General features: G+C 35.8%; 11 protein-coding genes and 1 long non-coding RNA gene across 22 annotated transcripts; 7 read left to right on the top strand and 5 right to left on the bottom strand.

Moving 5' to 3' along the window:
• The first annotated feature begins 15,349 nt into the window (after positions 1–15,349).
• On the top strand, positions 15,350–16,179 carry LOC142529105 (RING-H2 finger protein ATL79-like). The gene has a single exon (XM_075634498.1). It carries the CDS (start codon positions 15,431–15,433, stop codon positions 15,974–15,976), a length of 546 nt encoding a protein of 181 aa, XP_075490613.1. The 5' UTR covers positions 15,350–15,430; the 3' UTR covers positions 15,977–16,179.
• A 16,295-nt stretch (positions 16,180–32,474) lies between these two features.
• Positions 32,475–33,854, bottom strand: LOC142528485 (heat stress transcription factor B-3-like). Its single transcript, XM_075633533.1, has 3 exons — positions 33,702–33,854; positions 32,811–32,886; positions 32,475–32,671 (listed from the first exon to the last, which is right to left on the bottom strand). The coding sequence occupies exons 1-3, from the start codon at positions 33,852–33,854 to the stop codon at positions 32,475–32,477; spliced, it is 426 nt and encodes a 141-aa protein (XP_075489648.1).
• Positions 33,855–37,247: 3,393 nt separating this feature from the next.
• Positions 37,248–43,262, top strand: LOC142529056 (thioredoxin reductase NTRC-like). Its single transcript, XM_075634433.1, has 10 exons — positions 37,248–37,601; positions 37,876–38,083; positions 38,178–38,283; positions 39,011–39,276; positions 40,569–40,848; positions 41,367–41,474; positions 41,797–41,883; positions 41,970–42,074; positions 42,637–42,767; positions 42,961–43,262. The coding sequence occupies exons 1-10, from the start codon at positions 37,289–37,291 to the stop codon at positions 43,019–43,021; spliced, it is 1,665 nt and encodes a 554-aa protein (XP_075490548.1). The 5' UTR covers positions 37,248–37,288; the 3' UTR covers positions 43,022–43,262.
• Positions 43,263–44,599: 1,337 nt separating this feature from the next.
• Positions 44,600–49,498, bottom strand: LOC142528933 (transcription initiation factor IIB-2-like). The gene is made up of 7 exons (XM_075634223.1): positions 48,969–49,498; positions 48,377–48,401; positions 47,486–47,615; positions 47,266–47,396; positions 46,418–46,506; positions 45,746–45,825; positions 44,600–45,009 (listed from the first exon to the last, which is right to left on the bottom strand). The coding sequence occupies exons 1-7, from the start codon at positions 49,313–49,315 to the stop codon at positions 44,870–44,872; spliced, it is 942 nt and encodes a 313-aa protein (XP_075490338.1). The 5' UTR covers positions 49,316–49,498; the 3' UTR covers positions 44,600–44,869.
• A 1,279-nt stretch (positions 49,499–50,777) lies between these two features.
• LOC142528756 (nuclear pore complex protein NUP93A-like) lies at positions 50,778–58,612 on the top strand. The gene is made up of 15 exons (XM_075633902.1): positions 50,778–50,997; positions 51,094–51,185; positions 51,519–51,585; positions 52,943–53,002; positions 53,116–53,205; positions 53,345–53,617; positions 54,630–54,725; positions 54,849–54,983; positions 55,225–55,278; positions 55,397–55,480; positions 55,695–55,781; positions 55,861–56,766; positions 57,049–57,230; positions 57,922–58,213; positions 58,288–58,612. The coding sequence occupies exons 1-15, from the start codon at positions 50,896–50,898 to the stop codon at positions 58,363–58,365; spliced, it is 2,598 nt and encodes an 865-aa protein (XP_075490017.1). The 5' UTR covers positions 50,778–50,895; the 3' UTR covers positions 58,366–58,612.
• Positions 58,613–59,997: 1,385 nt separating this feature from the next.
• On the top strand, positions 59,998–67,088 carry LOC142529732 (putative tRNA-splicing endonuclease subunit sen54). The gene is made up of 6 exons (XM_075635348.1): positions 59,998–60,145; positions 61,928–62,101; positions 62,220–62,351; positions 65,713–66,114; positions 66,370–66,579; positions 66,693–67,088. Exons 2-5 carry the CDS (start codon positions 61,959–61,961, stop codon positions 66,506–66,508), a joined length of 816 nt encoding a protein of 271 aa, XP_075491463.1. The 5' UTR covers positions 59,998–60,145; positions 61,928–61,958; the 3' UTR covers positions 66,509–66,579; positions 66,693–67,088.
• Positions 67,089–69,169: 2,081 nt separating this feature from the next.
• LOC142529733 (calcium-binding protein CBP-like) lies at positions 69,170–71,455 on the top strand. The gene is made up of 4 exons (XM_075635349.1): positions 69,170–69,664; positions 70,721–70,767; positions 70,855–71,030; positions 71,120–71,455. Exons 1-4 carry the CDS (start codon positions 69,190–69,192, stop codon positions 71,241–71,243), a joined length of 822 nt encoding a protein of 273 aa, XP_075491464.1. The 5' UTR covers positions 69,170–69,189; the 3' UTR covers positions 71,244–71,455.
• A 975-nt stretch (positions 71,456–72,430) lies between these two features.
• Positions 72,431–79,043, bottom strand: LOC142528671 (uncharacterized). The gene is made up of 11 exons (XM_075633763.1): positions 77,183–79,043; positions 76,757–76,996; positions 76,479–76,608; positions 75,377–75,529; positions 75,053–75,270; positions 74,904–74,979; positions 74,312–74,518; positions 73,660–73,898; positions 73,504–73,582; positions 73,270–73,410; positions 72,431–72,890 (listed from the first exon to the last, which is right to left on the bottom strand). The coding sequence occupies exons 1-11, from the start codon at positions 78,535–78,537 to the stop codon at positions 72,684–72,686; spliced, it is 3,045 nt and encodes a 1,014-aa protein (XP_075489878.1). The 5' UTR covers positions 78,538–79,043; the 3' UTR covers positions 72,431–72,683.
• Positions 79,044–80,164: 1,121 nt separating this feature from the next.
• Positions 80,165–81,673, top strand: LOC142528484 (uncharacterized). The gene has a single exon (XM_075633532.1). The coding sequence runs from the start codon at positions 80,165–80,167 to the stop codon at positions 81,671–81,673; it is 1,509 nt and encodes a 502-aa protein (XP_075489647.1).
• Positions 81,674–90,396: 8,723 nt separating this feature from the next.
• On the top strand, positions 90,397–92,455 carry LOC142528602 (uncharacterized). Of its 8 annotated transcripts, none has more exons than XM_075633657.1 (4): positions 90,397–90,531; positions 91,212–91,282; positions 91,385–91,432; positions 91,665–92,455. In XM_075633657.1, the coding sequence occupies exons 3-4, from the start codon at positions 91,385–91,387 to the stop codon at positions 92,235–92,237; spliced, it is 621 nt and encodes a 206-aa protein (XP_075489772.1). In that variant the 5' UTR covers positions 90,397–90,531; positions 91,212–91,282; the 3' UTR covers positions 92,238–92,455. The 8 variants fall into 8 exon arrangements, with proteins under 8 accessions (XP_075489772.1, XP_075489771.1, XP_075489777.1 ...); XM_075633656.1 differs by having other exon boundaries at positions 91,385–91,450; positions 91,674–92,455; XM_075633662.1 differs by lacking the exon at positions 91,385–91,432.
• A 1,919-nt stretch (positions 92,456–94,374) lies between these two features.
• On the bottom strand, positions 94,375–103,450 carry LOC142528601 (protein FATTY ACID EXPORT 1, chloroplastic). 4 transcript variants are annotated; one of them, XM_075633652.1, is made up of 7 exons: positions 103,276–103,450; positions 97,284–97,524; positions 96,545–96,712; positions 96,120–96,166; positions 95,994–96,034; positions 95,806–95,913; positions 94,375–94,636 (listed from the first exon to the last, which is right to left on the bottom strand). In XM_075633652.1, the coding sequence occupies exons 1-6, from the start codon at positions 103,384–103,386 to the stop codon at positions 95,817–95,819; spliced, it is 705 nt and encodes a 234-aa protein (XP_075489767.1). In that variant the 5' UTR covers positions 103,387–103,450; the 3' UTR covers positions 94,375–94,636; positions 95,806–95,816. The 4 variants fall into 4 exon arrangements, with proteins under 4 accessions (XP_075489767.1, XP_075489768.1, XP_075489769.1 ...); XM_075633653.1 differs by lacking the exon at positions 94,375–94,636 and adding an exon at positions 94,732–95,111; XM_075633654.1 differs by lacking the exon at positions 94,375–94,636 and adding an exon at positions 94,732–95,048.
• LOC142528603 (uncharacterized) lies at positions 98,427–99,948 on the bottom strand. The gene is made up of 2 exons (XR_012815692.1): positions 99,834–99,948; positions 98,427–99,799 (listed from the first exon to the last, which is right to left on the bottom strand). It is a non-coding gene; the product is annotated as an uncharacterized LOC142528603 (long non-coding RNA).
• Positions 103,451–113,236: the final 9,786 nt, after the last annotated feature.

Here is a 113,236-nt window from a genome sequence, read left to right as displayed (position 1 = left end):
GGTCTAGGATCAGTCATGGGCTTTTGTTGGGCTAAACTATATTATGGTCCAACTCATTGGATATCACCGGTCTCCTCCTCCCAAGTCGAGCTGAATCAAAGGTACAAAGCTAGATTATTTCCATAATCGGACCCTGATTGTTGCTTAGGATTCAGGTTTACATAGACATTTGTCGATTATTCAACTTTTTTGCATCAAGCTCGTCTATTAAGCCTTAGCTATAGTAGGAGAAACATGAACTTTATTCTCTCCGTCTCAAGCTCCTCTACTAGGTTTTAGCTATAGTAGAAGAAACATGAATTTCATTTTCTTGGCCTCAAGCTCCTCTACTAAGCTTAGTCATAGTAGGAAAAACATGTAAACCTCTTACCATCTCGTATCCCCACATAAGTCCTTTGCTAGGATATTAGGAAAATGAAAATGAAAACCTTTTACTATAGTAGGAAAATGAAAGCCCTTTACCATCTCACATCCCCACATAAGTCCTTTGCTAGGCATAATCTTAGCATGAAAAATGGAAACCTCTTACCACCACGCATCCTTGCCTAACTCCTCTACTAGACATAACCGTAGCAGGAAAATAAAAACCTTACCAACTCGCATACCCGCACAACTCTTCTGCTAGGCATAACCGTAGCAGGAAAAGTGAAAACCCATTACCATCTCTCATCTCCGCATAAGTCCTCTGCTAGGCATAGCCTTAGTAAGAAAAATGGAAACCTCTTATCACCTCACATCTCTGCATAACTTCTATGGTAGGCATAACCGTAGTATGAAAAATGAAAAATCTTTCATCACCTCGAATCCCAGCATAACTCATCTACTAGGCATAAACATAGCATGAAAAATGAAAAATATCTTACCACCTCGCCTCCCTAGGCTAGCCTTAGTAGAAAAAATGAAATATCAACCTCATCGCCCACGCTCCGCTCCGCCCGCCCTGATTACTCGCCCTCGCCCTCGCCCCAGCCCTTTCGCCTCGCTTTGCTTGCTCGCCCCACCTTGCCATCGCTCTCGCTACTCGCCTCCTCGTCCTGCCTCGCCCCGTCCCGCATTGCCATCGCCATCACCATCGCCTTCGCTACTCGCCTGTTCTCCCACCCTCGCCTGCTTGCCTTGCCCCACTCGCGATCACACTCGCTAATTGCCCTATTGCCTTGCCTACTAGCCCACCCTCGCTCGATCACCTCACCTCACCTCACCCACTACCTGTTCGACCAAATGCATACCCTAGTTCCATCTCCCCCACCACATGTTTGATATTTTACCCAAATCAACCTCGATCTCTCGCTCTCTCGTGGTCCTAGAACCTCGCCCACACCAACCTCACCCTTGCCCCCTAGTCTTTGCCCTTTTGCCCCTCACCCCTCTCCTCTCTCACCTCGCGCACCCTTGCCCATCACTCAGCCCTCGCCTACTCGCCTCATTCTCTCCATAGACTTGCCCTCGCCATATCCCACTCACTCACTACCTGTTCGATCAAATCCCCACACAGTTTCATCTCCCCCACCATCTGTTTGATAATTTTCCAAGAACAACAACACGGTCACTTGCTTTCCTAAGCCAATTCTTGCTCTGACTTCGACAATTCTTTTACTTGTTAGATTAACTCTTTACTCCAAGCGTTTCACACGCTACTTCCAGTTATTTTTTCTCTTATACTACTTTAGTTACATTTAATATCTATGTCTTCTTCTGAGTCTGAGTTTACTAAAGCTCGCCAAGTTTATAATAGGCCGGAATCATTTCCCATGGATAAGAGGAAAATGATCTTACTCAATGACTAGATAACATGTCCAATAAATCCATACAAAGTAACATGTACAGGCTCGAGTTCGAATCCATCTTACTTAATTTGATCCAAAGTCCTTTTAAACAAGATATTCATTGAGTTTCCAATGTCAATAAAAATTATCGCCACTTCGTTATCAGCAATGATGATCGTCACCAACAGGGTATATTTATGTTGAGTCATGATGCCTCAGAGATCTTCCGGACCAAATTTAATAGTAGGATCTTGTGGCAATTTCAACTCCCTTGATATCTAAAAAATCTTCAACCTCTTCCTGTGTGTTTTTCAAGCCCACCCGAAGTCTCCATCAGTAGCACATTCAAATATCATATGAATCATTCTCGTCGTGGAATTGTTATTCTCATCCACCCTCTTTCTTTGATGGTTTGGTTTTCGACATCGATCTCTATCAGGCAGATCTCTTCTCATCTCCCCTACCCTTAGGCTTATCCATGGAGGACCTTATCCTCACCCAGGATGTGGATGAAACTTCGGACAACCTCCAAGTGAGGCCCTGTCGTACCTACTAGGCACATAAGACGAGAAATGTCCTTTACCTAAACCCTTATTGTCTTCTCATTCACACATACTTCAATTTCTACCTCTTCTCTCCATCCCCTCCACCCTAACTCATCCTCTTCCATCCGCTTGTGTCTGTGCATCATCTAAATTTACGTATTTTTCCGCACGAGCTAAAAGATTTTTATATCTCGGTGGCGGTTTCTTAACGAGTAACTTGAAAAAATCTCCACCATCAACTCTAAAATCCTTGAAGGACCCTATATAATGGGGTTTTAACATGTTGAATCACTATTGTGCCGATCTCAAAAGCGTGCTTAGGAACACCATGCACTTAATCCCGTCGATACATTGATGCGATAGAGCCACATTCTTAAACCTCCCTTGGTGTTATCACGGTCAGTACTTCCATTATATTCTTCTATACTCGATTGATTAAAATTTGATGGAAAACCCTCTTACATAATAACAAAGGAAAAAGATACTTTCCATTTCTCATTTACTTCATACTTTCTTCATATACATTCATCTCACCGTCCTTTCTCGAACACCTACTCACCTAACCTCTGCGCTCACCATACTCACCCTCCAACCCCACAACTCGCCCTCTTAATCATATCAAGGCCTCCGGACCATCACCTTGCCTCGCCTACCATCTCCATGACATCTATTCGCCCTAACCTTATGCATGATATACTCTCTGACAAGCCTCCTCAATGCAAAATATCGCCCAACTTACCTCACGCCAACATGCTTAGCACATCGCCCAAGTCTAGCACCCCTCCCTCATCCAGCATCTCTCCCCACCCATTACCTCTTATACACACCACCTAATTCACCTCTTCCACACTCGCGTACCCTCACTTTCACCTTGCCCTCGCCTTGACTTTCCTTCTCCCACCCTTGCTCATTACCATCATTCACGCCTCCCTCTCGACTCTGCCCCACCTAAATCTCTCCCATACCTCATACCTATCCTTGCCAACACATGCTTTAAAATTGTTCATACCTTATTCAAACCCTCACTGACAACTCATTTCTCGCCTCAACAAGACTACTCGCTCATTACTCTAGTTTCACCAATAACTCTTGATTGCATCTACACCACACTTCGTCCTCGTTCCTGTGCCCAAGACCTTTGCCCATCACCTGTTTGAAATTCAAAGAACCCAACTCCTCATCCTCGCCCCCCCCACTGTCCCCTTGCACGCGCTTCTTTGTCGTCTCTCCCTCAATCCCTACAACGTGCCTCAACCACTTTCTACTCGACCAATTCCCTCACATACTTGTTGATCATGACCTTCGAACAATGGGGGTACTTGGCCTAATTTTTCCATGGTCATGTTTCCCACATTCGCCTCCAGTGGAGGCTGCTCAGTCCTTGGGTGAGGGCATGATGATGATAAGTTGGTTCTCTTACTTATTCTCCCGCCTACCATCTCTACTATTTGACTCAGATTTGGCCACATACGGCGGCAAACAATACTCACTAGAATTAGAGGGTTCTTTTCCGAGACCCGAAGGCGACCAGTGATAATTCTTCTGACCAGGCGAGCCTGAAAATAAGACAACCGTTAGAAAGGGGCCTTGAGGGTATCCCGGCATATCCCTCCGGTGCTCAAGTTAAAGTCTGAAGATACATGAGAAATGAGCTAAGGAGCCCGTGAAATTGAAAATGATCAATCCAAATAAAGTTCCCAAACCTGTTACTTATAGGAAAAGATGTAGGCCCCATTTACGTGAGATGAGACCATATACATGTAACTCACACACCCTTTCTGTCGAGAGCTCGCCCATGAGACGAGACTATAGATAGGAGCTCTGTGAGAACCCGAATTTCCAGATTTTCAGCATTTCAGTAGCAATGCAAAATTTTCAGCAGAAGATAATATTTCAGAAGCTGGTACTTTTCCAGCAGATTAAAATCCGGCAGCAGAAGAGCAAGATTTCCAGCAGACAGTTACTGATTCAGCTTAGACTTGTAACTGAAGCATTAACATGGAATAAAGGCTGTTAATGGCAGATTATGGTCATTAATAGGGAGGCTAACAGTCAGAATTTGGCCTATAAATTACACCATCAAGTCTCTGAATTGGTGTTACACAAATCTTGAGATTATTACTTAAATTTCGAGCTAAGAGAGTGCCTTGTTCGAGCTGAAGAAAATCCAGTAGCGAGAGCAACCAGATTTTCAGTAGACTTCAACCGAAACTCTAGCAAATTACTGTAAGTAGGCTTATGTATAAATAGCTTGAAATCCGTTTGATAATTCTGTTTTAAAGTTCAGTTTCTGTATGTTTGATTTCTGATGTATGATTTTGAAGCACTGAAACTCCCTAGTGAACTAATGGTAGGAATATATATTCTGAACATTTCTGAATTCTGATTCTGATTCTGGCCTCACCCCTTAGAGGAGAGAACATATAGGGGACTGATATCAGTTTAGCCATGAAATTCGCTAACGTGCTCAGTGCTTACTAATTCTGATTTCTGTTCTGAAATCTGTAAATTCTGAATTCTGATTTCTGTTATGAAAATACGGGTTTTCTGTATATTATTGTATTACTGTTTCTGTTGAAAACGATTTCGAAAACTGGGAGTTATTCCCGCCCCTGCTTACTGAGTGACAACCATATCACCCACCCACTAAACCCATCTCAGATAAAAGCGAGGAGGAAAAGTTAGAGGAAGAAGAGCAGACTCAATTCTGAGGCTGATGAAAAAGACAGTTGTTTATTAGTTCTAGTTTATGTTTATTCCGCTGCATCTGTTAAGATACTGTAATATTTGGTTTTACATTTCCGCTGTAAAACATTAGTGATTCGAGTTGTATCAGACAATGAATTATTTCGTATTATGAATAAAAAGACTGGTTTCTGAATTTTGTACTTCTGAGGCTTATTGTTTTCGAATGTAAATTTGAGAGCAACGTCGGTCTCAACCAACCCCCGTCCCGGGTCGTGACATTGAAGTGGTATCAGAGCAAACCAGGTTTCATAATCTGGGGAGGAGGAACTAGAAATAATAAGTTCTTATAGACTTCTGAAAATAAGTTCTGAAAGTTACTGAAATAGACTACTGAAAATAAACTACTGTAATAGACTACTGGAAATAAGCTACTGTAATAGACTACTGAAATGAGTTAAAAAAAAATCAGTAGACCAAAACCAGTAGACGAAAAACAGTAGGATCAGACCAGTAGTCTGAAACAAGAACCAGTAAATGGGAACCAGTAGATGGGAACCAGTAGATCTGAATGCAGAAGACTGGGTCAGTAGACTCGGAATGCAGCAGACTTGTTCTAACAGTGCTGGATGAATCGTTCTAGCACCGCCGACGAACCCCAAAATCCTTCGTTAAGATAGTGATATCATCATTTTCGTAAAAATTTTCAACTTTTCGAAACTTTGAGGAATTTTCATTTCAAAACGGCTCAGTATTTTTACACCAAACTTGGTACCATTCATTTTCTTGATGTGAAGGATTTTTAATAAATTTTTCACGGAATTCCGAGACCGAAAATTTTTGAGCTATTTCTTCTATTAAAGATATAGGCAGTACTGATTTTGTTCATTCCAGTATTAGTCTATAACTCGACCTGTATTCTTAATATCATTTCTGAACCTTCACTCTCATGTTTTGAATGTAGGATATGGCTGACCAGAGTAGCTACGTTAAGAGCTTAGAAAAGAAGCTAGAGAAACTCAAGGAACATAACTATTGTCTAGAGCTGGACAAAGACGAATTAGAGCATCGAGCAGAACACTTGAGAAGTGATGTTCAACGTTATACTCATTATCTGCATGAAGCAGAAGAGAGGAGTAGGAAAGCTCAAGAAGAGTTTGAAACCTCCCAAGAGACTGTGGCAGAATTCATTGAGTTACGTGATACACTAGTGGAGAAGATCCAAATACTCAAGGATCAAAATCACCAACTCGTGCACCAGCATAATCAGTATAGTGAACAGACTGATGCACAGATTCATGAGTTGCAGAGTACTGTTGAAGTTCTTAGTGACTAGAATGCAGTTCTGCATGGTCATATTGAACACCTACAAGCAGTAATAGCCAACCAAGATGAACATGAGGAGGATCCCGAAGAAGATGAAGAAATCGAAGAGGATCCTATGGATTTGGGATTAGGAGAAGTGATAGATTAGAACATCAGTAGTAGTTTTCTTTATAATGACACTTATTCCATTTGCATTTCTGTTCTAAATTTCGAAGTTCAGTTGTAATTGCACTTTTGTTGAAATCAATAAAATTTATTCTATCCATTGGTTTCATATTTAAATTTTGAGCAATTACTCTATCATCGTGCTTCCTTTGTTTAGTCTCTATTCTGTCATCAACCTTAGAACTTTCATAATTGTAGGAAATGGACGGAAGACCAGTGAGAAACAACCGCAACCCTCGTTACAACAACCGTAACAACAACCGTAATGACGAAGATGCACATCAACCCCCACAGCAACCACCAGCAGTTGGCCTCAGTCAGGTGGACTTGATGGCTATAGCCATGATTGTGGCAACCACGCTACAAGGGTTAGTGAACCCTAATGCTAATCAGCCACCGCCACCACCTCCAGCTCAGAATGGGACGAAACAGCACTATGCGGCTCTCCGAAGAGCAAGGGTCCCAAACTTCGATGGAAGCTCCGATCCTGAAGTCGGACAGAATTGGATGAAGGAGGTGGGGAACCACCTTCGACTACTTGAGGTTCCACAAGGGGTCAAGGTAGATGTGATTACACCTTTTCTTGTGGATAAAACAGCCAAATGGTGGGAAGGAGTCTCACCAGCTATGGTAAGGGCGGGAACTATCACTTGGCAAAGGTTCCGAGAGGCATTTCTGAAGCAGTACTTCCCAACAGCAGTTCGAGTGCAGAAGCTGTCAGAGTTTGAAAGCTTGGTTCAAGAACCAAACATGACAGTGGTGGAGTATTCATCCAAGTTCCACTCATTGGGAACTTACTCCCCAACCATCATGGGAGACGAGGCATTGAAGATGCATCGCTTCAATAAAGGATTGAACAGCTGTATTCAATCTGCCCTTGCCGTTATCGAGCTTAACAGTTTTGATGAATTGATGGGAGCCGCCATCAGGGCTGAGAATGACATCAAGAGGCGTGAAGGTGAGAACAAACTCAAGCGTCCTCAGTCAAGCCAATACCAACCGGGCCAACAATTCAAGAGGCCTAGGTTTTCAAGCAACCAATTTACCAGTGCTTCATCCAAAGGAACCACTTCTTCTCAACCAAGCAAAGAGGGAGTCAAGTGCCAAACTTGTGGATTCGTTCACACTGGTGAATGTCGTAGGAATTCTGGGGCTTGTTTCCGTTGTGGAAAGATGGATCATCGCATTGCTCAATGCCCTCTTCCAGATCCAAGGAATGGTCCAGCAGGAGGAACAACTCCAAACAAGCATAAGGAAAACAAGACAAATGCTCGAGTTTATGCTCTTACTCAAGAAGAGGCTTGACAACTCAAATGATGTCGTAGCAGGTACCATTATAATCAATATATGCCTGCGTATGTGTTATTTGATTGTGGTGCTACACATTCATTCATGTCTAAGAGATTTGCCAAGAAGTTAAGAGCTAAGCCTGATAACTTAGAATAACCATATAGAGTAGCAACTCCTGCAAACCGAATTTTAGAAACTCACACTCTATATCGGGATATTAGTGTTCGTATAGAATATCAGAGTTTCAAGGCAGACTTAATTCAACTAAACATGGTGGAATTTGATGTAATTCTTGGAATGGATTGGTTAGCCAAGAATTATGCTTTAGTAGACTATCATGGAAAGACGGTAACCATCCAAACTCCACGCCAAGAGAAACTTCTATTTCATGGTAAGACAAAAGAACGAAAGACTCTTCTTTCTGCTTCTCAAACTTGGAAAGCCATGAAAAGTGGAGAAGAAGTTTACCTAGCTATGTTAAGCGAGGTAAAGAAAGAAATCACACTTACGCTAGAAGAGATTCCGGTAGTACAAGAATTCCCGGATGTTTTTCCTGAAGAACTCCCTAGCGAACTTCCCGACCACGAGGTGGAATTTGAGATTAATTTAGTGCCCAATGCTGCACCAATCTCAAAAGCACCATACCGAATGGCTCCGGCAGAGTTGAAAGAACTCAAAGAGCAACTTCAAGAATTGTTGAATAAGAAGCAAATCCGACCAAGCGCATCTCCGTGGGGAGCTCCTGTCCTATTTGTAAAGAAGAAGGACGGAAGCATGAGGATGTGTATTGATTACAGAGAGCTGAATAAGATCACAATCAAAAACAAGTATCCGCTTCCAAGGATAGACGACTTGTTCGACCAACTCAAAGGAGCTTCAGTCATTTCCAAGCTCGACTTAAGGTCAGGCTACCACCAACTGAAGGTCAAGACGGACGATATTCCGAAGACAGCCTTCAGAACAAGGTATGGACACTATGAGTTCATGGTGATGCCGTTCGGGTTAACAAACGCTCCGGCAGTATTCATGGATCTCATGAATAGAGTGTTCAAACCATTTCTTGACAAGTTTGTTGTGGTATTCATCGACGACATTTTAGTGTATTCGTCAAATGAAGAAGACCACAAAGAACATCTTCGTCTCACCCTCCAGACGCTGAGAGAAAAGGAACTGTACGCCAAGTTCAAGAAATGCGAATTTTGGCTAAAGAGCGTCACATTCTTGGGACACATAATATCAGCAGCAGGAGTATCTGTGGACCCTAAGAAAGTAGAGGCAATCTCAGATTGGCCTAGACCAAAGAATGTGACAGAAATTCGAAGCTTTTTGGGACTAGCAGGCTATTATCGAAAATTTGTTGAAGAATTCTCTTCAATAGCCATACCCCTCACCAAGTTCACACAGAAGAACTCTAAATTTCAATGGAGTGAAAAATGTGAGCAAAGCTTCGAGACTTTGAAGAAGAAGCTTACATCCACGCCAGTGTTGGTATTGCCAACTGAAGGCAAAGACTTCACCATCTACAGTGATGCATCTAAAGAAGGTTTAGGATGTGTACTCATGCAAGAGGGAAGGGTGATTGCATACGCATCAAGGCAGTTGAAACCGTATGAACAAAATTACCCAACGCATGACCTCGAACTAGCTGCAGTGGTATTCGCACTTAAGATTTGGAGACATTATCTTTATGGAGCCAAGTGTGAGATTTTCACCGATCACCAAAGTCTCAAATATTTGTTCACACAAAAGGAACTAAATATGAGACAAAGACGATGGATCGAACTCATGAAGGATTACGACTTGACAATAAGCTACCATCCAGGCAAAGCCAACAAAGTAGCAGATGCTTTAAGTCGAAAGAATATGAGTAAGGTGATCCTGACATCACTTTCAGCACATCCATGTCTTCGAGAGACAATCAAGATAAGTCAAGATAGAGATTCCGCTTTGGTGAAACAAAAAGAGCAAGTTAAAGAAGGGAAATCACCAGATTTCGAGACGGATAACAAAGGAATCTTGTGGATGAAAGGACGATTGTGCGTACCAGACATCTATAACCTTCGACAAGAAGTAATGTCTGAGGCACATAAGTCGAAATTTTCAGTCCATCCTGGCAGTACCAAGATGTACAGAGATTTGAAGAAAAATTTTTGGTGGAGTGGAATGAAGAAAGACGTGGCAATATTTGTTTCCAAGTGTCACGTGTGCCAGCAAGTCAAGGCAGAGCACCAAAGACCTGGAGGACTTCTGCAACCTCTAGAAATTCCAGAATGGAAATGAGAGCATATTTCTATGGATTTCGTAGTGGGTTTACCAAAGACGAGACAAGGTCATGACGGAATATGGGTAATCGTAGATAGACTCACAAAATCTGCACATTTCTTACATGTCAGCATGAACTATAATTTGGACAAGCTAGCCACATTGTACATGAACGAGATCGTACGATTGCATGGAGTTCCAGCTAGCATACTATCAGACAGAGATCCGAGGTTTACATCCCGCTTTTGGAAGAGCTTTCAACGAGCTATGGGAACCAAAATTACTCTTAGCACGGCCTATCATCCTCAGACCGATGGCCAAACAGAGAGGACAATTCAAACTCTAGAAGATATACTGGAGCATGTGCTCTAGATTTCAGTGGTAATTGGAGCGAACATCTGCCCTTAATTGAGTTCGCGTACAATAATAGTTACCACAGCAGTATTGAAATGGCACCATACGAAGCTCTGTATGGACGAAAGTGTCGATCGCCACTATATTGGGATGAGGTAGGGGAAAAAGCCATTATTGGACCCGAAATGATCCAAGAAACAGTGGATAAAGTCGCTTTGATCAAGGAGAGATTAAAAGCTGATCAAGATCGACAGAAAAGCTGGGCTGATCAGAAAAGACGACCCGTGGAATTTGAAGTTGAAGAAAAGGCATATGTGAAAGTGTCACCCATGAAGGGTGTAATCCGATTCAATAAGGCTGGGAAACTGAATCCCAGATACGTGGGACCATTTGAAATTCTTGAGAAAGTGGGGACACTTGCTTATAGATTAGCACTTCCACACGACATGTCAAGAATTCACAATGTATTCCACGTTTTGCATCTGAGGAGGTATATTTCCGATCCTAGTCATATTCTTGAAGCTGGACCACTGTTGGTTGAGGGAAATTTAAATGAAGGACTGAAATATGAAGAGATTCCAATTCGAATTGTGGATAACAAAGACCAAGTACTGAGGCGACGAACTATTCCATATGTCAAAGTACAGTGGTCCAACCATACCGAAAGAGAAGCTACTTGGGAGTTGGAAGAAAAGATGCGAGCACAATACCCTTATCTCTTTGAAGATCATGCATAGCCAAGTTTCGAGGACGAAACTTTTCATAAGGAGGGAGGGATGTGAGAACCCGAATTTCCAGATTTCCAGCATTTCAGTAGCAATGCAAAATTTCCAGCAGAAGATAATATTTCAGAAGCTGGTACTTTTCCAGCAGATTAAAATCCGGCAGCAGAAGAGCAAGATTTCCAGCAGACAGTTACTGATTCAGCTTAGACTTGTAACTGAAGCATTAACATGGAATAAAGGCTGTTAATGGCAGATTATGGTCATTAATAGGGAGGCTAACAGTCAGAATTTGGCCTATAAATTACACCCTCAAGTCTCTGAATTGGTGTTACACAAATCTTGAGATTATTACTTAAATTTCGAGCTAAGAGAATGCCTTGTTCGAGCTGAAGAAAATCCAGTAGCGAGAGCAACCAGATTTTCAGTAGACTTCAACCGAAACTCTAGCAAATTACTGTAAGTAGGCTTATGTATAAATAGCTTGAAATCCGTTTGATAATTCTGTTTTAAAGTTCAGTTTCTGTATGTTTGATTTCTGATGTATGATTTTGAAGCACTGAAACTCCCTAGTGAACTAATGGTAGGAATATATATTCTGAACATTTCTGAATTCTGATTCTGATTCTGGCCTCACCCCTTAGAGGAGAGAACATATAGGGGACTGATATCAGTTTAGCCATGAAATTCGCTAACGTGCTCAGTGCTTACTAATTCTGATTTCTGTTCTGAAACCTGTAAATTCTGAATTCTGATTTCTGTTATGAAAATACGGGTTTTCTGTATATTATTGTATTACTGTTTCTGTTGAAAACGATTTCGAAAACTGGGAGTTATTCCCGCCCCTGCTTACTGAGTGACAACCATATCACTCACCCACTAAACTCATCTCAGATAAAAGCGAGGAGAAAAAGTTAGAGGAAGAAGAGCAGACTCAATTCTGGGGCTGGTGAAAAAGACAGTTGTTTATTAGTTTCTAGTTTATATTTATTCCGTTGCATCTGTTAAGATACTGTAATATTTGGTTTTACATTTTCGCTGTAAAACATTAGTGATTCGAGTTGTATCAGACAACGAATTATTTCGTATTATGAATAAAAAGACTGGTTTCTGAATTTTGTACTTTTGAGGCTTGTTGTTTTCGAATGTAAATTTGAGAGCAACGCCGGTGTCAACCAACCCCCGTCCCGGGTCGTGACAAGCTCGCCTGCTAAGAGCGAGCATTCAACCTTGTTGCTTCTCTTGGCTACAATTGGCACAACTCCAACTACTTCACTCACCCTCTATATTCTAACTCATCGGCTCATTCTAGCTCCTCAACACATTATCTAGCTCCTTAGCACACCATCTATATTATATATATATATATATATATATATATATATATAGATATAGATATACCAGTTGTCACTCTAAAATCATTATGGTCACAATCTCTCGTACTTAAGCGTAAAGGAGTTATATTGGAATGCAGGTGTAACGTCAATCCACATAGAACAAAGAACCAACGATCCCAATCCCCCACCGAACATATTGTCCCTGACTTAATTATCATTTATCAACATCATTATTAATATATATTACTTCTAGTGATAGAAATTTCGATCATATTTGAATAAGATATCAGGTTGGAGTTTCATTCATTTCAATCATCTTTAAATAAGATATAAGGTTCAAGTATTATGAATGAAGAAGATAAATGGCATCATGATAGACAAGATTCAACTCGACTCTAAATTAGTTTGGATTCAATTATGATTTAAAAAATAAAGGGTTTGGATAAAGTAGTTGTTATTAAATTTGTATGGATCTTCAGTTGCCTTTTCTCGAGGGAATCGCTCTGCTACTTGAATAATTTCTGTACCATGCCCTGTGTAAAGTGGAACAAATCATCCAAAGATCGTTGGATTGCGACACCACCAATTTTGGACATTTGTGCGTCAAACATAACGTGCTTTCATGGCAAATTTGAGGGAAAACATGTGGATAGATCCATCTTTTGTTGTTCATGGAAGTGATCAGTTGGTTATTTAATTGAAGATGATCTGGTTTATGATAAAATGTTTTTGTTTATAAATTGTGCTAAAATATATTTATACCATAATGTCATATCCAAGTCATAAATAGTGGGATCTCGAAAAGAATACGCTTTTTGTTGATATGAGTATACTTATAAAATATTTTAAGACATACTCAAGTGTACAGTCTCATATCTGCACAATCTTGAAATTCATCTCATTCTGATGTGAGATCAGACATCAATTAAGTCTCTTGTTATGTTTTTTCATTCACTAAAATATATTATATACTCTCTCTCAATGACATGAGAAACTAAATGTGGATATTTAAAAGATGTCAAATTACAGGAATAATATAATATCTATATAAAAGCACGAATAAGATTATGAATTGTTTGTTTACTTTTGTGTTTTTATATATTTGAGTTTCCGATATTACCCATACATAATTAGTCTTCCATCCTGTTAATTTAAACAAAGGAATATTTACATTACTATTAGCAATTTATAAAAAAAATAGCCATGATTGCTTGTTAATTTACACACTTTTGTGCCCTTATTTGGAGGAGGAGGAGCGTTCTAGTGCTTCAGGGAATGAAATTCTAAAAGTTGCAATTAATCTAAATCTCCCTTGAAGATTTTGAAACAACAATTTTTTTTTTTTATAAATATTATTCAGTCGAATTTTTCTCAAACACTTCGAATAAAATGTTTTTTCATTATATATAGTGTCAGAAGCTTGGGAAAATAGATTATATTAGTCTGTTTTCCATTACTTATTAGGTTATAAATCCGAGTTACGTAAAACGCTATGTGAAATGATATAAGCCACAAAATTAAAACACGATTTTGATAAATAGTAATAATAATAATAAATATTAATAAACCACCGGTCTTTATGAGTTTGATGGGACAATAAGCTCAATTTTCTGACTGCCGTGATTTGTGAGTTACAACGTAATTTATCTTCTATTAGAGTCTAAACTTACGTTCCTGCTTAAAAGAAAGTGGGATATTAATTATGATGCATGTGAATTGTAATTCATGCCATAAATAATGTAGTATTCCCCAAGCCTACAATTCTCTGGATGGATGCCTTTGCTCTTTAAGTTGTGGGGGACCTTTGACACCAAAACGGACAATTTTTTTGTTTAAATGTTTAGGAATTTGTCTTTTTTGCTTCTGGGTCTGATTTATAACCACAACCAATATCGTAACACGTAGCTCGCATGACTGAATAAAATCGATATTGACTTATCCGAATTAAGTTAGAAAACAAAATTGCATGCAACTTACGATTCATTTATGAAGGAGGCGCCCATTTCGTCTAATACAAGAACATACATACATACATATATATATATACATACATACATATATATATAATTCTACAGAGTCGGATGTTTGATTACACATCACTTTTTTTAATTATGTTAACGAAACACGTGCGATTTTGGTATTATATATGTCTTTTATTAATTTTGATTTTTTATATTATCAAATTTTAATTTTTATTTTAATGTATTATGTTTCGGTCATCGATCTATGCCGTAAAGAAGCAGACATACAAGATCAAAACCGCAATTTCTCGATTTTTCTTCGTTTTAATTCTTTTCCTATAAAATACATGTACCACTTTCACGTTTTATCGATAAAGAAGTAGTTGATAATTCAAAAGCTTAATTTATTTAAAAAATAAAAATAGAAAATAGAAAATTTCAAAACCTAGAAGCTTCTTTACCAAGTCCGCTTACGCCAACAAGGAATGGATGAACACCACTTTTGTGTGTTTATAACTTGTGTTTGATACAAGTGATAAGTCAAATTAATTATATTCTGAATCATAATTATAAAAAAAATAAGATAATTAATTAATTTAATCAATAAAACAATGTCTCGATTAATTAAATAATTTAATAGTGTAATACATTAATAATAGGACATTCAAAATAAGGCCATATTATGGTAATTTTATTACAATTATTGATCTTTTCTTACTCATCAATTAATGGTACTCACCAATGCTGCACGGTATGGATATGCTGCACACCTACCGTGCACACCTTCGTGAGCACCGATGAGGTGTCACTCACCCATTGAATGCACACTTTTTCTATATTTCATCACATTCAATGGGTGAGTGATATCTCATCGATGCTCACAAAGGTATGCACGGTAGGTGTGCAGGATAATTAATATATATGTACGTGCGTGAATTATTTCATCGCCGATTCCTTCATTCCCTCACTCAAAAAAACAAAGAAAAGCCATCGACTTTTTATCAATACATAAAATAAATGAGGGACGCACCTTATTCTCTGGATGAATTTCACACCCGCTTATCTCCACCAGCTTACACCACAGCGCAACCACCGTATCCGTCGTCCAAATGCGACGTGCAGAGGTGTCCCTGGTGGCCGTACTCCAGTTCCAAAGAATTCAAGACAAACACGGCCTTAGTCATCATCTTCCTCACATGCGCATTGATCTGTGGTCTCGCGTTCAACTCTGCCATTCGATACGTCATCCGGATTCATTACGGACGGCGGCGGGGACAACAACCACAGACTTCGGAGGATGGGAAGCAGGAGCTCGAGAACGGGGCGGGGGGAGCGGAGGCGGAAATCCTGGTCCTGGATTACACGGAGGGGATGAAGCTAGCTGGGGAAGAGACGGAGTGCATAATATGCTTATCGGAGTTCGAAATTGGGGAGAAACTCAGGGTTTTGGAGGATTGTAAGCATGGATTCCATGTGAACTGTATCCAACAATGGTTGCTTCTGCATTCTTCTTGTCCTACTTGTAGAACCAAGTGTTTGGTGAAATCCTCGACTCCACCATGAAATCGAATCAGGCCAGCTTTCGTTAATTTACAACATTTTCCATGGCTGCCATTTTTTCTGTTCCCTAATTTGCAGAGAGTTTCTTGGTTTAGATTTAGCTTCCGCAAACTGCAACGTTGCCTTTGTTTGGGGTGGCGGATAAACACAACGTAAATCCCAAATTGGTGCCTTGAAAATGAAATATTTCCATTTGGCCCCTTCAAGTTCACTGCTTTTGTTTTAAACAGCTCAAACATATTAATTTCTTGTACTTTAATAAATGTGGAATTTAAATTTTACACCTTTTTTAAAAAAATTATACCACTTTTTATTCTAATTTTAGGAGTGTTGAGTTAATGAACTCATTCAACAAATTATTTAACAGTGAAGCCATTAATAATAATTAACTATTATTATTATTCAATAAATACAATCGAATCACCTGTTTTTTTTTTAATACACGCAAAAAATCACAATTTTATTCTTATATATTTTTCTAATTCTGATTATAGTTTTCTATGTTCTATGTTGTCAAATTTAGATTTTAATCCGTTTTTTTTTTCTCTCCAAATTTTGTCATTTGATATCCATTCATTTTCAAATATTTTTATTTGAAATTCTCTTAAAAATCCAAATTATTTAATCCAAACACAACCTGTAAATGAATTTACAAAAAAGACTAAGAATAAAGGGCTTTAAATTTATATGATTTTCCGACTTTCATTCTAAATATCGAATCACTGGAATTGGAATAATACGTATGTGTACGCATATACATAATATTTTTTTTATATACATATTGTTTGCTATGGATTTTGTGCTGCTGTGTTAAGTACAAAATGATTGCAAAATAAAGAAAAATATAACTTGTAAAACTAAGTGCTTCGGGTTCTTGATTTAGCCGTTGATTATAGACTCATCGATTTGATGTCGAAAAAATGAAACCAGAAACTAGGGATCGATGAAACTAAAGCTAGCATATGGGGAAATCAAATCCTTAAAAGTGACATTGTTATGATCAAACATTTATCATTAGGCTAAAAGTTATAGTTGTAAGTCGAGACGTAACTTTATTTTCTTATATTTATGGCAACGCAAAGTGCACCTAATTGGATGTTAATGGATCGGGGCTGTTATGCTCATGAGTTCGGTGAGGTGCGTGTTTATTTTTTGGTATCATCTCATGTCTCTTAGGTTATGTTTGGTAGCTATGATAAGGGAATGATTATTAAATAATCATCCCTAATCTCATGTTTGGTTCATTTTTAATTTATCACAGAGTCCCTTGATTATGATTAAAAGCCCTCACTATTTATGTTATTTGTGTGATTAAATATCCCTCCTCAAAGGTATGATAATGTATAATTCTTGAATAGTGATAATGATAAAATTGTGTATTGACCATAATACCCTTGAATTGTCTTCTTCAATATAATATGAAAATTAAAATTAGTGAAAATTTAATAATTAATATAATATTTAAATTTTTATTATATTTTTTTATAAATTAATTTCATATATTTTTATTATTTTTCAATCATTTTAAAGATTAGTCTTACTTTTTCCTCACTTTTAGTGTTGTCCTCAACAGATATAATATCATCCGTTAAGATCTGGCGTCGCTCTTTTTTGTCACGCCTAATCAGCTAGATCAAGCGGTGCATCATCAGCACCTTGATATTCGAAAATTTATCAAGAAGTCACTCATCTTATTATCATTCTCAATCATGCACGTTTAAACTAACATAAGATGAAAGATGACAATTACAAATTCCGCTAATAAATCATGCTAATTTACATTGATTAGTGAAAATAAAACTGGAATTAAAATAAGATGATTTTCTAGAATTTTGCTTGAAGAAGCTGATTGACGATTGACTGAGTTGATCCCTAGCTCATTCTCTTTGTTCACGATGTCCTTGTTACTTTACTTCCATGCATGATCAGAATCGTGTACAAAAGTACCAATTGGAATCATTAATCGGTTACAGCATGCATGCTGGCTCTTTAGCCCATTCCATTTAACCTGTCTCGATTGGACTTATCTTAAGATCCAAAATTTTCATATGGGGACAACCGGACAACACATATATAATCCAATCAAATTTATCCTAGCAAAAAATAATACATATATATATGTGCGCGCGCGCAGGTGTGAGATTATTTCGAACAATGTGAATGAACTTCAAGGCATGTTTGCAACGCTTTCTTTTAAGAAATATTTTTTCACTCGTTAGTCACAGGGATTCGAAAAATTTCTCTTAGGATACAATAAAAATTTTCTGAATTTTTTAGGTGACTAAATCAAATCAGAATCTGAATGCTTTTCTTGAACTAATGATGCCATATATATATATTGTTGAAGATCGGGTTGACTTTAGAAGGGGGGGTTGAATAAACTCAATGGCATAAATTCTTCTGAATGATGTGCTAAAATCCTGTTAGAGATATTAGCAATTCTTGTTCAAGTTCAAAGACCAGCAGATCACAAGATAATGTGCGGAAAACGATTTGTTGGTTAGTGGGTGAAAAATAATGAAGCAGAAAAGCAGTAGATAGCACAAGGTTTGTTTCTGGAAGTTCGAAGATGAATCTTCTACGTCTCCCCTTCTTCTGTTTCCAGAAGGTATCACTAAAAGATTTTGGTGAATACAATACAACAGTTGTACACACCCACTTCAATAGGACTTACCCTTCGCCTATTGAAACTCTTAGTTTTACAACTCAACTTCTTGAATGATCTTAAGTTCTGGAAAAGACTCTTTTTCAGTTACAAATTCTTCTATCAATGAAAATAGTGAAGTGAATAGCTTAAGGAGATATAACGAAAATAGCTAGCACAATATGATCTCAATGATAAAAAATATGCAATTAAGCGTGTGCTGCTTTTTCAGTGTTGAGCTTTTTAGATAACTGAAAGTTTTAGCGATGCTCGAATGATATTTTTTTTATTTAGATTCGTTCCACTGCTACCCTTGACAAAATCCTTCATCTTCATATATAGGCTCCATTCAACGTTCCAAAATCTGAACGGCTCTTTTGATTTTTCAGTGGTTCAGCTTTATTGCTGAAAATGGACCCTGCAGAATACATTAAATTAATCAGTCTCAGTTCATACCAAAAATGGTAAACCGTCTTAAATGTTCTTGTACAACATTTAATGGCATTTAATGAAGCAATAAATGCTAGTATCACGTTAATAGATCAACGGTAATATTTAAAAACTTTGAGATACGCAAGATTCTGTTAATGTATATTTCGAGTTTTGTATCCCTTCTAGTTCTGGTTTTATCTAAGAAGTCAATTGTTTAAGCAGTACTTGATAAGTGCTGCTACTGGTTCTAGCGCGATACACGTGCTTCTGGTTTTCTGCTATTTTATATCTACTGGTTTTGTACTAAGCCAGCACCTACTGGTTTTTACTTCGCATCTCCACAACAAATTAAGTCTTAACAATTTCCCCCTTTGTGGTGATGCCAAAACCTAGATGTTCCGTGTTAGTGAAAAGCAGAAAAACAGATAACGAAGCAGATAAAAACAATTAGTATCCAGAAAAGTCATGTAAAGCACAAATTAGTTAATTAAGACACAAATAAGACTAGTTTGTTCCAATATCTCTGAAGATAGCTTCATCTGGATTTTGATCCCTTCCAGTTGAATGAGGTCTGCTGCTAGTTGCTCCAGTTCTATCTCCAGTTCTGTCTTCTTCCCCCTTTTTGGCATCATCAGCAATGACCCTAGCAATTAATTCATCCATTCGCCCAGATAAGTTGTGAATACCATTAGTCAGCATCTCTAGATATGGAGCCTGATTAGAAACTCGATCATTTAGAGCAGTGAGAGTTTGAGATTGAGAATCAATCTTGGCATCCATCAGGTCCATGGTAGTGGAGATTGAGCGAAAAATATCATCATGCTCGGTGATCCTGGTAAGTATGTCAGATTGAGCAAGCGTGATCTGACTGGAACTTCTGGATATAGCCTATCGAAAAACAATGGTCTCAGCATACATTTTATGTATAGATTCCGCTGTGGTCTGTATTTCCTTGGACATACGGTATCGGAAGAACTGAGCACCATGAATTTCTACGGCATTTTCATGAGATAGCCGCTTGACTAATTCAGAAATATTTGCAAGATCCATTTGTAGAGCATCAATCTGAAATTCTAAATCAAATGGTTCCACAACTGGTGAAGGAGTTCTTGCAAGCAGTCGTTGTTTAATATCTTCCATTCTGGCAATGCGCTCAGGAGACTGCAGATAAGGAATAATAATAGCAGTAGAATGTGCAGCTTCTGCTTGAGTCATAACAGCTAGTTCTGGTTCAGCAGAAGGTCCTTCTGAAGAAGTAGACTGATCTGTTGGCCTTTCTTCTGGTTGCTGCAAATCAGCAGCAGGTTCAGATATAGCTTGTGGCTCAACAGCAGAGGGTGAAGTATGCAACAAAGTTGCCATGTCAGCTTGATGAGCTTCTGAAAAATGCTCAAGTGCTGGAAGAGATGAGGAAGCAGTAGCTATATCATTAGCAGTTGCAGTAGCAGTAGCAGATTCTGGCATGGATTGGACTGGAAGAGGATCAGTAGAAGTAGTAATCACTGGCAGTGAGTCATCTTGTGCTGCTTGAGTCTGCACAATCGATTCGATTACTTCATCAACTGATGCCAGATCATGAACAGAAATCAGAGAGGATGATTGAGTAGGAGCTTCTACAGGTGCAGGAGTACTAGAGACCTTGACTTCAGAAGAAGCTTTGGCCGGTTCCTCAACTGACTGAGTCTTCAAAAAGGTGGGGACAGTGGTGATACTGAATTTTGGAGGCTGAGAAAAGGCCTTTTTCTTAGTAACAATTTGTTCAGATAGAATTGTCAGCTGCTCCGACAAAATTTTAATGACATTCTGATCATGAAAAGCAGTGGGACCAGTAGAGTCAAAATTTGACTTCAATGTTTTCAGAATGGTGTCCATCTTCTGCTGTTTGATTTTATTCAGAATGTAGTTTCAGCGATTTATGGCTTCTATCACATTGTGTGTCTCGGCAGCAGCAAAAACCTTTTTCTCATTTTCCACAGTTTGAGCATAAACACCAGTAGTTTTCAAAAATGTGATTGGATGGTAGACTCGTACCTTAAGCCAGTCATCAAAGAATTTCATGTCTTCTCTGGTTGAAATATCAATTTCTTCCAGATGAAGATCAATTGTTGTTTGGATTGATGATGGGACCACCGGTGACTGAGACAACTCAGTAATCTTACCTTTCCCTTTTTCAGAAGAGGCGGGGACTACTGGTTTAAAAGCAGAAGAACTAGTAGCCGATTCTCGAATGACCACACCAGAAGTTGGTTTGAAACTTTGAGCAGTTGAAGGTCCTGATTCAATGGTTTTAGATTTGGTGGATGAGACAACTGGTGGAAAAACTTATCGAAGAGGGACATTTTCCAATTCAGCAAGAGCTGCTGTTTTCTTGATGCGGATGGTGGTGCGAGGCTTCTTCTTGGATGGAGTGGGAGGCAGTGAAGCTTGTTGAGTTGGTGCTGCTGATTCTCCAGATTCCGTTTTGTCAGAATCAGACAAACCACAACTCGCTTTCTTTTGATTTTCTTCTGGCCCTCAGCCTGAGATTCTCCAATCTCCTTCTTTATAGCCACAAATTCACCAACAATTGGCTTTGGCCTTAAAGTAAGCACACTATCAGCATCAGTCATGGTGACCGAAGAGCCATGCTCTTCTGTTGTTCCAGGAAAACCAGCATCTTTCAACATTTTACTAATTTGCACAGCAAATCCAGTACCTTTCCTTAGAATCATATCCTTCATAATTCGAAACAGAAAGCGACCCCAATCTACTTTCTTTTCAGAAGTGATGGCCACCATCACTTGAACCTTCTCTTTGGTTAGTTTGTCAAAGGTTCCAGCCTTAACTAACAAGGCTTTTGCCACGATATCAGCCAGTACCTGGTACTCAATTTTCAGTAGCTTCTTGAAGCATGAGGGTGAAAGTTCTTCTCCAGTGGCTGAAAAGTTTGTCAAAGCAATAGACATTTCTTTCTTTGTGATATCCGAAAGCTCGGAAAGTCCAGAAATAGGTAGAAAGAAAGTGGAACCGAGAAATGCAGCATCAATAGAGATTGATGCATCTCCCTGTGTATAGTTGATCTTTCCTTCGACAACTTCTGCGTTGGCATAGAACCCTAGAAGAGCAGACTTGTAGATAACAGCAGGCGATTCCAAGAATTTGCGAAGTCCAGATTTTTCCAATGATTTGAACATCTTAACAAGATTCTCATCCTTAATGCTGAGAACAGATGCAAAATTTACCTGATAAGCATTCAAAGTATAAACTGCGTCCATTTCTAAGTTTGAAAGAGAATAGAGGTATATTAGCAGTAGATGCGAAAAAGCAGTAGATGCAAGGAGGTAATCGGAGTTCGTAAAGATCAATAAAAAAAGAAAATGAATGGTTAAAAATAGAATGTACAGCCGTCAGTAAACATAGGGACACGTGTCGATATGTTTAAGGTTGGTAGAGAGAAAACAGGCGTGTAAGTTACTCTACTTATTTCAAAAAAAATTTAAAAAAAAATGGCGGGCTGTCCGAGGCGGTTGCTGAAAGAAAAACAGAAGTTGATTTGTCGTTTTATGATAATATCTACTGGAAGAGGGTAAGGTGCTGAAACAAATGCAGCACTTCAACAACTTCTGGTAGATACATTGTTTTATCGAAAAGGCAAATCAGTTTCTAATAAAAATGCCATAAAGATGTTCCCCCTCAATTAATGCAGTAATAATGGATATTAAACACCGAGCGACTCTTGGCAATCTTTCAATCTGAACCGTTGAAAATGAACAGTCGCAAGGATCTTTATCTCCATGAGTATTACTATAAATACTTGCACAAATTAAACAAGGTTAAACATACATAAGATTAAATGAAAACTCAAATGAAAGAAGAGGTAGTATCTGATCCAGAAGCCGAAGCAAGAATGTTCAGAAGACAACTTGCTGCGTTTTCTAAGAAGATGTTGGAGGATGTCGTTCTTTATGTAATGATCCTTGGATCAAACTCCTGGAGTAGTAATATCAACAATCAAAAAGATTGTTTGCTTTCATTAAGATTGAGATGTAGCATCAATCCCTTCCAGAAGCATTCTAATGCAATAAGAGAGTGCTGGTGGATCGATGATGCTGATATCTTCGATTGTACTCCTGTAAAGCATCTGATTATACATTAGTGCTGACAAGACCCAAGCTTGCTAGATTCTTACAAGACCGAAGCTTGCTGGAATCTTTTCGAAGAAGACCCTCCTTTTCTTGCTGAAGTACTTTGCAACAAATAATACTACAAGCTGCTGATATTACTGAATGCATAAGCTTAATTAGTCTGGAATATTAGAAGACGTTCTGATTGACTTGAGATTTCTTTAACTTCTGCATTGTTTAATGTACTGGGATGGGTTTTAATAAAATTTCAGTTGAAGTACTTGGTGTTCCTTTATTCCTTTCTGCAAATAACTCAATGTCAACTGAATAAAATAAATAAGTGATAGATAATGAAATAAAATTCAGAAGGAAGTTGGTCGTCTTATGATAGCTTCTACTGAAAGATAAAGAATGTTTTGTTTTGTTAAAGAGACAAATCACCTTCTGCATCTGACACAGAATCACATAAAATCAGAATAAAGTTCCCCCTAAATTAGTGCAATTAATTAATGATAATTCTTGGTAACTGGATCGTCGATAGCTTGACGTGGGACACTTCATATTCTTTACTGTAGGCATTATTATCTCGATCTTTGGTGCCTGATTTGTCATCTATAAATATGAACATAGGGATAAGCCATATGGTCACTTTTAAACAAAAGAAATGGCAAGAGAAAATAGTCCTGATTTGGCTGATGAGTTCATGAAGGAGGTGACCGCTGCAAGGAAAAGGGTAATTGAAGACAAAATACTTGAGAAGACACTTGCTACCTGGACTAAAATCCAGGAGCTTAAATCATCCTTCGAGAGTGGGCAGGTGTCTTCCTCCAAGGAGTTGTCAACAATGGAGAAGTATTATCGACGTCTCCATAGTGCTGATAGTGCAGACGTCGTCTCTGAAGATGGCGTCTACCTCCTTATGCTCTTAAAGGAGCAAAGGACTCTGAAAAAGATTGCTTTTTCAGAGGAGTTTCTACGTACCTCTACTGGAGAGCTGACCACTTGGTTGGCATCCTGGAGAGCGTATGTTAAAAAGGAAGTGAAAAATGTACGCCCCCGCTTCTATTATTTTAAATGAAATTTTATATTTTGTCTATTGATTGTCTCTTTCGCTCAGCTTCTATTTTCTGCAAACTAAAAACTGAACAATCACAAAGGAGAATTAAGCCACAATATATAAATGAGATGATGATAATAAATAATTAAGTTAAGTCTATCAATCCAAGTGTATTTCGGAAATAAAAAAACTTATTCTCAGGCAGAGGTTTCGTAAATATGTATGCTGCTTGCTGATCAGTAGGAATGTATTCCAGACGAATGTTCTTCTTTTGCACATGATCTCTAATAAAATGATGTCTGATATCAATGTGCTTAGTTCTGGAATGAAGTACTGGATTATGTGATATAGCAATTGCACTGGTATTATCACAAAATATAGGTGATTCAGAGGCTTGAACTCCATAGTCTTTAAGTTGTTGTTGTATCCAAAGTATTTGAGAACAACAGCTTCCAGCAGCAAGATATTCTGCTTCTGCAGTAGACGTGGCTATGGAAGTCTGCTTTTTGCTAAACTAGGAGATCAACCTATCACCAAAAAATTGACAAAAACCACTTGTGCTTTTCCTATCCAGTTTACATCCTGCATAATCAGCATCTGAGTATCCAATAAGATTAAACGACGAGTCCTTGGGATACCAGAGGCCTACATTTTGAGTAACCCTTCAGATATTTTAAAATCCTTTTACCAGCAATGTAATGTGATTGTTTAGGATTTGATTGAAATCTAGCACAAATGCAAACAGCAAACATAATATCGGGTCTACTGGCAGTAAGATATAATAGTGAGCCAATAAGACCACGATACTGAGTTACCTCTACTGGAATTCCCCCTTCATCTTTATTAAGTTTGGTAGATGAACTCATAGGAGTGGAAGCAGCAGAGCATGCTTCCATCCCAAACTTTTTCAGTAGTTCCTTTGTATACTTAGCTTGATTTATGAAGATTCCAGTATCAAGTTGCTTGATTTGAAGTCCTAAGAAGAATGTTAATTCTCCCATCATGCTCATCTCGAATTTTTCCTGCATTAACTTAGCAAACTTTGCACATAATTTGGGGTTAGTTGACCCAAATATGATATCATCAACATAAATCTGAACTAATAATATGTGCTTGTTTTTTACTAGGGTAAACAAAGTCTTATCTACGGTACCAACGATGAAATCATGATTAATAAGAAATTGTGAAAGTGTGTCGTACCAAGCCCTAGGTACTTGTTTCAGACCATACAATGCTTTGTGTAATTTAAAAACATGATTCGGTAATAAATGATTAGAAAAACCTGGAGGCTGTTCAACATAGACTTCCTCTTGTAGTAGACCGTTGAGGAATGCACTCTTCACATCCATTTGATATACTTTGAAATTTTTGAAAGCAGCAAAGGCTAAAAATATTGTGATAGCTTCGAGCCTAGCTACTGGTGCAAATGTTTCATCATAGTCTATTCCTTCTTCTTGTCTGAATCCATGTGCAACCAGTCTTTCTTTGTTTCTTACAACTGTTCCTTCCTCATTTAGTTTGTTTCTGAATACCCACCGGGTTCCAATGACAGCTTGGTGAGAAGGTCTAGGTACTAGAAACCAAACTTTATTCCTCTCAAATTGATTCAGCTCTTCTTGCATAGCTTCTATCCAACTGGGATCCAGAAGAGCTTCTTCAATCTTCTTTGGTTCATCTTGAGAAATAAAAGCAGCATGCATGTATTCATTTATCATCTGCCTTCTGGTCCTTAGCGGAGCTGCTGAATTTCAATTACCAAAGATGGAGGATGAGATTTTCTCCAAATAAAAGGATTTAGATTATCTTCATACAAAGCAGTAGATTGTTTTGGAGTATCGGCTACTGGTTCTGGAATGTCGGCTGCTGGTTCTGGAATGTCAGCCGCTAGTTCTGGAATATCAGCTGCTGGTTCTGGAATGTGAATGTCTGGTACTTGATTTTGAATATCCTTGACACTTACTTCTGCATCATCTTCACTGTCTAATTCCAGATGAACCATGTCTAACCTTTTACTTAGATTAGATATGTTAGTAATCTCGGGAGCACTGCTGTCTTCATCAAAGACAACATGAATAGATTCTTCAACATTGAGTGTCTTATTATTGAAAATTCTAAATGCCTTACTAACTGCTGAATATCCAAGAAACAAACCAGTGTCAGATTTTGAATCAAATGCAGCTAAATGATTTTTGCCATTATTGTGCACAAAACATCTACAACCGAAAACATGAAAGCAAGATACGTTCGGTTTATTTCCTTTCCATATTTCGTAAGGAGTCTGATTGTTTCTCTTGTTGATCATTGTTCTGTTTTGTGTGTAGCAAGCTGTATTAATAGCTTCTGCCCAGAAGCGCTGAGAGATGTCTGCATCTGCTAGCATTGTTCTAGCAGCTTCTTTAAGTGTTCTGTTTCTCCTCTCAGCTACTCCATTTTGTTGAGGCGTCCTGGCAGCTGAATATTCATGATGAATGCACTGTTTATCTAGATATATCTCAAGAATCTTGTTAGTAAATTCAGTACCTCGATCACTTCTGATTCTAATGAAAGAAACTCATTTTTCATTTTGAATCTTTTTCAGAAGTTTGATCAGGAGGCTACTGGTTTGATCTTTTCCAGCAAGAAAAATTACCCAAGTAAATATAGAGAAATCATCAACAACAACAAGGGTGTATCTCATTCCCCCTAAGCTCATGATAGGGATTGGACCAAACAAGTCCATATGTAATAATTCTAAGCATCTTAAGGATGATTTGCTGCCTTTATTTTTGAAGATAGATCTTACTTGTTTACCAAGTTGACATGCAGAACATACATGATTCTTAACAAATTTTATGTCTGGCAATCCATCGACTAAGTTCTGCTTTTTGAGATTGTTGATAGACTTGAAGTTCAAATGATTCAATCTTTTGTGCCACAGCCAGTATTTATCACCTAGAGATGCAATTAAACATGTAGGAGCAATGATATGATCTATGTTCCATGAAATTTTATAGGTGTTGCCTTTTCTTACTCCGGTTAAAACAGTAGAGTCATCAGCATTTTTAACTGTGCAAGTGTGCTTCTGGAATGCTACTGAAAATCCATTATCACATAATTGACTAATACTGATCAAGTTATAACAAAAATTTTCAACTAAGAGCACATCCTTAATAGTGATGTTACCATGGATAATCTTACCATTACCCACGGTTTTACCTTTTGAGTTGTCCCCAAAGGTTATCTCTGGTCCAGCACAACTTACTACTTCTGATAGTAGACTCTTCTGTCCAGTCATATGTCTTGAACATCCACTGTCCAAATACCATGTTGAGCTACTGATCTTGGTTTTCTTCACCTGTATCTGCAAACACAAATTTTAGTATCTGGTACCCAATCTATTTGGGTCCAAGCCTTATTAGTCCATTTGGAACCCACATTTGTACAATTTTCGTACTTCGGGTATCCATGGAGGTGTGTGCAACAGAGAGTCTGTTATTTCTAACATTATGCATCTTAGCATGTTGTTCTTCTCTTCTGTTTCTGTTGTCTGGCCTGTATCTTTTCTGAACAGGTCTAGAATTGTAGTACTGGTAGTTTTTAACCTTCATAGGAGGTTGTCTTCCTGAGTTGAATCCTCTTTTGAATCCAGAACTCTGGTCAACTCTTTCCTTATGTTCAACATAACCCAGACCATAATGCATCCTTTTGTTCATCTGATTTACATTCCTTTCAACTGAGGCAGTAGGTACTTCTGGTTTCTGTACCACACTGGATTTTACAAAATGAATGTACTTCCCTTTGCACATATCCAGTTTTGGCTTAGTATTCGTTTCAGAAGTGCCTTCATTATTACAAAATCCAAGACCACTCATGTCTCCAGATTGTTTTTGTAACTCTTGCATCTTTTCGAGTGAAATAGAGGACTTGTTCCAAGCATTCACCAGTAGTGATAACTTCTGGTTTTCAGAAAGCATCGTCTGGTAATCTGCTTTTGCTCTTTCATTCTCCGTTTTTAATTTACTCATCTCAACTTGTAAATCATTACAGCTGTCTACTTGCAAGCAAGTTAACTTAATGTTCTGATCTTTTAAGTTCTGATTTTCGATCTTAACTTCCTCGAATGATTGAGAAAGTCTAGATTACTCTTCTACCATGTCGTGTAATGCTTTGACTAACTCAGTGCGTGTAAATTCATCAGAGTCAAAGTCAAATACCTCTCCAGATGTCGAGGTTGATTCAGTATTTGCCATCAGACATTTGATCTCATCTTCATCACTTTCACTTGAATGGCTTTCAGAACCAGAAGATTCAGAACTTGAGTCTGCCCATTTGAACTTACTTTCTTCTGCAATAATTGCCTTTCTGTCTCTTTTGGTCTTTTTATCATTGCGTTTGACACCCTTCTTCCTCTGGTCATCTTTCTTTGGTTTTGGACAATCAGCAATGAAGTGTCCAATTTTTCCACAGTTAAAGCATGCCATATCACTAGGTGATTATTCCTTTTTGAAATTGCGGTTGGGACTTTGAAATGTTCTGTGATTCTTTATCATGAATCTGGAAAACTTCTTAACAAATAATGACATTGCGTCATTGCTTATCTGTTCAGCACTTCTCTCAGAAGTATTCTCTATAACAGTAGCAGAAGATGAACTTGGGGCAACTGTAGTAGTAGAGTTAACAGTAGCTGCGAGAGCTTTGGTTGGTGGATTTGCTAAGGGCTCTTCTCCACTTCGAACTTCAAGTTCAAACTCATATGCCTTCAAATCCGAGAACAAGTCATGTAGTTCTAACTTGTTTAGATCCCTAGAAGCTCTCATTGTCATTGTTTTGACGTCTCATTCTCTGGGTAGGCCTCTCATTACCTTTAATGCAATTTCTCTATTGCCAAAGTCTTTCCCAAGAGCTGAGAGTTCATTGACAAGGCTGCTGAAGCGTTCATCAAATTCATTCATAGTTTCTCCAGCCTTCATCTTCATATTCTCAAACTTCTGAATGGCTACAAACAGTTTGTTTTCCTTTGTTTCTTCGTTTCCTTCACAGATCTGAATTAATTTTTCCCAGATTTCCTTGGCAGTATGGCACATCTTGATTTTGTTGAAGGTATTTTTGTCGAGTGTCTTGTACAGAATGTCCTTCGCAACATTGTCAATATTGGCTTTCTTCTTGTCCTCACTTGTCCATTCATATCTTGGTTTTTCAAGCATCTGAGGTGCACCTTCGGTGATAGCAATAGCTGGATTTGGCTTTAAGATCTTTAATGTACCATTTGTGATGACATACCACATGTCATCATCTTGAGCCGCAAGATGAGCTTGCATTCTGATTTTCCAATCATCGAAGTCTTCTTTTGAGAACATTGGAACTTTGCTGAAATGAGCCATGTCTATTAAATATTTTTCAGAACAAGAATAACCAAGCTCTGATACCAATTGTTGAGGATCGAGTTGAGTTTAGAAGGGGGGTTGAATAAACTCAATGGCAAACTTAATAAATTCTTCTGAATGATGTGCTAAAATCCTGTTAGAGATATTAGCAATTCTTGTTCAAGTTCAAAGACCAGCAGATCAGAAGATAATGTGCGAAAAACGATTTGTTGGTTAGTGGGTGAAAAATAGTGAAGCAGAAAAGCAGTAGATAGTACAAGGTTTGTTTCTGGAAGTTCGAATATGAATCTTCTACGTCTCCCCTTCTTCTGTTTCCAGAAGGTATCACTAAAAGACTTTGGTGAATACAGTACAACAGTTGTACACACCCACTTCAACAGGACTTACCCTTCGCCTATTGAAACTCTTAGTTTTACAACTCAACTTTTTGAATGATCTTAAGTTCTGGAAAAGACTCTTTTCCAGTTACAAATTCTTCTATCAATAAAAATAGTGAAGTGAATAGTTTAAGGAGATATAACGAAAATAGCTAGCACAATATGATCTCAATGATAAAAAATATGCAATGAAGCGTGTGCTGCTTTTTCAGTGTTGAGCTTTTTAAATAACTGAAAGTTCTAGCGATGCTCGAATGATATTTTTTTTTTATTGAGATTCGTTCCACTGCTACCCTTAACAAAATCCTTCATCTCCATATATAGGCTCCATTCAACGTTCCAAAATCTGAACGGCTCTTTTGATTTTTCAGTGGTTCAGTTTTATTGCTGAAAATGGACCCTGCAGAATACATTAAAGTAATCAGTCTCAGTTCATACCAAAAATGGTAAACCGTCTTAAATGTTCTTGTACAACATTTAATAGCATTTAATGAAGCAATAAATGCTAGTATCACGTTAATAGATCAACGGTAATATTTAAAAACTTTGAGATACGCAAGATTCTGTTAATGTATATTTCGAGTTATGTATCCCTTCTAGTTCTGGTTTTATCTAAGAAGTCAATTGTTTAAGCAGTACTTGATAAGTGCTGCTACTGGTTCTAGCGCGATACACGTGCTTCTGGTTTTCTGCTATTTTATATCTACTGGTTTTGTACTAAGCCAGCACCTACTTGTTTTTACTTAGCATCTCCACAACAAATTAAGTCTAATATATATATATATATATATATATATATATATATATATATATAAATGAAATATTGATTCAGAACGGACGCGACTCTTCATGAAACAATGCACCATTTCATGAAAACGCATCATGAAACAATGTGTTGTTTCCAAAGAGTTGTCTTACCCCTTGCTAAAGGTTGTGTGGATTTTGAATAGCTTTTGGGGGCAACAGGTCGATCCTTGTAATTTTCGCAGTAATAACTTTGTTCGTTATCAACAACAAAATAAATTATGAGAAATTGATCTAACACCAAGTGTCGTGCATTTTTTATACATTTAACGAATTTTTCATATTTGTCTGACAATACGAGGGGTCTACAAGATCATTAATTGACGAACTTGTATATAAAAAAAAATAGCATAACACATGATGTTGCGCTTATCCACGGGATAAGAGGATTCAAATCCGAAAGCAAGATACATGCATGGACTGATGGAAGGGGAAGATCACTCGAGTGTAAATAATAAATCCTCACTAAAGAATAAGCAAGTTGCCAACTCCAAATGTTTTAGGGTCTTCCAGTTATAAATAGCACTATCCCATTCAATGGCACATGTTATTTTGTAGAAGCCCAATCGGTTGAATGGCACATTACTATTTTAATGTGAAATTTTAATTTTTTGCGATTTTATATTTCTTTAGAATTTTCTTCATCCAATATTTTATCTCTCAAATTTTTTGAGATATATAATTTACAACATCCATTACGCTTCAAACATCATAATTTGTTTATTTTTAAAAAATAAAAATAAAGCTAAAACCTTGCAATAATCAAGTTATATTAGTTATAATACGACTCTAGTTGGATATTTTTCATTATTTTTCAAATAGTGTTTTACGTTAAGGAAAATCGTAATTTGTCTTTTTACGATTTTGATAATTTATATTATCAAATTTCAATTTACTAATGTAACTTTCGATTATTGGTAAGTTTAATTATTTTTCTATTAAAGTGTTTATTAGTCACTATGCACTCAGTAATATGCGTAATATGTACATCAACACAACGTCATAATAAAAAACTAAAATCATATAAAAACAAAAATAACATATCAAAAATTTTATTTATATAACTAAAATGTAAAACTTTATTTATATATATCATAATAAACATCGACCGACTTATGCGTTACATGCATGTCATTTGTTATATTTCAATTAAATTTTCGGGTAATAATCAATAACTTAATAATCCAACTGAACCAAAAAACTAATAACAATTTTTCGGGAAAATTCTTACCCTGTGACAAGATCCATCCACGAATTTCCTTGAACTCAAACAGGACTTTCCCCATGAGAATGACTTTAACGTAAAATGGAAGTATATTTCAATGTGCTTTGTTCAACATTTTGACCAAATCTGTTCTTTTTTTTGCGAGAAAGTCTATTTCATTTTTCGATGGCAACCATTGTTATTCAAAGTAAAATCATATATATATATATAGTTAGACGGTTTCATAGATCTTTATTCACGAGACGCGTCAGTCATGTTCATATTTACAATAATAATATAAGTGACATAAACAAGAGATATGCATGTCTCACGAATAAAAATACGTGAAACTGTAATATTACAAAAGTTTCGTGTATATACATAGGCTTGTTGGATTTGTTCGATATCGTTTGGTACATGTCAAGATTTATAACTCAAGCCAAACGCTAGATTTGGCAATATTGGACAAAATAATCTACAGATAAGACATGTAAAACCTAACTTTCTTATATGAAAACTATAATGACTTAACCTCAACCCTTTTCCTCTTCTTCTCTATCCCCCTTTGAACTTCCATTAATCTCACACCAAAAAGCATAGGCCCCTCGTGTTCATAATTTTCTTCTTCAACGGCTACCAATTCAAGAAGTTGTTTACATTTCTTCTTGGCGATTTCGAGCTCGAAATTCAGGACCCCATTTTTCTTGCCTGAGCCTTTTGTTTTCACAAATTAGAGAGGTATATTCCGATGATGAAGTTGACGACGACCGTTGATCATCATCCGATATTTGAGTTTGGTGTTGTACGTTGTTCAGTGGCTTGTTGGACCATGCCCTTCTTCTGCGAATCTCACATAGTTGATCTTTCTCGCCCTTGCTTAACATCTCATTGCTGAACTCCCACCGGCTTGTTGCAACCTTACGAAAACCCTATATTTGTATAAAACAAAAAAATATTAATAAGAAGAATATTCATGTATTGGAATCTGATCAATGATTTTTAAAAATAAATCGAATTATATATATTGAAACAGAATATTGCTTACACATGGATCGATCCTTTTAAATTTCATTTTCCTATTAATTCGAATACGAAACTTATAACATAAATGAAAAGAAAATAACCACGTGAATGGGCGTCGGAGGGGAGTCTGGCGTGGCCACTCCGATGCTTAAGTCAGCAGGGTACTCGAGCAATAAAACCAATGTAGCCAAGTGATGGCTATGATGATTGGTGTGTAGTAAATGAGAGTATTAAATGTGAATCGGTATCTAAAGATAGTAAATGCAAGTAAAGAACCTGATATTTATAGTAGATGATACAATGATGACCTCGTTCTTCGTGTGAGAACATTAATTATAATAGGGTGGCTGATTATACCCTATTGTTCTGACATGTCAAATCGCACACTTGTCACATCCAGGCCACTTGATTTATTGACCACTTGTAATAATGTCAGGGATAAATCGGCTATAAACACTGTTGATCGGCGGCATTAAATACTTCACTCATATCGAAGTGATCAGGGTGAAGTATTCCTCGGGATTTCTTATAAGAACATAAATGTATAACTTCTCAGAGAGGTTCTGCTTCGGGTGCTCTCGTGGCCTGGCCTCTGATTGACCGGCCCTTCCGTGGGTTCTTCCAGCCACTTTCTGGGTAATTTCATGACTTGGGTGCCGATCCGTCCGATTACTTTATTGGTATGGTCAGAACCTTTTATTCTCCTGACCCGGGCATTAACCATGGATATTATCCATGACCCGGGATATCTCGGGGCATCAAACAGCGTGGGAAGGAGGTCCCGCGCAAATTCCGCCGTCTGCCACACAATGAACGTCGTGCCGTCGGCGTTCCACGATATGACCTCGTTGGTGGCCGGATCATCCACCACCATGTATGATGTATGTCTTCACCAAGAAAGGCGAAGCCGTAGCATTCCGAACATATTCCGCCAAACTCTCTTCGTCACTTGGATGATCGCGCACCTCCATCATCATACAGCTAGAAACGACTTGATCTAGCTTGTTAGTCAAAATCAAGTACCCCTTCGAATATATATATATATATATATATATATATATATTATATACTTGATTAATGAATTGAAAACAATTAGGGAAGAGAAACTGTGAGTTAGAAGGAATGATATTTAGGGGTCGAGGAGAAGAGAAGAAGGGCAGTCAGAAACTCCCAAACCCAACAATGGAAACCCAATACGACTCCACAGTTTATGAGAATTGCAACAGCTTACTTTTTCCTTCTGTCTCTCTTCTCAGTATAAACAACCAAACATTTGGTTTTCGTGTGTGTGTGTGTGTGAGTGTGTCAATGTTTTTATATGTGTGTGTGTGTGAGTGTGTCAATGTGTGTGTATATGTGTGTACGTATTTATGCATTATATATATAAGTATGCATGTCTGGATGTGTCGCAAGATTAATTAAGTAGTCGAAAACCAGATTTTTTTTTTGTGTTTGTATAGTTTATTTTTTTATATATAAGTATTCTTGTTTAAAAATTTTGGAAAATAAATTTAGAACAATTAAATATCAAATAAATCTTTTTTGTCTAACAACAATGATCATGTGATTGAGGTGGTGGAGGTGATTCTATTGTTTGGATAAATAATTGTGTGTTTTGAGATATTGTTATAACAAAATAGAGATATTTTAGTCATTCTAAAAAAAATCATTACAATATTGTCTGTGTATCTATTATATATATATATATATATATATATATATATATATATATAACTCGAACAAGTATTCAACTTTATGATCGAACTCGACTCGTGTATATATCGAGTTACTCGAACTTTAAAAGTTTGAAAATAAAACATAGATGTTTTATAATTTAAATTACATAATTCTAAATAAATAAATACACACGCATATATATATATATATATATATATATATATATTTATATATTCGAGTAGCTCGTGTATTAGACACAATTAATGTCCGAGATACTCGAATTCGAGCTCAATCAAATAAAGTTCGAGTTGATTTTTGACCGAACTACTAATAGTAGCTTGATTCATTTGTACTAGGGATTAAAATTTTTCCTAGGGGCGCCCCGCGGAGAAAACCTGAAATAGGACGACTTCAAATATAAGTTTTCGGGTATAGGTTCAAGTTCGGATATACATTTTCCTAAGAATAATATAACTCTTCCAAACCAACCCCAATAATAAAAATATTAATAATAATAATATAATTTTTCCTTACAAGTAACAAATAAGAAGAAAAAAAATCTGTGACCCTCAAATCTCGTTCACCATCCCACTCATGATAATGATTTTGTTTTTTTTTTCTTTTATAGTAAACCGTGAATTATTAGTGTTTGTATTGTTTAAGTAATATTGTTATTTATATATGCAAGTAGATTTTTGTATCAATATTTTTTAAGTAAATTGGTATTTAAAGCGGTGATCGTGAGGACAAGGATGAAGATTTAATCTCTGCGGGGTTGGGGATGCGAGTATCAGGATGACAAACTTATCCCAATATCTTTCTAGACTATTTGAAACGAGGATATGGACATAGATGAAGATTTAAATGTGGTTTGCAGAGTTTATAAGCTCTAAAAAACAACTTATAAGTTGTTTCAGAACTCATAAATTTTCATACTTTGTTTGATAAAAAAAGGTTACAAACAAATTATATGCTGTCAAAATAAGTTGTTTGACAGTTTATAAGATGTTTTAAATAAGTTTAGTCAAACACCTTCTTAATTCTCGCATAGTCGAGGATGAGGATTTCCCAAATAGATAGAACAGTAATTGGGGCGGGATGGAAACTTAATCCCCGCGAGATGGAGAAGGAGAATCCCCAATTTGAAAAAACGGGGATTGAGGGGAGAATCAAGACGCGTTTTATATTCGAAGACGGGGATGAGGAAGGCATATCGCCCCCGCCCCGTCCCATTATCATCCCTAATTTGTACCCTTAGTTGAGACTCACTTTGATGTACAATATAAATGTGCAGTGTTAATCGTATAACATGTGTATTTGCAGTTTTTATTTCAAAAAAAATATCCGATAGTTAAAAACTGAAGAATTTTTTGATTAAAAAATAAAATTATTTTTAATAAATTTAAAAAATATTGTGACATATATTATTTAAAGTCTAATATAATGGTGTTGGTGTTACAATTGCGATGATTATTATTTAAAAAAAAAACGGATGAGCGGGTAATTGCGTAATTTAATGTATTTATTTTTTTAATAGAAAAAAAACTTTTCTTTTATATTTTTGGGATTTTGAGAAGTGTTTCATATGTAAATATTTTTTAATTGAGTATTATTCACTAATCAAAACGTGTCGGAAGGTTCTTAATATCATACGGCAGCTGAGATTCATTGACTTCCAATTTAATTGTCAATTCATTTCTTTTTAAATGTGCATGCTTTGCCTAACATATATAATATTTTTTCCTAATCTAAAAAATTCAATACTCTATAAGCTGTGAGTATTAAATTAAATCATATCGTTAAGCTAACTAGAGAGCCGTTTACAATTTATTGAACATATGTTGGGAAACAATAATCGTCTTGCTATGAAAATACGTAAAAATGATATTTGAATTGCTATACGATTTTTTTTAAAAAAAGAAAGTTTTATCGTTACCATTAGCTATATTTTTTTAAAAAATCGATAACCATTTGATCATATAATTGATATCAGAACAAGTTCACATATTCGATTTTGAAATATTGCAATGCATGCAATCATGCAAAGAGAATTGTGGAGAAATAAGAATTGTCCATATCAGTACATTAATCAAAATGTTAGGTTTGAGCTGCTATAAAGTTAAAGGAATTGAAGTTACATTATTATAACTAACTATTAGTTTATGTAAAGCGAAAGACCTTCCATTCGAAGGTCATAGACTAATTAAACTTTACATGACATTATTCATTAAATTTTGGATATTAAAAGTTCACATTTTGTTAGTTACCCATAAAAGTTGTACCCAACATTTATAACATTATTATGCAAATTTATTTCTATTTATTGTCTATGTGTAAACAAGTATTTATTTATTATTAGAGGTTGAAAAATAAGCTTACCTAACAAACTCTTTAAATTATGGAAGAAAAAAAGGTTGATTCCTTCTTAAATCATACATACATTAAAATATAAAATGAAAATTAATCTTCAAAATATTTAATAAATTATATAATAAGATTTACAATTAATTTAATAATTATTTATTATTTAGAAAAATGTGGTACAGATTATGAGTGACAGAGCAAATACTAATAAGCCTCTGGTTTTGAACCTCACTATATGTTCAACATGTTATCCATTCTCCAAAACCAATGGCCATTGCTCCCTCTCCCAAGCTAGCAAACTCCGTCGTATCCAGAGCCGGAGCTGATTTCGAGGCGGCATTCCGGATACGAGCCGCCGCCCAATCGGCTCAGCCAGTACCTATCTCCTCAATGGCCACCCCTTCCACTCTCTACAGCGTTCTTCTTCCGGCTCGGGCCAATCTGATCTTCTTCAAAGGTGGTTCGGCGCGCCCGCCGGACTATCGGCTCGGTTCCGCTGGTGTTTCGACTCGCTTAACTCGCCGTTTTCCTGGTCGCACCTTTCGCGCCTCCTCCGCGGAAGAACAGCCTACCTCTTCAGGTCTCTTATTCTGTTTATGCGTGTGCTAATGCAGCCTGGTTCTGTTTATAGTTCAATAAATTTCTGTGCATTTTGAGGTTATGTTGAAATTTTTCTGCTGTTGAGGCTGCAAGCAATGGTTTGTTCTGATTAGAAGCAAAATGTTGCTACAAGCACAAATCCTGATCGCTGTGTTATTCATTTTTTATGCAGAAATAAGGAATTTTCAGAGTTTGAGTTGAAATTAAGTTGTGTATATACTCTTTAAATGTATTGATTTCCTTTCCTTTGGCAGCCCAGGATCTTGAGAATGTGGTAATTATAGGATCAGGTCCTGCAGGGTACACAGCAGCTATATATGCGGCTCGAGCTAATTTGAAGCCTGTAGTATTTGAGGGATACCAAGTAGGTGGTGTTCCAGGGGGCCAATTGATGACCACCACTGAAGTGGAAAATTTTCCTGGTTTTCCAGATGGAATAACTGGTCCAGACTTAATGGATAGGTATATATCTGACCGTCATTGGTCCTTACTGATATTCACATTATTTGCATTGAAGCAAAGAAGATTGTTGTCTTGGTTGTCCTCATTTGACCAGGATGCGAAGGCAAGCTGAGCGTTGGGGAGCTGAATTGTTTCAAGAAGATGTCGAATTCATTGACGTGAATAACAGACCTTTTACAGTGAAAAGTAGTGATCGCAAGGTGATACATTCTTGCAGTGGATAGCATCTTTGATAACCAGCACTAAATGTTGCACTAGTTGGACAAAAATTTCATGTTGGCATCAAATTGAGGGCATTATGCATGACACTTGATAATTGATATAAAATAGAAATATGAGTTTCTCACGTGAAGTTTTCTTATAACATTTGATAAATATGATTCTTATGTTGTGATTCAGTATATACGCTATTTTAATGCCTGCGATTTCCACAGTGTCTGGATGAGGATCCGTAGCATTTGAAATATTGGTTGTGTTGTCATGTTTCTCCTAAAATGGATCAGCATGATAATACCATGCTATTCTCTGGAGTAGCTCAGACAGTTACATTTTATGGCATTACTTCATCCACCTGTTGAGGTTTTAGGCTGCGTATCCAATAGCCATTTCATCTGACAAATGTTAGTTTTCATATCGAGTACCCTCCTCACACTATTAAATACACATTTGAAGTTGCATGGTCCATAAATCCTTGTGAATGTTATGTGTCATCAGATTCAAGAATATTATGATTAAATAATACTTAAATATGTGCAATTATAGAAACTGTAGTTTTTTAGCTCTTCTTTTGTTGAGATGTCATCAATTTACTAAGTCATCATTTAAGGAGCACGATTTCCATCTGACGACAGATTTACTTTTGCAAATTTGGCAAAAACAATTGTACTTGAAAACTTGAATTGCACCACTGGTTGTCCTGTTTTTCAGGTAAAATGCAACAGTATCATATATGCTACTGGAGCAACTGCAAAGAGGCTGAGATTACCTCGAGAAGATGAATTCTGGAGTAGAGGAATAAGTGCATGTGCAATCTGTGATGGGGCATCCCCATTGTTTAAAGGTCAAGTCCTTGCTGTGGTTGGTGGAGGTGATACAGCAACAGAGGAAGCATTATACTTGACCAAGTATGCTCGTCATGTCCACTTGCTTGTTCGTAGGGACCAACTGAGGGCATCAAAAGCAATGCAAGATAGGTGAGCAAGATTGTATACTTCTGACACATCTGCTCATTTGTTTGATTTGCTCTTGTAATGAATTAATTCAATTAATGAATAATCTGAAAATCATTAGTGGAATATTATTGTCCATGTGGGGAACTCTTTCTTAATTAGTCTTTCCTCTTTTAAATGTCAGGAAAATTTTGTTCAGAAATCTGGTTCTTTCTTCCTACTCTTTTTGTGTAAATTTGGAGGGCAAAAACTTGTATGAGGCGGTCTCACGTGTCGTATTTTGTAAGACGAATCTCTTATTTGGGTCATCCATGAAAAATTGTTACTTTATATGCGTATTACTTTTAATTGTGAATATCGGTAGGGTTGACCCGTCTCACGGATAAAGATTCGTGAGACCGTCTCACAAGAGACCTACTCAATTTGGAGTTTTCACATTAAATTTATCTCCAGAATATCCTGAACCTCCTTTCTTTTGCTAATTCTTACGCTGCATAAGATGTAATAAGGCACCTGAACCCAGTCATTCTCTCTCCTGTGCACTTTTCTGGCAATTTTATTATTAAGGTTTCTTCTTGCATTGGATATCTATTTTGCGGTGAACGGATCTTCTCTTGAAAGCTAATGATAGAAAGAAAAATAGGTTTTTCGTGTAGGGTTATGTGGATTCATTCTCAGTTCATCAAGTTGGCCAGTGGCTTGTTAACGTATGTATAGAGAGGTGTAAAACAGCAGTTCTAATTTTTCCACATTATTATACTAATTCTGCCTCCTATACAGTGAATCTAAAAAATCAATAAATAATTGTTGGTCGAGCAACTCAACCTCTTTGGAAGTGAAATAAACCTTTACTTTTTTTTTCCATATTTGTTGAAGTCTGTGATGACTGTTGTTGCAAATTGCAACTTCGTTAAGAAAGATATATTGATTTGTGAAGAATTCATATATTTGTTTCATTTAGAAGTATATAGCTCTTTGTCTCTTGAGATGTGGTGTCTTGAATTTGATGATGTATCTTTTTTATACTGATTTTTGCTTCGCTTAGCCATTGTTGGTTAATGCTTCCTGGTTGTATCACGAAGTGGAAATATTGACGTTGATAGTTTATCAGGTCAAAGCACTTGAATAGCTCCTCTTGATTTTTGTGGCATTATGATGTCTGGATGGGCTGTCTGTTTTCATGTTTTATTCATGATATTTTAAATTTTGTACCAACTAATTGAATTTTCTGCATGTCTTCCATGTATGTTTTCTCTTGACTGTCTTTCAGGTCCCTGAATGTTTGCTTAACAGGTTGATTATGGCGAATGTTTCAGAGTATTTAACAACCCAAATGTCACCGTCCATTTCAATGCTGAAACCGTGGATGTCGTCAGCAACACGAAAGGGCAGATGTCGGGCATATTGATCAGAAACGTCAATACTAAAGAAGAATCAGTTTTAGACGCAAAAGGCTTATTCTATGGAATAGGTCATTCGCCAAATAGCCAGTTGTTGGAAGGACAAGTTGATCTTGATGCTGCAGGCTATATTTTGGTTGATGAGGGTTCTGCAAATACTTCAGTGGAAGGTGTATTTGCTGCTGGAGATGTGCAGGTAAAATATGTCTAGAATATTTATTTTCCTGCATCATTTCAGTGTGATTAATCTTTCCATACTATTTATGCTTATTTGTTACAATTGTGCTTTGTTAATTTGACTTAGTGCATTATCCATATTTGTATTCTTGGAGAAAGTCTATTCTGCACTCAAACTACAGGTCTCAGTGCCTCGACACATGCCTCAGGCATTATTCCCCAAATCATCCATGGATCAATTTAGTGCTGGATTTTCCAGTTGAGGATGGTTTTCCCATTGTGTTATAGGCAATGTTGGACATGGTTCATTTTCGCCAATAATTTTTCTGTGAAACTTCTTCATAATAGAGTTTGTGAGTGGTATAATATAAAATATTATGGCTAGTATGTCCGTGTGATTTGCCCCGATTGAGACCAAGCATCTGCAACAAGGATTTCTTAGTTTGATTTTTATATTTTTATTCTTCAGTTGCATCCATCTTAGTTATGCTTCTCTTGTTTCTGTTTTAGTATCACAATTTTGTTATCTGTGACTAGGATCATGAATGGAGACAAGCAGTAACGGCAGCTGGATCAGGATGTATTGCAGCTTTATCAGTGGAAAGGTATCTTACAAGCAAAGGTCTGCTGATCGAATTTCACCAGGTAGGTACAATTTTTTGGATCCGCTAATGGAGAATATTTGTCCATCAGGACACACTTCCCATGCACAAAAAAACAACTACATCTGTGAGAATGCTTCCGATTCTGTAGTTTATAAGCTGCCTTCTGCAGATAATGTAAGGTTCCGTGGACCATATTCAGCTTAAAATCGGCTTGTGTAAATAAACGTGCAAAACCATGTTAATCGTCTTATGCAAAGTCACTGGAAAGGCAAAAGGACAAATGAGAATCGATGATTGTGTTGCAATTGCAAAATCTAAATGTGACGAATAATATATTGTTTCCATCTGTTTCACTTTTGCAGCCGGCCACTGAAGAGGTTAAGAAAGAACTCACTGACAGAGATGTAATAGAAGGTTTTGATATTACACTCACAAAGCACAAGGGCCAGGTATGAGACCCGGGTCCATATGCTTCTAAAATCACCCCGCTCATTGAAATTAATGTTGTAATTTTTAAGTCTTTTTCCCTATGCAGTATGCTTTACGGAAGTTGTATCATGAAAGCCAAAGAGTTGTTTGCGTTCTATACACAGCACCTACATGTGGTCCTTGTCGGACATTGAAACCAATTCTTAGCAAGGTGAGTCATTCACTCCAACTTGAGAAGAAACTGTCTCTAAATTATTCACCCATTTTTCATAAAATAATTATTAATGTACCTTTTTACATTCACAGTTTTCTTACTCTCTGTTTTCATCTAATGTTTAGCTTTGTTTTTAGAGTTTTCTAATAAATAATTAGGTAAAACATGTTGGCCTGTGTGATGTATAATGCTTTATTTTTCGAGACGAGACTCGTTACCATTTGTGATAGTTGTAAGAATAGAAATTATATAGGAAAAAATTTCTTTGAAGGTAATGATTATTCAGGGGGTAATATTTGCTTTCATCACCTTGATTCAATTGTCGTTATTATGTCCAAAATAATATTTTTAATTAGGACCCAAAAATAGCTATTCTATAATGTGTCTATGATTCTTGTAAGAAACGAAATCTGAAGACTGCTGGACCCTACCAAAGCAGATGACATAGAGAACTATGAAACACGAAGTGCTTATGTTTGATTATGATGCACCCCTTAAAAATTTGAATCCACAGTTTATATTGGTCGTTGAAGAACTGTGCTCTGAACTGGTCTGGCAGGTAATAGATGAATTCGACCAGAGTGTCCACCTTGTTGAGATTGACATTGAGGAAGATCCAGAGATTGCGGAGGCCGCTGGAATCATGGGTACACCTTGTGTACAGTTTTTCAAGAACAAAGAAATGCTCAAGTATGTTTTATATCATCTTTTTCTTTTTTGAATTCATGTTTCGCGTCCTCCACCCAAATAAATCATCCGCCCTCACCCCTACTTGTCCCACTGCATTCCTCATGCCAAGTATTTTTACATCAACTCGATTCAATGGTGTTGTAAATGAAAACCACAAGGCTTATCAGTCATCATTTGCATATTCTGCATGCAGGACTATATCGGGTGTAAAGATGAAGAAAGAGTACAGGGAATTAATCGAAGCAAATAAATAAGTGTAAGCTCCATTGCTATGCTCACAGTAGGGCTTGTATTTTTGCATTTTTTCGATGCCTCATTCCAAATTCGATTCAATTTTGATGATATCTAAAAAAAGGTAGATGAATATGCCATGTATTTTCCAGGTAGTGGTGTGAGTTGTACTATACATTCAGAATGGTCTCCATAAGTAATAATGTCCCTATTTCTTTTTTCTTTGCAGCACATTGTAACATTTTTTAAAAGTTAAAATTTGGCCATTTGATTTGGCATTTTCGTACATAGATTTGAGTAATGGCCTAATGGGTTTCTGATTATTTATTTTTATTAAATTAAAGATTTGAAATTTATTGTTGAAGCTGAATAATTATTGAACTAGATCGAAATTTTTAATGCATGAATCCGAAAATTGTTAAATAAGTTAAAACAAATACTTATCATTAATATAAATTCCTTGATTTCCAAATTAATTTAATCGGTGTTCAATATAGCCATAACCTGTAGTAACTCGCAAGTGAATTTTATATCATGCATTTTGTTCCTTTGTAATTCTTCAAGCCATGCACGTTACACAACCCACTATCGATATGATATACTCACTGCACCTATTCTTAAAGGTGATCACGCTGCGGTTTTGCGGTTTTTTTAAAAAAATTCAAACCGAATTGCCATATGCGGTCGATTAGTTTTTTGAAAAATTAATCGCGATTTTACATGAAAAATTAGCCTTACGGTTTTGAGCGGTTTCAAGCGGTTGCGGTCGGTTTACGATTTTTTTAATGAAAAATATTAGCATATATTCTATTTATTTGAAAACAACATCAATTTATTGTCTTCAAATATAAAATATAGTTCAAAACATATAAAGATCAAAATAAATAAAACAATAATCAAGATTCAAAACTAAGTTAACAATTTAACAACACATTCACAACAAAAATGACATTTACACTATTTATCTTTTTTTTTTTAATTTCAAACTTCAAACAAAATATTGTAGGAAAAAAAAATATTTTAATAAAATACTAATACGGAGAATAGTTGAGAAAAAGATAAGTTTTATTTGTAAGAATAGTAATTTTAAAGAGAGTTGTGATATAATGAATGATGACATCTTTATTTGAATATGTTATTTACAAATTCTGATAATTCTAGGCCCAATATTATGGTAAGCGGTTTAGGCGGTGCAGTTTGATACGATTCTCGGCAAAAAAAATAACTGAACTGCGTATACGGTACAGTTTATGATTAACATTTTTAATCACGATTTTTATAAAATATTATGAAAAACGGTGCAGTGTAATTCAGTTCGGACGGTTAATAGAAAATTTTGATCACCCCTACCTATTCTTGTGAGGTTTCTCGTAGACAATTTAGGGTCAATTTATGCTACACATATCATAAACAGATTTAGTTTCAACGTATGACAACATATACTTCAGGTATGGCATAGATTCAACCGACAGTTTCGATGAGAATGTTGGACAACATACTTGCATTTTCGAAAATAATTCGTTTTTTCCTTGGAATTTGAGGAACTGCTCCCATATTCCATTTTATCATCTCAACAAAACTATTCACAATACATGATGGCATCCTCATAAATGACTCTTACTTCACAAAGATGTCTCATCGTATAGTATCAAAGTTGAAAATCAATATTTCCTACCAGTTCTCCTGTAAGAAACAGGCAAATAATGCTTGAACACCCAATTATGTGATACACTGTCCATCTCAATTTTGGAAACCTGTAACTTGCAGCAACAAGAGTAAAAATTGTAGATTACGAGAATGTACCTAGCCAGGCAACTAAACTAAAATGAGACAATACATGTCCATTTTTTTCATCACTAAAAGCCACTCATTTAGGCCTTGGGACTATTAAGATTCTTGAGGTCTCTTTCCTTGGCATACCATTCTGGTATTATTTTGGCAGCATGGGGGTAAAGATCTTTGTAGGCATTCTTGATAGTTCCTTCAGCAACTGTCGTGGCGATAGAGATATCTGCAGGCATAATATTTGAGATTTCCGATGGACCGGAACACAAATACAATCTCTAAAGCATGATGACAATCACATAAATTAGCCAGAAACATAAAAGTATCGAGACAACATGTGCATTTACTCAACCTAACTAAGTTCAAATATTATTCGATTCCGATTTGAAATTATCGAACTTGGGTAGACTCCAAATATTCCAACATATTTCTAAGAGCCGAAGAATTTTGTTAATAACTCACAAGATTATATATATTTATTACTATTATTATAAATATATTTAGAATATAAACAAGGTAACAAGTTCGAATAGTAATTCGAGTTTCGTAACTTTATTAATCCTTCTATTAGTAAATTCGAATCTAATGAATCGATCTAAATTTGAGCCAAATTCAAGCTTGAAATAATTCATTTTTCGAGCTTCAAGAATATTAAAAAATTCGAACTCAAGCTCTCATATGAAATTATGAGAAGCACATTCTATGCAGTACAATTACACCTGGGTTTGACCCGATACGGAGGAATCCATGAAATCTTAGGATATGACACCAGTTTGGAAGGGAATTCGGATTGAAATACAAAAAGAATCAGCTTCATCAGATATGTGGTCTATTTACCCGTGAACGAGGAAAGCTTTGGGAAAAATGGCCTCAAAACATGGCCCATACATTGAAACTTATAAGACAACCATATTAAACCAAGGATCACGAGCAAATAAAAACGATGGAAAACATTCAAATACCTCGCAATGGTTTTTTTGAATCTGCAGACAAATGGGTAATCATAAATATTATGGCCGCTGCAATTGATATAGGACTCCTCCTGTAAGCATAGAATAATGGTAGTTCCCCTAAGAAGCCAATTCATGAACAATATAAGAATACTATAAAACATCTATAAAACCTACAAATCGTTCATTTCATTTCGAAGAGCAATTTGAAAAGATGCATGGGTTACGTAAAGGCTAATTTACCTAAAAACTATGAGGATGTAATAGTTGAATGTTGAGGCAAGGAAAAAAATGAAAAGATGCATGGCTTACGTAAAGGCTAATTTACCTAAAAACTATGAGGATGTAATAGTTGAATGTTGAAGCAAGGAAAAAAATATCATGGCATTATGAAAAGAAAATAAAAATGATAATCTTCTCCTCTCCGAAATATTTAACATTATTCAGTTCCCCGTCTTCTTTCTTTCTAGGCATACTCATAATCAACAACTACCAATCAAAATTCATGTTTATATACTTCTCCAACTTTATTGCCATCAATGGGTAGAAATGGGATTTTGTTGGAAATTCAGGTATAAATTTGGATACATAAATAGCAAGGCTGGATCACCACCGCAGTGACAGGATGATAAGATATTGGAACAATAGAAGGTGTAAAATTTTGACTCAAAAAAGACAGAAAACCTTATATCAAAGTCTCCTGACTTCTGGACTGTTTCTTGGACAGCTTTGACTTCCTCGTTGCTCATACCAAGATTAGAGCAAAAACGTCTCTGTAAAAGCATGAAAGGACAAGGTAACTCACAAAATTGGAATAAAAATATACATCACTAAATATAAAGATTCCATAGCTAAAGAACTATCTAATCCATTTAAATAACAACATAGTTTCCTTTAACAATCCCACAAAAGGTGAAGGTGTTCTCTTGGATTGTTGCGCACTTGCGCTGGAAAAATTGCAAACTAATGATAAATTGCAGAGAAGGAACCCGGGTCTTGCTTTATGTCCACAGCGGTGCGTTTTGTGCAAGGAAAACGAGGAGAACCAAGATCATCTATTGATTCATTGTTCATTCACAAGACGCATTTGGATCAAGGTTATGCGACATTTGGGTTTCGAGTGGACTTTTCCACAACATGCGAGAGATTTGTTTGTTATGGAGCACGGATATCTCAATGGCAAGTGCCTTGGGAGTTTCTGGAGCATTATTATCCACTGTGTATTTTGGTCGATATGGACGGAGCGAAATAACAGAATTTTCAATGATATGGAAGACTCTTGGGAGGATTTATGGGAGAAAATCAGATTCAGAGTAGCGAGTTGGACGCTAATCGTACCAATGTATCGTCATCTGCATTTATCCGACTTAGCTAGGGATACATGTTTTATTAGCTTTTGAAGAGCTTCTAGATTGTATTTCAAGAGTAATTTTGTGGATTGCTCATCCACGTTGTTTTGTAACCTAAAATGATTTAATAAATAATAAATGATAGTTTCTGATAAAAAAAAAAGTTTCCTTCAACAAACTCACCAGGTAGTCCCCTGCATGAATGGTGCCCATCTCCATTGATTCGCCCATCTCCACCTTCAGCTGTTTCACAATAAATTCTTTTGCTCGGCCAATTTCTTTTTTCGTAGCTCCAGCAACAATGGAGCATATCTCTAATCGAGATCCACAGGTTTAGAGTACGTCATGCACAGGGTAACAGCAAATGACGATTATCAACATGTGCAATTAAATATGGCAGCACCTTTCACAGTGCGTGGCTTGCCCTCTTGCCGACAAGCAATGTAAATACATGCCGCAACAAGAGCCTCTAAATTCCTTCCTCTTGTGCACTTTTGATCTTCCAACCTTTTATATATTTCACTAGCCCGATCCTTTAATAAAAGTACCATAAAAAACTCAATGTTGTAATCTTGACAGCTTCTCGCACAAGTAAATGAATTTCCACATAAGCCAAATGCCAAAAAGGTAAATGATTTCAAAACAAAAAATGATTTGAATTGAATGGATATTCAATATTTGCTAACTTAAAAGCTTTTTGCATGACACACCAACTTTTACACACCCAAAATGCCATGTGGTTTATATATAGATAAAAGTGAATCATATCATATCTTGAGAACTTGGGTTTACATTTGCCTAAAGATAAAATGAATCATAAAATAATTGCAAGGCAACACTTCATCTCAACCATTTACAGCCTGTCATTGAACCTCTATTTTAACTATGTACTGGTTTATATTTGCACACACATAGAAGAAATCGGATTTGGTTTATATTCGCACACAGATGAAATAAATCATAAAATAATTACGAGGCAACACTTCATCTCAACCATTTACAGCAAATCATAGCACATTAATTTTAACTACGTATGATGAACAAATGTGTCTTGCACCATTCGTAACATCCCAATCCCTCACCCAGAAAGATAAAATCGACAACAACAAAAGAAAAAAGCCGCACACATGTAAGCTCATGCACAAAAGGAAAAGGAACTATAGATAGACAATAATAGAGAGGCATTAAATATGGAGAAGGCAAGTGATACGATTTGATATGTAGAACTTCAACGAATGAACCATTCATAGAGTCCAGTCTCGATTCAAGAAAATCTGGGTATAAATCCACGCACCTTAATGGTTGTGACCAGGCTCAACCTAAAACAGGCAAAAACCGTTACAGTTAGTTGTATTCACGATTACATTATTAACATCAATTATAATAACTCATAAAAAATGAGAATTAAACCAAGAACCAATTCACTCACTTAGGTATCGACTAGTTAGGCACTTTCATGGGGAGAAAATCCCAAACCAACAGATTACCTAACACCTAAACTATCATTTATAGATCATCACAACATAATTTCCATTGTAATTGGACAAGACATATTTCGAACATAAAACATCAAAATCAGCTGACTAGGAACTATGATACCTACAACTCCTAAAAAAGAGGCAAACCTAACCATGTATTCGCACAACTACACAGATCAATGCGTCATCTTACCCGCATCATTTATGAACGAAACCATTCAAAAAAAGATGAAGTCTTGATCATACAATCTTACAACCACGTATCGTCGAACAGTTTCAAAACAAACTAAAAACTTATAGATTAATGTTAAATCTTCACCCGAACAACAAATCCTCAAAATTTCACATGACACTGAACAAAAACGTCCAAAAAGATATATATAATATGGTCACAATACACAGACACACCTATCAGCCATATTAGATATAGCCTTAAAGGCCACCAAAATAGCCCTATCCGGATCACCTCCCCGGTTCTGCAACCGGGTCAGCGACGCATCACCCGCCGACCCATTACCACCCCGCGATATAACCGTCGAAAGCGCTGCGTCAGACAGAAGAGGGTTAACGGGTCCACCAACACGGTTCGGGTCGTGATCGTTTGAATCATCCGCAAAGGTTCTCCACTCAGAAGTTTCATCAATTGAACGAGACTCGAGTACAAGCCCACACTCGGAGCATACGGCGTCCCCGGCAGAGTGATCAAACACCACCTCCGTATTCCTCTTGCAATCGGTACAGTATATATCCGACATCCTATCCGGATCAAGAAACCAAGAAACTTGAAATCAAGCCCGGATTTTTATGGGTCTAGGGGGATTTCTTCACAGCTCCATCTCTACAATCTTAGCTGTAGAGGAGGAGGAGAGAAGAAATAGAGGGCGTTACAAAAGGGTGGAAGGTGGTATATATAGAGAGAGAGGGGATATGAATTTGGGAGTCGGCGAAGAAGAGCTCGTCGGGCCGGGCCCACTCACAACCTGGGCATGTCAAATATGGCACATGTTTTCTGCTTGCCTGTCTTCTTTCTTTTTTCTAATTTACTTCAAATTTAATATGTGTTGATATCTTATTGGAGCAACTTTTCCCAAGAGTGGGGGGTCGTCGATATTTTCGGTTTTGAGTTCAAGTTCGAAGATTTTGATGGGTATGAGATTATTGTCTCGGTCTTGAATCTGATCTAAAAATAATATTAATAATAATATAATAAGTTTTGATTTTAGAAAATTTCCGAACAAGATTTTATTTTGTCATATTAATATTAAGTAGATCCTTACGGTTTCAAGTTCGTGGATGGGTCCAAGGATGCCCGAACCCGCAAAAGCAGGGATCTGGAGGGGTTCTGAGGATATGAATGAAATTCGGGGAGGGAGACGGAGATGGTAAACCCGCTCTCACTTCGTCCCGTGCCATTGTCATTCCTGATACTTTAGCACAATAAGTACCCGTCTTTTTTTAATATCAAATTTTTTGGTATACAAAAATAATGAGAAATTAATACATAAATTATTGTAAACTATTTAATTGGTATACAATTCAAATAAAAAAAAAATCAAGAGAAGGGATATGTATATCTTGCAGAATTTCATCAACTGGTTTAAAGGTAATTTTCTCCGTTCTGTTCCATAAAAAGCAAAAAATGGCCAACGCCGAAACACTGTGGAAGACGTAAAATTCAGCATTTGGTATGGAAAAAAAATCTCGAACAACACAAGACATCATCGAATCATGAATCATCACAATTATGCGAGCTGCAATGTGTGAAAGTGAGATGAGGAGAGCCGCGAGTGGCTGCCTGAGTTAGGAGAGTGAGTTGCTAATTGGTTGCAGATGTGAAGGGAACTTAATGGATCGGAGGTGTTTGGGTTCAGAGCCGGTGATGTAGTAATAAAATCTAATTTTAATATTTCTCGTCCATATGATATTGTCTCACGGATCGTATTTTGTGAGACATATATCATGAAAAAGTATTACTTTTTATGTTAAGATTATTATTTTTTACCGTGAATATCGGTAGGGTTGATTTATTTCACAAATAAAGATTCGCGAGATCGTATCACCAAAGACTTACTCTCTTGATTAGAGAGTTTGGATCAAACCATTTTTAATTCTTTTTTAAATCCAAATTACCGATTTTTATCCAAATGAAATATTTTGATCGTTTTTTAATTTATTGAATATAAAATTACATATTTTTTTAAAATTAAATGATATGAGAGATTTAGGGTTTTTTTTAGCTCCAAAACCTCTCTCTCTCTCCATCTTTCGTTCAACACTTTACCGCCATTCGGTAGTATAGAGTGAGTGTGTGGTGCGTGAATTCCCTCACCGAGCAATGGCGAGCGACACAGACATGGCTGGATGGACTGATCTTTTGCATTCCTCTTCGAAGCTTCTCGAACAAGCTGCTCCGTCCACTCAGTTCCCCCCGCTTCAGGTCTCCATTTTAATGATGCACGAAAGATTTTCTTGTCGTTTTTTACATGAAATAAGCTGGTTCTATTGTAATTGTACGTCTTTTGGTTGGAAATAGAGGAATTTGGATCAGTTGGAAGCCCTGTCGAAGAAGCTGAAGGCAAAAACTTTGCGAACTGAAGCTCCTTCTCAGTCCATTGCTGCCACCAGGTGAATGGATTTTGCTGTTTTAGACTTAAATTTTACTGGTGTATGCATCTAATTTTGCCAGTTTTTTCCCCATTTTGTTGTTCTTGAAGAATATTTTTTTTTTTTATTACTATAATTCAAAACTTTTGTCGCTCTCCCAATTTTTGGACTTTTGAAATATACTGCTGTCATTAACTAAATGCTATAACATTTGGTAGCATTAGTAGAGAGCAATAACTAATTTGGTCCACATGGCATCTCCTTGTCGATCATTGCAACATCAAATTGCTTATATCTGGTCGTTTTCTGCTATTCATCCTTTGCTTTTGAAATTCAATTGTGATGCATTTGTAGGCTATTAGCCCGTGAGGGATTGAATGCTGAGCAGCTTGCTCGTGATCTTAAATCCTTCGAATTGAAGGTATAATTTTCTTCTCAGCCCAACCATTTTTTAACATTGTTGCCTCAGATACGTTTATAATATGTGCAATACAGCCTTGGAACTAATGGAATGATGTTTTGTATACTCCTGACTCAAGAGAAGAACAGAGGAGGAGGATAGGAGTTTCAAGAAAATACCGATATTTCTGGAAAATTTCTTATGCTTATGTTATCACGAGATATACATTCAAATGGTTGCAATAAACTATTAAATTGGTCCATGTCCCATGTCAAACAACTATAGGTCTAGCAAGTAGAAACATCTTCCTGATAATATTCCTAATTTTGTTCAGATGTAAGTGGCCTAAGATTTTTTGAGACGTCTACCTTGATCAAATTTATATATTCTCTGTAACTTAAAGAATTCAATGAAAAATATAATGCTTCAATGCTTGTGCTTATTATAGTTGTCAATCGCGCATAGCGCCCCGTAGCGCAAAGATTGCCCGTGGCTATAGCGCATAGCGAATAGCGTAGCGAGGGTTATTTGAAAGTAAAGCGCCACAAGTGTATAAATATATAATATATAACATATAGTAACATCAATTCAAAAACCTTAATTTCCAGCATAATATTCCATCAACTTTAATTGTAAATACAAAAACCTGAAATTGTTTTAAGTTTTTTCATTGAAATATTATAGAAGACACAAAAACAAAGCAAGAAATGTAGAAAAATATAATTTCCAGCAAAAACCTAACTAAGTGCATGCCAAAAAAACAAAAATTAGAAGGAAAAAAAGGACAGAAAAGAAGCATGTAGCTTCGCTTTGCAATAGCGCCGCTATTTCAGCTATCGCGATTGTCGCTCTAGTGCCAATAGCAAGGATAGCGAGCGCTATTGCAAAGTCCATGGTGCGTAGCGGTCCGTAGCGATGTGGTGTCGCTTCGTCACGCTATTCGCTATAGCGAGGGCTACGGCTTATACCTGATAAAATCATTTATTTGATCTGCATAGGCAGCCTTCTTCGAAGTTTTCATCAGAAGAATGCTCAACAGTAATAAAATTTTGCAAGCACCATTTACTCTATTTATGTTTCTGGACTTTTTTCGCTTTCAAATCATTTCTGAGTAATAAATTACGCGTCACCTCAAATATAGAAATCCTTATATCAAGGATATGTTTTTAATATGGATGCTTTCAGTTTTGCTTGTATATTACATTCGTTTAATTGTTGCTTTGCCAGAAACTGATACCGATAGCTTTCTTTTGTAACTTTTCATGCTACAAACAGCGCTGTGAAGTTTTTTCCGACTCTATGTTTCCTGAGTTTATTTATGATGTTTATGTAATTTTTCCAGTTTGGTCTTTTGTCTTTGCTCTTTTTTGTTTTAAAGACAACATATGAAGATGTCTTTCCTGCTGAGGCTACTACTGTCGAAGAGTATCTACAGCAGGTAGTTCATTCTGTCACGTTTATGCATAATTCAGAAAGAACATGCAAAATATTCAAAAGGAAAGGTTTTTCGAGAATTTTCTAATAATTGACATTGTGATTGGTGTGACTCAGGTCCGTGAAATGGCAATGGTCTCAGCTGTTCAGGAAGCTCAGAAAGATAATCTTAGAAGTTTTAATGATTATATGATTTCTGTTTTGGAGGTATATGTGTCTGGATTCTAGAATAAGATCTGTATTCACTTTCTTTTTAAGCATTCTCATTAATCTTATTGATTGCAGAACATAAGGATAGTGTTTATATTTCTGGCTATTTTTTTCTCATGTAAAACTTCTTCCGCAGGAAGATTGGCGAAAAGAAAAAAGAGATTTCCTGCAGAGTCTGAGCCGAATTGCGACCCTACCAAAGAAAAATATAAGTGATTCTAGCCCTGGGGTGGTTGCTCGCTATGGTCAAATAGTTCCTGCTATTTCTAGTCCTCAGGTTTCATCCACCCCATCAGGTATGGAGCTGGCAACTTTGGGGAATAAACTTGTACTAGAAAAAAAGGCGGTCGTATATGCGGAAGTTGTGAAAAATCTTAACAGTGCCAAGGAGCGTGGCATAGCCTTCAAAGTAAGCTTTTTGAGCCGTAGTAAGAGCTTAAACAGTTTTACCAGAAACCAAGTGTTCACAAATAAACAAAATGATGTATACATGTTAATTGTTTGTTTGAGTTTTATGCTTTAAGTCTGTGCTCATCAGTTATTGTTCAAGTTTGTCGTACAAAAAAGTGCTTCTATTTTTGGTAGGCACTTCAACAGACTTAGGGAGTATTGGGAGAGCTTCTAGGAAGCACTTCTTGGCTTCTTGCTGAGTAAAAGTACTTTGGGATGTCTGTGAATACCATATTTTGCTTCAATTTCTATGATTTTTAACTAAAAGCTAGAATCAAATTTTAGATGTTTTTTCTGCTTCAACTTTTTTATTAATAGTTTAAAGTTACCATTCGACATTTGTACCTTTTGAAAATTTATCATATTTTATAATTGCTCTCAATTTTTATAAATATTTTTGAAGATTTTTTAAAATATTAAATTTTATTTATATATGAGTTTTAAGAGTTTCGAATGGAATTTATAAAATTCCAATCATATTTTATTACAAACATTAAATTTTAAAAAATATACAATACATTTTTATATAATTTTTATTTCCACTAAATTTTTTTTTCATGTTTTGTGCATTTATAAAAAAAATTCATTTGTTTTTTAAATTTTTTATTAATCTTATATTAATTTGCATGCATTCATATTATAAAAAAAATTAAATTGATACAAAATATTCAAAATGTTATAATAATTATATAAATACATTGTCTATGGTGTGAGTATCAAAATTTAGATAATTTAAAAAGATAAATTTTATATTGTCATTTTACTAAAATTAAGTTTGGAAACAGTTTTTCTCCAAACGCTCAAACTTTAGCTTGTATTAGGTTTAGACTTTGATTTCCAAACGTTTCCAACTTTTGCTTCTCGCGCACTAAAATAATATATAGAAGAATCACTTAAAAATAAGCAGAAGCTCTCCCAAACAATCTTTTAGTGTGTTAGGTAAGGGTAAGCTAATTGTTTCTTAATCTCAGCCTGCTGCAGCTTTTGGAAATGCATATGAGAGTCTGAAACTTGATACTGCTGGTTCAAAGTCTGTCAACATGCTGAAAATATGGCACCTAGTTATGGTATATTGCAAACAGTGTGCTTATGTCCTTGATTTTCAAATCATCATTTCCTCTGTGTGCACAATGATTTTTTTTACATGAAATTCAAAACAAATTTAGTGGTGGATATATCGAATCTGACAGGCCTTAATGGGTGAGCATTTAAATGTTCATCGGAATGTTTCCAAAAAAATGTCCTTAATACTGGGAGCACGGCACCATCTGGAGTGGGGACATGGGAAGTATGTGATGGATATGATTCAAAATTATCCTGCACAGGTAGCTTTCTGTTATCTTTCATTTTTACCATTATTTTGTCTAGCTGTCTGTCTTTATCTTAAATTATTGCCCAGCTTATATGAACTCGTCTGAGTGGTGTATTGTTAAAATACTAAATTTTTTTTATACTTGCTTATGTTTTGTAGTGTTTCTGATTCTTAATCCAGCTTTGTCTTGAACATATACAATCTCGTGTTTTGTTACTAAATAAAGTTCATGCTATCTGCTAATGTTATTGCAGGCTGCTCTTGGTGGAGCTGTGGGTAATCTTCAAAGAATCCGTGCCTTCCTTCGGGTTTGTTTGAGCATCTTACATCATTCAATGAATTATTGAAATAATGTGAAGCAGTTGGATATACTCTTTCTTCGGGTTACTAACAATTTACTTCATTGTTATTATTTTTGTTCCGTAGATCCGTTTACGGGATTACGGAGTGCTTGATTTTGATGCCGATGATTTTCGTCGGCAGCCTCCAATAGATACCACATGGCAACAGGTCTGATTCCCCTTTTTTGTTACCAGGAGTAATGACTAGTGAAGTTCCTCATGTTGTCTGTGGACTCGCCATTTATGTAATCTTACCCTATATTATATGCTGGTCACTTGTTTAATCTACTTTTCAGGCACATTTAGAAGATTTTTTTGGTGATCCTCTTTATCATATTCAATAGTTTAAAACTGTAAACTGCTTATGGTAGACTGTTTAACAGATATACTTTTGCCTGAGAACTGGATACTATGATGATGCCAGAGAAGTTTCGCGGACATCTCGTGCTTCACAGAATTTTAGTCCTATGGTATTAATTGTAAATTGCTTATTACTTAAACTTATTTCCTTTTTATTTTCTTAGATGTATTAGTTCTCTATCTTGATAGCTTGCTGAATGGATCTCTACTGGAGGCATGGTTTCAGCAGACACTGCATCTGCTGCTTCGGAAGAATGTGAGAAATTATTGCGAATGACTGACAGGGCGGGCCGAGCATCATATGACAAAAAAAAATTACTCTTGCATGCCATTATTTCTGGTTCCAGGAGGCTTATCGATCGATTACTTAGAGAACTTCCCACAATCTTTAATACTATCGAGGATTTCTTGTGGTTCATGTTGTCTGCTGTACGAGTTGGCTCTGTTGGTTCCTCTTCTTCGGCTGTCCTAAGTGATGGATTATCCCCTTACAGTTTGGAAGACTTGCAGTCTTATCTGAATAAGTTTGAGTCTTCATATTATACAAAGAATGGAAAGGATCCTTTGGTGTATCCATATGTTTTACTTTTGAGCATCCAGCTACTTCCTGCTGTTCACCATTTGTCCAAAGATGTAGGAGATGAAGGATATAGTGTTGATGCTGTGCATATATCAATCGTGCTGTCAGACTATGGCATACTCTCAGAAAGTTCTGGGTCAGGTCAAAAGTTGGGAGTTATGGATGCTTTTGCTGAGGCATCTAGTATGATCAGGCAGTATGGAGCTGCCTATTTGGGACATGGTGACTTGGAAACGGCACTGGAATATTATGTTCAAGCTGCTGCTGCTGTCGATGACGGGAAATTATCGTTGACCGGTATAGGTAATATAGATCAACGAAGGCACAGGACCTTGCTTTTAAAGCAACTGCTGATGGAGATTTTGTTACGTGATGGTGGGATTTATCTTTTAATTGGCTCGAGAGGTTCTGGAGAAGAAGGTCAGTTGGGAAGATTTTTGACTGAGGCGAAAACCAGACAGCAGTTTCTGCTCGATTCAGCTGGATTGTGTCTGCAGTCTGGCTTATATGATAAAGTAATCTCTCTTTAAGTTTTCATGTTAAATGAATTTAGTCGGATCTTTGCGCAGCAATTCTTGAAATTTCACTTCTAATTAGGTTTTTACGCCCTGCCAGCATGTTCTAATAAGGATCAAAATATATTTGTTTACACAATTAGGATTTGCTGTGCAACAATTCGTTTTTGTTTCCATTTTACTTTTTGTTGTAATTCCTTTTTTTTAACTGATATTTCCCCTTTCTAATTGTACTGAAGTTTACGAGTTCTTTACCAACACATACATACCATCAAATTTCAGGCCATAGAAATTCAGAAGAGAATTGGAGCATTTTCAGCTGCATTGGACACTATAAATAAATGTCTCTCTGAAGCAATTTGTTCCCTATCACGTGGTAGATTGGATGGTGAAAGTAGGATTACTGGGTTTATACACTCTGGAAATGAGATATTGGAGATGTTCAAGTATTACCCAGAAATCAGGTTCATCTTAAATCTACTTTGTCCTACGTGTTGTTTTAACTGTTCTTCCATGGTGTGGTGGTTGTCATACTTGCTAGAAAAAGTGTATTCTATTTTCCTTTTTTTAACCTATCGGTTTGTCCATAATCCATATGAACATGCTATAGTGAAGGTTCTTTCATTATGATGATTGCTGATTTTTTTGAAAAGGTTGAAACTTTGAATGCTTGATTTTTTGTTTCTTCTTTGAAATTTTAAGTGCTTGATTTTAAGATCCCGTCCGTATTAGAGTGGTGAGTATAATACTCAAATATTATAAGGTGTAAATTCCATTTTAGATCAAATTATTTCGTGTGAATGTATGAAAACTTGCAAATTGTTTTAAAAGGGTGATGTTGCTCAAGTTGGTGATTAGTGGATGCCTCCTAATATGGCGTCATGTACTATATATTTTTCAGTTAAAGTAACCCGAGGCTTATGTTTGTGGAATTGCCATGATGAAAAAACTCGATGCTCCTTTCAATGCAGTGACTTACCTTCCAGTGCTGTATTTTGCCACTCACCCTTTTCACTTTATTGTTATTGTTATAGGTGGCTTGGCTTAATTTCTGAAATTGTTCTTATTCATGTTGTCTTGTGTGTCTCAATTACCTTGTCAATCCGAGTATATTCACACCCTTCCTCTCCTCTCCCCAACTGTTCTGTTTTGCAGTCCTCAAGAAAGAGAGAATGTAATGGAGCAACAAACAGTGCTAAGACAGCTGGAGGCAATATTAGCCATCCATAAACTTTCAAGATTGGGAAATCTTCTAGATGCCTTGAGGGAGGTAGCAAAGCTCCCATTTCTTCCTTTGGATCCTAGGGCTCCTGATTCAGTCTCCAATGCTTTCCAGAATTTATCGCCACATGTCCAAGCCTGCGTGCCTGGTCTTCTCAAAGTCGCGCTGCATTGTTTGGACACTCTATCAGATACAGATGGTTCATTACGCTCCTTGAGAGCTAAGGCGAGTTTCACGTTTTGCTTCTGCTTGTTTTCAAAATTTCTGGTTTCTTATTTATGTATCGTTGATTCATGCAGATTGCCAACTTTCTGGCTAACAATCTGAATAGAAATTGGCCCCGTGATTTGTACGAAAAGGTTGCTCGTAGCTTGTGAATGTTTTAGTGACTTGTCGACGTAGCATGGAATTCACCTTGCATCGCAAACAGTCTGCTGTATCCCTTGTTTATACAAGCTACTTATGTCGTCTGTGGCCATGTCTTGGTGTGTGTTTTCGATATTCAAATTAGTGATATCGATTGTGTTGGACCGAATTGAAATTATATTCGAATCGTCTCATATAATTTAGCTGAAGAAATTTCAAGAAAAAATTACTAAAAATAGAAATTGGCTCCTTGTTTTTCGTTTGTGGGTTTTCAATTTTGGCGAAAATTTGTATGAGACGGTCTCACGAGTCGTATTTGTGTGACATGTCTCTTATTTGAGTCATCCATGAAAAAGTATTACTTTTTAATTTAAGAGTATTAGTTTTTATTGTGAATATCGGTAAGGTTGATCCGTCTCGCAGAATATGCATTTGCTTCAAATTCTTTTATTGAAGTGCGTTTACTTTAAATAATTGGATTATATAGATAAATTATAGCGTGATTATTAATATAATAATTTGTTTACGTTGATTGATTGTGAGTGATTAGAATTGATCTTAAAATTAAATGATAATTCCTAGTTTACTCATTGATGTATAATAAAATTAAATGATAATTACAGTTGAAAATGTTATAAATTTATTTTTTAAAAATAATTTATGATTAAAATATTTTATAACGTTCTTTAAATTTTCAAAAAATAATCATTTCAATTTTTAAAGTGCTTAATATTTTTTATAATATAATATTTAATAATATTGCATTATCTCAAATATAAGACCATATATTTTTAGTTAGTAATAATTATTTAGAATTTTATTTTTAATTTTCTTATTACTCTATTTCTTCTAATTTTTTGAAAAGTTATTGTAAATATTTTTTTCACACTTCGAGAAATGTAACTATTTTAATTTGGATATATGTAATTATAATTTATATATCATTTAGTAAATAATTTATATAAATATGTGAAGTTTAAATAATACTTGATATAAAATATAATATAAGATATAAAATATAATAAAATGATAGGAGTGATGAGTAATTTTGGTGTTTTGAGTTAAATTAGATGGTGAGATTAAAACCACACCAATTAAAAGGAAGTAAAAATAATTCATTAATAATAATTAAAATAGATACATATGATTGATAAAATTTCTAGTAAACATATGAAATTAATCACTTAAACTCTAATCAAACTAAATAAACATAACCTTATTGTATTTTTTACTCTATACTGTATTTATGTTAATTTTTAAATTTTTAATATTAATAATTTAAATTTTTTGAGTATTTTTATGAATTATAACTATTTTTAATAATTAGTTGTGTCCACGATAAAGAACACTTCTTGGTTTATTGAAATTGAAATAGTAAGATAATCATATATACTTAGAATAATTATTATTTGTTAAATTAAAATAATTATTTTTTGTCAAATAAATTTAAAACGTGTGTTCAAAATATATATTTTATAAAATCGAAAAATTTAAATTATATAAAATATATCGAAATTTAAGTATCATACGAGAACAAAATAAATACAAAATCGAGATAATTGGTTCGAGTTACTAATTTTCGTAGCCCAATGTAATACACGTATATACATACACCATTTTCATTTCTATTTATTAAAGAAGAAAAGCCCAAACCCCCCTGCAACTCGTCTACCACCTGCTGCCGGAGAAGAAGTGCAGCATCCCATCTGTGCTGAATCGGAAGAAGAAGAAGACATCCGAAAGCAGCTCGGTTCCAACCATTTCTGCGCTAGTTCTTCCTTCGATTTTTAGGTGAGATTTTGTTGTGATTACTTGGTTATTTGGAGTGTATTGAGTAAGGATTCGAAGCTTATTTTCTCCCCCGACTGTTCCTGCAAACTTCATCCGAGATTTGAGCTTCTCCTGCGAGTTTTCCAGAAATATCAGTATTTTCTTGAAACTCCTGTCCTCCCTCCTCTGTTCTTTTCTTGAGTCAGGAGTATACAAAACACCATTCCATTCGTTCCAAGGCTGTATTGCACATATTATAAACGAATCTGAGGCAACAATATTAAAAAATGGCTGGGGTGAGAAGAATATTATACCTTCAATTCAAAGGATTTAAAATCACGAGCAAGCTGCTCACTCAGCATTCAATCCCTCACGGACTAATAGCCTACAAATGCATCACTATTGAATTTCAAAAGCAAAGGATGAATGGCAGAAAACGACCAGATATAAGCAATTTGGTGTTGCAATAATCGACAAGGAGATGCCATTTGGACCAAATAAGTTATTGCTTTCTACCTAACGCTACCAAATGTTATAGCATTTAGTTAATGACAGCACATTTCAAAAGTCCAACAATTGGGAGAGTCAGTCTATACATATTGTGTGTGACATTTTCAGTCGTTTATTTTTCGGTAGATCAATTATATATGTTTTTAAAATCAATTTTAGTCATTTCGAAAATCATGTAATTAAATTATCAATATTATTGCTACGTTTTTTTTAACTAGATAATTTTAAAAAAATTATTGTGATATGAACGTGTATTTATAACATAATTATAAATTTCTAGTAATGATATTAGCTTATATTTACAGGATTAAAATTATTAAAACGGATTAAAAAATATAATTATAAAACTATAATTATTTAACAAAATATAAATCAACTAAAATTGACATTTTATTTATTTTATAGTATTTTTCGATAATGGCCTTCACAATGTCTCACCCGGAAATCTTTTCGGTCGAACACTCACTCACACAAAGAATCCTTGTTCATATCGGAAAAGTTCTCGGCAGTTTCTGGAAAATCAAGCACAACCAGTTGAAGATAAGGAAACACCGGTCACTTTCTTGCAAAATTCGGAGCACAAATCGTACTTTGGTTTCCCTCCATTTTTTTTCTGTCTTTTCCCCTCCCCAAGCAGAACCGATTTCCATGCGGACCCATACACGTAAAGACCTCTCAAAAGCTTCTCTCTTCTGTTCTTTGATTCACGTTGGCTGCTAATAGTTTTAATTTCACAGTTTAATCAATTAAACTATTGGATATGTTGGTTTGTTATCTCTAATTTAGAACAAACCAAAAATTGTGTTTACATGCTGTAAAAGCCGCTGCTTTAGGCTGTTTTTTGGGCAGTGTGTGTCACATTTTATCTCATGTCTAAGGAACAGTATAAGGCATCGTATATGATGGAGCATCTTTTTTTTTTTTTTTATGATTATAAACTAGCTGCTGATGAAAATTAAGGTTGAATGTTTGGAAGAAGCTAATCCTAAAAAATTGTTAAAAATGTGACTCTCTTTTTATTATGGATTTTATCCTTTCATTGACTAAATATCATTTCAATCAATCATCTTGCTTATTTGATTGGTTGAAACATGGTCTGCGAGTTCCGAAAATGCTTCAACTCTAATGAAATTAAGTCTATTGTTGTTTCTGTTGTCACTTCATATTCTGACACTGTAGCTAGAACCTATAGCTCAGAAAATTCGATTTTAGAGCTGAACCAATTGGTTTAGGCTTTAAAACTTCTTGTTAATTGCCATTGTAAGTGTATTTTTTTCTGATGTGTTTGTTAAGAGGAGCTTGGAATTCCCATTAATTTGGATTGATGGAAGCTCATGACTTGGAAATTTTGAGTGTTGTTAAAGGAGAATATGACTGTGATAGTGAATCTGAGGCATTTTTTGAGGACTCGGTTGATGATGATGAGTTTTCCTATGGCTCAGGAGATATACCCAAGTTGCAATATAGGTATACTCTTAAAAAAAAGTTAATGACACCAGATTGCTTCTTTTTTTTTTTCTCGATGAAAAATGTTTCGTTTGAAAGTTTCTTTATTGGTGGTTTTTTTCTTGATGTTTATGGTAAGGAAAGAAGCATCAAGAGCGCTGTGGATTGATGAGTTGGGAATGGCTGAGGTGGTGGAGAAAAAGGGTAAGATGTGGACCACAACTGGGATAGTTCGCAGTGGAAAAGTGTATTGCTCGATTGAAGAAACTCTGTATGTGATGCAACCCACTCTCTAATGTTGTTTTAATCATGGTTTTCTCTATGATGGCATATGAGTTTCTTAATGTTTTGGTAATTTCACTTTATCTTTAACCCTCAGTAGCAATTAATTTAGATATTCCTTTTATTTTGATCAACCTAGATATAAAATCCCATCAGGCATCAAAATGAATTAGCAATTAAAAATTTAAACAATGAAATTTTGCGAAGAAAAATCTCCATATTGCCAAATGAGGTGAAATGTAGAATGACTAATTTTTACGAGATAATGAAACTAGTTAATAAATTTTACACCGCACTAAATAATTATACTCATATTTCCTTGTTTTGTAATAGTAAGAGCACCACATCATAAATTTGCTACTGCACCAAATAATTTTTCTAGTTCCATTTCCTTGTCATTTGATTGTGAGAAACACATCATATATTTTGTGAGGCCAATTATAATTACAATTAATTATCAAACAAATTTGATTAATTTAAAACTGCAGCGGAAAAATGGTTTTAAGTAATGCAGCGGAAAAATGGTTTAAAATACTTAAAATGGACCTTAAGTCAAAAAGATATATATCGCATGACCTCCCCGTAAGTAGTAGGACATACCAAAAATTTAAAATACCTGTAAAAAGAAAAATGACTCAAGGACGATGCTGTTGAATTCATAAACAGTCACACACAAGTGTCAATCAAGCACAAATCAACAATTCACAAGCAGTAATTCAATAAATCTGGCAAGACTCAAAGCAACATAAACTAGTTCTAAACACACAACTACTACAAACAATTATACTGATACACGGGGCAACTCCCTGGTAAATAAACCATGACATAAAACTGACAAGGCTCCAACATATATAAATATACTAACTGGGAGACTCCAACTCTGACAACCAAGCAATATTATCTCACTCTCGAGCTCCACTGACACACCTTTAGCCTAGTGCTGCAAAACTACTCGGGTGACCTACCATAGTACCCAACAACAACCACAGTAGCCCCCCAATATAAAATACTGAGGTTAGTATTCTTCTATGAAACAGTTAAACGACTAAAACAATAAACATAAATCATACATAAACATATATTAGAATTAAATATGCAATTCATGAACAGAGCAACACGTACATGGGAGCTACATCGTCATGCAACTAAACCGCCCTTTCGTAATGTCGTGATGCTAACACAAACATCCACGACATTTGCCTACGCGCCGCGATGCTAACACAAACATTCACGATTCGGCATCCAACATCTGATAACGATACAACAAGAATGCACAATAGCGAACAACGTACGATGTCAAGATTTCAAGTGTATATCACACGAAAAATGCATAAAGAAATAGACAATCATATTTTCGGTCTCAAGGATAACTCGGCTCAAAAAACGCCAACTGATTCCGACATAATAGTCAAATGTGCCAGGAATACAATAAAACAGGAGAAACGGGTAACAAGAATGATAGAGCTCAACATGTATGTAATAATGAATGCACTATTCTAAATGCCACAAAATATGTCAAATAATTGCACATATAAATCAACGAGACATAAAACAGCCAACATAACTCATACAGTTCACATAAATCATGTAAACGACATAAAATGTACATAAAACAAGATTTATAGGTTATCGTCGCATCGAACTCTAACATATCTATGCCAAGTTCGACAATAAAGAACAGTCGACGTTAATCTGCTCGGCCTAAAAATAATAACAATAAGCCGAATAATTCCATAATTCACCAACAAAACTAAAATAATCTTACTTATTTTCAAAATTACTAAAGTTGAATTTATTTGATAAAAAATCCAACTTAATGATTTAATCATCAAAACTTTGTCCCAATATTCTCAATATTCTTCCAAGTCACATATTATTTCCAGTAATTCTCCAATTCTCATATGAAATCAAATATTCGACTAAAATCATTCAATAATACAATAGTTCGATTACTTTTCCAACTATTCAAATAAATCGATTTATTAATTAATCTAGCTCCAATAAATCCCAAAAACTCTAATAATCAACATATAAACAATAATATTCGAATATACGAACAAACTAGTCCAATAAACAAGTCTGATGTCGAAGATTTATACTTCAAACACGTCCAACGCTTGAACCTACAACATAAACTTAATATATACTTCAATATAACACACTTTAATCGACAAAACGAATTTAAATCGGAGCGGGTAAAATATGAATTCAGGCATCCCCTAACTCGAACCAAAATCTGGAACTTCAAGCTTGTTATTACCGAGAATCGTAGCTAGATTGAACAAGGGTGGTCTCACGGTATTATGGTGGCGTAACATCGCCGGAAAACTCGCCGGAGAAGCTCAAATCTCGGATGAAATTAGCAGGAACGGTTGGGGAGAAAATAAGCTTCGAATCCTTACTCAATACGCTCCAAATAACCAAGTAATCCAACAAAATCTCACCTAAAAATCGGAGGAAGAACTAGCGCAGAAATGGTTGGAACCGAGCTGCTTTTGGATGTCTTCTTCTTCCGATTCAGCACAGATGGGATGCTGCACTTCTTCTCCGGCAGCTGGCCGCGTGGCGGCTGGAGTTGAGCTTGGAGGTGGTCGACAGGTTGCAGGGGTTGGGGTTTGGGCTTCTCTTCTTTTCTTATTTAAATAGAAATGAAAATGGTGTATGTATATGTGTGTATTACATTGGGTTATGAAAAATAGTAACTCGAACCCAATTATCCCGGTTTTGCATTTATTTTGCTCTCTTGTTTTATTTAAACTCCGGATATATTTTATATAGTTTAGATTATTCGATATTATAAAATACATATTTTGAACACACGTCCTGAATTTATTTGACAAAAATAATTATTTTAACTTAATAACTAAATAATTATTCCAATTATGTCTGATTACCAGATAATTAATTACAGGACCTTACATATCTGGCATTGCACATGAAATAAATATTTTATTTAAACTATTTAACATGCGAATTAACTTGAGGAGCATTGTTGTGAGATGAAAAAGTTGGTGTTTGCTATGTTGGTGTTACGAAAATGTGTTTAAAATCAGGAATAAATGCATTGTCTTAAAGGCAGGACTATGATTTTGATACAAGTCTAACACCAATATTTATAAAATAAAAAATAATTCGGGTGGGTTCCTTGAGTCGATTACCTAAATTTATTAGACAAATGCAATTTATATTGTGAGTAGATCATCGTAATGTATTTATTTTCTACAAACCAATGAAAACAAACATTAATGCTGTTACTTCTTTTTATTTTAGGTAGAAACAATTGACTTTTAGATAGAGGTTGCAATTTCCATTATGCTCCATTACATTTATCTGGTAGATTTTTCTTGTAGGTTTTTGGTTGAAATTGGGGCATTGGATGTCTTGAATGATGACGGTGCTCCTCTTTCTGTAAGCGATATGTATAGAAAATTAGCAGAGGACAGGAGTAGATATGGATGCTCTTGGGAGTCTTTTGAGGTCTATAGGCATCTGAAACATCTTGGTTACATTGTTGGTCGTCACGGCATTCTTTGGTCTTCAAAGAATTTTAAAGCTGATGCTACCGTAGAGGAAGGTTCCAGAGAATTTGACTTGACAAGGGAAAATGGATCAATTAGCAGTAGTTTCATCACAGAGAAGATATCTGTACTGCAACTCAGTGAAACCAAACCAATCTATGATGTGTATCCTCCTAATAGCATGTTTAAAAAATCTTCTCCTGGCAGTCCATGTTTTGTGCTTTACCTCATCAGGTAACTCAAAATCTGGTGCGGTTTTTTGGGCAAGATTAGCTCCCCTTTCTTTCTGCCTTGTTTAAACAAGTTTCTGGTTTGGTTGCCAATGTGCTTTTTGGAAATAAGCTCTAGTAGATTGACAATTGTCACATTGTTCAATATATTGGATGCTAAATTGTACAATTCTTGTGAGTGGAATACACTTTTATTTAGTGCTAGGTTTGTTTCTTGTATGAACTTGACATATATCTTGCTGATATGTTACCCTTGCAGTGGTCGCCCACCATCGAAACAGGAAATCGAGAACCTTGAGATTCGTTGCAGCGGAAATCCTTTAAAATTTTGTATTGTCGAACATGGGCGGGTCAGTTTCTTGTCATTCAACAAAGTCGAGCTCCCTGTCCTCCCATGACCTTTTTATTTTTTATTTTTGGGTCCAAAAATATCGCAATACAGCAAGTACACCTAGAGACGATCGTTCAGGTATGCTTCTACTTAGTTGCATAAGCGTCCGTTCAAGTGGGATTTGGTGATTTAATTTGGATCTGGGTGGAGCTTGTGTGGTGACGTTTTCGATGTTCTTGGTATTGGTTTAGCTATTGAAGCAGTTTGGGAACTTAATTTAGGCTTGGAGCAACCTTGAGATCGATGGTGGACATAAAATTATGGTGGAAGTGGATCGCTTTACTTATTTGGCAATTGCAATTGGTTCATTCCTGTCTGGAGATCCGGAAAATGCTCATTGACCTAACCAAGACTTAAAGAAACTTTGCCGTAATCTTGTAGTTGATCGGTTAGCAATGGAAGCCAAGGAACTGAATGGAAAGTGATACAGACCATGACCACTATGACAGGAATTCACATTAGTTGGAAGGCAAAAAACTTAGTGAATTGAAGCCCATTTTTACTGGTGTACGTCTAATTTGGTGGTTGCTGAAGAATATCTGGTTACCGCGATTATTTAACTAAATGACCATGAATTTGAGATCTAACCTTCTCAATTTTCACTTATTGTTTAGTCTTTGTATTTTCGTATTTTTTAAAGTCAAAAAAAAAAAAAAAACACATTGAAAAAAAAATAAAAAAAATGTTTGACCAATACGTGATCTGATCAGTTAATAATACAAAAAACTTTATACTCAGAATAAGACACGTGTGTTTTAGAAAGGTGTTGGAATACCTCATTAGTGTTATGTAGTTCATGGATTTGAGCCTCAAGTTGCTGTTGGTGGGCGTGGTTTTATTTGCTAATTGTTATTTAAATTTGTTCGTATCTTCCCTTTTATTTTTTTTGCTAATTCTGTAAAAATGAAAGTCAAATTTATGCATACAAATTTGACAATGTTTAGCATTATAATATAATTTCTTTTTTGAATCTTGATTACTAGGAAGTTGCAGGAATCATCCCAATTTCCTCTGCCTACTAAAACAAAGATTGATAATTGAGTCAAAAGTCCCACGTTGCAAGTTGCCAAATTGGGTGAACTTACTTCCAACAATCAATTTTTATATCGAGAAGACAGCTTCAATCGTTTCTCTTCTGTGTATTAATAGTTTATTTGATATAAAAAAAAACCCACGAAATTTGGTTTCAGACTCTAATATTTTAAAAATAAAAATAAAAAAAAGGACGTTGACTTGGATTCCCAAGGTCAACCCAGCGTGTACAGATAGGGCTAGTCGTATTTAAACGTGGCCACGCCATTTCAACACCTTGCAGATGCATAGCCGACGATTAAGGGGGGCCATCGACATTTTGTATATTTACTAATATAATATATGACCCTTGGAATTTTACTAATTTCCCTATATAATATGATCCATTATTATTATAATAATAAACTCGATTTGAGCTCGATGGGCCATGTTCTATTTCCAATTTAAATATATTTCTTTTAAAAAAATCCAAATTTTATATTAATAAAATATAAATATTTGTCCAAGTGTTGCCATATAATGTTTTGGTTATAATTTCTTGAACTACTCCACTAATTTGTGCGTGTATATATAAATATAATTTTGATATGTTATATATTCATCATATACACTTATGTGAACACCGATAAAATGATATTCTTAGATTTACATTTTTTTTTTCATGTTTTCTATTTGGAAATTGAAATTGAGAAATCATAGGTATATAAATAGTTAGAGAAAAATTGTTTCAAATCATTTGAAAAAAAATAAAAAAAATAGTGTAATTAGAATATTAATTTTTGATTTCCAAATATATCTCATGATTCTCAATAAAATGAATTTCCAGTAATTTAAATATAGTGTAGTTTAGGGAATAATAAATTTCCAATAATACTTTGATCTCTCCATATATCTTTTTCCCCCTAAACTACACCATTTTTAAATTACTGAAAATTTATATTATTGAGAATCATGAGATATATTTGGAAATATTAAAATTAGTATTCTAATTAATGAAAGACGCGTTTTTTAATTAATAATAGTAATTTATCTATGGCCCTTTTCAACACGGTTTTACGAGTCGTATTTTGTGAGACTGATCTATTATTTGGGTCATCCATGAAAAAAATATTACTTTTTATGTTAAAAGTATTACTTTTTATTGTGAATGTCGGTAAGGTTTGATCCGTCTCACAGATAAAGATTCATGAGATCATCTCACAAGAGATCTACTCTTGATGAACATATTCGTCTTAAAGTATAATTATTAGTGATAAATAAATCAAAATAATAAAATTATATGATAATAATAATAATCAAAATACACGATTTAATATCTTGGACAATAATAATATTACTATTATAGAAAATAATAATTCTCGTACGAAACAATTTTACGAATCTTAATTTATGATATTTATTTAATTTATATTTATTTAAACATATAAAATAATATATTTTCATGAATCAGCACAAAATTGACTAAATATCGTACGGTAATTGTACATGGAAGTAGTAGATAACGAAACTAACGAGTAAGGGAGATTTATATAAGCTAGTGGTAAATTCGTAATACCGGCCAGTTCCAGGGGCAAAGAAGCTACCCTTATTTATTTAGCTCTATAAATTATCCAATTCCACTAAAAAAAAGTTTATTTGCATTTACGTGTGTCCATAATGTCCAACTACCCCAACCAGAATCCCTCCGGCTACCCCTACGGCGCTCCGCCGCCGTCTCAATCCTACCCATCCGCCGGCCATCCTCCACCCGGAGGTCCACCACCTCCCAACCAGTCTTCTCCTTACGCGCCCGTTTCCACTCCGTACTCAACGCCTTCAGCTCCTCCCAGTAACAACTATGGCGCTAACCAGCAGCCCTATGGTGCCCCCCAGCAGCCCTATGGCGGTTATCCTACCCCTCCTCATTCTGCTCCGTACGGTACCCCCTTCGCCGCGCTCACGCCCTCGGCTTTCCCGCCGGGGACGGACCCTAACGTGATCGCGTGCTTCCAGGCGGCGGATCGGGATGGAAGTGGGTTTATTGACGATAAGGAGCTTCAGAGTGCACTCTCGACTTATAATCAGAGCTTTGGGTTGAGGACTGTACATCTTCTCATGTATCTCTTCACCAACACTAACACGAGGAAGATCGGTATGTGATTTTACTGTCTTTAGGTCCGTCTTTGTGTGATAAAAACTGGAATGTCATTATCTTTCTTGTTGGTTGCGATCTCATCGATTCGGAGGCTCGATTCCGCCACAACTGATATAGTGATATGAAAGAAAATGCTGAAAATAAAACTAAATGTCGTTCACGTTCATGCGGCTGCTGTCGGCCGTTTAATTGTATACGGACTTTTTTTGAATTTGACTTTGGCATTAGAGACAGAGTGTTGTGCATGAAAAGAATTTTTTAATCCTGGATGTTGACTTTATATCATGTCTTGAGAGGTGATTGTACTATCTCCTTGATAAAATAAAATAAAATGATAGAACATATTTCCTTCTAATATCCAAATAATAGCTTAAGAATGAAGCTGCATTAAATACTATTTTTTTGTTTTACATAGGGATTTGATGAAATTTTCCATTTCCTTTTTTAAGGCCACATTTCTTTAACATATAGCCATATGCATACAGTAGATTTTTAATGGGCAGTGAGTGGAATTGAGGACTTGATCATCAGGGTACCGTCTCAACTCTCAATGGTCTAATATATTAAATCTGATGCCACCGTCCTTACTCCTCAGTCCAAGTATAACGAAAAAGTGAGAACATCATAAATTTGGTTGTCTTGCCGATAGATCCTTTTTTTTTTCAATGTGTTCTTAGGTTATAAGCCCTGAACCTGTGCTCCCAAAGGTTTTTTTTGGGTGGGATTCTGCGAGCTTATGGTTTCTATGCTTGCAAGTGCGTCGAAAGTTGTAGATATCATTTAAAGTCATGTACTTGTAGAATTGTAGTGTTCTCAGTACTTTTACCCATTGATTTGGATTATAGATGTGTAGTGGTCACCTTATCTTCGATGTCCATTCTCATTCCTTTTTGTAAATAATCCAATTTTTTATCAGTTAAATAATCAGTAAAATAGTTCTAAATCTTTGTAGAATCAAATCTACGTGTTTACAGAGCTCGAATGCTTTAGTATCAGTTCTTTGATAAATCTAAAACATGTTGGTCATTGGTTTATTATCCTATCTTAAAACAGGTCCAAAGGAATTTACACAAGTCTTTTACAGTCTTCAGAGCTGGAGGGTTAGTCTCAACTCCTTTATGTCTCTGCATTTCGATACTTTACTAAAATTTAAGAATGCATTCATCTGATTGGTTCCTTATTTTCAGGCTATTTTTGAGAGATTTGATAGGGATAGGAGTGGGAGGATTGACTCAAATGAATTGAGAGAAGCACTTCTTAGTCTCGGATTCTCAGTGTCTCCCACAGTTCTGGAGTTACTGCTTTCAAAGTTTGACAAAACTGGTGGAACTAACAAGGCCATTGAATATGACAATTTCATCGAGTATGACTTACATTCTACATACCACATACCAAGAATACAATAACTCTTACCAAGTTTCATGACTTCAATTTCCATTTTTCCTTGGTCAGGTGCTGTCTCACTGTTAAGGGGCTGACTGAAAAATTCAAGGAGAAGGATACCTCGTTTTCTGGTTCAGCCACTTTTACATATGAGGTCTTCATGTTAACTGTTTTGCCTTTCCTCGTTGCTTAGGGGAATGCACTCAACATCTGCACTGTGATCTTGTGTTGTTTTAGTCTCACTTTCGTTTGTTTTTTCTTTTCAATTATTTGTTGTTTCCCTTTCTTTCGTGAGTTTGTTAATGGTGCTGTATTGTTTACTTTAACAGAAATATTTTTAGTCTACCTAGTTACAAAGCGATGGGTTTCCCCCACTCTTTGTTAAAAAGTCACCTCTTTAGCATTTGCATGGTGTGTGATTTTCATTCTGACCATTGTCTTAACAAATACTGATTCATCGGCAACACTTGTGTACCGTTCTTGTACAACGGACAAGAGATGGTATATACTGTTAATCACCCCACATCCATGTTTGACTCGTTTATAGTAAAACTTGCCCAAACCACAGGCTCAGTACAAGATATGTATACATTGCTAATCACCCGGGTGATAACTGATCACCTTCTCCACAGTCCGACGAACGGGGTCTGAAATAACAAAAACGCCTCTCATGTCTACTGAAGAAAACCCTATGGAGAATGTATTCGGAATATGTTGAAGGTCAAAGATAAATTTCACTGGTAAATAGTAGGGTTGGTTGTTAGAGAAGAAAGGAATCGAACTAGGCAGTGAGAAAGGTGATATAGCTTGTGCAGAGTGCAATTGACAATAAGCATCTTCCGATTGCTTTATCTATTTGGTTGCGTTCTTGCTGAAGGAGAAACCCCACTCGCTGCAATGAATTTAACTTACATAGCCTAGATGTCTTTAATTGATTTCTACCATTTTTCATTGAGACGGGCACGGCGAGAAGAAACCCCAAAACTTGAACGACACAGTTGTACTTGGCACGGCAATCCCAATTAATTTGTGTTAAAAGTGATTAGGCTGCGCTTGAATAGGTAGGTATATGAGAGATGGATCTCAAATAACGTTCATCTTGGTGAATATATTTGGTATCCATTATCATAGAAATTACTTATTTTATGTAAAATAAATTTGAAATCCACTCGAATTTATTCGACCAAACCAATCCAAGCGCAAATAATTAGAGTGCATGTCAAATTTAGGGTTTTAACACGAAATGAATTGCAACATCATAGCAATCACTGGTAACAAGAATACGCATCTTCGCATATCATATGCAAAGAAAATTGAAGGCAAGCATGCCGTTGGTAGAAGTGCTTGAAGAATCTAGTTTAGGAACAATCAGTGCTAAACAGAATCACGAGATTATAAACATCAGTGTTAAAGAGCGACACATCGTACAAAAAAACGATTGTTTTGTACATACCCAAAATGAGCTTTGAAGTGAAGCAGAGCAGAGCACAAAATTTTAAGGGGTATTTTTTTTGTTAGATGCTGTCATATTTTATACACAGTTAAATGAAATATAACGCCGCCAACGCCGCCGCAGCCGCATGAGCAAAAAAAAACCCCAACCCCACCCAATGTTATAGTAAAAAAAATCAATTTAATAGTTGCTCCGCCATCGGTCGTGCCAATACCTCCGGCTGTTGTGTCTTTCATATGAGTTGTCATATCCAGCTTGTCCACCAGACCAGCTTCCTTTTTCAAACGGGGAACTGTAAGACGTCGAGGGGCGCCCAGAATCACTACTTTTATTGCTGCTATTCGTTGAAACATTCCTCATCTTCTCCTCGTTATCATACTTCGATCTCTGCCAAAAAAATTTAAAAAAAAATTCTCAGTGGAAGGCCATATATACATGTCATAACTCAATCTTTAGATTTTTGGAAGGAGCCAACATCGTAATTGAATGATACAACAAATTCTTTCAACCGATTTATTTCCCCTAGCCTTACGTGTGAGCATTTTAATACGATTGTGTGAGTAATATACTTTCAAAATAAATGCAACGAATATGATCAATTGTTTTTGGTTAGGTGTGGGGGGGGTTAGGTAAGTGAAATATAGTGATCAACTGGTCTGGCCAGATGATTTCTCCAAATAATCTAGAAAATAACATATTCCCCCTGTTTCTGGATTTATTTTTTTTCCTGCAATAATATAAGGTAATCCCATGAATGTAACAACACCTTGCAAGAATCTGAGAGTACTGTGTATGCCTCTCCGATGATTTTAAATAGCTTGTCAGCATCACTGTGAATTTTCTCACCGACATCCTTCCACAACGTCCCATCATCTCCTACATCACTCTTGATCAAGAACTGAATAGCCTATATGAGCACAAACTTCGTCAAAGTAAGCAAATACCCAAGCAGAAGTTAACCAACTTGAATGAGAGAGAAAAAGGGATATAAATCAAAGACCTTATCTGGATGATGTCTGAGAGCTGCCTTTCTGTAAGCTTTCTTAATCTCGGATTCTGTATCAGAAGCTTTGATTCCTCTGCAGTTCAGAATTTAGATTAATTGGCGACATTCTCAATGAGGACAATGGAAAAGTGACATGGTTGATAGACTTACAAAATGAGGTAAAAATTCAAAGGAATTTCCTTTTTGGCTTCAGCTTCAATTTTCGAAAATAGTCGACGAGCTTTTCTTAAATCCTTTCCGTTACTTCCACCTGATCTATTTTGAGAACCAGACTGCCGAGTCTTTTCTTGTAATCTATTTTCAAGAAGATGGATCAGTTTCAGCAGATCATCAGTTGCCTGCTTGTAGTCTCTGATTGTCTCATGTAAAGTGGCTCTCCTAGATAATGCCTGCAAAGTGGTGTAAGCAAACATGTCAGCAAGAGAAGGTATAAAAATATCATGAAAAGACAAAAAAAAGGATTACATGTCTATTATGTTTTCAAGGCCATCTCATATATGAGTAAACCTATCGGTTATGTTTTCAAGACCATCTCATCTATGAGTGTTGATCAGACAATCAAAATATAATGAAAATACAAAATAAAAGGGGATTATCTACATTACCAGGGAAAAAAAGTTCTACCATATAAATCATCGACTGGTACAGATAAACAAATATCACATGGTCTACGAAAAAGGATAATGCTTCAAAGCATAAGATCAAACAAATATGGATAACATAGAGGGGGAAACTGAAGATGACCGACTAACTTTATCTTATGCCAAGAATTTCTAGTCGCTTTTTGATTATGTAGCCGAACCTTTTGGTAATTTTCATCCAGAGCAATGGCTACACTACAATCTGCAATTGCATCAATAATCTGACCAATTGATTGGTATGCAGCAGCACGATTGCAGAAGCAGATAGCCATAAAAGGGCGTGAATCAACACTTTTCGAAATAGCATGAGTGTAATGCTCCACAGCTTCTGTATACCTTCCAGACAGAAAGGCTTCATTTCCAGATTTCTGTAGTGACCAGAAAAAAAAAATGTATCATAATCTGTCAGAGAAGAACAGATTCCTGGGGAAAAAAAGCAAAGAATACCTGCCAATAAATATAATGAAATTGCAAGATTTCGATAAACAAGACTCAGAAGAGAAATAGAATATGCAAACTTAGTGAATGCGCAGGTGAATGAGCTGATATGAAAAATTAGAACATAGAACTCTAACAAAGATACAAGGTAAAACGCAATGGCTGAGCCGATAATTCTACAACTAAACATGGAATGGAGCAAATACTTCAAGAATATTAATAATAAACCCAAGTGCATCAGAATAGGTCAAAAAACATGTTTGCATATATACGCGTGTGTGTGTATTTATATATATATAAGTAGCTGCACTATACCTTCAGGTGTAAAAGTTCACGTATAGCTGAAGCTAAAGTACTCGCAGATTCTTGAGTTATGTTTCCAGACCTGCAACTGAAATATCAAGATCTCAATAAACATTGGCAGTGAGGATGAAAACACGGTGTTCAAGGTAAATCAGGTTTACTTCGTGGTGATGGGCAGTTTTTCTACTTGTTCTATCAAATCAAGAGCCACGTCAAGCCTTCCCAGATGATAGTGGGACTTGGTCTGTAGATACCACCTCCACAACCTCGCATAAGAACTTTTGCAGCTTCGATCATCCAGATGATCGGATGTGAAGTTCTTTTCAGCAATGTCAAGAGTTTGCTCACATAGTCTAATCAATTCATGATACATCCGCAACTGTTACAATTATGATGAAAATTAAAGATTCCTCATAAGCTTGAATTCAGGTTGTGATTTAACAAGCAAAAATGCCAAATGTCCGAGATATTGAATTGGTACATACAAAGCATAGAGCCCTTCCTTTCATCTCAAGCAATTTATCTGAGTACATGCTTATCGACAAGGCCTCTGCAATGCTCTCCAAAGCACTATTTACAGCATCATGGGATCCTTCTTTCAAGAGTTTGTCAGACTCATGCATAAGGTTGGAGACTCTCTGCCAATCACAAATTTTGTCATTCAAAAATGATTCAGGAAATGCCAATTCTTTACTCTTTTAAAATGCCAAATATAAACCGAACACAGAACCAAAACGACCCAAACCCCACCCACCCACCAAAAAAATTTTAAAAAAAGAGTTAGGGGTGTGAGTAAAAGATGGCAAAAAACCATATTCTGGATGCATTCTCCTTCATTATTTCCCTATTGTTTTTGTCATCAATGATGTAATAAGTACGGTATTGCCACTACTAGCGGTCGTAGAAGTTGGAAATTAACATAGTGTGTGTGTGTAAGATATTTGTATGGACAGAAAGCTTTTCAGCCAATGAAATGTTAATAAAGGGGAAGTACGGGACATTTAGAAGGCTGATATTAGCTCTCTGTTTGTTGTATTCAAAGAACCAACAAAAAAGTATTTGATTTAAAAATCTCATATCCCAGATTCCCATTCCTCAATTGAAATCATTTTTTCCTTGAGCAAAAATCATAATTTCTGGTTCTCAATTCGCCTCTAGGCTCTAAATGAATTTATCCCATGATCATTGCATCCAAGATGCAAGGTCCTAATGAACAACAAGCATGGCGACACTCCCTTGAAATTTGAAATTTTGAACAATTTTATTTCATTGCAATAAAAGTTCTATAACAATGTAGCTTTTGTAAAGTGGTCTCATATTCGAGATACCAAGGGATCTATTTATCCTTCTGAATTGGTTGTTATTTAATTCTAAAACCCATAGTAGTAAGGATCGGGATGAAAAACTCAATAAATATCCATAACAGCCAAACATATGCAGAAAAAAGACGTCTGTTATTACACTGCTTCCTTTGCTCCAAAAAATTCTTAGATAAAACAAAGCATAAATACCTTGAAAATTATGCTCAATCGCATCATCAGTAAACTTTCAAGGTAAACATAATACCGAATAACAATAATGTCCCACCTTTGCCAATTGTAGGCGATCAGCAGCTTCAATTGTGACTCTCCTGTCTAAGCACACATTAGTCCCTGATTCCAAGCATTTATTGTAACAATTAATTGCATCTTCAACTTCACCCAATACCAAATGACAACTGCAATTTACAATTAAAAAAAATATAATTAATTACTAGGTCTAGTTAACAGTTACACAAATAAAAGAGAAAAAAATAGTTTAGCATAATTGATGAAAAGACTCGAGGCTGAAAACAAGAAAGAAAAACTAAAAGAAAAGGTACTTACGTCCCAGCCCTTAAGATAACCTTGAAAAAGGTTGAGTCTGAGGCTGCAGCCAGTGCACAGTCACTTATGGCTTCTCGCATCCTCCCTAGAGTCATTCTTGTGGCAGCACGGTTGCTATAGCAGAGCAGTAGTGGTTTCATGGAATATTCAAGGTCATTGGTTTGTGGGGTAGAATTTATACCCATCGTGTATAACTCCTCAGCTTTAGAAAATTTTCCAGCTTGGTATGCCTGGTTTCCCCTGGGTGAGATTATAACAATTTGCTCAAGTATAAATGATTGTACACTATAATGATCAATACAAAATTGCATCCAAAGTTAACAGCAGAGGAAGCGTTTATCGTAGAATTAAAATGACAAGAGTAAAAAAATAAGCATGAGAATATTATCACAAAACGAGAGGTATATGACCACGCCAAAACTTTACCTTATTCTCCAATGCTCACAAGTGTCATAAGTCGCAGTACCTTCAGAGCCTGGCCTAGAATTTTCTTTGTCAAAATTATCGCCTTGGACGGTGTGATTTGAACCGACTTTCGATTTATACTTTTTCTTGTATTGATGTTTTATTGCTGTTAACCCATCTTGTGCAGGTAATGAAGTAGATAAATTTGTATTGCTCTCATCATCATGCGACTTTTCATTATCCTCCACAAAATCTTTTTTAACCCCAGCATGTTCTCCTTTTACTCCTGAATCCATAGCTGCAGGTGGTGATTTGCTGCAATCACTATTTTGATAAGGAGAAAAATCCATTGGGGAATGACACCTGGGAGATTCATGACTTTGCTGGGAAAGGTCAACTTTATTCTCGTGATCCCGACCAGACAACTGTTGCATTACAGTTCGTTCTCTTAACTTTCCATTGGCCTTCTTCCCTTTTCTTCTTTTCGTATGTTTCCTATTTGAGTTACTGGCCATGTGATCAACACTTGAAAAGGAGAACTTCAAATCGATATCAGATGAATCTAATCCAGCTAGCTTGTTGGAAATGTTTATCCCATCATTCTCATCTTTATACATAGTCGGGACATGAAAAAATTCGCAACGGTGACAACTTTCAATTTCAACAGATGAAAAAAAAGATGAAGTCTTATTTAACTGAGGATTATCATGAGACAAGGGACTCTTATCTGGAATCTTCTCACTCAAATTCTTCAGATGATTTTCATTCATCGAACCATAGATCTTCTGGTTGCTTCCAAACACAAACACATTATTTACATTGGCACACATGTTGCTACTGAATTTTGCTGTCTTGTCACCGCCTGCTCCAGAACTAACGTTCATCCGCTTCATCTCATTGGTTAAACTAAAAATGTGGTCTTCCACGAAAGCACCTTCTGTATTACAATCACTAGTAGATTCTCCATTTCTGCTCGAGCCAATTTTGAAGTCATGCTCCAAAAAACGTTTGCTCTCTTCAGCTTTTTCCTTGTTCAATTGATTCATCTCGTGAACAAGCTTAGTAGTTCCATCACTGCTGAAAACCTGCCTGCCTCTCAAACCTCCAAAGGTAAAAACACCATTGAGACAATCATTCTGAAACTCAGTATCAAACACTGCATTCTCTATGCCCCCATCTTTAACATCAGATGAACGACCATTATTACAAGTGGAATTTTTCTCGAGATCTATACTTATTTTGGAATCACTATATGAACCAAACATATGATTTATGTTATCTTTTCCAATACCATCACCAGATTTAGAAGATAATCTGACACAAGGAGGGGAAACCTTCTCGGAATCTCCATAAGAGCCCAATTCAAATTCAGCCATCACATCAGGTACTACATTTCCAACTTCTTTATCGATTGCATCATTGTTCAATAGTTTGCCAGGATTTTGACTTTGGGAACCAAAATTACACTTCACAGATCCATTCCCACGAGCACCAAACACAAAATTTGCACTTTTAGCTTTTCCAAACTCGTCAGCACTCTGTTGCGATCCATTTTTCTCTACATAGTGTTGGTCTAACTTCACACGTGAAGTGGAATCATACTTATCAGAACCAAAACCATCAACTTTAGGGGACTCATCTACTTTCACCGTAGGGCAGGCAGCCTTCGTTGCACAAAAAATAAAAGTACCATTTTTCAAGCTAGCATCCAAATTTGAGCTACTTCTGTCAGAGGCAAAATGAAAGTCTCCATCTTTTGAGTGTGAATTAGATGTTGAACTAATCAAACTAGAACTAAAATAAGAAGTCCGATTCCCCGAACTCTCGAATTGTTTCAATTTTCCATTTATGTCTGCAGTCCTTTCACTCTCAGTTGATGCCAAATTTCATCACAATCCCCGAACACATTCCTCAACTCGCCATCAGCTTTAAGTTTCCTATCAAAACCATTTAACCCCAAATCAATCTTCGCAGGATTTAGAACACTGCGAGAAGCTCCCATCTGTTCTCTACTCATCCTTTTCGGCCTTGGTTTTATTCTACCTGAAAGATTATTAATTTCGGAGCCCATTTTCGAGCAATCGAATCCAGCAGTGTCGCTTGAACTGGAAGTAAAATCAAAAGGTCCCCAAGACATTGAATCCCGATTCGTTTTGCAGTCTGTTTTGGGCATTTCAAAGGCGGGTTGAGCTGTTGTGATCGGCGGTGACATCTTTTCGCAGAATTTCAGGGCTCCGAGAGTGGAATGTTCGGAATTTTTTTCCGGTCTTCGGGTTTCCCGGAGTCGAGAGGGAGTGCCTGGGCCTGGGGGTATGGTATGTGAAAGGGTTTGGGTTTTGGATTCGATGTTCGACCCAGTTTATTTGAACAAAACACAGTACCTTAATGCCGCGTTTGGTTGCTCACATAATTTAGCAGCCTAATAATAACGTATTGCCCCTCTAATTTATGAATAAAGTGTACTTCTACCCCGAACCCAGAAATAGCTGACTGCCCCTTATATATCTACTTATATTAAAGCATAAAGTTGAGTGAAATGGTCAGTTTAGTCCTGGTACTAGGTAATATCCCCAAACATATATTTCTTCCACCGCACTATAGCCTAGGGACAATACCACGTGGGATGTGCTCTTCTCTCCACCACACCCGTAGCTTCCCGTTGCACCGCTGTTTCTTCGTCTCTTCGTATCCCTCGTCCTCTGTTTTTCTTGCCTTGGTTCTCGTTTTTCTCCGGTTGCAACGAACAGATCCTGTTACGGGGGTTTATTCATTGATTTAAGGATAAATCATATCTATGTGATTGCTTTATTATATGATATTATTTTCTTCCAAAATAATAGCCGTGGATCATGGGATCTTTTAGGAAACTTGGGATTTTTTGGCTTTGCCTTTCTTGTATAAATATTTCATTGAATCAATGAAAAAGATAACACCTTGTTTTGTCATGGTATCAGAGCAAGGTTTAGGTTGCTTCAGAAAATAATTTCTCTTGTTTTCCTAACCATGGCTGAAGGAGCCGCACCTCTGCCACCGGCAAAGATTGATCCCAGTTCGCCATTTTACTTAGGGCCACAAGATCGCCCTGGCGACTTTATTACTCCCATTCGTTTGAAACTTGACAATTTTGATGATTGGTCTCATGCTATTCGCGTCGCTCTTTCCTCTCGATGCAAATTCGGTTTTCTTAATGGAACAATCACAGACATCGTTCCCCCTTGTACGAAAGATGATTGGGTCACGATCCAATGCATGTTGGTCTCATGGCTCACGAATACGATTGACCCAGAGGTACGTTCTATGCTCTCGAATTATGATGATGCTAAACGCTTATGGGATGACTTGCACGAACGATTCTCGATTGTGAACGGTCCGCGTATTCACCAACTTAAAGGGGATGTTAATCGCTGTGAGCAAACAAAAATTATGCCTGTTGCTGTTTATTTCAGTAAATTGAATGTTTTGTGGGATGAACTCGATAAACATGAGCCTTTGATTTCTTGCAAGTGTGGTAAATGTACTTGTCAGGTTGGTAAACAACATGAAAAACGGCGCGCCGATGATAGGCTGCACCAATTTCTTCTTGGCCTATGTTCCGATTATTATGCCCAATTGAGGACGACTCTTTTGTCACAAGATCCTCTCCCTACATTGAATCGGGCATTCCAACAAATCGCTCAAGATGAGCGGGTTCGGGGGATCACACACTCCACTGAAGAGAAACCCGATGCTGTAGGTTTTGCTGTACGTATGGATACTAGATTCAAACCGCGTCTTGATAAAACGGAGAAGGCGGCCTTGATTTGTTCTCACTGTCACAAATCAGGTCATGATATTGCTACATGCTTTGACATCCATGGTACTCCAGATTGGTACTTGGAAAAATATGGATCTAATCTTGAGGGAAAAGGCAACTTGAAGGGCAAACCAACCACTCCGTCAACAAAAATTTCAGCAGGTCGTGGTCGTAACGGAGTACGTGCTAATGCTGCCACACACGATGTTAATCATAGTGCACCTCCTGAAAAGTCGATCTCTGCTCCTGTTGTGCAAACCCTTCCGAGCTTTACTGCCGAACAATGGGCTGCATTATCGGCCACGTTTGGTTCCTCTTCTACTCCTTCTAACAGGCTGCATGGTAAATTGGGAATGAATGATTGGATAATTGATAACGGCTGCTCTCATCATGTTACCAGTGATGAATCTTGTTTATCGAATATTAAAACGGTTTCTCCATGTCCCGTGGGTCTTCCGGATGGTCAAACGGTGGATGCTACTAAGGAGGGTGTAGTGAGACTAACGGACACAATAGTGCTCCAACATGTCCTTTTTGTTCCTAAACTACACTGCAATTTAATTTCAGTATCACAATTGAACGATGATCTAAATTGTTTTGTCCAATTTAATTCTAACTTGTGTGCTATACAGGACCAACGTTCGAGGGAGGTGATTGGCACGGGTGAGCGACGGGATGGACTTTACTACCTCCAGCATGGCTTTGCCTTTCTTGTATAAATATTTCATTGAATCAATGAAAAAGATAACACCTTGTTTTGTCAGATCCTAGCAAAAAAACCTTTCTTGGTGTGTTGTATGCGTCCTTCTTCCAGCTTCTCGGCGTCACCTCTACTGTGTTGCTTTCCCCCTTGTACAGACTGGTGAGATTCTACTGTGTTTGCTTTCTTCACTTTTTCCCCGCGAGCTTACTTTTCTTATTTAAAACAGGGAAGACACTTTTGTCCCACATCAATTAATGAAAAATTCGAAGATTTTCAGTTCTTTTTCCAAGTTAGGACATCAAGGACCGAAGCAAGAGGGAGAATATTCGTGCGAAATACAGTCATAGCATGTGTTCCATCATCTAATGCCTCATCAGCATCGCAGAGCTCTGAAGAAAAGAACTTGTCTTCACGTGTTCAGAGAGAGTTGCTGCCTGATATACCTAGGGGTAAAAAAAATACCGAAATATCGAAAAACCGTACCGAAAAAAATACCGAACTTACCGAAAAAATCGGTATACCGAACATTTCGGTACGGTATGATACCGTACCGAAATGTTCGATATCGGTATCGGTATGAAATATATTTTTTTCGGTATTTCGGTATATACCGAAATATCGAAAATAATTTTTTATTATTATTTTTTTAAATTTAAGTTCGGTATACAGGTATGAACATTTTCCATACCGAAAATTCGGTATACCGAATGTGCGGTATACCGAAATTTCGGTATCGGTATCGGTATGGAAAAATTCCATACCGATATTTTCGGTACGATATACGGTACCGTAGTTCGGTACGGTATACGGTACCGTACCCACCCCTAGATATACCCATGCCTGAATCTCAAGCAATCACTTCAAACACACAGAAACAACATATTCCAACAGCTCTGGTCGAGCATCAAATCCATTCAACAGCCAAAAGAAGCATCGACTTCGAAGGCGATATAACACAGAAAAGCCCAAAACATGCTAAAAAGGACTGAGGTACTTACATTGTCCACACTTTTGAAATTGCTTTTGTTGGTAATTTCTTAAAAATGTTATTATCCAAACGATTTACACATCCAGGCTCTTCGGAAACGTATATATTGGAATAAATCAAAAAATTACTATGTATTTATAAAATGTGTCTATTACTTACCTTATCATAAACACGTCGCAGAATATAGTGTTCGTATATATTTTTGAAATAACATTTCTTCTCTTGGTATTGGTTGGTGGAATCATTCTTCTCTTAATGTGTAACTGACGTAAGGCTTCATAAGTACGATTGTTTTCTTATTATATGATCAAAAATATCATGGATATTTTAAGCTAAGTTAGTGAAGTTAACACAAAGTATGCTGGATCAGTTGTTTGTGACCTAAAAAAATTTCATAAGCTCACTGATAGTTTGATTGGATTGTTGAAAAATGTATGGATAATTTGGGCGAAATAAATGAGCTAAGATAGAAATAGTAAATTTTTTTTAATGCGCTCAGTTACGTAATAGTAATACGATAAATAAAAAATTGCAGTATTTTATTTTATATAGATGTGTCTGTGTGAAGATGAGGAATAAATATCATTTCTAATTATTTATTCTAAGTCTGCAAATACACCTCAAAGTCACTAACACTACTGATGGAATAAAAAATATAAACGTCTATTTTATTAAACGTAAATACATATTATATACATTCATATACATAACATAAAATTAAAGTAAATATACAACTTTTTTGTATTCTTTTGTTTCTATATTAAACAATTACTCTCTATACTATATGATTCTCAATTCAGTGCAATAATTATCTTAATTCCCAAAGTACTCGACGTTTCTTATCATATTTTTTATTTAAAAACTAACAAAGACAGACTATAAGATCACATATTCGAGCTATTTTACTTTTCATTTATATTTTGAAAGTAAACTTATTTTATTCATATTAATATAACATTAGCATTACTGTTATATTTCTTAGCATTATATTCGCTATCGGCAACATCACTGTGGTAAATAAAATTTATTTCGAAAATATTGAAGGCATTATACCTAATTTATTTTCTTTTATTAGTCACTCGTTATATTCATCTATTTCACTGCCATAAAATTCGTAAATACGTCAAATAAATTCTAAAAAACAAACGTTATGTCTACTGAAATCCAATCGACATTAACAATTAACAAGTTTTCATTTTCTTTGTTTACACTAAGATTCTAAGTGCTGTTACTGACTGTTTAACATTTCATATTACAACTAATATTTACGTTAAAATTACCAATTTTATAAATCCATCAGCGTAAAAAATGTCATTAGGTATGACCTCTGTGGGGACCCGGACGCTAATCATTTTCTTAATCATCATTGGGATAATAGGATCAATTTAATTAATCTGGGTCTAATTTTTTTTTTTTATACAAATGCGGAACGTAATGGAATTCATCTAATATACATATCAGTATATAAAACTACGAATCTAGTACAATATACATTTATCGAAAACTAAGGTTCAACACTAAACATCAAGTGTTCAAAACCCTATCAACATCAAAGTCCGAAGTCTCCACTCTAATCACGATCTCTCCTCTTCATCTTCTCGACCCTGATCCTGCCCCACCTGTTGCCATGCACACATACAAACACGACAACAGCCGGATAACTCCGGTGAGAATATAATCCCAGTATAAGAAATGTAAGCATGCAATCATATCCAACATATAAAAGCATGAAACAGATATCAATAACATGTAATATAATTTGAAAACATGAATCGATATAAAACTGTAACTCAAATAGTGACTCGTAATCTCCGACTCAACTCACCTCTAATCTAGGGATCCCGGTTCCTGGACATTGATACATATATCGAATCTCAGCAATAGGAGTCGATCAACCCCTAAGCAATATCGATATAATTCAATAATCCAGTGTCTTGGCATATCCGCCACAGACTTGGCATATCCTGCCAAAGCTATCCTATGACATGTGCAATGGGCCAATAACAACTCAGTCACAATCTGGCCCTTCTGTCAATGACTCTCGCTCAATAGCTATCAGCTATTCTCTATTTTCTATAATTCAATAGATTAATCGTATCAATGTCAAACAATTGCAAATATCAATGCAATAAATAAAAGTATGTGGTTTTAGGGAAACTAGAGTCCAATCTGACTCAAGTTAATCTCCCGGTTAACATTGACTTATACATTTCTTTCGTAATCTCGGTCTAAAGAATTGGAAGTTCTGAATTCAAGTCTGTCTCTGTCAATCTGAAATGACATATCAAGAATAATAATATCAACATTCCATTCCCAATTCAATACTGAATCTGATCAATTTGAATCTAATTCAAATCAACGGCATAACGGCACAATCCCGATATCCCCGTCAGTACAATATCACCAGATATCAATTACAAATCATAACCAATAGTCGAAATAATCCATGATTGTAGAAATTTGAATAATTTCAATCCAATATCTGAAAAATCATAACAATTGCATAAACGGCCAGTTCTTCGATCTGACTTCAAATATACGATTACTGATATCGCAAGAACACCTTATATGAATCATATCTAATTCTTTTAATCTCCTAATTTCAAATCATGTCAGAAATCAATAAAACTTACGTCCTGTTGTATCCGTTGACGAGAGGATCACAGAACTGTGTTCGGATTAAAAATCGGATCACCGGTACATGCAAAATCACAATTCTAGTATCAAATGAAGCTTGAGAGAAATTTTCTGGAAAGTCTCGACTCTTTCTTCCTGTAGATGCCGAGGGAGATGAGAATATATATCTCAAGCAAGCATGGTATGCCAAGTGTCCCACTCAAGCCAATATTGCACTTTAGACCCTGAATTCTTCACTATTTGCAATTTGGTCCTCAAAACTCTTTTTAATTCCATTTCAATCCTCATTAATTACAAAAATCGTGGAATTTAATTCATCATTCCAAAATTCGTAAATTAAATAATCTCGGATTAAAATGATATAATCTCGGGCCTTACAACCCCCTTATAAACACCACCATTATTTAAATATGAATACTCTATTTTAGAATTTAAAATAACTTATTTATGGAGTTGATCTCTCATTAGATTTTAAGATGAGCAAATACTTTGTGTTCAATTTGAGACATGTTATTAAACTTCTCAAACTTGAACATCAACTCGATCTTTTTCCTAACTATTCCCACTTTCTTGTAATCCATATTTTTCCATGTTTTTTACTTTGTTGAGCACATGACCAACTTGAAATACTAATCGTATGAATATATATATAAAAGAAAATAAAAACTTACTATACTCATAATACTTACAGCTTTTAAAATTACATTATTAAATAAGACCTACAAAAATATAAAAGCCTCATTAGTTACTCTAAAAAAACATATAAATACTCATACGTTAGACGAAAAGCCTGGATAAAACACCTCAAGAATTGAGGTGCCCTAACTAGTATATATGTAAACATATACCAGCTAATGAACCAAACCCCTACCAACAACCAAGATTTCTCGACTTGGCTTGATTCATGAGGCACCGTCTTTATGTTTGTTTTCAAGAATCAATCAACCAAACATTATGAAGGGTTCAAAAGCAAGTTCCTAAAGTTCTGCAAAAATGAAAAAGCACTCTTATTTTCCTTAACGTTTAGAGTTGTTCTCAAAAGCCGCATTCAATAAATTCAAATATATATTCGAAATAATTTAAAGTAGTTGGTGCTTTGAGGTCGATGATGAACTTCTGATTCCCAAGATACAATGGAAAAACATATAGCAATTTAGCACAAAATGTGCAACAAAGATGAATTGAATATACTGTCTCACAAAGGGAGCTCATACGAATGTAAGAGGAAAATATATCTTGAATTTTTCGATTTTTTTATATTTTATATTTTTTATTTTATGAGGTGTTGATATTATTTGTTCTTTATGTTATAATGCCTACTGAAAGAGACACTCAAGATGTAAGGTCCAAAAATAAAAGGATGTAATCCAACTGCATGCAAATCTAGGGAAAATGAGAAATAGCTAATTAATTATTTTAATTGCTTAACTTGATTATGTTTGTTATGTATACACGATTTTAAAGTAATTTTTCTACTTGAATGTATTACATTGTATTTTTAAATTTTATTTGAGATGCAATCGAGGAACGGAGACCGATGACTGAAAAATAAAAAATATTTTTTATTAAATAATTATTTTTAATTATTTAAAATAAGGTTAATGCTTTATGATATTTTTAAAAGTAAAGAGTTTTGATGTGATTTTATATGCCGAGACGTAATTTTTATCGGTATTTGATTTTCAACAAAAATCCGAACTTTTTGACAACTTGGCTAATAATTTCACGAATTTTCCTAAACGAAATATTTTATTAATGCACTAATGGGCTTAATGGGCCTAAGTAACAATGTTATGGGCCTAAGCTATTATTAGGTGTTTTGATTAAATATAAAAGCCTAAATCCTCACCATTATTAACAAAAACTACACACCCCTTTCTCCCTTACACACACAAAATCTTCCTCCATCAACACACACGCACACACGCATCAACAAGAGGAAAAAAAGGCATCAGTTTTTCTTGAGGAATTCAGCCTAGGGTTTTCTCGTCGCCGTTCTTCGCATCGTCAACGTATTTTCGTGCGCTATATACGCAAAAGCACGCCATAATTCTTCATTTTCTCATCTACCACACCCTATTCCGTTTTATTTATTTCGTTTTTATGCAAAACATGTGTTTAATGGTTGATTTTTGTTCCAAAAACATGATGCATACTTGCGTGAAAGGGCTGCCATGATTGGGAATCATTTATGGAACATTTTTACACGAGTTAAGAGTCATACGAGGCATGGTAATAGGCTGCACGAGAATAAGAACAAGCTGGAACCGAATAATCACGTTTTGAGGTAAAGGCTCGGTTTTGAGCGAAACATGGTGCATGGCTTGGCTTTGGTGCGACCAGGGCTGGGCTGGAACATGGCTGGGTCAGGAGAGGAGTCCTAGCCACGCTAGGACTTGAGCACAGCGCCTGGGAAGGAGTCCTAGCTCCCGAGCCATCGCGCGAGTTGTACAGCTGTGCACAATGGGACATGGCTCGGCCAGGGTGGTCAGGACTGGGCTAGGCCAGGTCTGTAGTGTCCTGAGAGGGTTCACAAGGGGCTAGGTCATGGGCTGGCTCGGTGGTTAGAGTCCTAGCAGGTAAATCGAAGAGTCCTAGTGGTTCTACTTCTCACGCGGCTCGGGTCCTTCGCACCAGGGGCTGCAGCGAGCTCGGGTTGGTCCAGTGGGTCCAGGAGGGTTCCTAGAGGGTCTGGTAAGGGGTTGGCTCAAGGTGGATCGGGCTTGGCTCGTGGAAACCGAAGGTTGGCTCATAGGTTTTGGCTAGGGTTTGGTCCTTAGGGTTTGTATTTGGTTAAGGTTTGAAACGTGGTTCAATGGGGTCCGAATCATGGTTCACGAGGGTAATTTAAATATAAAAGTCTTTATTTAAAGTTTGGGAAGTTTATATTAAAGTTTGAATTTAATTTGGGATTAAAATGCATTAAGAATTTACAATTAAAGAATAAATAAAAAACCATGAATTTAAGCTAAATAAAAATATCATACAAATAATTATTTAAGCTTAAATAATTATTTGGGATTGTCTAGAGTTAACCGGAAATAAGAAAAATCAAAATCGTGAAATTTTGCGTCTAGGGGTAAAACGATCATTTTACACCTGAAAATAGTAAACGACATGACAGTATCCCGAGTGCTCTAAAATATGTTAATATGATAATTTTAAATGTTTATGGAAATTTATGATGAAACGTTAACTCTAAAAGATATGTTGCATGTTTGGTTTAAAAAAATGATTATTTTATGCATTGATTTTATAAAGTGATGAAAATATGAAATGTTGAAGGAAGTGAAGTAATTGTGACTAATACGATGATACGATAATACGTAAGGCCAAAGCTCAGTTGACGGGTAAGAGTGTAGCTGATATTCCCACCACCCAGTACTGTGGTTACATGTAGATGATCAATCGACCTTTAATACGAATACGAAAATCACAATTAATGATCTGAATTCAACGAAAAGGAAACATATATGTATATGATGAAAATGAATATGTTTATGAGGATATGAAAAATGTTTATGTTTATGCATGTTCATGAAATGTATATGTTAAGTAAAAGTATTTTCACTGTTGCATGTGATTGTATTCGTATTACTTGTTATTAAGATTATGGTTTGCTGAGTCTTTAGACTCACTAGGTGTGATGGATGCAGGTGAGTATGGTATTAATGTTGACGGAAGTCTTGATGGTTGATCTGACTGGACTGAAGGTGCACATAATCCGAGGACCAACGCTAGTTTTTCGCATTTAGGATTAAAAGCTAATGTTAAAGATTTTTACGACTTTCATTTGTTTTTTAGTGGTTTTTGAGAAGTTGTTAGTATTGACTTTATTTTAAAATATTGTTAAGTTATGATTGAAAATGTTTGACGATTTTATGTTTTGGGTTCTTGATTTTGAATTTTCAAATATAGTTGGTTGTTTTATTTTTGAAAATGGTGCAAAACTATTCATATATCGGTCGAATCATGAGGGTTTAAAAAAAATTTCTAGTACTTTTTAAGAAAATGAGTAGTGGACGTTTCACAAGATGTTGTAATGTATTTTAAATCTCTCAAAACAAGGTTTAAAGAGAAAAAAATTATTTTTTACAAGGGTATACTAGCTTAGTCGAGCTAGAGAAACACCGCACCCTATTCAAGTTTGACTTTGAAAGTATATCAATACTCTGAACTTAATTTTGAATTAAATTTAGAAAATATTTTTAAGCTCGAGTTTAAATATTTATTTTACAAAAATCCTTTTTTTATATTTAATCATCAAAATATGTAATTTACGATAAAATATGGCAAATTAATAATTTAAATAAACATAAAAATTGTCTTCTTATCTTAGAACACTTAAGTGTAATAAATGAAAGCTCGACCTTAAATTGAATTTTGGCCTACTAGCTAGTAACTCTTGCATTTTTTTCACTCCACAAAAATATGTTGAGTATGTATCTCATGAGACGGTCTCACGAATCTTTATCTGTGAGACGAATCAACTCTACCGATATTCACAATAAAAAGTAATACTATTAGCATAAAAAAATAATAATTTTTCATGGATGACCCAAATAAGAGATCCATCTCACAAAATACGACCCGTGAGATCGTCTCACACAAGTTTTTACCAAATATGGTTATACTACCATCAACAAAATAATGGTTCAATATTTATGTTATTATTATTTATTGTTCGATCAATTTAGTGAGATTATTATATGTCATATCTGAAGTATTTTTTTCATATGATTTTGTCAAATGTTAGATCTTGAATCATCAACATATGTCAATTTTCATAAAAAAAATAAAAAAATGAAAAACTTACGTGATCCAATGATATTAAAATAAAACGAAAAATGTGTTATCCATGGTATATACTAAAATAATTTAGTACTTCTATTCTTAAATGAGAGATGTCATATAATAGCTACATCCAACATTTAAAATAAATAAAAATTTATTTTACAAGCTACTCGCTTTCCTAAGAATTCATTTACGTGAAAAATCAAAATACATTAACAAGAAAAATTCCAAAAAACATTTGGTGGAGCAAAAATATTTATTCTAAGGAATTCTAAGGAAAAATTTATAATCTTTTAAAACTACGTGTCTTCGTTGCACGAGTGCAAGATACGTGTCCGATGATATTATGTACACATTAGCGTCTTAAAAACTCGAGAAAAACCCGATGTCCAGATTGTTCAGAAACTTCGAAGATTGGCGAATACTGGATTATTGAATTCAACGATTGTATCCGGGTAATGGGTTACTTCTGTTTCTCATAAAAATTGAAGTCTTTTTGCGGCCTTTGTTTTTGTATTTTCTTGGTACATGGGCAATGGCTGTATTTAGCTGTGCTATTATGTTTCATATGAAGATTGATTCTCAAGAAATTTGTTCTAATTTATTTGTAGAAGAAAAATGTATGGTTGAATTGTGGTAAAAATATGGTTGATCAGATATGTGGTGTTACAGATTTGTTTAATAGATCGATATTGTCTTAAATTTAGTCTCAGGTCGGGCTAAGCAATGGAAAATGAAAGGTTAAAAAAAAAATGCATTTGTTTGTCATCGTTGTTGCTCCTTGTTAAAGCAAATAAACCACTTTTAAAGAGATTGCTGAGAAATATTTTAGTATCCAGTTTGTGCTAAGTTCCTGTTAATAATGGATGCCAAGAACGTTAAATTCTCCTCCGCTGGTTCACAAATTTTAAGAGACTATCTGTACTAAAATTTATTTGCAACATTGCATAAAATTATTTGAAAATTTTGACTTTTGTAAGGACTCATGGTACCTTTTAGGGTCACCCGGTCCCCCTTAGCCTCTAGTATTTTTTCTCTTTTTTGCCTTGTTCGATGCTATTCATTAATCTCTTCCATTATATCTTGTCCAACTGGAATGACTTATCTAATTTTCCTATTCATCTGCTGTTAATAGGTTGTTGTTTGAGAGATCAAGTGCTGTATTGGTCTGACAACAGCTGGCCACAGTATTCGAAATGTGAAAAAGTTAGAAAATTTGAGTGGTCTCTGTATCTGGTTCATGACTGAATGGTTCAGTTTGATTGTTTGAATTTCATCTTTGTTGCAAGCTTGATTGATTTTGTGTAGATGCGGAGTCCTGTCATTGAATGTTGTCGTGGAAATGGTGCAAAATGGGTAATCTGTATAGGTGGCGTGTGATAACCTTTTCTTATTCGGTGCCTATATTGTTTTCATAGCATTCAATATTCCTAGTACATGCATTTTTCTGAATAAAATAGTTATTGGAAACTCTAGTATCATCCCTTTTCTTTTCCTGTTCCATTAATAATTTATTATAAAATTCCAGCATCTTATTATGTTCAGAAGTCATCAATACGCCTGAACCTTTCTTTTTATCATGCACCAGATAAGAGAGAAGTGGAGCCTGAAGACAAACGGTGAGGTGGATATGACTGAACAGCTACCTGTGCATTGGTCTCCGGCAACTAGAGATGCTTTGGTCAAAATGAATATGGAAGCTCCTGTTTCTGGTGATAACGTTGTACCTGCTGGAGGCTTTGGAGCTACAAATGATATAAGCAGTAGCATTTCACGTGCTGGTGGTTTCACCGATACGGAGGCCCATCTGCACAATGACCAAGAATATGGAGATTTAGATGGTAAAAATTCTGGACCGTCTGCTTCTTTTGAAGACATTCCAGAAGTTCGTAAAATTGATTTTAAAGGCAATGAGAATGTGGGGGAGCATGTCACCCTCCCTGGAGATTCATGTGAAGCAATATATATGGAAGCTTCTCCCACAGCTGACGAAGTTTTAAGGGCTGGAGGATTCGGAGCTACGGATGATATCAGTAGTTTCCTTCCAGTTGCAAGTGATTTCACTGATTTTGAGGCCCATATTCGTGATGTTGAAGACTATGAAGATTTAGAGAAAGAAACTGCGCGGCCTGGTCTTGGCTGGACTAATGATTCAACTTGAATACGTTGCAATTGCAAGTTTATACTGAATCACTTGTTTTGTGATAGATACCGCTTCCTTCTACATAAAAGTCCTTTTTAAATGTTCAAGTGATCTGTCTGTCAATGACTTCTGCTTTCCTTTATGGACTTACAGCTGATTCAGCCTTACCCTTGAGAACAATGCATCTTGTCTTTGAAATAGCTCTTTAAACATGAACTAGAATTTAATTTAATATACTCTATGGTATTATTAACAAAGCATAAAAGCGAATTATTGCTTTATATCTGAGATCAGAAGTTAATATCATAACCTGAAATGCAATATATTCCTTGCTTTTGAAGGTGAAGTCCTCAAAAGTGGAAATGCCAGTATATCGTGTTGTAACTGAGATTGAGAATAAGAAGTTCTACATTTTTCACATTTATGAAGCTGTATCCATGTGCCTTGAGCTATTACAGACTGATATATCTTTAAGGTTGCTTCTGGTAAAAGGAATACGTTCTTCAAAAGATTCCTTGTACAGGAGCTAAAATTCCGAGGGGATCGTAAGTCAATTTCCTTCTGAAGAAAGCTTCCCAGTGAATGCCAAAATGAGCTTTCCATTCTTCTTGTGAGAGCTATAATGAGGCAAGTACTGTTTGATCACCAGACTTGACAATTCACAAAACTTCAAGATTTTGTTGTTTTTTGAGACAGAATGTGACAGTCTGTCTAGACCATCTTTTCCGGTGGAAGATAGTCTTTCCTAACATAGGAATGCGACTAGGTAGAAAACATCCTCCTCAGGTGTAATCAAGATTTTCCCTTTTTCCACCTACAAGAATGAAATATGCTCGAAATCAAATAACATTTTTCGAAATGATGTCGCCCTCACAAATTTGCGAGCACAAGTGTATGAAATAAGGTGTTGAATAAAATTTGAACGTATTACGTGTATTATTCTCAGAATTCGTAGTTATCAACCGATACAATATGCGTCATGTATACTAGCCAAACCTGATCCAGTATTCTTTCTTTCATGATCAAAAAATTATGATCATTGAAATGATTTTAGCCAACCACCATAAGATTTGTCAATAATTGCATCCAAGAACTTGTATTAATTAATGAAAACCACAAAATGATCTATAATCTATGGAGTAATTGTAATCGATACTGGTAGTGGCCGGTGATAAAATTGTAACTTGACCCGCCGATCTCAAACAAGATCTCATTTTAAATCGGAGATCTTCGTATCAAATCAACTACAAATCATCATAAAAATGAATGTGTATTATAAGGCTCAAAAGTTATACTTTTATAAAGAAAGACTAATTTGGAGAATATAATTGCTATAGATTTACTATGTCAACCATATCAGCGAACATATAATTGGAAGGTTTGAGGCGGTTTGTTTCATCCTACACTGCCTGCACGGGCAATGAACAGCCCGGATCACTCCACATGAGTGATCCGGGCCCACCTCCATGTAAAAAAAAATTGGCTCGAAAAAATCCGAGCCGTTGGATCGACCCCTGCAGGCAGTGCCCGCAGGGGTAGGGTCGACCGAACCGGTTTGAGGCGGAATGTAGAGACGTAGCCAATAGCAAAGTCATGATTTGTGGATTTTAATAATATATAGATAGAAAAATTAATTCAATATGTAAAATATTTTAACAATTTAATTTCGCCTTGTAGTCATCAAATCATTGTTGTTATAATTCAAGTAGTGCCGGACAAGTGTGCTGCTGTTTAGCACATTAATCATTATGTTTGGTGGAACAATGTGAAGCGTTGAGAAGAATAGCCCTTGCAGCAATAATTATCTGACTGATCAATCAAAGGTCGTGTTTGAATTGTTATATGATTTAAAGATTTGATATTGCTCGACATTAAACTTTTTTTCTTATTTATGGTAACCGAGTTGGATTTCATATGTTCGATTTTCATATATTGGAAGGTGGTGTACTTGTAAACAGGTTGCAACTTGGCAATCCGATAGTGAATAAATGTATCATGGGCCGTGAGAAAATGGCTTTTAGGTCAAGCTTAATTGAAGTATGAGTTCACATGATAAATCAGAGTGCTTCTCGCACGTCTATCTCAAATTTTAGTGCCTCTTGCAATATATCCAATTATGCATACTAAATATTAAATAAGAGCAACTTAGTGATATTTTAACTTCTTTTTATTTTTCTAATTTGTACTTAAATTAGAAGTAGTGCACATATTTAAATCACAAAATACATAATATTTACATGTCTTAGGAGTATCCGAGTCAATATTATGGGTATATCCGTGCATGCTCGGCTGGTGATGCATAAATATGTAGAGTTGGTGCTGAAGGGTCACTTTCTTGCCACGATTGCTGCATTTTATCTAGCTGTCTCCAACAGTTGAGTATCCCAGGTAATTCGCAGACGGTACATACCCGAAATCTCCATCACCACAAGATAAAGATCGTATGAATCCATCAAAATTTAATATGAGCATTGAATAAATTTTGAAGTTATTTCACCCTTGTTGGGCATCATGAATAATAAATGCATTTAGCATAAGTACTCGGATGCAGATAATGGCATTCAAGAATTTAGATGAATGTGTAAACTTAAACTTGGAATAATAACGAAGACAGAAACGTTTCACACTATAAATAATGAAAAAACCAAAAGAAACGACTTCATTGTTTTGAAGAGATTTTGGATGGAGTCATGGAAAGAAAAAAACATGAAAGGACATGGAAAGGTGGATTAAAGCCTGGTAGAGGTTACCGGCCATCTTAGTGACTTATTTGCAACCACTACAATCTACAGGAGTCGAGCACTTAGACACAGGCACAAAGTTTCTCCACTGTGTCGCCACATGGAAGAACGAACTTCATGGTTATTAAAATCATGAGACTAATCATACAGCCTAACATAAGATGAGACCCACATTTTATTGAAGTGAAATTTAGTGCTCTAAAGTATAATAGACAAGAATCTAAATATCTAAAAGAAATTATAGCGTATAATAATATCAAATGACATCAGGAAAAAATACTCATTAGTACATATGCGAAAAGAAATCATAAATGTAATCTTGCATTTCATCTTGGATTTACTATCCATACATTTAAAATGTGCTTAAGAAGATGCTTTGAGCTTCTACGAGTGAACCAAGCTTGGGGCTTTGTTGATAAGGCACATGGTTCAGCAAAGGGCTACGACTTAAATTGTTTGCAGACGCAATGCAAAGCCTGAATCTTGAGCCTAGACGCCTTGTGTGCTTTTAAAGTACGATAATTGAGTTCTAATTGATAAGGGTATGTCACACTTGAAGTTGTAAAATTTTGTGTGGACCTTGATTACTACATATGCGTCATGGTGACATGATACAACAGCAACTAAATGCTCACGTTTACATTCAAAACTCAAGTCAATAAATTAGTTTATACAAGAACACACAACATTGAATGCCAAAGATCAGTTGCTTGTATATGTAATTCAGTTGAAATTCAAACTACCAAAATTTTTTGAAATAACAAATACTGATCTTATTCACGTATAAAATAACCCTCAACTACTAAATGAGAAAAATTTCCAAGTAAACCAGAGTCTCGGCTCACCTTCTGAAGGCTTATGATGATTCAACAGCAGTCAAAGATTTGAGCTTCTTTGGCGGAGGATTACCTCCAGATATCACCACATACAAATAGAAGCACAGCATTGCAGCACTGGTGCAAATTGAAGAAACGAAATAGTTTATTATTACATAATAAAGTAGATAAAGATCAATCATAAGACCATGTAGTACCTGATGACCGTGCTCAAGCCCGTTGGAAATAATTTTTTAGTCTGCAAAAATCAACATTTTTTAAGATGATTGTGGAATATAAGAAAAACCATAGAAGGAATGATAATGTAAAGTCTAATGAATTACCAATGCATATGTCTGACAATTCTTCCACAGAAGAGCCATAGAGAGCACTGCATAATGATAAAGAGGGAAGATAAATTAATACATTTGAATACCCAAAAAAAAGAAACTTGTAAACTTTTTATTACATGTATTTCATCTCAAATGCGGATTCCTGAACCAAAACATAAATATAGAACATCCCAAATACAAGGTCAGTTTGGCGAGCTTAAGCTTGAGCTTGGACTCAAGCCACATTGTTTACAGACACTAGTTCATATGCATCTCAACTTAGATTGTGGAGAATGCTCTAGATGCATATCACATTGTACTAGTGACCAAATGAGATCTTAAGAAATAAAAAAATAAAAAGAAGAAACATTATACAATTGCATCGAACATGGGGAAAATCGTAATAATGATTCCTTACACAGGAAAAAGGTAATCACCTGATTGTCCCAGTATAAATGGTAGGCTGGATTTTCCTTGTCTCCAAACCTTCAAACTATAAAAGCTGAGGGCCAGTAGAGCACCTCCGAAGAGCACACCAGTGCTCAAATTAACAGGGTTTCTTGTGAAAATAAAGCCTACAAGTCCCCCGCTTAGAACAATCCCACCTGAGGTTAAGAGATCCCAACTATTGAAACCAAAACAAATTTACGCGAATCCAACATCAACTGCAATATTAGGTTTAACTTTTATATTCTGGGTAAATGTTGGGAAATTTTTTTGATAACTAGTTTTAGGAGATAAAAAGGTATGTTTGATATCATTTTATGTGGAGACAGTTTTTACTGTGCATGCATATGAAATTGCGTAGATTTTGATGGGAAAATATGATTTAAATTATGTTTCAATTGCTAACTATGGGACCATTTTCAGTGATATGAAAATATAATATATTTGATTAAAATATTGTATAATTATAGAGAATTTTTTAGAATTGGTGAAAAGTAGAATCAAATTTAAGGATTATGTTGGAAAGGGTAGAATCGATATAAATGTGCTACTGGGAAAAGGATTCAAAATAAGGGGATGACACTTGATTTTATTTTGGGGAATCAAAATTGGTTTGGGAAATTAAAAGAAACCATTTTGAATAATTTTTATATTACAGAAACATGCAAACTGATGTTTGTCAAAGGAGAAGAAATTCGACACAAAACTCTAACTCGAAAAATAACTTACCGAAGGGAATTCCAAGACAAAAGTCGTGAATCTTGGCTGCCCTCTTTGGTTCGCTGGGGACTTGATCTTGTATGTGCCCATTTGTCACTTCTTCAACGGTAAAACCTTCTTTAACAGAATATGAATTTACAGAATTTCTATCATTTGATGTTAATGTGCCTTCTATGTAACTTGGTGTAGTTTCATTTTCCAAGCTGTATATTTTTGTGTGATGAATCTCACTGGTTGTAAATGTCGGAATCTGAAAATAAGACACCTGGAGTCAACGTCAAACTTAAGCAAAAACCAGAAACCTCGTCAATTTTGTAGCTGCCTCCATACTTTAGGCATCGAATATAACATTGCATATTTTGTGACCGAATAAAGAAAGCAACATGTCTTCTTTTTTGTTTTCAAACAGAGAAAAATCATGTTCGTGGAAGAGTATAGTCAATTTAATTGTCATTCAGAAGAGATCTTAAATAGAACAACAAGACATCAAAAATCATGAAAACAATCTACAATCCTGGAAGATCTTGAGTAGGTACCTGGTGGACTTTCAACAGAGTTGAAACTCACCACATATTTTTCTGTTGAATGAAAATCATGTACAGATCAACATAAACAGGCTTCCCAAATGTTGTTAACATGCCATCATTCCGATGTCATAGAACTCGCTTCTTTTAAAGATGTAAAAAGATTCTAATGCATCAGCAGACATGTCCTGAAGAATCTCCATTTTACCTTCTAGGGAATTAATCAAAAAATTCTTGTACCATGTTTCAAACATCATGATTAAGAAAAAACACTTAAACGGTTTCTGCAAAATAATATGGCGGACATTCGAGAAGAACGTATCCTCTTATTTTCTTTATAATAAAGTTATTGATTGGTATACGCTATATAGATCAAAGGAACAAAATCAAATCCCAACAAATCTGGGCAATATCCTATCTTACCAATAATATAAAATCCTAGTCTAAATTAAACTCTAACAAATCCTATCTGCTCGACACTCCCCCTCAAGTTGGTAGGAAGATATCCATCATGCCCAACTTGTTCGCTTGTTCTTCAAACGTTTGTTTGGATAAGCCTTGGGTTAGGGTGTCAGCAACTTGTAGTGAGCCTGGAACAAAAGGAATACAGATTACTCCGTCTTGAATCTTTTCTTCTATAAAATGCTTGTGAATTTTGATGTGCTTAGTTCTCTCATGAAGAACTGGATTGCGAACAATGCTAATAGTTGTCTCGTTATCACAACACAACTTTATGGGAAAATTCACCATCAACATTAGATCCTCCATGACTCGTTTGAGCCACAATACTTCACACACTCCTTTTGCCATGGACCTAAATGCTGCCTCTGCACTGCTTCTTGCAACTACTTTTTACTTTTTGCTTCTTGCTTCTCCATGTTAGCAAGATGCCCCACACAATGTGCAATATCCAGAGGTCAATCTCCGATCATTGACCGATCATGCCCAATCAACATTTGTATGCCAACTTCTCGTTCCTCATTTTTTTCAAGGAAATACTTCATCTACCTCTACTTTTTGCTTTTGGACACCATGACTCTTTTTTTGGCCCTTGCTACCTCCATTCCAAGGAAATATTTCCACTGCCCCGACTCTTTTGCCAAGCTCTTCCTAAAACCTGTTTATCTCTGCTATATCATCATATGTCAAAATTATATCATCGACATAGACAATCGATACTGAAATATTTCCGGCAATGGATCTTTTTGTGAAGAGAGTATGATCAGATTGTCCCTGATGGTAGCATTGGCTTCTCACAAATTTTGTAGATCTTTCAAACCATGTTCTGGGAGACTGTTTCAGTCCATAGAGTGGTTTTTAAGTCTGCACACTGTGGTCCAAATAGATCAGTAAATCCGAGTGGTGGTTCAATGTACAATTTCCTCTTCTAGATCATCGTTTAGAAATATGTTCTTCACATTTAACTGATTTAGTGACCAATCTAGATTTGCAGCAACATAAAGATAAAAGAATAATTCGAATTGTGAGTTTCGCTACTGCGCGAAAGTATCCGTGTAGTCAACTCCATATGTTTGGGTGAAGCTTTAGGCAACCAAACATGCTTTATACTGTTCCAAAGATCCATAAGAGTCGTAATTTTTGGAAAATACTCACTTACACCCTACAACAGATTTCCCAATTGGTAGATCAGTCTTCTCCAGGGTAGATTTCTATTTTAGAGCTCTCATCTCCTCATAAGTCGTCTCTCTCCATTTAGGTATCTCTCGAGCTTCCTGGACATTGTTAGGAATCCCAATGGCATTTAACTGAGAGACAAAAGAACAATACGAACATGACATATTTTTATGAGACACAAAGTTTGAAATTGGGTGTTTTGCGCATGATCAAATGCCTATTCTCAAGGCAACGGGAAGATCGATATTGTTTCAAGAAATGTCGAGACATCATTTCAAGTTTCATGATCAAGCCCATGAGTTGACTCATGGTGTTATTGCATGACAGGTTCTCCCCTTTTCTTAACACCACTGTTATTTCTATAAACTAACCATTTGAAATGTTTCTCATTTATCTCCACTGTCGTGTCAGAGTGATAAAAAATTGGTTCAAATCTAGGCAAGTCAGATACTTCATAGTTTCCAAGTTCTACATTAAAATCAGACTCAGTTAAGTGGTCATTTTCACTAACTTTGGACTCCTCCTGAAGATGAGAAGAGTAAAATGACCGACCTTCAAAGAATTTTACATCCATGGAGATAAAAAAATTGCAACAGGGTGGGGTCAAAACACTTATATTCCCATTGGTTTGAAGAATAACCAACAAGAATACATTTCCGTGCCTTTGGGTCCAGTTTCGAAATGCTAGGATAAAGGTTGTGAACAAATGCTAGTCTACCAAATATTTTTAGAGGCATTTTGGTGATTAGGCGCATATTGCGAAAGCCTTTTTGAAAAATATTAATGGGGAATCGGAAATTCAAAATCCTAGATGGAAGTCTATTTATCAAGTAGGTGGCAGTCAAAACTGCCTCTCCCCAAATATACTTCAGAACTTTAGTTTCTAAACTAACCACTCGAGCAACTTCAAGAAGATGTTTGTTTTTGCGTTTGGCCACACCACTTTGTTGAGATGTATGGGGACAAGAACTTTGGTGAATAATCCTTGGCTCTCGAAAAAACTCTCCTAGCATAATATTAAAGTATTCCTTCCCATTATCACTCCGAAAAATCTTGATCCTAGTGCGAAATTGAGTCAGAACCATTTTGAAAAAAAATTGAAATGTGATTCCTTTATTAGACTTATCTTTCAAAAGGAATACCCAAGTCATCTGTGAATGGTCATCAACAAAAGACACAAACCACAGTTTATCAGTAATAGTTTTTACTTAGCATGGTCCCCAAGCGTCACTATGAACCATGGTAAATGGTGCGGACTTTTTATAAGGTTGAGGAAGCAAAATGATGTTTGGCTAACTCACAAAATTCACAATGCAAAGTAGAAATATTTATTGATAAACAACTTGGGAAACAATCTTTATAGAAAAATAAAGTTTGGATGACCTAACCGACTATGCCATAATAAAATATCATAGACACTAGAGTAGAAAACAGAGTTGAGACACTTGGAATTGGGCACCAAGATAGTAAAGGCCACCATCACGTCTAGTATTGCCAATCATCGTCCACAAGGCCAAATCCTGAAATTCACAATGAGAAGACAGAAATACGACCCGACATTTGAGATCAAAAGTGAGTTTGCAAATTGACAAAGGATTATGGGACGGAGGGGAGAGTGTAATACATTTGTAAGGGTAAAAAAAGAAGAAATAACAACAGTTCTTTTTCCCTGCAACAGATGCAAATGAGCCATTTGCAATTTTAAACATTTGGTTTCCGGCACACGGAACATATGAGGAAAAAATGCGATGATCCTGTCATATGATCTGTTGCACCTGAATCTAAAATATAGGCATTGTTAGCGATTGCATTTGAAATATTTGCACAAGAATAAACCTGTTGGGGTCAAGGAACATAAAGGATTGGATCTTTTGTGAGGAAGGGAGTCTGAGGATGATGAGGGCGTTCCAGAATCTTCACCACCTGCTTGAAGAGCACGACCACCAGTGTTTGACTTGTTGCTGCCAAACTTTTTCTTAAGATGGAGCATGTGTCTATAGAGTGCCACAGTTTCTTGCACTTTTCACAAAACAATTTGCCCCCAGATCCCATCTTTCGACTCACAAAGGTCAAACCTTCAGATTTCACGGTGAGTTCAATATGTTTCAGCATCACTTGACGACGAGTTTCGTCATGGCGGACCTCGGAAAACACTTCCCGAAGGCTGGGCGCCCGAGTACTTGGCCTCGAACCTCATCCAATTCCTTATTTAACCATTCAAGGAAGACAAACATTCTGTTGAAGTCCAGTTTTTTCTTGCATCGTGAACAGTTCTTGATGCTCTCCCACTCATCGAAATCAAGAAGGTCCAATTCCTGTCATAGAATCATTATCTCGTTGTAATATGTCATGACATCCTTGATGTCTTGTTGCATCTCTCATAAACGAGTAGCTCGTACAGTTGGGAGTAATTTTCAACATCGGAGTAAGTTTCTCGGACTGCCTCTTAAACATCACGAGCCGTGGGTAAAAACATGAAAGGTTTTCCGATAACCGGTTCCATAGAATTGATTAATCATGTCGTGACCAATGAATTCTTGCAACGCCACTGCTTGTATTTTGAGTCGGTCGAACTTGGGCCTTTCACTCGCATTTACAAACCCTAGTTTGCCTTTGCATCAATCACAAGTCGGACTGATTGTGTCCACTCCAAGTAATTCTTTATATTCAATTTGTGGTTCGTGAAGAGAAGAATTTGATGGAGCGATAGTTGAATGTGTTCGTTGGAACCGGGCCGACCATGGCTACTTTAAAATTCATGGTCGATCCTTATCTCTGATACCACATAGAATAATATGGCAGACATTCAAGAAGAACATATCCTCTTATTTTTTGATAATAAAGTTATTGATTGGTACACTTTATATAGATCAAAAGAACAAAATCAAACCCCAACAAATAAGTGCTCGACAGTTTCTCTTTTTGCCAAGAGAAATCATAATAATCTTTCCCAAGTGTGATTAGATCATAATCAGAAATTCCAAATGCTCAACTTAATGTGGGTATATTGATTATTGAATAATCCAGTGGAAAAAAATATCCTACAATTAATATTCTTGAATCGGTAAGACAATTGAACCTCATTCCTTATCATATTGCATTCAATCAATGGACTATCCATCCAAATCAAAGTGAAGACACAAACTTTACATGTCAAATGCATTTTACCTTCACCTAAATTATCTTCAGTTGAATTTTAACAAGCAATTTATGTTAGAAGGAAAATCACCAAGTTGCTGGGTTAAGACGGACACATTACAGGTACATATAACCAAAATCATATGAATGAGCCTTATGGAGGATTGCAAGATGCATCAGTTCATAACGTGAAAAAGATAAAAAGCCAAATAATAGCGAAAATAAAAATTAGTCATGGGATTATAAAAAAAATTAAAAATACTAGTCATGGGGGGATAAGAACAAAGGCTTCAACAGGATCAAGAAAAATTTCGTCGAAACACGTATGCTTGAATCCCCCAGACTCTATAACACCTGTAAATAAAACCAAAAGACACCACCATGCATCCTCCTGACTAACTTCGGAAGATACTCGCAAACACAGTCGTCATCACCGTTCAATGCCTACTATGAAAAAACAGTGCACAATTGGAACTTCTCCCTTCAATTACTACATTTTTCTCGAACCCCAGATTCTGTAGACTAGAAAAAAAATGAAATCTTGAATTCGGAATAACATTTAGTGCAGATAAACAGAAAACATTTACTGGGTCCCCCAAAATTCTCGACACAACAACAGAATCAACATCAAAGTCACCGAAACCTAAAAAATTTCGCACTCTTATCATATCATAGTTTTAAACACGTAGAATCTAATAAAACACCTTTACGGCGCCGAAATTGGCAGGGCCGTGGTAACGTCCGTTGTGGAGTTTCCACCGGCGATTGCTCATAATAGATGAGAAACATGAAATCTGAGAAATTGAAGACGACATGTTCTATTCTGAGAATTGAGATGAATGATTGTCTGCCTGTCTGGAACCGTAGGAGGAAGCTGGTCAGCAGAAGACCTTATAAATCGCATTTAGCCCTCTGATGTTTTGATTATATTTTGTTTCGCCCCACTAATTATTATTATTTACTAAATTCTCTTATTATTATTATTATTATTTTGGCAAGCTCCACTAATGTTGACCACGATAAGTACAATTTGGTAAACACATAAGTTTGTTGAAACAATTTATATTTAAATATATTTTATGAGCATATTTATGTTTAATTAATCATAAGATTAACCTCGAAAAATGTTTTAGAGCATTAATTATTTTTCTATATCTACAAATATCTTCGTTAAGTTGTGTTCAGATAAAATGATTTCAAGTCAATACTCTCGTTGCAGTGGTTCTTTCGCTCTAGGCGTGCCCCTGTGATCCACAGGTTCATTAAGGCTGGATCAGGCACTTGACATTGGTGGATTGCCTAAGGTTTTGCATCTAGATAGGTTTTCTGTGTGATTGGTGTTTGGTATTGTCCATTTTCTACGTGCGTGAAATTATTGGTGTCAATTAGGGGTTACTTTCACCGATGACCAGTCTTGTGCCAAGCCTAGCCATATGTTGAGTTAGCTTTTGCCTAAGGATTGTCTTTATTTTATTAGCTTAGGTCTTCTCGGTTTTTCTTCCATGTGATTTGTTGTGAAACAATCACGGATCTTCTCGATCAAGATGAATCCAAGAACTCAATTAAGCACAACAAAGAAGAATTAAGAACGTTACTGCATAAGTCAGAAACACAAGATATATAGTGGTTCGGCCAATAGCCTATATCCACTTTGGAACCAGGAGCAATTGATCTTAGTATAACTCTCAAGAATGAATTTACAGGGAGATGCTTCTGTCAAGGAATAGAAAACAATAGAAGATGCCAGCCTTGTGAAAGTGAAAGCTCGTCCTATTTATTTACACAAGCCCCCACTTGTATACTAGTGAAAGTGTCTAACAACCTCTTAGCTGCCTCTTAACCAACTAAGCTTCTTATCAATCTCTATCTTGACTCGAGTTGGCTCTGTGCTTGCTTTATAGAGCTGGATATAATTCATCGGTCAATGGTCAACATGATTTTTTTTTTTTTGAAATATTCATGCGAATATTTTGAATAGTTTCTTTTCTGTGTATCGTAAACACATTTTGTCATGATCATATAGTTATGAAAGCAAAATGTCTTTTCCTTTTTTACATTCTTTCGCTTCAAATTGGAATCTGAATGTTGATGGCTTATCCCGATTGCTTTAATCAGGGAAGAATGGTTAAATTTAAGGGCAAGAAGTATCGGGAAAGACAACGCTAGCCCTTCATGTTATCAAAGAGGCTCAAACGCTTGGAGGTTTGTGTTGATCTAAGTTTTTTGGCAATGAGATGCTTGGGATTTCAAAAGTTGCGAGGGAAAAAAAATAAAGATTCGTGAAAGGTAACCTTATTAAAAGCAAACTAACTGTCAAGCTTGTAGAATCATTTATAGGTTTTTTTGTATGTCGGCAGACATATTTTCCATTCCTTTGAATGTTTTTACTCTAATGCATTTTAGTTGTTCCAAGCTTATGGACTTTTCACACTTAAACACCAGTACAATGTTTTTTTTTTCTTTTTCAATTCGTTCACAATTTGATCCGTAATCGTGTAGTTTATGTGGATTATAGCAATGGTTAAATTTGTAAACTTGAGCACATGTGTGAAAGATTCTCCAACAAAAAATACAGGTATGAAAGTCTAAGATGCTGCGCGACGGCCTCTAAAATGGTCAATGTTCCTGCAATAATAGGAAGCTAAAACCACCAGATCAAATTTTATATTGCTTATGTAAGTAAATGTGGGTTGGAAAATTTGGGCAGACGTGTTTCAAAAATTGATGAAATGATTCAGACTGGAAAATGTGTTTTCACACGGACGAGGAGCTCTAACTTTATAAATAGAGCTCCCTCTCCTCATTTTATTTATCCCTTCATCGAGTTTTCTCTCATCTTATATCATTTGAGTGTTTAGTTCTATAATATTTGTGAAGTGTTTGTTCTCATGTATTAAGAGAGTGTGTGTTCTATTTGAAAAGACAGTGAATAGTTGTACACCATAAAAATATTATAGTGAAATTATTTTCATCTTGTCTGTGGTTTTTACCCTAATAATTTTAGTAGTTTTTCATTTAATATCGATGTCCAATTTTATGCTTTAATATCATTATCTCATGTTATTGCACGTAGGACCAACAGATTCACCACCATCGCAGGTGATTGTATTGAGGCCGGAGTAAGCTATATGGTGGTTTAGTTGACCTTACATTGTAATAATTGCCCACCTAATTTAAACAAACATTTGGCAATTGAGGTATTGTTCTAATAGTAGCTTGAAAAATTTCAAATCTATTCAACGAGGGAAGGGTTTTATCAGGTTAGATTTGTTTGTAACTTAATTGTAACTTGACATTTATTTAATTTTTTAATCAAAATTTTTGGTTTATCCCTATGTTTGGTGTGTAGGATAGGATAACTAATTGGATTGATGACAAAACTCAAAGTAAGGATATATAATGTGTTGTGATAAATCATGTTTTGTTTGGTAAAATTTTAATGAGTATGATAAATTTTACATTTTTTGTTGTTGAGACAAAAATACCCTAAACTAGCATTGATGACAATTTGGTATATAAAATGATATTTGTAGCAATGTTTTCAAAATCATGTATTTTGTTAATAAATAAATATTTTATAAAATTTTAAATTATAGATTATGTATTTATCTGATAATTTATTTTTTTAATAAAAATTAATATGATTTTGCATTTTATCTCATTTCTAATATTGATTTCTAATTATTTTTTTCTCTATTTTTTTAATTTTATTTAGTTTTATCACTATACAATTCAATGTCATATCAATACTACATTGACGAGACACGTATATGTCAAGTAAAAAAAAGGCCTATTTTGTTTTTTAAAAAAACAAAATAGGATGACTAAAACTTAAATTTGACAAGATATATGGTCATAATCGCAAATAAGCAAACAAATTGGATCACAAAAACAATTTTTCCTAAAAATTAATTTTACCCAATGAATTAAATATTTTTTCTATATTTATCCAAGTTACTTATATTTTTTTTTTTGAATCGACAAATTTTGTTATGTCGTACAATAAAAATATAATAGACTAATTTCTATTATATATATATATATATATATATATATATATATATATATGTATGTATGTACGTATAATTCGAATTTCCAAACCCGATATTTAACAAACACCAGTACTTTGTGATTATTGTCTTTATTTTTATTTTTATTTTTGAGATGATTTTTTTTTTTTTTAGTTTTCGACTTAGTAATAGATAATTACATGAAGTCTTTGTTATGGATTAAAATATTAATAATATATTGTAATATCATAAAACAAAGAATTTTTTATTACAGATCTCTCATGTTGATTTTTTTTGGGTAAAATGGTAATTTATGTTATGTTTTAGGAATTAGATTGTTAATCACCCCAAAACAATGAGATTTTTCAACCAAATAAGTTTTTTTATCATGGGCTTCTTGATTAGTTGGGCCTATAAAAAATGAGACAAACATAAGATTAATAATCTATCCTTTACTTATCACCCACACCAAACATAACTTACTTTTGTAGAATTAAGAAATTTAGAGGTATTTATTTTACATTTTTATAAACTCTATAGAAATATGTTGATATTTGAAATAACTTTCATGGAGTCGTAAAAAATCAAGTCAAGATACTCAGTATGAGACAAAAGTGCAAGACAATTTGACTCAAATTTGTTTCAAATATTGTCACGAGATTGGAAAGCCCATCAAAAGTAAAAACAGGATCAATATTATTTATCCTATTTAATTATGTAAAAAATGTGATATAAATATCCAGAGTCAAACATTTAAAATGTATATGTTATTAATTTGAAGATACACGATATTATAATTGTGTATAATATTAATTATATTGCTTCTTTTGGCAATAAATTTAATTTTCAAATATTATTCAAATTACATGTCTATAAGTACGTATGGGATTAAAATTTTGAATCTCCACGAAATTGTAAAAACAAAAAACAAAAAACAAAGAAAGAAAGAGAGAAAGAAAAGAATGGCTAGATTTCAGTTCTTGCCGCCCCATTTGCAAGTGGAAACTTTTAACCTAATGTTCTTGGTTGGGTTATCCCTTCTTTGCTCGCACTTAGCAGGTATATTTCCTTGTATTTGTCCTTTTTTTAATCTCGAGAATGCATTTTCCTTCACTCACATTATCACACAAATAATACAAAAATGTTATTTTTTTCCCCTACAAAATAGTAACATTATGCAAATATTGAGTTGGGAATCAAGAACTAATTGTGTTTCGTTTCAAACAAATTTTATGCAGATGCTCAAACGGGAGTATGTATGGAATCCTCAGCAGCGATTTACTTTCGCCACCAGAGGTGGTTTCTCTTTGCCACCATCATGGTATCCGCTCCCTTCCAATCTACAACCCCAACTGGAGACTCTTCCAGGCCCTGAATGGCTCCTGAATTTCTGTCATGATAGGAGTCTCGAACGAAGATATCCCTGCAATAGGGAAAAAGCCCTGCTGTTGCACGAGCATGGGTCCGATACAATATCAGGAAATTTCCAGGCGTGAGTTTCAAGTACCTCGTCGTGGGAAACGAGAGCAACCCGTCAGACCCTACCTATGCCGAATGGCCCGATATGTTGGCCCTGCCATGGAGAACCTTTACTCGGGTATTTCTAGAACTATCAAGGTTTCTACGTCCATAAACACGGGACTTCTCGGCCAGTCGTATCCTCCCTCGGCTCGGCCCGATTATCAATTTCCTAAAGACACACAACTCTTCTGTTAGGAATATTTTGTCCGACAGATGATCGAAATAATAAGAATATCAGAATATGATTTAAAATAGTAAATTCGTGTTTCATCATAATTAAATGTTGTGCCAGATGTTACAACATCTCGGACAACATGCAGCGGAATATTATATTTTGTAACACAAATTACTTTAAATAAACAGATGGACGAGATTAAATATGCACAAGTATAAATACTTGTGCGGTGCCTTATGGCAAAAATTAATCACTAGAAAAAACAATCGTTTACAAAAAACCAATCACTAGTGATTCTCACTAAAATCAATTTCTTCAACAAGTTGAGAAATCAAATGTTTTCTAAACACAAACAACCAGAATAAAACTAAAACAAGAAAGCAAAACGTGAGCCAAAAAGGTAGATCCACGAGAAGCAATCTTCGTCCAACTTCTTCCCATATGTTGTCCGCAGATGTTCTCAACATTCACAGCAACACCCTATCACAACTCTTTAAATCACATCACGTTTCTTGAATAAGGTTTTCTCTGAAATTCTGAACGTGCACACATGAGTGAATATTTACCGAGAGGAAGAAGCCGCAAGAAAAACTCTCACTAAAAACTCCAAGAAAATCTTCTCACGTGAAAACTCTTCACGAAAACTTCCCACGAAAAACACTCCACGAAAATTCTACACACAAACTCTCTGAATTTTTCCCACGAAAATTCTTTCTTTTAAGCTCCCAAGAAAATCACCTCCACGAAAATCCTACACGTGAACTCCTCCACGAAAACTCTCTCACATCTTTTTAATCTCCATCTCTCTTATTTATAATTCACTTCATCTCACAAGGAAATCTACAAAATAAAGAAATCAAGAGTTAAATCAATAATATAATATCTTCAAGATCTTTATCATAAATATGATATCTAAAAAAGTCAAATCCAATATTCCACATAATTTTATCAAGAATGAAATTAGACTTAAAGAAGATATTATATCACAATAAAATCTTAACATAATTATCTAGAAAGGCAAAACCATAATTAAATATTATACTCAATCAAATCAACAAAAAAAGATAACTCCAGTTAACTCCCCCTTAATATGAGAATATTTCTCCCACTGAATAAAATCAAGTTAGTACGAGTGTTGTTCGTTGTGCTGGCAACACCTGAGACAACACCTGCAAAAAATCATTAACAGTTCATTAAAACAGAAACACATCAGGGAAGCAGAACCTTAACAAATCAGAACATTAAAAACGAAATCAAGCAAATGTATCAGATAGATGATATCATTTGATCCTTTCAATTCACACTCCCTTGAGTTTGAGTCACGTCTTCTCCCCCTTTTTGTCCAGAATGGACATCTACCTCCATAGCCAGACAATAGTCAGAAACTAAGTTCTCATAGGAGACAAGATCAGCTTTAGCTCGTAATCACTATCCAAAATTACTGAGATAATTGCGTCAAGAATCATTTCAAAAAAAAATTTCCAGAATTGAAACCCACATCGACTTAACACCACTGAACCATCAAAAATCACAAATATTGGATTTCTAGCAAAAACCGGACTTTCATCGAATTTTCTCTGTTGAAATACGCATACCCTTTTGACCAACAATATTCACAATGTTATGTTTATGCATGACCTATTTATGTCTAATAACAGAATGTAACAGAAATGAAAACATGAAAACAAATATGAGATATGTTCACAAATGAGGTGTTTTTCGCAAATGTTGGCAACATCTTCTGACAACACGTCTTTCAAAATTTATTTCGATTTTTCTGCACACTTAGAGACTTATCAATTTTCTGATCATAGAAGTGGTAGCTCCCACACTAGAAGAACGGTCTTCTTTTGGACTCCTCTAGGTAGCTTTTTCCATTTTCTTCTATTTTTCTTTCTGTATTGAATTCAGAAGAGGTAGCTCCCACACTAAAAGTACAGTCTTCATTTGACTTTTTTAGGTAGCTTTTTCCATCTTTTCTTTTGATACAGAGCATATTCATGATTGATTTTGCTTTTTACTCAATCTTTTCAAGTCATTTTTCGTATGGGACAATGTCATGGAGTACATGATCATCTTTCAACTACTTTGTGATTTAATCAGATTGTTAACCATATCCAAGTGTGTCAATTAAGATAGAATAAGGAATTGTAAGTGTAACAGAAGATTAAGCAACATCATTCCAACACATCATATCACAGAACGCATGAAAATGCAGTATGTCTAAATCCTAGAAATGCACATGCATGTTAGATGTTGTCCGAGATGTTGTAACATCTGAGACAACATCTATGTATGATTAGGCAGAACACATGCTGAGAGATTTCCTAAGGTTGGAGAATCTCTAAAAAACTAATGCTTTTGTGAATATGTCAGCCATTTGGTTATTTGTACCAACAAATTCAATTCGAATCAATCCTTTTTCTACTAAATCTCGAATAAAGTGATGTCTAATGTCAATGTGTTTTGTTCGAGAGTGTTATACTGGAATTTTTGAAATATTGATTGCACTAGAATTATCACAGTACACAACTAAAGTTTCACTTTTAAGTCCATAGTCTTCTATCATTTGATTCATCCACAAAAGATGAAAACAAAAACTTCCAGCTGCCACATATTCATATTCAGCAGCCACAAGTTCCATGTGAAGTAACTCCAGACAGCGTGTTGTCCCAGATAATGGCAACACTGGGTGTGACACGCAAGTCTGCTTACCCTTTTGATAGCCTCCGCACACATATTGTATACCAGAAGAGAGATTAGGCATACCTCGAACTGCATCGTACTTACTCAAATTCTTCAAGGTTTTGAAATGTACATGACCGAGTTTTTTATGCCAAATGTTGAGTTCACTGATTTGTGCATGTTTGCATGAAAGTTCTTCACCTATTTGGTAGTAATTGTCCGAAGACCTTGTACCTGTCATAATGCATAAGTTAGTTTCATCAACCACTTCACACATATGTTTATCAAACTCGACATGCAAATTATCATCACACAGTTGGCTTATGCTTATCAAATTCGAATTTAGTCCTTCAACATGAAGCACATTGTGGAGCTTTGGTAGTCCTTCGATATTTAATGTTCCCTTTCCAACAATCTTTCCTTTAGCTCCCCCTCCATAGGTTACTCTACCACATTTTTGTTCAACATAATCAGTTAGATGTTCTTGTGATCCTATCATATGGCGTGAGCTTCCACTATCAAAATACCAATGACCTGCAATGTTAGTTTTCAATGAAGTATAGACAACTTTACAGTGAGTTTTTACTTTTGGTACCCAAATTTGTCTTACTGTAGGTCGGCGGTTGGAGGTGTTGCGGGAAATGTTGGACAACATTCGGGGCAACATCTGGCTCGACTTTTGATTCATGCGATCATCCCTGAGTTTAAAACAGTAGGGCCTGATATGACCAGGCTTAAAACAGTAATGGCATACATACCTGCGTTTCTGCTTAGGAATGGGTGCAGCAAGTTGTCTTTTTGATGGAGAGCTTTTGATTGGTAACTTGGATTGTGGTTGTGGAGATGTATCAGCTTTTCCTTTCACAAAAACAGTAGACTTGGAAGATTCACCTATTTCAAACACACTGTCTTTGAAGCCTAAGCCTTTCTTGTCATCTCTTCCCATCAAAAGTATGTATTCAAGCTTGGATGTGCTTGAATTGAATTTGGACAAAGTTTCAGTTGCCTTTTGAAGTTCTTCTTTGGTCTTTCCCAGTTCTAAGTCCTTTTTGCTCAGAATTACTTCAAGTTTGACAACCACAGCTCTTAGATCAGTGTTTTCCTTTACAAGAGTGGAGTTAAGCTTGTTTCTTTTGGTCCAATCCTCGAACAATTCTTCATAAAGCTTTTGAACACTCTCAAGAGTCATATCTTCATCATCAGCTTCTGATTCATTATCTCCACTCGAATTTCCAGAAGTTGTGGATTTCAAACATACTGATTTTTTGCAGATGTTGCGGCCAGGTGTGGCAACACCTAAAGGATTCACTTGCAACCAGCGTTTTTCTTCATTCCTTGGTCGAAACTGTTGTTGGACAGGAGGTTTAGGAGCTGGTGGTCGAAGTGCTCCGTTTGCAAGTGATGTGTCCATTAAATATTTCTGTCAAAACAAAATAAAAACCAGAATCAGCACTTAGTATATCAAGAATAGGCTCTGATACCACTTGTTAGGAATATTTTGTCCGACAGATGATCGAAATAATAAGAATATCAGAATATGATTTAAAATAGTAAATTCGTGTTTTATCAGAATTAAATGTTGTACCAGATGTTACAACATCTCGGACAACATGCAGCGGAATATTATATTTTGTAACACAAATTCACTTTAAATAAACAGATGGACGAGATTAAATATGCACAAGTATAAATACTTGTGCGGTGCCTTATGGCAAAAATTAATCACTAGAAAAAAACAATCGTTTACAAAAAACCAATCACTAGTGATTCTCACTAAAATCAATTTCTTCAACAAGTTGAGAAAACAAATGTTTTCTAAATACAAACAACCAGAATAAAACTAAAACAAGAAAGCAAAACGTGAGCCAAAAAGATAGATCCACGAGAAGCAATCTTCGTCCAACTTCTTCCCAGATGTTGTCCGCAGATGTTCTCAACATTCACAGCAACACCCTATCACAACTCTTTAAATCACATCACGTTTCTTGAATAAGGTTTTCTCTGAAATTCTGAACGTGCACACATGAGTGAATATTGACCGAGAGGAAGAAGCCGCAAGAAAAATTCTCACTAAAAACTCCAAGAAAATCTTCTCACGTGAAAACTCTTCACGAAAACTTCCCACGAAAAACACTCCACGAAAATTCTACACACAAACTCTCTGAATTTTTCCCACGAAAATTCTTTCTTTTAAGCTCCCAAGAAAATCACCTCCACGAAAATCCTACACGTGAACTCCTCCACGAAAATTCTCTCACCTCTTTTTAATCTCCA

The sequence above is a fragment of the Primulina tabacum genome, chromosome 16 (genome assembly GCF_025594145.1).
Source record: "Primulina tabacum isolate GXHZ01 chromosome 16, ASM2559414v2, whole genome shotgun sequence".
Classification (NCBI taxonomy): domain Eukaryota; kingdom Viridiplantae; phylum Streptophyta; class Magnoliopsida; order Lamiales; family Gesneriaceae; genus Primulina; species Primulina tabacum.
This window is presented reverse-complemented; position numbering and strand designations above follow the sequence as displayed.

Coding starts and splice junctions, on each gene's coding strand:
- LOC142529105 (XM_075634498.1), top strand. CDS start 15,431: ATGAGGGACGCACCTTATTCTCTGGATGAATTTCACACCCGCTTATCT.
- LOC142528485 (XM_075633533.1), bottom strand. CDS start 33,854: ATGGTGGTGGATGATCCGGCCACCAACGAGGTCATATCGTGGAACGCC. Junction 32,887..33,701: donor GGTCATGGATAATATCCATG/GTTAATGCCCGG, acceptor ATACAAATATAG/GGTTTTCGTAAGGTTGCAAC. Junction 32,672..32,810: donor GGGCGAGAAAGATCAACTAT/GTGAGATTCGCA, acceptor TGAAAACAAAAG/GCTCAGGCAAGAAAAATGGG.
- LOC142529056 (XM_075634433.1), top strand. CDS start 37,289: ATGGCCATTGCTCCCTCTCCCAAGCTAGCAAACTCCGTCGTATCCAGA. Junction 41,475..41,796: donor TGCTGATCGAATTTCACCAG/GTAGGTACAATT, acceptor TCACTTTTGCAG/CCGGCCACTGAAGAGGTTAA. Junction 42,075..42,636: donor TGAAACCAATTCTTAGCAAG/GTGAGTCATTCA, acceptor CTGGTCTGGCAG/GTAATAGATGAATTCGACCA.
- LOC142528933 (XM_075634223.1), bottom strand. CDS start 49,315: ATGTCGGATATATACTGTACCGATTGCAAGAGGAATACGGAGGTGGTG. Junction 47,397..47,485: donor CAAGCCACGCACTGTGAAAG/GTGCTGCCATAT, acceptor GATCTCGATTAG/AGATATGCTCCATTGTTGCT. Junction 45,826..46,417: donor TCAGGAGACTTTGATATAAG/GTTTTCTGTCTT, acceptor CTATGCTTACAG/GAGGAGTCCTATATCAATTG.
- LOC142528756 (XM_075633902.1), top strand. CDS start 50,896: ATGGCGAGCGACACAGACATGGCTGGATGGACTGATCTTTTGCATTCC. Junction 55,279..55,396: donor GAATCCGTGCCTTCCTTCGG/GTTTGTTTGAGC, acceptor TTTGTTCCGTAG/ATCCGTTTACGGGATTACGG. Junction 56,767..57,048: donor AGTCTGGCTTATATGATAAA/GTAATCTCTCTT, acceptor ATCAAATTTCAG/GCCATAGAAATTCAGAAGAG.
- LOC142529732 (XM_075635348.1), top strand. CDS start 61,959: ATGGAAGCTCATGACTTGGAAATTTTGAGTGTTGTTAAAGGAGAATAT. Junction 62,102..62,219: donor ATACCCAAGTTGCAATATAG/GTATACTCTTAA, acceptor GTTTATGGTAAG/GAAAGAAGCATCAAGAGCGC. Junction 66,115..66,369: donor TTTGTGCTTTACCTCATCAG/GTAACTCAAAAT, acceptor TTACCCTTGCAG/TGGTCGCCCACCATCGAAAC.
- LOC142529733 (XM_075635349.1), top strand. CDS start 69,190: ATGTCCAACTACCCCAACCAGAATCCCTCCGGCTACCCCTACGGCGCT. Junction 70,768..70,854: donor ACAGTCTTCAGAGCTGGAGG/GTTAGTCTCAAC, acceptor CCTTATTTTCAG/GCTATTTTTGAGAGATTTGA. Junction 71,031..71,119: donor GAATATGACAATTTCATCGA/GTATGACTTACA, acceptor TTCCTTGGTCAG/GTGCTGTCTCACTGTTAAGG.
- LOC142528671 (XM_075633763.1), bottom strand. CDS start 78,537: ATGGCTGAATTTGAATTGGGCTCTTATGGAGATTCCGAGAAGGTTTCC. Junction 75,530..76,478: donor ATCGCCTACAATTGGCAAAG/GTGGGACATTAT, acceptor TGTGATTGGCAG/AGAGTCTCCAACCTTATGCA. Junction 73,583..73,659: donor TTGAATTTTTACCTCATTTT/GTAAGTCTATCA, acceptor TCTGAACTGCAG/AGGAATCAAAGCTTCTGATA.
- LOC142528484 (XM_075633532.1), top strand. CDS start 80,165: ATGGCTGAAGGAGCCGCACCTCTGCCACCGGCAAAGATTGATCCCAGT.
- LOC142528602 (XM_075633656.1), top strand. CDS start 91,385: ATGCGGAGTCCTGTCATTGAATGTTGTCGTGGAAATGGTGCAAAATGG. Junction 91,451..91,673: donor GGGTAATCTGTATAGGTGGC/GTGTGATAACCT, acceptor CAGATAAGAGAG/AAGTGGAGCCTGAAGACAAA.
- LOC142528601 (XM_075633652.1), bottom strand. CDS start 103,386: ATGTCGTCTTCAATTTCTCAGATTTCATGTTTCTCATCTATTATGAGC. Junction 96,167..96,544: donor ATTTATACTGGGACAATCAG/GTGATTACCTTT, acceptor ATCATTATGCAG/TGCTCTCTATGGCTCTTCTG. Junction 95,914..95,993: donor GGCTTGAGCACGGTCATCAG/GTACTACATGGT, acceptor AATTTGCACCAG/TGCTGCAATGCTGTGCTTCT.